This window comes from Durio zibethinus, chromosome 16, assembly GCF_047325235.1.
Source record: "Durio zibethinus cultivar Kanyao isolate XHJ-2024 chromosome 16, ASM4732523v1, whole genome shotgun sequence".
NCBI lineage: Eukaryota > Viridiplantae > Streptophyta > Magnoliopsida > Malvales > Malvaceae > Durio > Durio zibethinus.
In genome coordinates, this window is record NC_143177.1 from 786,493 (window position 1) to 923,842 (window position 137,350).

The 137,350-nt window shown below is 31.4% G+C and overlaps 16 protein-coding genes, 1 long non-coding RNA gene, 1 other non-coding gene and 4 pseudogenes across 26 annotated transcripts; 8 read left to right on the top strand and 14 right to left on the bottom strand.

Annotated features, from left to right (window-relative positions):
- Positions 1-8,731: 8,731 nt before the first annotated feature.
- On the bottom strand, positions 8,732-11,358 carry LOC111298583 (uncharacterized). Its single transcript, XR_016328522.1, has 2 exons — positions 9,337-11,358; positions 8,732-9,183 (listed from the first exon to the last, which is right to left on the bottom strand). It is a non-coding gene; the product is annotated as an uncharacterized LOC111298583 (long non-coding RNA).
- A 6,087-nt stretch (positions 11,359-17,445) lies between these two features.
- Positions 17,446-20,011, top strand: LOC111292994 (cytochrome P450 CYP736A12-like). Its single transcript, XM_022885670.2, has 2 exons — positions 17,446-18,198; positions 19,117-20,011. The coding sequence occupies exons 1-2, from the start codon at positions 17,497-17,499 to the stop codon at positions 19,960-19,962; spliced, it is 1,548 nt and encodes a 515-aa protein (XP_022741405.2). The 5' UTR covers positions 17,446-17,496; the 3' UTR covers positions 19,963-20,011.
- Positions 20,012-25,521: 5,510 nt separating this feature from the next.
- On the top strand, positions 25,522-27,705 carry LOC149514189 (cytochrome P450 CYP736A12-like). Its single transcript, XM_089745096.1, has 2 exons — positions 25,522-26,308; positions 26,768-27,705. Exons 1-2 carry the CDS (start codon positions 25,607-25,609, stop codon positions 27,611-27,613), a joined length of 1,548 nt encoding a protein of 515 aa, XP_089601222.1. The 5' UTR covers positions 25,522-25,606; the 3' UTR covers positions 27,614-27,705.
- Positions 27,706-28,273: 568 nt separating this feature from the next.
- LOC111292966 (phospholipase D zeta 1) lies at positions 28,274-38,119 on the bottom strand. Of its 2 annotated transcripts, XM_089745095.1 has the most exons (21): positions 37,965-38,119; positions 36,407-36,710; positions 36,173-36,274; positions 35,927-36,042; positions 35,687-35,828; positions 35,052-35,222; positions 34,343-34,516; positions 33,639-33,881; positions 33,419-33,535; positions 32,868-33,007; positions 32,607-32,756; positions 31,863-32,019; positions 31,254-31,763; positions 30,683-30,793; positions 30,426-30,572; positions 30,146-30,343; positions 29,888-29,989; positions 29,358-29,489; positions 29,153-29,218; positions 28,815-28,876; positions 28,274-28,731 (listed from the first exon to the last, which is right to left on the bottom strand). In XM_089745095.1, the coding sequence occupies exons 2-21, from the start codon at positions 36,638-36,640 to the stop codon at positions 28,482-28,484; spliced, it is 3,324 nt and encodes a 1,107-aa protein (XP_089601221.1). In that variant the 5' UTR covers positions 36,641-36,710; positions 37,965-38,119; the 3' UTR covers positions 28,274-28,481. The 2 variants fall into 2 exon arrangements, with proteins under 2 accessions (XP_089601221.1, XP_022741389.2); XM_022885654.2 differs by lacking the exon at positions 36,407-36,710 and having other exon boundaries at positions 37,965-38,103.
- Positions 38,120-38,169: 50 nt separating this feature from the next.
- LOC111292984 (large ribosomal subunit protein eL19z) lies at positions 38,170-40,366 on the bottom strand. Its single transcript, XM_022885662.2, has 5 exons — positions 40,209-40,366; positions 39,674-39,796; positions 38,850-39,163; positions 38,475-38,521; positions 38,170-38,393 (listed from the first exon to the last, which is right to left on the bottom strand). Exons 1-5 carry the CDS (start codon positions 40,318-40,320, stop codon positions 38,369-38,371), a joined length of 621 nt encoding a protein of 206 aa, XP_022741397.1. The 5' UTR covers positions 40,321-40,366; the 3' UTR covers positions 38,170-38,368.
- A 4,608-nt stretch (positions 40,367-44,974) lies between these two features.
- On the bottom strand, positions 44,975-46,550 carry LOC111298582 (ethylene-responsive transcription factor RAP2-3-like). The gene is made up of 2 exons (XM_022893309.2): positions 46,285-46,550; positions 44,975-45,745 (listed from the first exon to the last, which is right to left on the bottom strand). Exons 1-2 carry the CDS (start codon positions 46,466-46,468, stop codon positions 45,144-45,146), a joined length of 786 nt encoding a protein of 261 aa, XP_022749044.2. The 5' UTR covers positions 46,469-46,550; the 3' UTR covers positions 44,975-45,143.
- A 2,028-nt stretch (positions 46,551-48,578) lies between these two features.
- LOC111298581 (uncharacterized) lies at positions 48,579-50,937 on the bottom strand (annotated as a pseudogene).
- Positions 50,938-52,926: 1,989 nt separating this feature from the next.
- LOC111298580 (exopolygalacturonase-like) lies at positions 52,927-54,864 on the bottom strand. Its single transcript, XM_022893308.2, has 5 exons — positions 54,655-54,864; positions 54,241-54,567; positions 53,832-54,121; positions 53,519-53,738; positions 52,927-53,431 (listed from the first exon to the last, which is right to left on the bottom strand). Exons 1-5 carry the CDS (start codon positions 54,862-54,864, stop codon positions 53,198-53,200), a joined length of 1,281 nt encoding a protein of 426 aa, XP_022749043.2. The 3' UTR covers positions 52,927-53,197.
- Positions 54,865-60,929: 6,065 nt separating this feature from the next.
- Positions 60,930-65,434, top strand: LOC111298296 (sucrose synthase 2-like; annotated as a pseudogene). The gene is made up of 12 exons (XR_016328523.1): positions 60,930-61,110; positions 61,415-61,533; positions 61,617-61,821; positions 62,017-62,112; positions 62,315-62,488; positions 62,580-62,696; positions 62,804-62,970; positions 63,253-63,477; positions 63,789-64,109; positions 64,204-64,446; positions 64,541-64,679; positions 65,183-65,434. The product of XR_016328523.1 is annotated as a sucrose synthase 2-like (transcript).
- On the bottom strand, positions 65,229-65,532 carry LOC149514190 (signal recognition particle RNA). The gene has a single exon (XR_016328899.1).
- Positions 65,533-66,746: 1,214 nt separating this feature from the next.
- Positions 66,747-68,751, top strand: LOC111298579 (putative pectinesterase/pectinesterase inhibitor 21). Its single transcript, XM_022893307.2, has 2 exons — positions 66,747-67,847; positions 67,932-68,751. The coding sequence occupies exons 1-2, from the start codon at positions 66,845-66,847 to the stop codon at positions 68,630-68,632; spliced, it is 1,704 nt and encodes a 567-aa protein (XP_022749042.2). The 5' UTR covers positions 66,747-66,844; the 3' UTR covers positions 68,633-68,751.
- A 746-nt stretch (positions 68,752-69,497) lies between these two features.
- Positions 69,498-74,253, top strand: HEB2 (condensin-2 complex subunit H2-like protein). The gene is made up of 11 exons (XM_022893305.2): positions 69,498-69,985; positions 70,080-70,179; positions 70,640-70,746; positions 70,839-70,981; positions 71,068-71,503; positions 71,595-71,770; positions 72,071-72,244; positions 72,337-72,435; positions 73,010-73,111; positions 73,261-73,419; positions 73,659-74,253. The coding sequence occupies exons 1-11, from the start codon at positions 69,781-69,783 to the stop codon at positions 74,031-74,033; spliced, it is 2,076 nt and encodes a 691-aa protein (XP_022749040.2). The 5' UTR covers positions 69,498-69,780; the 3' UTR covers positions 74,034-74,253.
- A 3,913-nt stretch (positions 74,254-78,166) lies between these two features.
- On the bottom strand, positions 78,167-79,516 carry LOC111292944 (RING-H2 finger protein ATL2 pseudogene; annotated as a pseudogene). The gene has a single exon (XR_016328524.1). The product of XR_016328524.1 is annotated as an RING-H2 finger protein ATL2 pseudogene (transcript).
- Positions 79,517-81,005: 1,489 nt separating this feature from the next.
- Positions 81,006-83,789, bottom strand: LOC111292952 (uncharacterized). Its single transcript, XM_022885623.2, has 3 exons — positions 83,451-83,789; positions 83,175-83,280; positions 81,006-81,301 (listed from the first exon to the last, which is right to left on the bottom strand). The coding sequence occupies exons 1-3, from the start codon at positions 83,634-83,636 to the stop codon at positions 81,219-81,221; spliced, it is 375 nt and encodes a 124-aa protein (XP_022741358.2). The 5' UTR covers positions 83,637-83,789; the 3' UTR covers positions 81,006-81,218.
- A 2,001-nt stretch (positions 83,790-85,790) lies between these two features.
- LOC111292937 (peroxisomal fatty acid beta-oxidation multifunctional protein MFP2-like) lies at positions 85,791-91,781 on the top strand. Its single transcript, XM_022885591.2, has 18 exons — positions 85,791-85,954; positions 86,652-86,723; positions 86,826-86,891; positions 86,971-87,027; positions 87,109-87,176; positions 87,257-87,338; positions 87,535-87,590; positions 87,713-88,015; positions 88,111-88,197; positions 88,668-88,842; positions 88,949-89,070; positions 89,163-89,326; positions 89,422-89,676; positions 89,786-89,907; positions 89,991-90,112; positions 90,324-90,472; positions 90,564-90,702; positions 91,297-91,781. Exons 1-18 carry the CDS (start codon positions 85,846-85,848, stop codon positions 91,330-91,332), a joined length of 2,184 nt encoding a protein of 727 aa, XP_022741326.2. The 5' UTR covers positions 85,791-85,845; the 3' UTR covers positions 91,333-91,781.
- Positions 91,782-99,670: 7,889 nt separating this feature from the next.
- Positions 99,671-101,808, top strand: LOC111298577 (uncharacterized). Its single transcript, XM_022893303.2, has one exon. The coding sequence runs from the start codon at positions 100,085-100,087 to the stop codon at positions 101,339-101,341; it is 1,257 nt and encodes a 418-aa protein (XP_022749038.1). The 5' UTR covers positions 99,671-100,084; the 3' UTR covers positions 101,342-101,808.
- Positions 101,809-109,949: 8,141 nt separating this feature from the next.
- LOC111292900 (eukaryotic translation initiation factor 2 subunit gamma-like) lies at positions 109,950-113,672 on the bottom strand. 3 transcript variants are annotated; one of them, XM_022885529.2, is made up of 9 exons: positions 113,571-113,672; positions 112,937-113,083; positions 112,738-112,799; positions 112,453-112,565; positions 112,263-112,365; positions 111,847-112,074; positions 111,541-111,759; positions 110,949-111,209; positions 109,950-110,580 (listed from the first exon to the last, which is right to left on the bottom strand). In XM_022885529.2, exons 2-9 carry the CDS (start codon positions 113,040-113,042, stop codon positions 110,278-110,280), a joined length of 1,395 nt encoding a protein of 464 aa, XP_022741264.1. In that variant the 5' UTR covers positions 113,043-113,083; positions 113,571-113,672; the 3' UTR covers positions 109,950-110,277. The 3 variants fall into 3 exon arrangements, with proteins under 3 accessions (XP_022741264.1, XP_022741272.1, XP_022741287.1); XM_022885537.2 differs by having other exon boundaries at positions 112,937-113,068; positions 113,571-113,646; XM_022885552.2 differs by lacking the exons at positions 112,738-112,799; positions 112,937-113,083 and having other exon boundaries at positions 113,571-113,592.
- Positions 113,673-114,526: 854 nt separating this feature from the next.
- Positions 114,527-117,405, bottom strand: LOC111292920 (UDP-glucuronic acid decarboxylase 2-like). The gene is made up of 6 exons (XM_022885562.2): positions 116,716-117,405; positions 116,465-116,612; positions 115,891-115,970; positions 115,616-115,774; positions 115,266-115,358; positions 114,527-114,869 (listed from the first exon to the last, which is right to left on the bottom strand). The coding sequence occupies exons 1-6, from the start codon at positions 117,325-117,327 to the stop codon at positions 114,654-114,656; spliced, it is 1,308 nt and encodes a 435-aa protein (XP_022741297.1). The 5' UTR covers positions 117,328-117,405; the 3' UTR covers positions 114,527-114,653.
- Positions 117,406-117,870: 465 nt separating this feature from the next.
- LOC111292891 (protein pleiotropic regulatory locus 1-like) lies at positions 117,871-122,482 on the bottom strand. The gene is made up of 17 exons (XM_022885518.2): positions 122,193-122,482; positions 122,059-122,083; positions 121,734-121,854; positions 121,443-121,524; positions 121,157-121,222; positions 120,683-120,764; positions 120,203-120,295; positions 119,973-120,036; positions 119,772-119,857; positions 119,549-119,650; positions 119,313-119,396; positions 119,068-119,128; positions 118,908-118,974; positions 118,723-118,800; positions 118,560-118,624; positions 118,349-118,426; positions 117,871-118,261 (listed from the first exon to the last, which is right to left on the bottom strand). Exons 1-17 carry the CDS (start codon positions 122,324-122,326, stop codon positions 118,089-118,091), a joined length of 1,461 nt encoding a protein of 486 aa, XP_022741253.2. The 5' UTR covers positions 122,327-122,482; the 3' UTR covers positions 117,871-118,088.
- Positions 122,483-122,978: 496 nt separating this feature from the next.
- Positions 122,979-126,734, bottom strand: LOC149514191 (uncharacterized). Of its 3 annotated transcripts, XM_089744988.1 has the most exons (6): positions 126,615-126,679; positions 126,394-126,527; positions 125,397-125,557; positions 124,603-124,640; positions 124,168-124,362; positions 122,979-124,060 (listed from the first exon to the last, which is right to left on the bottom strand). In XM_089744988.1, the coding sequence occupies exons 2-6, from the start codon at positions 126,494-126,496 to the stop codon at positions 123,511-123,513; spliced, it is 1,047 nt and encodes a 348-aa protein (XP_089601114.1). In that variant the 5' UTR covers positions 126,497-126,527; positions 126,615-126,679; the 3' UTR covers positions 122,979-123,510. The 3 variants fall into 3 exon arrangements, with proteins under 3 accessions (XP_089601114.1, XP_089601113.1, XP_089601115.1); XM_089744987.1 differs by having other exon boundaries at positions 126,394-126,734; XM_089744989.1 differs by having other exon boundaries at positions 124,198-124,362; positions 126,394-126,704.
- Positions 126,735-132,889: 6,155 nt separating this feature from the next.
- LOC111298295 (translationally-controlled tumor protein homolog) lies at positions 132,890-134,327 on the top strand (annotated as a pseudogene). The gene is made up of 5 exons (XR_016328470.1): positions 132,890-133,097; positions 133,414-133,487; positions 133,583-133,655; positions 133,751-133,908; positions 134,002-134,327. The product of XR_016328470.1 is annotated as a translationally-controlled tumor protein homolog (transcript).
- A 221-nt stretch (positions 134,328-134,548) lies between these two features.
- On the bottom strand, positions 134,549-136,175 carry LOC111298576 (universal stress protein PHOS34-like). Its single transcript, XM_022893302.2, has 4 exons — positions 135,730-136,175; positions 135,352-135,446; positions 135,133-135,254; positions 134,549-134,836 (listed from the first exon to the last, which is right to left on the bottom strand). The coding sequence occupies exons 1-4, from the start codon at positions 135,905-135,907 to the stop codon at positions 134,749-134,751; spliced, it is 483 nt and encodes a 160-aa protein (XP_022749037.2). The 5' UTR covers positions 135,908-136,175; the 3' UTR covers positions 134,549-134,748.
- Positions 136,176-137,350: the final 1,175 nt, after the last annotated feature.

Below are 137,350 nucleotides of genomic sequence, written 5' to 3' on the forward strand. Positions count from 1 at the left end.
TTATCAATTAATTATTAAACTTGATAGTTGTATATGACTAATTTACAAGAGAAAGCGAAAAAAAAATGACTGTTAAGATTGAAGTAGCATCTGATAGTTCTCTCAACATGCAAAAATTAAAAAATCGAATATTCATAGAAGTTGCTAGAAAAGAAAGGCATGGATGGGTCTGAGGCCTTGGATTAGGTCTAACACCCTTTGCCTACTATAGACGTAACTCTCAATAATTTACATTCTCAGCAAGTCAGTCTTCACGAGATATTTTGATATTGAGAAAGGAGTTGCAAACTATACAACAATATTTTCAGTAAATGGAAGCAAAAAGAGAACAAAAACGTGCCAAAATTAAGGAAGAATGTGCTAGAACAGAGCAAGAGCGTGTAAAATTTTAACAATTGCATGATCGATTCGATCATCTTATGAATTGTGTGCAACAATAATTTTTAAAAATTGATCTCGGTGGTCCTACAACTCAAGTATTATACTTAGTAAATATTTATATTTTTTAATATTAAAAAAGCTTACAATAAAGTGTTAAAAATTGTATGCTATTATTCAGTAGATTCTTAAGCACGTTAGTGACCAAGGTGAAAAAATTCCTTCATCAGTTGGTAGCCTTCAAAATGTATGCAGTCATCAATTTCATACATTTTAATTTTTGTTTTGTTAATATATTAAAAAATTTTGAATATTATTATACTAATTATTAAATTTTGTTTTAATTAGATGCATATTTAAATGTGAATTAAGTTTATATTAATTTCATTATCTGAATTTAAGCTCATTTATGAAAATAATAAATATTAACAAAAAATTTTTATTTAAAAAAAATACATTTTTCAATTTTACAGCGTTTGTGTTCAAGAATATCGCTAAATGAATAATTTAGTGGTGTTTGTACCATAAAATGCCACTAAAAGTAGCAACGTTCTTGCTAGTAAATGAGCTAAATTAGCAGCGTTTTGGTGATACAAACATCACCAAAGTAACGGCATTTTTCTAATAAAAACATCACTAAATTAACGACGTGGTAAATGTACAAACACCGCTAATATAGCAGCATTTTTCAGATACAAACACTTTTAATACAACGGCATTTTTCATATATAAACACCGTTAATATAGCGGTATTTGATAGAAAACGTCGTTATTTTCTACGAGTATGTATAGCCGACACTCTGATTGGTGTTTTTCGTAAATGCCGCATATCTTTTAGTAACGTTTAAAAACGCCACTAAACGTTAAAAAAATAAATCACTAAAAACCAAAACCCCTATAGTGTCTCAAACGATCTTGAAAGTAAATTGAGATATGATCATGTAAAGTTCATGTTCTAAGATTCTTGAGATCTTAATGCATAGTTTCTAGCCCTCCTTTTACTAAGAAAAATACAGGGTTAGTGGATCTTGGACGTCACAGACAGCTTAGCTGGAAGCAATATAAAGTCTCATCTAATTTGTTACAAAATCCAATCCATTCTAAACCATATTTCAGTTTTGTTGACAAATTTTCATATGGATCATGGATTGGATATAGACTGAAATTCTTGCGGCTACTCATGAACATTACATGTTGGGAGCTCATCCGATATTGAAATACTACCAACAATAATGATCAAGCTGAACCACCAATCATTCCAAATAGCAAGAAGAGTCCAAAGGGACAAGATCTCTAAACAGGTGTACCATAATCATATCCAGTAAAAGATTTTATGAATAAATAGATTTATGCTTGCCAAAGGGGAAAAAACCATACCAAAAAATAGCCCTGGAGGAGCTTTTGTCTGTATCAATTTTCCTCAGCCTACTGATTTAAAGCCCTACAAAATCAAAAGCATCTTTTAGTAAAAAACTACATGGAGACTGTGAACAGAATCCTGGAGGCAAAGAGTTGAGAATTTCTTACTTGAAATCCAAACTACATTTACTCAAAAGTAGCTGATCATTTAAGACAGCAATCGAATGACATTTATCAGATATTAGCGTCCAATATACATATATGTCCATATTTTGCTCACTTGATCAACATTTTTTCCCTATGCTCAAACACATATAATTAGACACATATTATACATGGATGATTTACAAATTATGATGCGAAAAGGACGTTAATGTTCATCTTTGCAGCTGCTCAAAGGTGTTATTGGTGGATGAAGTTGCCATCCTGCCATTCTCTGTTCCCTTATCGACTGGCACAGGCAGTCCCCACGTCCTTGCCATCTCTGAGGGTTCTATAACTTTGACGGAGCCGTCTGTCAGTCCCACAGCAAACTGATTCAATTCCTGTGGGTGTGCTGTGACAACGAGCGGGTGTACATTTGGGTTGTCAGAGGAGAACATCAACATAGAAAGCAAGGCCTTGTTAGGAAAATGGGGTCCAGTCCCATGTAAGTGGTTTTGGACCAAGTAAAGGCCATGGGCCTTGATCTTTTATTTTACACAGAGCCCTAGCTACTTAATAAAAAAGAGGTGGGGTTGTTTTAGGTGTGTGTCGAAAACCAAGCAGAGAAAGAAGAAAAGCCAGGAAAAGTAGAGAGAGAAAAAAGAGAAGGGAGAGTTGGTTGAACGAAAGTCGATCCGTGGTCCGATTGAGTTGAAACCTTGTCAGGAGGTTTATGATTCAGAGTTTTACATTCTGAACAGTGAAGATCGGGTTTGAAGCTCTCTAGGAACAAATCCATGGTGTATTTGTTGAGTCACTTATTTGGTGAGATTTCTCCAATTGTTTCTCTAGTTGTTGATTAGCTCTAGTTTTAGCTAGAGAAGAACTTTGTATAACTATTATTTGATAGTGAAGATTTTTCTGGCGGCCCGTGGTTTTTTCCCTCTACACTGGAGGGTTTTCCACGTAAATCTTGGTGTGCTTTATTTTTCCTGCGTATTTGATTATTGATTGTTGTCTATTGCTTCTGTATTGTTGTGATTATTGCTTCAGGCGCAACAAGTGGTATCAGAGCGAGGGTTATTTTGAGACATCGATACAGAAGCATCTCAGGATAGAAGTAAATTCTGTTTGAGATCATGGAGGGTGATATAGGTTCCATGATAAAATTGACAGCATCGAATTATTTAATTTAGAAGCCTATGATGGAGGATCATCTATACTGTAAAGATTTGTATGAGCCAGTATTGGGTGATTCGGCTAAACCAGCAGATATGAAAGATGAAAGCTGGAAGAAGCTAGGTAGAAAGACGCTGGCTACAATCAAAAAATGGGTTGATATCAGCGTATTCCATCATGTAGCGCAGGAGTCAGATGCTCACATTGTTTGAGAAAAATTAACAGCATTGTATGAGAGAAAAACAGTTATGAATAAAGTTATGCTTGTTAAAAAGATTGCAACTTTACAGTACAGGGATAGACGATCTGTTACAGAGCACTTGAGTGATTTTCAAGATATATTTAATCGGATGACTACTATGGAACTTAAGATGGATGATGAAATGAAGGTATTATTTCTTTTGGGTTCATTGCCAGACAGTTGGAATACTCTAGTTGTGACTGTTTTTAATTCAGCTCCTGATTATAAGGTGACATTGGAGATGGTAAAGGATAGTATGCTTAATGAAGAAGCGAGGCGAAAAGATGTAGACCCTGGGAATCAAGCTCTGGTCACAGAGAACAGGGGTAGAAACATCGACAGAGGTCAAGACTCAAAAGGCCGTGGTAAGTCTAAACATAGATCCAAGTCTAGAGGTAAAGTGAAGTGTTTCCATTGTGGTAAGGTGGGTCATATAAAACGAAACTGTATAATCTTAAAGCAAGAGCGAAAAGATGAGAAAGGTAAGAGTTCAGATGATGGCAATGTTGCAGCAGTGAATTCAGATAGTGATTCAGTTACTTTGATTTGTACACATGGTGATTGTAATCATGTTAGTGATCCCGACATTGAGTGGATAGTTGACACAGGAGCGGCATATCATTGTGTTCCTAAGAGAGAGTTGTTTACAACTTACAAAGCAGGAGACTTTGGTTGTACCAAGATGGAAAACAAGAGTGTGTCGCAGATTGTTGGGATTGGTGATATTGTTGTACAAACTAGTACAGGCTGCATGTTGACTTTGAGGGATGTCAGACACATTTCAGATATGAGAATGAACTTGCTTGCTATTAATGTCCTTGATAAGGAGGGATATGAAAGCCGATAAAAGAATGGACAGTGGAAGCTTCTCAAAGGATCTATGGTAGTTGCAAGGGGAAAACTATGCTGCACAATGTATAAGACATTGATGCAATTGAACGGTAACCAGGTAAATACCGTTGAAAATGATGCTTCAGCAAACTTGTGGCACAGGAGGCTGGCACATATGAGTGAAAAAGGGTTACAGGTTTTGGCAAGGCACTGTCTCATTCCCTTGACCAAAGGTATGTCTCTCGATTCATGTGATTATTGTTTGTTTGGTAAGCATCATAGAGTTTCTTTTCGTAAAAGTTCTCAGAGAAAAGAAAATAGATTGAAATTAATTTATTCTGACGTATGTGGTCTCATTGAGGTTGAGTCATTAGGTGGTAGCAGATATTTTGTTACTTTTATTGATGATGCTTCACGTAAGACTTGGGTGTATATGTTGAAATATAAAAGTCAGGTACTACAGTATTTTCAAAAATTTCATGCCATGGTTGAAAGGATGATAGGGTTACCCTTGAAGTGTATTCGAACTGATAATGATGGGGAATACACATCTAAAGGCTTTGAAGAGTATTGCTCAAAGCATGGGATCAGGCATGAGAGGACAGAACCTGGAACACCGCAGCATAATGGTATAGCTGAAAGAATGAATCGCACCATTGTGGAACAAGTCAGATGTATGTTGAGGATGGCAAAATTACCAAAGCCATTCTGGGGTGAAGCAGTCAACACAGCTTGTTATTTACTTAACAGGTCACCATCAGTTCCTTTGGGCTTTGACATTCCAGAAAGAGTGTGGACAGGAAAAGATGCTTCATACTCTCACTTGAAAATTTTTGGGTGTAAAGCATTCATGCATGTGTCGAAAGAGCAGAGAGCAAAGCTTGACAGTAAAGCTACACAGTGTGTGTTTGTAGGATATGGTGATGAGGAATTTGGCTACAGGGTATGGGATCCAGTAAAGAGAAAGACAGTCAGAAGCAGAGATGTGGTCTTTCATGAAAAAGAAACCATAGCAGACCTTGAGAAAAATGAGAAGACTACACGAGTTACTGTTGAGTGTGATGTTTCAACACCGACAGGGATTTCACAGGAAAGAGCCATAGATGGTGAAAATGAGCCAAAAACAGAACTTGGGGATATGGATGAGCCAGCTACAGTTGGTGATGAGCCAGATGCTATTAGTTTTGAGTAGGGGGAGCAATCCTCTCTACCTGAGAGTGTTGAGCAGGGGGAGCTACCTTCGGTATCAAGTGATGTAGAGTCTCAGCCTAGGAGATCTACTAGAGAGCGCAGGCCATCTACCAGGTATTCAAGTTTAAATTTTATTTTAGTTACCAGTGAAGGGGAGCCAGAAAGCTTTCAAGAAGTGCAGGCTACTCCGGATAGAGAGCACTGGTTAAAAGCAATGAAAGAAGAGATGGAGTCATTACGAAAGAATGGTACTTATGATCTTGTTAAACTTCCAACAGGAAAGAGGCCATTAAAGAATAAATGGGTGTTCAAGTTGAAAAAGGATGGTGACAAACTAGTGAGGTACAAAGCTCGATTGGTAGTAAAAGGTTTTTCTCAGAAACCAGGCATCGATTTTGATGAGATTTTTGCTCCAGTTGTAAAAATGAGTTCTATTCGAGTGGTACTGAGATTGACAGCTAGTTTGAATCTTGAACTTGAGCAACTTGATGTTAAAACTGCATTTTTGCATGGTGATTTGCAGGAGGACATTTATATGAATCAGCCTGAGGGTTTTGAAGTGAAAGGGAAAGAGCACTTAGTTTGCAAATTGAAGAAAAGCTTGTATGGCTTGAAACAAGCTCCACGACAGTGGTACAAGAAGTTTGATTCTTTTATGGTGAGTCATAACTATAAAAGAACAGCAACGGATTCTTGTGTGTATGTTAAACAATTCCCTAATGGTAACTTCATTATCCTATTATTATATGTTGATGATATGTTGATTGTAGGACAAGATGCTAGTATGGTTTGCAGGTTGAAAGAACAATTATCTAAGTCTTTTGATATGAAAGATTTAGGTCCAGCAAAGCAGATTCTTGGTATGGACATTATCCGGGATAGGAAAGCTGGAAAGCTGTGGTTGTCACAGGAAAAGTATGTTGAACGAGTGCTTGGTAGATTCAACATGCAACATGCTAAATCAGTTAGCAGTTCACTTGCCAACCATTTTCACCTAAGTAAGAAATCTTGTCCAGTGTCTAAGGAAGAGCAACTAGCTATGTCTAGTATTTCTTATTCTTCTGCAGTCGGTTCTTTAATGTATCTTATGGTTTGTACAAGGCCTGACATTGCTCATGCAGTTGGTGTAGTGAGCAGATTTCTTTCTAATCCAGGAAAGGTTCACTGGGAAGCAGTGAAATGGATTTTTAGATATTTGAGGGGTACCTCAAAAATGTGCTTGACTTATAGAGTTTCACAACCAGTTCTAGAAGGGTTTACTGATGCTGACATGGCAGGCGATCTTGATGGTAGGAAATCTACTTCAGGGTATTTGTTCACTTTTGCAGGAGGAGCTGTATCTTGGCAGTCTAAGTTGCAGAAGTGTATTGCTTTGTCAACTATAGAGGCTGAGTATATTGCAGCAACTGAAGCATGTAAAGAAATGCTTTGGATGAAACGTTTTCTTCTTGAATTAGGGTTGAATCAGAAAGAGTATGTGGTATTTTGTGATAGCCAGAGTGCTTTAGATTTGAGTAAGAATACCATGTACCATGCTAGAACAAAGCACATTGATGTTAGATATCATTGGTTACGTTCAGTGATTGAAGAACAGCAGATGCTATTAAAGAAAGTCCATACTGATAAAAATGTGGCAGATATGTTGACTAAGATACTTCCCAGGGAAAAGCTTGAGCTTTGCAGTAACTTGGCCGGAATGAGTTCCCTGGCCAAAGTAAGTTCCAAATGAAACTGCTATGGTGATGAATATCCTCCTAATGGGGCTGGAGGGGGAGATTGTTAGGAAAATGGGGTCCAGTCCCATGTAAGTGGTTTTGGACCAAGTAAAGGCCATGGGCCTTGATCTTTTATTTTACACAGAGCCCTAGCTACTTAATAAAAAAGAGGTGGGGTTGTTTTAGGTGTGTGTCGAAAACCAAGCAGAGAAAGAAGAAAAGCCAGGAAAAGCAGAGAGAGAAAAATGAGAAGGGAGAGTTGGTTGAACGGAAGTCGATCCGTGGTCCGATTGAGTTGGAACCTTGTCAGGAGGTTTATGATTCAGAGTTTTACATTCTGAACAGTGAAGATCGGGTTTGAAGCTCTCTAGGAACAAATCCAAGGTGTATTTGTTGAGTCACTTATTTGGTGAGATTTCTCCAATTGTTTCTCTAGTTTTTTATTAGCTCTAGTTTTAGCTAGAGAAGAACTTTGTATAACTATTATTTGATAGTGAAGATTTTTCTGGCGGCCCGTAGTTTTTTCCCTCTACACTGGAGGGTTTTCCACGTAAATCTTGGTGTGCTTTATTTTTCCTGCGTATTTGATTATTGATTGTTGTCTATTGCTTCTGTATTGTTGTGATTATTGCTTCAGGCGCAACAAACCTCACATGCATGTTCCATTAAGGCTTTTCAAATCATCATATTAATAAACCATTTGCTGACTATAATTGAAAAAAAAAAAAAAAAAGGAAATAACATGGTCATATAACCTGTTCGACAATGCTGGAGAGATATATGCAGATGGTGCAATACATCCGAGCCTCAAACTATCAGCGTCAAATACTCCAATATTACCATCAGTGAAAGTAGCATAAACTAGTTGGCCATTGCAGGAATATGCTGCGCTAGATATAGGTGAAGAAAGTACTTCTTGTGGCATCCACTGCAATATAAAAGAACATTAAAAATTCGCTCACGCATGTTTAAATTCATTGAGTAGTGTGTAGCTTTTTACCCGACGCATGCATTCCATCTTGTTAGCATCATATCCCGCAAGTTGTGTTTCGTGGCACACTAAAAAGCGAACTTCATCAGAGTGGAATTGCACTCGAGGGTCACCCTGAGGGGTTTTTCCACCTGGCAGTTGAAGTGCAATTGATTTTATCTTTCCCTAGTTATCATTGTTCCAAGCAAAAAGCTAAAAAAAAAAAAAAAGAAGTCAACAACATCAGCAGTAATAATAATAACCACCACTCGTCATCTCTATCTATCAACTAGAAGAGAAAATAGAATCGGGAGGAAACATGAAGCATTAAAGATGATTACGGCATATAGCAAGGGAAAAATTGAAATATGGGAACCGTTAAGAAAGGTTCAATATCAGACATATTACAACCTTCTATAGGCAACCAAACAAGGCAAATGCAGAAAGACGTGTATCAGATCTCTTTTCGAACCTTAATCATGTTTTCATTAGAAATAATAATAGGCTCAAGGACACATAACCACACACAAAGAGGTTTGATGGTGAAGCATACCTGAGCATCAGCACCTGAAGAAACTAGGATGTTAAGGCTGGTGGAAAATGCTAAACCAGTGATAAGTTCTTGGTGACCCTTCAATTTTGTTTTGGCCTATAGGAAAAAAAACACCTCTTTCCATATTGAATATCAAAACGTACTGCTACTAATGAAAGATACAAAGATATACTTAAATCATTTACCTCATACACCCTAACATTGTAAATGTGGATGGCTCAGTCTTCCTTTCCAATCGCTATGATATTATTATCTTGAGGATGAAATGCAAGGAAGGTTGAAGCTGGAGGAGGTGGCATAAAAGTTGTCATTACCTGCAAATCGATGCAATTTCATATCAAGTAAAAGATTACCATGGATGGAATCAAAGTTGGCAAGAAACTCCACTCTAATACAAAATCTGGCAGTCACAACAGAAAAGATTTCAAAATACACATTAATTTACCTTGAATGTCATCATATTAAACAATGAAACCTTTCCACCACATGCAGACATTACAGAGGAGTCATTCTTTGACAGTGCTATGCATGGAACTGCGTCTTCAGCATTATCTGGGACATCATTAATCGTTAGAAGACCACTGTTTGGTTGCCAATGTTGTGGAACAATGCTAGCAGTGGCCTATAAAACCACAAAAGATGAAAAAAAAAAAAAAAGACAAGGAAACTTTTCTACCAATATCATATGTATAAAAAAGATACATGAACCTTCATAAATAAATTTGTATTTATATTTCAGTGAGTAATATATGAATGTCTGCAAAGCATAAATCACCTTGCCACTAGGATTTTGTTCACTGCGACTCCATTTCCATAGCTTTTGGACCCTATTTGTACCAAAAGCAAGAACTCCGGCACCGGAATTTGTGTAAAGAAGTCTAGCAACCTTGATAACAGGCGATTTAATAATCATAAAAATGATAGATCAAAAAGACACTCCTGAAATATAATGTTGAACACAAAAATGAAGAGAGAACAAAAATATATATATTAAAGTAAAACCTTACTAGCAGAATCCAAGTTGCCTGGCATGGTGACTGTTCGACACTGAGTAGGGTCAACAATATCAGTCAGTTCCCAAGGTTTGGTTTTATCAGACGCGTCCTCCAAATTTCTTGGCTTTTCAATGCCTCTACTCATCAGTTCAACTCCATTCTACAAGTAATTTTCAATAGAATTAGATGCTAGTTTGAAAACTTTTAAAATTGCGTCAGAACAGAAGACAAGCAAACTGCACCGAGCAACATGTCTGTACAACTGCTCAACTTTATTTTAATAATTTTTTATGCTCTCTAAAGTGCGAAGCAATTTGGCCAAAAAAAAGTGTGAAGCAATTGATACTCATTTTCCATTTTCTAACCAAAACGTTAACTATTGGCAGAAACTAAAGCTTAGTGCATTTGCAGCATACAAGAATGGGGGTAGGCCTGGAAGGACTATCTACACCATCTACTTTGCTAACAACTGGACCAATGCTTGTATCCATAGCAGAATTAGATACCGAATCCATAATCAAGCGGAAAACCAAGTTGTCAATAGAAGTTCATAACATAAACAAATGCAAAGCCAGGTAGCATTGCATTGGAAGATAATAACCTTCATCTCGAGTGGTTTTCGGGATGCTTCATAAGATTGAGCCTCCATTGCCCTTAATGCTCCAAGGCCATTGGCATTTGCAAGAATCTTGAATTCATTGTCTGCTGTAGTAGCAACAAGTAAATTCCCTTCTTTGTTGAATCTCAATCGGGGAAGATTCTATGCCATTCCATTATCAAGTAAGATAACCAATTTGAAATCAAAGTGTATGTTAATTCAACCTGCAAACGATACACAAAAAGGGAAGCTGAAATGAAAAAATAAGAAGCTAACCGGAAGTTCCCCCTCAGCTTCTGTGCTGGTGAGAATCTTTGTATTGTCCATATCCCAAAATTTAATCTGGCTATCATCACCAACAGCCAAAAAGCGATTCCTTGTCATGTCAAACTGTACTACACCAGTAGAGTTCTTTCTCAAACCAGAATACGTCCTTTTATTTTTCCTTCACTTTCATTCCATTCAACCAAGAATGAATCCCCTTCTTTACTTGTCCCACAAGAGAATAATCTGAATTGGAGAGAGGATTGTTAATTTATTACATTTCCTAGACGCTGAGGAGATTTGTAGCATCAGCGTAAGAGAAAAAGGATAACCACTGTAGATACTAGGTTGACTTTTCATCTGCTTACCTACTACCATCAGCATTGTAGCGCATTGTGGTACACCAGTGTCCAGGAGCGTCATAATCAACCCTAGAGCCCATATTGTCATACAACCAAGCCTTGATTTTGCCATCAACAGCAGTTGAAAATACAAACTGCAATATTATGACAGAAATTCATGCAATATTATATACACCCCATTTTTATTTACACTTTAAAATTTTTTTTTATTTTTACTAAATATACTCTACTTCTCACTTTTTATTTTTTATTTTTACTTTTTTCTGTATTTCTTTCTTCATCTCCTTAAATCAACCTTTTCGAAAATAAATATTCAAAAAGTTTTGAGATCTCTTAAAAATAAATATTTGAAAAACTTTAAAAATTTTTGAATATTCATTTTTAAGAAGCCTCAAAACTTCATGGATATTCATTTTCAAGAAATATGAGGTTTCTCGGATTTTTATATCCTAAAAGCTTTGAGTTCTTTGCTTTGCAAGAATGACAAATCTGTTAATAGAAATCTATAATCTTTAAATCACTAGGCACTGTTCGTTCAATAATATTTGTAATATTATTACAATTTTGACAAATGTGAATATGAGAGGAATTACTAAGTATGAAGAGGATTCGTGTAAATTGGTTGTTGCACTGTGTGCGATGAAGCATGACTATTTTATCACATATGGTGCAGTAGCCACTTGCATGAAAGCTCTTCCCAATTATTGATTTCTTTTAAATGCATGTTTGTTAGAATTTGATAAATGTTACGAATATTATTTATCGAACAATGCCTGACAAAAAAACTAAAAATTTTTATTGCTGAATTTAAACATCTTATATGTCAGAGCTTAAACAACCTACACAAACAATGTTAGCAGCAAATTGATAAATTCGACAAAATCTAATCTTTTGACCACAAATCTTTACAGTTGGATTTGCTAATTCTTTAATGATATTTTTTAGTAGTCCAAAGATTAAAGATCTCAATTTTCTTATTATCAAGAGTTTATAATTAAATATATATTTTAAAAACATTTATGTATTCTTGGAATTAAATTTTGAAAATTATATTGTGTTCTCAAAAATTCATTTTGAGAAAGCAATATAAATCTCATAAATGAATTTCCAAGATGTGTGTTTTATTCTTGGTAATCCATTTCCGACAATTATGTTACTTTTTTGGAAATGAATTTCAGAGAATGGATCTTATCCATAAAGTTGTGCCATTTGTTGGAGCTACAGAACCTGGTGGACCTCCATTTTGTTAAGACTTTAATTCAATCTTTAGTTATTCTGCATAGCTTATAGGTTTCTGTTTTGGCATTGGTGAATTTCAGAGTGGAAGGCGCTTGTTGTTGCAGTTGCTTCATCCAAACTGTTTACGCTATTTAAATCCTCATGATCTGCAATGCTTTTTTGTAGAACTATCTTAGACAGCAAACAACCTGCGCTACAATCTATCATGGTTTTTACCTTGTCAGAATGAGTCAGAAGTCAAATCTGAGCAAATTTCAAGGGATGAAGAATCTAGTAGGCGTCAGCCAGGAGTGATCCTGATGTGACACCAACTGAATCTGGTAAAAGTGATACTCCTGCAGAGACCCTTTAGTCTGCTGAGTGTGTGAAGAAGGATCCTTCCTTAAGGAGGAGGGATAAAGCTTCTACTCATCAGTGGGCTTGCTGAGGTTTGTTGCCCCCATTCCCCCATCAGGGTGATTTGTACTTGTATGGTTTTAAAGAAAAAATTTTTATCTGTCCATTTTATTGACCTCTTCCATTTTACAGTTGTTGTGCTTGATTCTTGATGCTTTGGACCTTTTTCTAGGATATATTTGCAATATTTCATTCCCTGTAATCAGCTTTTCTCTCCATGATCTTCCTGATGGAGGTGTGTTCTAGTTTCAAAAAAATCCAAAAGTAGGTTAGATGGAAGCCAGGAACCGTGTTGATAACTGAGCAGTTGTCTCTCTTTATGCAGTGTTAACTGTGAAAGTTCAAAGCTTGTCATTTGCTCAAAGTAAGGTCTGATTTACTCTTAGATGTTCAGACGACATTCTCTCCTTTCGAATTTAAGTCTTTTGTTGTACTTCTTTTATTAAACTATTTTCAATCCTTAATCTCATGATTTGATTGCCTCACTATATCTTGGTAATAATGCAGGTTGTTATAGGGGGTTCTGATGATGTTCTCCACCCAAGTTTGGATGAAAAGTTGAACAACTTGCATGAAGCTATAGCAGCACTTGTAGCAAAGCCTAAATATGAAGAATCTGAGGAAGAAAATGTGCTTGAAAATTGCCATTCCATTCGCACCATAAGGAAACTAGTCTTACATTGCTTTGCATTTGCTTCCACATTATTTTGGAAGAAATCTTTGTCAGCCACAAACAGGCATCTCACAAGTGAGTTTGTTCATATTTGCAAAAGAAAACATTTTAAAATTATTTGTTAGCACTGATTTCATCAACAAGGTCCTTGTAGTATAGCGGTGACTATTAACATAGAAAATCATGAAATTGAGTTCATCAATCTCCAAGCATTAATCGCTTCCTAAATTTTAATTCCCTATTCTTTATATCTTATCCTTCCTAAATTTTAGCTGTGATTTGCTTTGTAATTGAAACTTTTAACTGATTGTTTTATAAACTGCTATGTTAAATATGAATATGTGACTAAGAAACTAGTACAAAATAATAGAATAGAACAACAAACGAGAGTTTCAAAGACATAGATATATGCAAAGTAACCTGCTTGGCAAAGTCTAGTATCTGAGCTTAGTTACTGATTGATATTAATTAAAGATTCCATCAATATATATACAGATAATTAGTTCATGCCTAATAAATGAAAAACACAAGTTTTATTAGGTTCAGTCACTTCTAATTTTTCTCGCCATACAAGGTAACTGAAAATGTCCCATTATGCAATATTTAACTGGAGATAGTTACTGTTTTCCAGGATTCTAGGAAATGTTCCAGTCATGCTTGCCAAACCACAAACTTTCATGAACTCAAGTGGTGAGTCTGTAAGTGAGCCATCTCAAAGGACCTGTCTATCGTTTTTGAGGGTTAAAGATTCTCATCTTATCGAAATTATCATAGTTCTAATGATTGGGTTCATAGTTTCATATGACAAGATTCCATTGAAGCAAGTACTTGTGGTAATTTACTTTCTTTAATGTGACTAATGCTAATGTTTCCCTCCCCTCTGCACCAACTTTTCCCTTTGACAGATTTTTAATGACTCAGATTAGTCTTTCGCCAAACTGAGACCACTTCCAAAAGGTGGACATAATGGGTGTTTTCTTTGTCAGCATTTGTTAGATCATCCCTTTACATCTTACATAGCCTTTATCAATACTGATTTTTCAAACTTTGTTTGGGGTTATATCATTTGGATTTTTTTTACATAGCCTTTATCAACACTGATTTGTCAGCATTTGTTATATCATGCCTTTACATCTTACATAGCCTTTATCAACACTGATTTTTCAAACTTTGGGGTTATAAACCTCTAGTTGTAACTTATCACAACCTTCAACATAAATTCCAAAGAAGCAGATGCAAACTAAATATGCTCTTTCACTGGTGTTATTTATCATTTTGCCGCCTTGGTTTTTTGAAAAGGACCCTGTGAATTTTTACAATTGCTTTTCAAATATGATTTTGATCATTTTATCTGACATTATGATGTGACAGAATAATTGGAAACGCCGGTTTTAACTTTTCTTCCTTAAGATGTCTTTCTTTTGTTATTATATCAGACTTAAAATTATTATTACATTAAAAAGGCAAGATTTGTTATTATATCAGACTTAAAATGATACTATGGCATTTTCAGTTCTAGGAGCTTTATATGACTAAACTCTTTTTTTATTATTATTACATTAAAATGGTAAAATCTTAGTATAAATAGAGGAAAGAGAAGAGATTTAGTTTGAAATCAGATCTTTAATATCCCCTCAAGTACTTTTAACCGTTAAACTACTGGGGCACGTCTAAACTCTAAATCTAGCAATAATGTATTTTCTTTTTCACTTTATGAGTTTTTAAGCCCATAAAAGTGAATATGTTTTCTAGGTAAAAATTATTTTTCTCCTCCCAAGATGAGAAGTATAATGATCGTTTAAAAGGGAGCTGTGATTCATATTATGTATTTTTTATTATATATTTAAATTTTTTATTTTTTAATTAAAGTTTGGAGTAATTTTATTCAAAACTTCAAGTAAATTTCCTTGGATTACATTCATATGATTTTAGTGTAACAGAGATATTCATCATTGGATTCTTAATTTTGGAGGTGTGCATTTACGAATGTTGTTGGATACATGAGATAAGAATAACATTTTCCATCATTGTTAAAAAATATGAAGAATTGGAGTTGGAGTATTCATTCTATCGGTTTTGTTAATTTTGAATCGAATTATTAAAAATCAAATTAATTAAATTATTTTATTTTATTTTTATTAATCGAATCAAATTTATTAATTTTAAAAATTAATCCATCAAATTTAATTTAATCAATTTAATTAATATTTTTAATTAATTGAATAATAGATATATTTAAATTAAATCATATTTTAAACTATTAATTTTTATATCTTAAACAACTTAAATAAAATTATCTAATAAAATATTTAAATATCAAAATATTATATTAAAAACTCTAATATTTTATGAAATAAAATGATTCATTTCATATATTTTTTTATTTTATATTTAATTTTATATTTTAATTAAAATTTTGATTAATATAATTAATCCAATTTCAAATTAAATTCATCAAAAATTAAAATTATTGTAAATTTATTTTATTTATTAATTAAAATTAATTTAATAATTAATTAATTAATCAAGTTGAAACCGACTTATAAATACATGTAATTGAATCTTGTGAAGGATACGGCAGATGAATCGACGTTAATGCAAGGAATGTGATCTGAGGCTTGTGTCAGCTAACATGGCCAATCTACAATAATTTGATTTGGCAAAAACGGCAAGGAAATCGGATGCAGGCTGATAACAGTGAAGAAAGTAGGTAGGCTGTCAATTTCTAGTTTGTCCTATTTAAAGTTTGGAATCTGACGCCTTTCTTGGATATGGCCATGATGGACCACATAAACCCATTATGAATTATATCACTTTTGCACTTGTCTGCACGTGATTCATTTAATTTCAATATAAAATTCAGGTGTTCTTTACTCAAAAATTATTTTTAGATCGAATTTTCTTTTTTTCTCTTTTAAACGAAACATCACTTTCAAAAGCTAAAATCCTTAAAAAAAACACCCATATCTTGTTATTATCCTAAATCTCTATATTTTTATTATTTAATACATATTTATTAGATATTTTAATTTACAACAGCATTTTTTACAATAATTTATTAAGAATTTAAAAATCTTAAATCATATTTTTCATGGCACTTTTAAAAACATTTTTAAAAAAAAGTTGGGTCTGCTTCAAAACCGTAATCTAGAAGTTGGGTACTGCAAATTGAAAGAATGAATAGCGTAGGAAAAAGGAAAAGAAAAAAAATTGTACGATTTTAACAATTGATAAGGTTCCTCGTTTTATTGCCAAATATTCTTATTGGATAGAAAATTTAAAATATAAAGTATTGAAAAAAAAAAGCGAAAAAATAGAAAAATATATATTTCTTTTTATCATATCCTTGTCAGGTAAAATAAAAAAAAAATTTTATTATTATTTGGTAGGATTAAAAAATAAAAAAAATAAAAATTATGTTATTTTATTATTATACTTTTGTAAATTAAAAAATAAAATTTTAAAAATGATAAATAATTTTGTAAGTATGCTCACTTAACTTATCATTTTTTATGGAAAAATCACTCTCTTTTTTTTTCATTAATCTTTTTAATTTAAATAATTTATTTTAGATAAAAATAAAAATAGTAACAATCTTTCCTTTTTTTTTTCTTAGTAAATTCAAATTACAGTTATTATTAAATATTTTCATTAACTTTTTATTTTGAAAAAAATATATTCCTTAACTTCTTATTATTCACAACATTGTTAAAAACTTACACATATTTGATTTAATGATAAATTATATTTTTTTTTACTTAAAGAGTGAAATTTAAACTTTTTTCAATATAAAAAATAGTATCACTACGAAAAGCTTGAACTGTAGAATTTTGTTTTTAGCCTCTGGAAATGTATTTATTAATTGTAAGAAATATTAAAAAGTCGCTTTCCAAAGATCTGGTTGATGAGATTCAGCTTCAACATTTTAAAACAGGAGAAATTGCTTCAACATGGACTTTGTTTACCTTGATGAAGATATCTATGTGGAATACATTATTTTAATGACTAAAAAATTAGAAAAATCTAAAACGTTATAACAATTAAATTTAATAATTTAAATCACAATAAAATAAAATAATATAAAAATTAAAAAATAATATAATTTAAAATTTTAATAAAATAAAAAATATATTTTATATTGATATGAAATATTATATATAATTTTTTTATAAAATATAATATAAATATATAAATTATTAATATTTTATATGACATAAATATACAATTTTTAAACTAACTATAATCTGACATTTATTTATTATTTACGGGGAGAGTAGCTGTGGGTTGTGGGTTGCTGAGGTTGGCAACAGCTAATTATTGTTTAAAAAATTCAGAACACGTTTAGGCGTCTTGAAATAATAAATAAGCAATCACGGAGGGTTATTCAACTCGCTCACCCCTCCCCATAATGTCTGCTTCAACATTAGCCTTAATCTTGGCCCTCCTTGGAACAGTCTGTGCCGTTATCCACGCCTTTCGCACCACCTTATCCCCATCAAACCGCCACAAAAATGACAGGAAACTTCCACCTGGTCCCCGCGCCCTACCTATAATCGGCAACCTCCATATGCTAGGGAAGCTTCCACATCAAAACCTTCACCATCTAGCCAAAAGATATGGGCCCATAATGTCACTAAGGCTCGGCTACGTACCAACAATCGTGGTATCTTCACCTCAAGCCGCTGAACAATTCCTAAAAACCCATGATCTTGTTTTTGCTAGCAGGCCTAAAGTCCAATCATCGCAGTACTTGTCGTATGGTGCTAAGGGCATGGCTTTCACCCAGTACGGTTCCTATTGGCGAACTGTTCGGAAGTGGTGTACTTTGCATCTCCTTAGTGCTTCAAAAGTTGAATATTTTGCCCCGGTAAGGAAGGCGGAGCTGCGGTCGTTGGTTGAATCAATAAAGAAGGCAGCGGTGGCGGGGAAGACGGTGGACCTTAGCAGAAAGGTAGGTAAGCTTATTGAAGAAATCATGTCTAAAGTTATTTTGGGACGCTCCTTGGATGATGGATTCGACTTGAAGCTGCTAATTGAAGAGGCCATGCACTTGTCGGGAGTTTTTAATCTATCGGATTATTTGCCTTATCTTGCTCCACTTGACCTTCAGGTATATCTTTTTCGTTTCCCATATTATTTTATTTTATAATTACCATTATTTTCAAAAATATATCTTCCTATAGAGATTATTTTTAAAAATAATTTAATAAAAATTTTAAGTTGATAGATTAATAAAGTTTAATGTGAAAATTAATAATATATTAAAAAAATTTTAAATTTATTTATAATTAAAATTTGATAAAATTTTGTTAAATTTTTATTAAAAATATTTATTTGAAAAATATATAATTTTGTTAAAACTTTATATATTTGATTTATGAAATAATATTTTTTGAATTTATTACTTTTAATTTGAATTTTGAATTTAATTATTTTTAATAAAAAATTTTACAAATTTCATCAACTATACAGGCTAAAAAAACCCGACCGAATAGAAATTTAATTCGAACAGTAATATTCTTTGAAATTTTGGTTTGAAAAATGATTGATTCACAAAATAAAAAAAAATTAAAATTAATTATTTACATAGAATTGACTTGTTGTTTTTAAGTTTTATTTTATTTTTAACCTTGGGATTTAATTTGATTTACTGACCTATTCAATTGAATTTAAAAAACAAATACTGCAAATTGACTAAATAAATAAGACATGCAACCAATCTTTTAGCATTTTCACTTTGAAAATTAATTCTAACAATGAATTAATTTAATAATTACAGTTTGCGTATTCATCTTGTATAAAGTGTTATAATTTATATATTCATGTTGTATTTTATATCAAATTTGTGTTTTAATTCGTGTCAGTATAAAAATAAAAAAAATTTTATTTTATTAAATTTATACATAATTATTGTTAAAATTTCAAATCGTATTATTGTTGAGTTTTTTATTAATATGATGTTTGTTTTGAATTATTGTATTGTGTTTTAGATTATTAAGATTAACTTATCTATATATACCCTGCACAGGGATTTGCACGAAGGCTCAAAAAGACGAGCAAGGCCATTGATAAATATTTTGAGAAAATAATCGATGAACATGAACAAGAGGCTAATCTCAATGAACGAAAGCCTCATAGAGATTTCGTTGAAGTGATGGTTTCATTGTTGAACAAACCCATGAACCCTTACGATGATGAAGGTCAAGCATACATAACTGACAGAAAAAACATCAAGGCTATAATATTGGACATGATTGCAGCTTCATTTGACACTTCATCTGCAGTCATTGGGTGGACATTTTCAGAACTCCTAAGGCATCCCCGAGTGATGGTTGGTCTTCAACAAGAGCTAGAAACCGTCGTGGGAAGGAATAGAATGGTGGAAGAGTCGGATCTAACGAAACTAACATACTTGGACATGGTTGTGAAAGAGAGCCTGAGGTTGCATCCAGTTGCACCATTGCTAGTTCCACGTGAGTCCATGGAAGATGTCACTATCAATGGATATTTCATACCAAAGAAGTCACGAATCCTGGTGAATACTTGGTCCATGGCAAGGGACCAAAACGTATGGTCGGATAATGCTGAAGAATTTGTTCCAGAAAGGTTCGTTGGTAGCAATATAGACCTTCGGGGACATGATTTCCAACTCATTCCGTTTGGATCAGGTCGTAGAGGATGCCCTGGTTTGCAGTTAGGCCTACTCACTGTGCGTCTAGTAATAGCTCAATTAGTCCATTGCTTTCACTGGGAGTTACCCGATGGGATGCTGCCTAATGAACTGGACATGAGCGAAAAGTTTGGCCTTTCATTGCCAAGGGCTAATCATTTGTTTGCTAAGCCAGTGTATCGTTTATTTGATAAAGGAATGTAAAACAAGGGTACGTTCAATGAGGTTACTTTTCATTCGTTGATACGGTTGTTCAATTATTTTTTAACTTAGTTATTTTAATTATTTAGTAAGTTATAATTTAATGGACTGAATATATAAACAATTTGTAATATCTAAAATCATTCAATAAGAAATAATCATGGCAAAGGTAAGAATCCTAATCATAATAACAGCAAATCATAACAAGATAAATTTACATGAAATTTCATAAGTTTATAAAATTTGTTATTAAAAATAAATAAATAAAAATTTTAATAAAATATTTAAATCGATAAATTGATAAAATTTGATGTAAATATTAATAATATATAAAAAAAATATTAAAAATATTATTTATAATTTAAATTTGATCAATACTTATTTAATAATAAAAATTTCATCAATATTTTTATTAAAAAAATATAATTAATAAATATATCCAAATTTATTAAAAAAATTTTTAAATTTATACATTTGATCTATATAATAAAATTTTTTAATTTATTAATTTTTATTTTTATTTACTCATTTTTAATAAAAAATTTCATAAACTTCACAAATTTACCTACAAAAGGTCTTTTTCAATCATCACAGTTTATTAGCTGCTCAAATTACGACCTTTATTGCAATTTTAATAAATAAAGATATCATTTATTCGAATTAATAAATAAAGACTTTTTTTAATGTAATTTGGACAGTATATTACACGCAATATAAGATTGCCAGATAGGTATTAAAATTATCAAATCACTATTAATATTACCAAATAAGATGTCAAGTAAGATGCATACACTTAAAAAATTATATTTTAAAGGAAAATTGTGAGAAAAAAGTTACGCTGACTTGTGGCGTTAAAGACTAAACTCTTCATCATTAAACAGGGGTTGTTGATTGGATTGTGGGCAAGTTAAGTGAATGAATGAATGAATGAAGAGACAGTAAGATGGAGTTTTATGTAAATATAGAGAGCAAATTATGAGATTTTTGTTAGTTGAAATTGGGGTTCATGTCAAATTCAATGTCGATAATCAATATCAATATCCCTCTTTTTTTTTTAAGATGGATTTGGCAAACTTCGAAATCACTTTAGATTTTTGAACGAGTTTAGGGTTCATGTCAAATAATGTGATTTTTATTTTTTGTTTTGTTATAAAATAATTATTTTTATTTATACAAATTTATTAGAAATTTTAAAAGATAAATCTATTAAATTTTTTAAATGCAAATAACTAAAATCTCCAAATCAAATACAGAAGCCAAAACTAACAAAACGATTACTAAATTCCCATAATATAATAATAACCACATAATCAGTAGGGAAAAAAGTTTAATATATTTTTTAACTATTAATTTTAATATATTCAAGCTATAAGAGAAACAAGTTCCTTTTCTTTTTTCTTTTTTCTTTTTTTCTGCATCTAAAACTTAAATGCATTTCTTTTGATATTTATATCATCATCAATATTAATTTATTAATATTTTAAAAATTAATAAGTAAAAATTTAAGATAACATATGATCAATTTTTTGTCTAACTCTTTTAAAAAAATAATGATCCTCGATAAGTTATCAAGAATGAAAATTTTTAAAAAATTTCAAAACAAGGAAAGTCATCATCAATATTATTTAAAAGTATGATTATTTATCTAAAAATTTTATATTTTTAATAAAATAATAAAACGAGTTTAAAATTTATCAAAAAAATAATTTTGATCTATGAAAACAAAGTTAGTTTCTAGAATAGATTATGCGTAGGAAAAATTAACACTCCCACAATGTAGATTTTAAAAAAAATATTAATTAATTATACGTTATCTTTTATATTGATAAAATATTCTTAATTTCAATATTTAAAAATTATTCCTTTAAATTTTTTTAAAAATATATTTTTTTTAATTTTTTATTTAAAAATAAAATAAAATATTTAATATCAAAATATTTTTTAATTCTCCAATATCTATGCAAAATTTTAAAATATTTTTTTACTTAGAGATTTTCATAATACTCCACAAAATCAGAACATATTCCTTTATAAAGAATAATTATTAATAAACACTTTAATATCTAGACAGGATGTTAAGAATTATTTTTACTTACAAATATTATTTTTTATTTAATTAAAACAATTCTCCAAAAACCACTATTTATTAATTTTTTGAAGATAATGAAATGCAAACACACACACATAAAGTAAATGTATGATGCAAATACAAATTAAAATGTAGACGATCAATTTAATCTATCTAATACATATTTAATTTTATTTATTTATTTAGGTATAAAATAAAAATCTTTAATTTTAAAATATTTTTTAATTATCGAATATCTAAACGAAATTATGAAAAATTTTTCTCCACTTAGAATTATCATGATATTCTTTAAAAATTGACATAATATTCTTTCATAAAAAACAATTATTGAAAAATCCTTTAATATCTAAGTAAGTAAGGTCTCAAAAAAATTTTTATTTAAAAAATTTACCTTTTATTTCTAAAAATCCTTTTTTCAAAATATTATTTTATCACTTCAATTTTATTATAAACAAACATCATGCATATGATATAATATATAATAAATGATATAAATAAAAAAGTAAAATCCTACGATACTAATAATCAGTTTCATTTCACCATTTTTATGTCCTTTATTATTATCTCCCTAAACAAAAGTTTTTAATGATGAAAAGTTATTTTATTCTTTAATATCTAGGTGAAACTTTAAAAAATTGATTATGCTCGAAAACTTACAATAATTATTTTAAATAAAAAAAATATTTCTTAGTAAAAATAATTATTTCTTCTATATCTAAGTAGGATTTTCAAAGTTATTTTTTACTTAAAAATACTTTCTAGTAATTTTGTTCTTATCGTGGACCCAAGCTCAGATTTCTCAAAACCAGTCTTAACAATTCTAGATCTCCACAAGCTCAAATTTTTATTGAATTTTTTATTTTTTTTGCTGGCTTTTCTTTGCATTCGGTGCCGCTTCTCCCTTCCCAGGGATGTGGCTTTTTTTTTTTTTTTTTGTGATTTTCGATTCTAGCAAACTGGGTTTCGGTTGAATTTTGGATAGTTGGGGTCGTTTTGGTGACAGGTTGGTGAAAGATGTGGGTAAGGGAAGGGCCGAACGGCCTTGTGAGGGGTTCCAATGGAGCTAGGTGGTAGTTTGTTGGTGGAGGTCTAGGGTTGATGTTGGTAGCACGTTGCAGATTCGGTTAGGTTGATGGTGACTTGTTGTTGGATTGTTGGTTCGGTTAAGGGTGTGGATTTGGCCGAATGGGTTGTTTAGGGTTGATGGTGAGGCTTCGGTTGTGGAGTGCTACTATTTTTTTTTCTGTGAAAAATTCCCCCTCAATCGATCCCCTTTACTCATGGTCAGTGGTCTGGATAGAAAAGAAAGTGAAGGAAGCATGATCCGAAAGCGGCAACAAGAGATGATCACGGCCAGGTTTGGGTCGTGTTCATATTAATAGTTTATACGTTTGATATTGATATTAATAATTGATTCAAAATTTTGATTTTTAAAACCTTTTGAAGTCAGATTAAAATTAAAAAAATAAATTTTAAATTCATCTATTAAAGTTAAATTATATAATAAAAAATTTTAAAAATATATAATTTAATTTAATTTAATGAAATTATATTTAATTTATATGTATTAAAAATAAAATTTATATATATAAATTAAAATTAAAATTAAAATTAAATTTTTATACATATAATTTTTATATATTAATAAAATAATAAAATATATAAAATTTAATTTATATATAATTTATATATATAAATAAAAATTATATATAAATTTGAATCGAGTTTAAATTTTAAATATTTTATTTAAAATTTAAAAGAAATTAAAATTTATGTTTAAATTCATTGAACCTATTTTAATTTGTTATCTAAAATTTTAGTGATATTTTGATTTGGATAAATAATTTGACTTCTAAACCATGGTTAATTTCATTATTATCTTTTACTTTTATTTTTTAATAAAATAATATATATGTGTATAAAAATTGAATGCAATTAAAATTTATTTTAATTAGATAAAATTAGGTGTTTATAATTTGACATACATGACAAAAAAACAGAGATAAAAGTTGAAAAGAGTAAAGCAGGCTACCAATTTCTAGTTTGTCTGAAAAAATTTTAAGTTTAAGAGTCGGATCAAGTATATATATAATTATTTTAAATTAATTAATTAATTAATTATTTAATTTTATATTTATATAAAAATAATATTTTATATTTAAAAAAATATTTTATTAATTTCAAATCAAATTATATTAAATATGATTTATAAAATGTCAAATCAAAATAAAAAAATAAAAAAAAATTTCGAATTAATTTAAATTTTATAAATATAAAATCAAATTCAATTCAAACAAAATCACTTGATTTGACCCGTTGGCATCATTTCTAGTCAGGACTACGACAGCCTTTGTTGAATACAGCCATGATGAACCATATAAACCATTAATGAAATATCACTTTTGTACGTCTGGTTCATTTAATTCAATAAAAATTCATGTATCTCTTGACTCAAAAATTGTTTTTCAGCTCGAATTTTCCTTTTTGTTTAAATGAAGCATCACTTCAAAGGAACAAGGCAATAACCTTCATTACAATTTTTGGTGGTATTCATTTATGCAAGTTCAATACTTCATTTGCACAGTAACTCAAATAATTTATTTTTTAGATTAAATAAAAAATAGTAACAATCTTTCTTTCTTTTTTTCTTAGTAAACTCAAATTGCAAATTATTATTAAAAATATTCACTAATTATTATTAAATATACTCACAACATTGTTAAAAACTTACACATTTGATTTAATTATTAATTATATATTTTTTATTTAAAGAGTGAAATCTATTTTTTTCAATATAAAAAATATATTACTATGAAATGCTTGAATTGTTGAATTTTGTTTCTAGCCTCTGAAAATTTATTTATTAATTGTAAGAAAGATTAGAAAGTCACTTTCTATTGATCTGGTTTGGTAAGATTCAGCTTCAACATCTTAAAATATAGGAGAAATTGCTTCAACATGTATTTTATTTACTTTCATTAAGATATCTATGTAGTTTATAATATTTTAATGACAAAAAAAAAGCAAAAATTAAAATATTTTAAATATTAAATTTTATAATTTAAAATATAATATAAAAATAATTTAATTTAATTTAAAATTTTAACATAAATTATATATAAATTTAATAAAAAATATATTTTTATATTTTATTTTAATATAAAATATGATATGTAATTTTTATAAAAAATATAATATAAATATATAAATTATTAATATTTTATTAACATAAATTAAATTGAGCATTGATTTATCATTTATGGGAAGGGCGGCTGTGGCTCGTGAGTTGTCGAGCTTAGCAACACAAAATCCTTATCTTTCCAGCAGTAGCAAAAATGTTTAACTCATTTATCTTATGTTTAATATTTCAAAAAATAATATTATAATAATTATTAGCATATTATTTAAAATAAAAATATATAATAAAATAAACAAGTTCAAATATAAATAAAAATAGTTATTGTTTTAAAACATTAGAACACGTTCAGACGTCTTAAAATAATAATTAAGTAATCACCTTGGCTATAGCAAGTTGCAACTCGCTCAACCCTCCCCAAAATGTCTCCTTCAATGTTAGCGTTACTCGTGGCCCTCCTTGGAACTGTCTGTGCCTTGATCAACATCTTTCGCACCACCTCATCCCTACCAAACCGCCACAAAAATGGCCAGAAACTTCCACCTGGTCCCCGCGCCCTACCTATAATCGGCAACCTCCATATGCTAGGGAAGCTTCCACACCAAAACGTTCACCATCTAGCCAAAAGATATGGCCCCATAATGTCACTAAGGCTCGGCTACGTACCAACAATCGTGGTATCTTCCCCTCAAGCCGCTGAACAATTCCTCAAAACTCATGATCTTGTTTTTGCTAGCAGGCCTAAAGTCCAATCCTCGGAGTACTTGACGTATGGTGCCAAGGGCATGGCTTTTACCCAGTACGGTTCCTATTGGCGAACTGTTCGGAAATGGTGTACTTTGCATCTCCTTAGTGCTTCAAAAGTTGAGCATTTTGCCCCGGTAAGGAAGGCGGAACTTGGATCATTGGTTGAATCAATGAAGAAGGCGGCGGCGGCGGGGGAGACGGTGGACCTTAGCGGAAAGGTAGGTGAGCTTATTGAAGAAATCATGTCTAAAGTTATCTTGGGACGCTCCATGGATGATGGATTCGACTTGAAGCCGCTAATTGAAGAGACCATGCATTTGTCGGGGGTTTTTAATCTATCGGATTATTTGCCTTATCTTGCTCCACTTGACGTTCAGGTATATCTTTTTCGTTTCCCATATTATTTTATTTTTAGCCTTGGGATTTAGTTTGATTTTCTTACCTATTCAATTCAATTTTAAAAAAAAAAATCAAAATGCTGTAAGTTTACCAAATAAATAAGAAATGCAACCAATCTTTTATCATTTTCACTTTGAAAATTAACTATAATAATGAATTAATTAAATAACTATGTTTAGATACGATCATTTGTATATTTATTTTATATAAAATATTAAAATTTATATATTTATGTTATGTATATTTATGTTATATTTTAAACTAAAATTGAATATTTTAATTTATATTAATATAAAAATATAAAATATATTTTTTTATTTTATTAAATTTATATATAATTATTATTAAAATTTTAAATGACATTATTTTCATATTTTTTATTCATATTCATATAGTAAATTATCATATCTAACTATGTTTATATATCCCCTTCACAGGGATTTGCACGAAGGCTCAAAAAGACGATTAAGGCCCTTGATACATTTTTTGAGAAAATAATCAATGAACATGAACAAGAGATTAATCTTGAGGAACGAAAGCCTCCGAGAGATTTCGTTGATGTGATGGTTTCATTGATGAACAAACCCATGAACCCGAACGATGACGAAGGTCAAGCGTACATGATTGACAGAAAAAACATCAAGGCTATAATGGTGGACATGATTGCAGCTTCATTTGACACGTCAGCCACAGCAATTGAGTGGACATTTTCAGAGCTTTTAAGGCATCCTCGAGTGATGGTTGGTCTTCAAAAAGAGCTAGAAACCGTGGTGGGAAGGAATAGAATGGTGGAAGAGTCGGATCTACCGAAGCTAACATATTTGGACATGGTTGTGAAAGAGAGCCTGAGGTTGCATCCGGTTGCACCATTCCTAGTTCCACGTGAGTCCATGCAAGATGTCACTGTCGATGGATATTTCATACCAAAGAAGTCACGAATCCTGGTGAATACTTGGTCCATGGCAAGAGACCAAAACGTATGGTCGGATAATGCTGAAGAATTTGTTCCAGAAAGGTTCATTGGTACCAATATAGACCTTCGGGGACATGATTTCCAACTCATCCCGTTTGGATCAGGTCGTAGAGGATGCCCTGGTTTGCAGTTAGGCCTACTCACTGTGCGTCTAGTTATAGCTCAATTAGTCCATTGCTTTGACTGGGAGTTGCCTGATGGGATGCTGCCTAATGAACTGGACATGAGCGAAAAGTTTGGCCTCTCATTGCCAAGGGCTAATCATTTGTTTGCAATTCCAGTTTATCGTTTGCTTGATAAAGGAGTGTAAGACAAGGGCACGCTCAATGCACCATTGAGATTGAAAAAGTGATATATTGGTAATATTCAAATTAGTGATTAAATAAGGTTACTTTTCAGGCGTTGTTACGGGTGTTGATTTTTATAACTTGTTATTTTAACTATATGTAAGTTATAATTAAATGGACTGAATATGTATGAACAATTTGTTATATCCGAAATCGTTCAATAAGAAATAATCATGACATAAGTAATAATCCTAGTATAATAACAGCAAGTCATAACATAGTTTAGTTGCTCAAATCAAAACCTGTATTACAATTTTAATGGATAAGGATCTCACCTACTCGAATTTTAATGAATAGACTTTTTTTAATGAAGTTGAGTGAATGAATGAAGAGACCCTATTTATAGTGATGAAGTAATTTATGTTAATACAGAGCAAATTATGTGATTTTTCTTATTTGAAATTGGGGTTCATGCCAAATTCAATTTATATAATCAATATCAATATCCCTTTTTTTTGTTAGATGGATTTGGCAAATTTCGAAACCATTTTAGAATTTGGAAAGGGGATAGCCTATAGCATTATACATTTTGATTTTTTTTTTGCTTTTGATCCCTAATGCATGAGCTTATATCAACTGGTTGTTCTAATAAAAAGCAAGAAGATTCATGATGCAAGAGAAGATTATAGACATTGACAGAATATTATTAGTTGAGAAAAAATCAAGGATAAATATACAAAGAATGATGAAATGCATATTTCCTCAACGAGGCTTGCTTTTTTTTTTTTTTTTTCTCTATAATTTATGTGCAAATTTGTTAGGGGAAAAAATATGAGGAATCGTATGCAATCGATGCCAAAAAAAAAATGGGGTTTTGTATAATTCCCCCAGTCAATGAAAAACTTGAGGAGATGCGTAATATTCACTCTCATTAAACACAGGTCTTAAATCTTCTTTGCACATGAAATCCAATGGGAAAGAAACAAGATGTCCTCGTACCGACTTTAATCTATCCATGGCATCTGTTTGTTTGATATCTCCATTGTGGTATGATTCTAATTTCTCAGGGGCTATTCCTAAATCAATTGTAGTGTGACCAAGTCTTTCCTTCCAAAAAGTGATGCTTTGTCGGAGGACAAGCCTGCATGTTGTCGTCCATCGAGTTAGTGTCGTAATAAGATAACCAAATAGAAAAGGAAAGGAGTGAGAGAGCTGTAGTCATACCGGGAATGTATGAGATCACTTGGGACACAGGCAAAGACATCCTGGTAGATTGTTGTATTCATCTGTCATATAAAGCATTCGATGTTTGTTACTTGGAGTTACGAGTTACAGATCGTAATCCTTATTATTCAAAATAATATGTATGTATCAGGTCATTGAGCAGTTGTAAGTTCTTAAACCAAGTAATCATCTAGCCTCATTAGGAAGGCTAAGTGTCATTACACTACTTATCTGGGTAATTTTCAAAACCCCCTGAAATTCTTTGATTCCTTTTAATTGAAGCATTTCAGAATATAAAATGTGTAAGTACTAAAGAAACATACAATTCCAGTTCTTACCTTTGCAGTCGCAACCCATATATCTTTATAACTCGAATCACTAATGGGATCTATTATTCGATTTATCTGAGGTGAAAAGGGAAAAATGCATTTATCAGCTGAAAAACACAAGATGCTATGAATATCATATGACTGACCTCCAAGTCCAGTTAAATGAGCATTATCTGAATGTAAAATAAGTAAATATGGATGATGACTGACAAACCTCTCCTTTGCGAAGACCAAGATGTTCAGACCACAATGAGAGGCGAAGACTCAAAGCAAATTTTCCAGCCTTCCATGGATTTTCCCCCATCCGTGAATCAACAAATTCTTTGTCTTCAATAAACACACCAATCTGAAATATTAATTGACATCAAACTTCTTGGAGAAGTAATACAGATATGCTATATCTTAGTCAAGGATAAAAATAATGTTGAATTGTACCATTGTCCAGGAAACCATCAAACCCCTTTATCATATAATTTTGAGTTTATGCCAACCTAAGTCAAACCCTTTTATCATATAATTGAAACACTAGTTTTGTGTTTCAAATCTTCACATCTTTACCTATCAATTCTATTACTGATCCACTTCAACTATGTTCATACCAAATTGCCAGCAACCCGTGTTCTTGATTCCACTATATTTTGCCCTATGTCCATTAAAATTTTAGCCCCCCAACTATATTTTTTAAACCCTAAAACACCCAATTTCACAGCAACAACTTAAAAATAATCCAGAATACAGTGATACCTCTGAATCTCTTGAGCCGAGTAAACTTCTATCGTTAATATTAGCAGATCCAATTAAGGCTGCAGAGTCATCAATTATCATGATTTTACTATGCACATATACCTGCAGGAATAGTAGGGGACAAATAAATCATCAAACATTTGCATGCTACATGCTAAACTTTCATCATTAATATGACATGATATTATGCCACCGTAAGGAGAATTATGCAGATGTGGCAAATGATAGAGCAAGATAAATGTTAGTGCAAGAACATACTGGACTGGTAGCCACAGGACCAAGATCAAAAAGTTCTCCATACGCTCTAAGGCCATAGAAAGATATGTAATCATGAGTTTTAGGACCAAGAACTTCATAAAGATTATGCAATATTGAATTCTGTCCTCTGCTAATGGTTCGATACTGCCAATGCATTATGGCTCTCACAGATGCTGCACCAGCATCATCAACACCACCCTGTTAAACTTAAAAATCAGTTCAGACATAATACTATTATCTGAACTCCAAATTAAAAAGAGTAGTGGCAAAAAATTACAACCTGGAAACCAGGAAGCAGGGGTATGACAATAATAACCCTGAAACACTTCTTATCATTGTAAGCCCGCATAATACGCTGGTATAATGCTTCTAACACACGATTCCGAATAATTTCATCCCCTGAGAGGCCTGATATAAAAAATTGGTTCTGGGAAAGGTTGTAAAAGAATGAAACAACAGAAAGAAAGAGAGTAAGCCGTGCAATTACACGTTTCATAGTGAACTTCAAAGTAAAAAATTAAGAAAATCAGCATATACCTCTATATAAACAAAGTGTTCTGCTTTCTCAATGAGGGAACAATAAGCACAATGAATGCTCTCTTCTATTAGGCTGGTTCCAGCAGACCACTGACTGACACTCCTTATAATCTGAAAATTATAGATCATCACTGATTTGCACTACTTATAAGCTCAAAGTCTCTCTTCAAAAAAAAAAAGGAAAGTCAAACAGAATTGTAGAAATAGTGACAGATCACATTAATGTCATCATTGCGCCAAGCTCAAACTAACTCTTAGCCTTCCTTTCATTAGTGAAAGTTGAATCTCATTAAGCACAAAAGAATTTCATGGGCTGCAAATGCACAACACTGATGACATGAACCAATATTATGACCAGAGACATTACTTTCTTTTCCCTATTGCTATAATTTTTGTTTTTGTCTTGTAACAGTAATATGCTGATTAACAAAGCTATGGCCTGAATTTCAATGAAATTTTTGTTTACTTCTTGATATAACACTAAGAAGTTGAGATATCAACATAACAAAATATAAACAAATATTATGAGCCATATGTAAAACTTTAAAGGTCTTGATGAAATACAACCCACCTGACAATGACATGAAGTTCGGGCACCAACCTGTCCAGCTTCATCTAGAAAACCAACTTGATCACCCCGTTCCTGTGTTTCCCACCACTCTGGGTCTGAATTTTTGCTTGCATGCTTTCTTTTTACATCTGAAGATCTTTCCATATGACGATCCAAGGAGTCAAGGTCATCAACAAAGCCTTTCATGGGTGTGTCTGCAACTGCTGGTTCTATTTTGGACTTTCGAAAAGCAAAAGTAACACTTTTACTGGCAGTAGCATCCAACTCATTTGATTTTGGAAACCCACCGCAGCTATCCAACTCCTCAGCCTCTTGAGGCAAAAGTAGAGGAATATCTTGTAAAGATGATATAGAAGAAAAGGAATCCTGTCTTTTGATGCCTTTATTGTTGCCCTCAACATTCTTGCTCTCAAACTCAATCTCTTTGCTTCTTCCCATATAATGTGGAATCACCATATGGTGCTGAGGCATAAGTAGTGGAATTGCTTCCTCATATGGAGCTTTATTTCTCTGGAAAAAAGAAAAAAAAAAAAGAAAAAAGCAAAGCTTTGTTAAATAACAAAGTTATTGCATTTTTAATGTTCACTATTAATTCTAAATAAATATGACCTTAGCATAGTTCCAGCGCTGAACAAAATGTCGTGCTACATCACGACAAGGTGGTCCCCAGAGTGCACAATGGACATCGTGCCAAGGCATTCGAGGATATTTTCCTCGATCCAACTCATCTTTCATTGTATCTTCCCATGAATTTGGTTCAGATTCCCTGATGAAAATGAAATTGAAATTTTGTTTCATTTGTAATTACTTGTAACCTGAATATTTGTCCCTTTTTTCCAAGAACATTATCGGAAAAGGGAGAAGGGGGGGGATTACACAATAGGCAGTTAAAAAATCTTGAAAGCTGGGAAACATATATTACGCACAAGCCCATTGAACAAACTTTGGAGTTAACCCATTGAACATCTATTTATTCATCATCTCTTTAAACAAACTTTGGAGTTAAACCCATTTAACCAAAAGAATTCAGCAAACTGTTGGGGAACATCTATTGACACACAAGCCCAAAACCTTGCAAGTGGTAGATACTTTAACTAGAGGCAAAAGTCACTGTCAAAGTTATGATAGATAGTGTGTGAAAAATCAGCCCAAAAAATCCAACCAGTACACTTGTAATGATGTCTTCCACTGTAATACCACACTACAAGAGAATGGCGTACAAATTAAGCATATAATAACTGATGACAACTGAAATGTGAGGAGTTCATGAAAGGCCAAAAAGAATGAACAAGTCAAATTGGAAACAAATTTCTGAAAAATTAAGGAGAATCTTTGCTTAAACAAAAAGCTTACCTTGGGTTATAGTAGTCTTTTCCAGGCCAGACTAGGGGAGGATTATCACCCACCTTGTGTTCAAACGTGTCATAGCGGCCAAAGCATAAATCAAGTCCACCAATAAAACAAATTTGGTAATCAACAATTACAAGCTTTTCATGGTGGGACCTATAGGTAAAAGAAATACATATCAAAGTCTGAAAAGATCCAATATATTATAATGGTAAAAGGTTACAAGTTAAATGCCAGTGCACACTCAATTCTAAAAGTAATGCATACCATAGATAGACACCAGTAGAGAAGTGGTTGGGATAACGCAATACCCTCACATTCTCATGAATGCTAAGAAGCTTTCTCTTGCTATAGACACTGTTGATTTTCAAAGCAAGAGCAAGTTCTTTGTAGAGAAGGATGTATATCTGCAGTCATAGACACATTAAACATTTTTGCATCAGTATTGGACATTGATCAACATAGTAGAAGCAGATATTAATTTGTTTTTTTGTTAAAGAATAAACATTAATGTAATAGTTAAATCAGGTTTGTAAAATTTAAAGGGCTCAAAATCAAACCAAAAGCCTTCAACTATCAACAGTGACTGAGCTCACTGACAGACAAAATGAGTTGAAGAAAAAAGTAATACACTGTTAACACATAAAACACCTTGACTCATAAATCCTAATTCATGTACATTGTATACACAGCCATAACAAAAGGATTCGTCTAATGAAGAAAATAATTCAACATCCATTTTTAATTTACAAAAAAAAAAAATTACAGACTTACTAATAAAATAAACCTTCTAAAAAATAATTGAAAGATTACAATACCTGAACCCCTTGCTTAGCTTTGGATTCCAGCAAAACATCGAGCCTGGAGGATGCCTGCTCACTGAAAGGACGGCGTAGATACAATTCTGGGCAAAGCCACCAGCCACAAATAAATATCTGCATAAATTTTGGAATCATACAATAGGTTTTTTATGCTAAAGAAAAGAAAAACCAGTTTGGATGCAACCCATTTTGACCTGCAAGAGTAGAAAAGACAGACCTCTGATTTAGCATCCTCAATTGATGAAGCTATAGCATCAAAAGCTGCCCTACCATCTATGAACCATTGAGCCTGACTATCGTCTTCTGTCAAACCCCTTGGTGGAGCAAAAGAGCCAAAGCGATGAGGATGACACCAGCCCTCAGGAGGTCTAAGCCCAGCATCATTAATTGCTGCAACCCAATCTTTAACTTTAGCACTACTCTTCGCTCTTAACTTTATGCTCCGAATTCCACATGTGACCTTTGAAGTTCCCAATCATCTGTTAGAAAGTGAATTTCTCTAGATATATTCATCAAACATACTACTTAACCCACCATTATAGAAATATATAGTTCATTTAATATGCAGAAGGAAAAACTTACAACCTCAAAAAAATCTTCAATCCAGAAAACCCATATATTTATCTTGATCCTAAACGTTTGATGCCAAATGTGGTGTTAATATAGGTTAATGATCAGGATTTTAAGGAATAAAAATCTTTTTGGATGGCAGAAGTATCACTAGAGGTTTTCTAATTGAAGAATTATTTTGTTGGGGATCTTATCCAAATCACAATGAGAAAAAGAAATAACAATCAAAGGTCATTGATTATGAACAATAGTGTCTTAAACTTTAACATGACTAGTAAAATGCTAAAAGAATAATATGCCCATCAGCAGGAAAAAAATTTCCACAGAATCAACAGCAAATATTCTACTGACCTTAAAAGCATGGCGTAAAGGATTACGTTCCTTTACTTCTGCTGCTAATGATACCCGGCCCTCACCATTACCATCCGAGGCTGGTAATACATTGAAAACAATTATATCTAAAGGTTTGGAATCAAAAGGATCTCCCAGCAAGGCTAAGAATCCAGGTTTCAGCACAGCCCACACCTATAAATAATCATTTCACATGACAACAGAAAAACTTGGGTCAAACGAATAAGCTAAAATGTGAAAAATACCCAAAATGATGGCAAAAGGAGTGTTATTTTAAAGGTTAAGTTATTGTCCATATTGCAAGATTAAGGTACAACAAATCTGAACATTTTAGCAAGGCAAGAGACAACAACTCCAAAGATCTCAAGCAATAGAATCAACACATGACAACCATTAATTTGACCCATCTTCAGAATCCTATTCTGAAATCCTATCATCTTATTTAATTTCACTGATCTCACCTATTAAGCAACAATAGGAGATTCCTATGCACATTCTACATCACTAAGCAAAGCTGACTAAGTGAACTCTTGCTGAAGCACAAAAGATGCACTTTGTGGTGCTAGTTTCACTCCCACCCAAGAATATTTAGACAGAGAAGAGAGGAAATTATTACTTGCTGCACCCCATGCATGTGCAGCATATGTTCTGAAACAAGTGCATCTTAAATTGAATATAAACTGAGTTTTCAGAAATGAGATCACATCACCTTTTGCCAGTTATCATTACAGCAATTGAACCAACAACATGCACAGCATCTATCAGAGTCATCATTCTTGGCAATTTTTGGTAGATGCTTCACCATCACATACTCTTCCTTCAGCTTGGGGCCATACTCTGGTGAAAATGACAACTTTGAAACCTCCAAAAACTTGCAAACCTACAAGAAAATTGAGAAAACGATATAAGAGGGACATAAAGCAAAAAAACTCAAAATGTAAAACACAGAGTAGTTAGCAACCACATTCCAAGTTCTAAGTTCTAAGAGTAAATCTACAGCACTTGCATTAAGAACTCTAACTAAAAGAAAATAATCCTTTCAATAGATCAACTGACAGTTTACTGAACCAGCTGTTAGGAGGCTTCATCTACTTCATGATTGTTTCATTAAAAAAAAGGAAAGCAAGTTGAATTTGGTAGTCTATAATCAACACAAAATATATGAGGGGAAATTGAGCACATATTAGTAACTAAAGTAAAATGAAATTACGTAGCATATTCTCCAGGTATAGCAAAGTCTATTAAAAAAAAGGTCTAATACCTATCAAGATAAATGTAAATAAACAAAAAATGATTGCCACAGACGCATTACGATATCACATCACCATGTTTAGGAATGCATACCTCACGAGAGTTAACAATATCCATATTTCCAAGAAAGTGGTTCAGATATTCTTGCATTGCAACCTTTGCTCTGTCCGACATCGAAGACTGCCTTCCCAAGGCTGGTCTAATAACTGGAAGAGCAGCACTTGATGGAACATCTCTGCATAGGAAAAAAAAAAAGAAAAAACAAACCAACTCATAAGCACATAGAGTTAAATTTTCTTTTTTTTTTGGAAAATTCAGGATGATAACAATCACCTGTTTTTAGCACTTTCATCATGATGTAAAGGAACAGCATCATCATCCGGTTCATCATCATCTTGCACAACTGGCGTATGGTCTCCTATTCCTAGATTTTGAAGCCATTCTTTAACCTTTAATGTAATAATGTTCAGTGTGAAAACCACATTCAAATCGTAAACCCTCCAAGCAAACAGTTATTAATCAACAGAAAATTCAAATGACAGCAAAACACAGAAAAACATTCTCGTTTTATCTACACACCTGTTCTTGCTTCTCGTGAATTTCTTCAATAAATAAGCGTTTCTTCAAAGCAAAGTGTAAGTAAAAAACGTGTGAAGCTTTCTTCAATAACCGCCACTTAAACTGAAGAATCAAAATGAAGAAATTAGTATAAATATTAAAACAAGTTAGGATCGAAAGTATGATTCGAATTTAAACTATCAAAATAATTTTAGAAAGATTGATTGAAGAATGAAACGAAAAAGAGAAACTTGCTTGTTTGTACTGGAATTCAATGGTGTAAGATAAAAGCATGGGGCTGATATCGCCGGCGTCGGGTCTGGAGACGGAGACAATGGTAGCTTTAGGTAACTCGTCGAAAATCCGAGTTGACTCAGGGGCGACACCTTGAGCGAAAGAGAGGAATGATGACATCATCGATGGTAAGGGCTCCGATTGTAATTGGTAGTACCGTGAACCACCACCGGACATCAACTGTTCCGATGCCATTTCTTTTTTCCGATTATTGATTGGTAAACTAAAGATCCGAGAATTTCTTTTTCTTTTGTTTTTGTTCGATCTGGTGAATTAAAGATCGAAAATTGAGAATATGATGGGATTGGGATCCAGAGATAGAAAGGAGAGGGAGAGTCGGGATTGGCCTTTTGAATGGTTTTTTTTTTTTCTTTTTTTTTATTTATTTTTTATCGCTTTCTGTTTGGAATAGTAATAAATGAAAAAGAGAACGTCGTCAAATCTGGAAATTTTCGCAACACTCCGAACCTTAAATGAAGCATTTTTTTTAAGCTGTTTTAACTTTTAAGAATGCATACATTATTTAATGCTTGATCCCTACCCCTCTAGATAAGACAATTTAATGATTCGAATATTCATAATATATTAAATATTAAAATTTATATATTTATATTATATTTCATATAAAAATTATTAATATAAAAATATAAAATTTATTTTTTATTTTTATTAAATTCATATATAATATTATTAAAATTTTAAATTATATTATATAATATCATTCCGTTGTATTTTAATTTATCATATCTATTTTATGTAATATCTTTTATATTAAATAATGTTACAATTTATTTAATATATATAATATAAATTATAATGTTTTTACTTTTATTAAATTTATATATATTTTATCATAAATTTAAATCATACTTTTTTTCCTTTTTATCAAATATATAAAATTATTATCAGAATTTTAAATTATAATTTTTTCCTTTCATTAAATTCATACAAATTTTTATTAAAATTTTAAATTTTCATATAATTTTTGTTATTCCCCACAATTATTAGTGATTAAGCATAAAATAGATTAACCTTTAAAATCAAAATCGTTGAACATAAAAATTTGCTATAGATTTTTCTTTAAGGGCATAATTTGAACTTTCTTTGCTGCTCCTGTCTTGGATCATTCAACCATTATTTAAGGGTGGACAGTGGACTCCACTAGTTCCGTCTCTCAATTTGATTAAAAAAAAAAACCCCTCATTACGTCTCAATCAAATTATTCGGAAGCATATTAACTATAATTATTATATTATAATTAATCAATTATAATTGAAAATTATATAATATTTATCAAATTTTCATATAAAACCTATATTTATAAATAATGAATTCTTACATAAGTTTTTAATATTATTAGATAATTATAAGATTATAATAAAAAATTTATAGGTGTAACGCTTCAACTATTCGGAATATTTAGTATATATCCCTTACTCAAGGTGCAAAATTGGAATAAAATCTTTTCCTATATCATATCATCAGCAAATTGCAAATCTTTTCCGGCATGATCCATTACCTCCATGAAGGGAAGACCGAGAATCACTGCTACCACCAAAGAGAGTGCTACATCAAAGGCAGGAGCTCTTTCTGAGCCATTCTGAATCCCTTCCCAGTAGATGATCCAGTCATGCAGCATCTACTACCACCTCTAATGGTCGATAAAGTGCAAGCCTACTCAATTTCAGAAAGAACAGTGGTTAACGGTTTTCGACCACCAAAACTATAGAATATGCACTATAATTGAACAATATACTAATACCATAAACATGTTCATTTAACATAATAGATCCGAGGTTTCCAAAATTCTGTACTTTATAGTTAAAAATTTTAACAAGATCAAAACAGAGTTTTGCAGACAAACTCCAATGGAGAAAACAAAAGGCATTAACATATAAAGTTTGCCGATCTTCATTATTTCATTCACTTCTTTGCCTTCTTAACTCCCCTGCAAAGATCAAAAGAAAGCCAAATTAAACCCACTGAAACAGATAAAATAACAATGAAGAAATATTATCATGCATCTTACTCAGCCTGTTGGGGTGCAGATGCAGGTGTTGCCTTCTCACCAGGTCCCTGGACGGTCAAGAAACCAAAATTAAGTCACAAATAACTAATTAGAAGCATCCAAAACCAAAAAGACAGAATACGGGGTGAAGAGTCATGCAGTTTTATGGTAAAATATGGCTTGGCATGTACTGCATAAAAGCTGAAATGTTCCAATAAGAATGCTTTCTTCTATGACAAATTTTGGCTCAACATAGATCACTTGCATAAATTCATTAAAAACAGGAAAAACAACAATCACATTACTACCAAATTGAATTTCATACAATCAGAACCTAAGATTCATTCCCCCATCACAGTATATCCATGTATAAATCAAGACAGATGTTTATATCACCTGTGCAAGGCGTTCCTCCCTTCTGGCAATCTTTCTCTCCCTGCTTGCCTTGTTCTTAGCACGCTTGGCATCAAACTGGTCAGAGAGTGTCTTCTCTCTTGCTTTCTCAGCCTTGGATTTGTGGATACTTTCCATCAAGACACGCTTGTTCTTAAACACATTACCCTTGACCTTCATGTACATGTCATGGTACATGTGCTTGTCAATCTTCTTGGATTCCCTGTACTTACGAAGCAAACGCCTCAGTACACGCATTCGCCTCATCCAGAGGATCTTTGTTGGCAATCTTGCCTCCCTGGTACCCTTCCTTTTACCTGAAAGTATAGGAGAAGACAATTATACCTTCCTTAACTTACACTGAACTTTGAGAAACAAGAAAACCCAAATACGTATCCAACACGCTAAAGTCCTATTTGAAGCATAGGATTATTGATAGGATAGGATGATAATCATCCTATACTATGTTTGGATTGTATCTAAAGAAAGGGATAGGATTGTAAAGAGAATTAATCATCCTCTTGGCATAGGACGATTCAATCCTCCCAAAGTGGAGAAGATTATTTTTAACCCATGAGATTGAACTTACATATCTTATTATGCCCTTAAAAATTATATCAATAATTAAATTGTATAAACATTGAGGAAAGATAATTTTGACCAATAAATAAATTATCCTATCCTAATCTTTGCATATATCAAACACAATATTGTATAACATTATTTAATCTAATGCTAATCTTAATATCATCTTATCCTATTATATTATAATCTTATATACCAAACATATCCTAAATATATGTTACTGAATTGCAGATTTATCATACCATATCCAGAGTGTCTGCCCTTTCTCTTGGCCTCTTTCATTCTGCGTGCACGAGAACGGGAGTGGATCTTGGTAGGCTTCCTGATGATAAAACCATCCTTCACCAGTTTCCTAACATTCTGCCCTGCAAAAAGGGATCAAATCATTAACACACAAACTGGTAGGTAGAAAAAACAGCTAACAGCTTGAATTAAACCTAACAGAATAAAAATAATGATGCTGCTTCGCCAAGTAGACAACATCGAACACAACTCGAATTAGGGTTCATTGGAAAGAAAAAAAAGGAAAAAAACTCAAAATTTTCACATAAATAAATGGGCAAAGAAAGTAATTAGCTAAGAATAAGTGAAATTCAGATCCTAAAATCTATTATTCCCTTTCCTACGTTTTCTGAGAAACCAAACAAACCCTAAACACTCAAATACAAACAATAACAGCAAGGATCTGTATACTACAACATAATGTATTAACAGACTAGGGCACATATTTAGAAATGAATTAAACAAGGATAACAAACTAGAGAGGGAGCGACTTACTGGAGTTGGCCATGGAGATTTCGTTGATTTCATTAGGGTCCAGCCAGACCTTGCCACGACCGCACTTGAGAACGCTAGCGGCAAGCCGCTTCTGGAGCTTCAAAGACACCATAGTTGTTTTTCCTTGCCTGTGTCCCTCTCTCCTGATGTGTGTCTGCAAGCGGCAACTCTAGGGTTTTCTAACAAATATAGCATTGATTTCTCACTGTAGGGTTTTGGCCTTTTAAGGTTTGGTTTTGGGCTAAAGAAAAATACAAGAAATGGATGGCTGTCATCATCCAACCCAAAATCATCTTTAACGGCCCAATTCAGATACTCATATCATATTTTATACAAAAATTACATATCATAATTCATAATAAAATAAAAATATATAATATATTTTTTAATTTTATTAAATTCATATATAATTATTATCACTTTTAAATTTTTTATTTATATTATATTTTTTTATTATTTTTTAAATTATCATAATAAACCTAAATTTTAAAATCTTTAAACACCCAATACCAATTTCAACGTAATATCCGAAATAAATTTTTAACATAATTTTTTGCTTTATTTCGCTTAAATTTGTTTGATTTCACTGTACATTTTAATTATTTATAATAATTACACAAATTTATAAAAAAATTATCATATTCATTAATAATATATTTTTATTTTTTAAAATAAAATCAATAAAATAATATATATGATAATAATAATTTTAAAAAAATAAAGCATATAGCAATCTGTTAACCCTCAAAATAAACCAACTCAATACTTATTATAGCAAATCCAGTGTTTCAGGGACCATAATAAATAAATCTTTTAAGCATTATAATTTTTCTTATTTTTTATTTTTCTATTTACGTTGCCCTTTTTGTTTTCTCGCACTTCGATTGTTCCTAAAATCCCTAAAAAATTTCCTTCTCAAATTCAATTCTTTTTATTCAACTCCTTCGGTCAATTCGTATATATATAAAATCGTAATTAATCTAACTCAAAATTAATTTAATAATTTTAATTTAATATAATATTTATAAAATATTATTTTTAATATATCTTAATTATACATAAATATAATATTTTTATTAAATTAATATCTTAAATTAAAATATTATATAATAATTTTTTTAATATAAAATTAAATAAATAATAAAAATTATATATATCATATGGATTTACCTAAAAACAAATTTTGATCTCACATTGATTTAAAAAAAAAAACCCAACCAAAAATTCAATTTCAAAAAATACTGGTGATAAAAATTCTACTTGAATCAATTTGATTTTTATTTTTATATTATATAATATTATAAAATTTTAAAATCTGATTCAAATTTGAAATTAAATTCAAACCTTTATTCAATTCAAATCAAATTAAACCAAAATTTTTTATTTGGTTTGGTTTTATTTAGTTTTATTTATCGGTTTTTAATTTTTAATTTTTATATATTTTTTTAATATAAAATTTTAATATATTTAAGTAGATTTTAATATAAAATTTTTATTTTTATTTTATAAAATTTTAAAATATATATAAAAATTAAGAAAAATATATAATTTGATTCGATTTTTTTTTAATTTTTTATTTTTAAATCTAAAATTTGATCCAAACTTAATATATACATTTAATATATAAACTTAATCTAAATAAAATAAAATAATTTTAAATTTATGATTTTGAATTAATTTTTAGATTTTTTTTATTCTTTTTCCCACCCTTGGACTTTATAGGGTCGGCTTAAGGCAAAATTCAAGTTTGGTTACACTTACCTTCCTTATGAGGTGAGGCTGTTCAACCATTCGTACGCAGGTTGGAGAGGTTCGATATAGAATGCTTTGGGCTGATTTGGAAAAGAACCAGGCTGGGCCAAAAGTTGTCATCATGGAGGAATTGGTTGATCCGTGAGTTGAGGACCATATATGGTGCCTTTTGTGGTTGAACCGAGAGCCTGAAAACTTTGGAATCAAAAGTCCTTTGCCCCCCATCACGACACCAAGCATACTGTGAGTCTGTGACACTTACGTTGGTCAAAAATGACGAGATACAGAAGATCTACGGAGGGGAAAAAATGTAAAGCAGTCAAAGATAAAGCAAATCAAGTTCAAAACAATCACTGTTCAAGCAGCCAGTTTGACCAATAATAATCATTATTTATGTGTGAAAGTTGAAAATTAATTGCCGAGCTATTATTTCGATTCTAAGGATCTAATCCTTTTATTACAATTTTCAATTGCTTTCTCACCTCCCTATAAATTCTCAATCCATAATTTAACTCCAAATTATATTTCAGCTTTATTATAATTACATCATTTTAGTATTTATCTATATTTTTTTGAGTAAAAATATTATTATTAAGAGTTAGCATTTAATAAATTATGTTAATAATTTTTTAATTTCATAAATAAAATTAAAAGATTGATAAAACTTGTAAAATTTAAATTTTTCAATGTTAATGGATGAAATAAATTTTATATTATTAATCGTTGAATCAAATATTGGAATACTTATAACATAGAATCAATTTGAGAAATATTGTTGTAGAATCTGACTCGGCGATTTTTCACAGGAAGCTTCAAAGGAAGAAAGGTACAGGATGTTGAAGATTGCTAATTGGGTGAATGGTTTACTAACTGGGTTATGATGACATTAAATCTTCTGTTGCAGTCAAAAGATAGAATATGCTGACGGTGAAAAAGAAGTCGACAAAGGTATAATGTTGCAATTAAACTTAATAATTTAATTACGTCGCAAAAGAAAAAACAAAAAAATAATTAAAATTTTAATAAAAACTATATATAAATTAGATAAATTTTAATATTTTTATGTCGATATAAAAATTATACATAATTTTTATATAAAATACGATATAAATATATAAATTATTTTACATTATACTATTAATCGTCAGTTTTAACTACAGCTTTGTTATTTTACCTCCAAATACAGTAAAAATTAAATTCAATTGTCGCAAGTAGATAGTTTCACAAGGTTTACGATCTGGTTTTTCTTTTCAAACCCATCAACGATTCCAAACTGCAAACCACCAGGTTTCAAGTTACAAAACAGTGGGCAGATTCTGTCCAAAATTGGTGAAAAGTAGTAAAAGAATATGGTCCAGAGAAGGAACGTGATAGCTTTAATTCAAGGGCGACAAAGAAAATCTACAAAATCACTGCTCAAAAGATTACTTGTGTTTCTCTTGGTGCATGCATTGGGCGGTTTGTTTGGTTACCTATCACTTTCATGCAAATGCAAATGCAAAAGCAAAATCTAAACCAACACCATCGATACTCCCAGACCAAAATGGATCCATGAATATCAAAGTAAATTTGGTGTGTCCTTATGAGAAAGATAACTTTATGATATTCTCATACATTATTTTATGAAAAAGATAACTTCATAATTTAAAATAAAATTTTTTATACAAAAGAAATAAGAAAAAATTACAATTGTTGAACTCCAAACCTAATAATGTCACTATACTCAGCACGTGACTGAATTCTGAATGTTTTAAAATAAACTATTAGCACTACTAAAGAATGAAATTTTAATTAATACAAAGTACGAAAATATATTATACAAGAACTAAGAGTGCAAGCTTGAATTAATATAACGAAAAGTTTAAAATCGAACTCAATTTAAAATTTTTTATTCAAAATTTAACTTTGAGTTTATTTAAATTTAAATTTTTAAATTTGAAATTGACTCAAAATAAAAATTAAATTATTTAAATTTATTCAATTAGATTCGTTTAATAAAAATGAGTTAAATTTTTACACTCAATTTCAAACTCAATTATATATTAAAACAAACTATTAGCATTAATAACAAATAAACTTTTAATTAATACAAAGTACGAAAATATATTATATATTAATTAGAGGTGCAATTAAGTGAAGTCGAATCAATACAATAAAATATTCAAGCTCGAACTCAACTTGAAATTTATTATTCAAAATTCGATTTAAATTTAATCAAGTTTTAATTTTTAAATTTGAAATTGATTAGAGATAAAATTTAAATTATTTGAAATTACTCGATTATACTTGTTTAATAAAAATAAACTTAATTTTTATATTCGATTTCAAACTTTATTATGTGTTTGAATTCAAGTTTGAACTCGAACTAATATTTATATATAAAGGTAAATTAATATTTTTAATTAAAATAATAAAAATATATTAAAATTTAAAAATTTAATTAAACTTACAAATAATTCAATTCAGATATTAAAATATTTAAATTTGACTCACTCAATAAATTAAACTACTTAAATTTTATTTAATAATTATCGAATTCAAATTTTATTCAAATTCAATTCAAATAATTTTTTTTTTTTTATTAATTTTTTGAGAGGAACAGAATCTTACCATAAGAGAGAAGGGGGGAGGTTGAGGTGAAACCCCAACCATGATATATTTTTAAAGCATTATTGACCATTAAACTAAAAAGTTGAAGAATATTCAAATAACTTTCAGATCTATCATTTACACTGAAAAACATAAAACCAACACAATGCTTATTTATAATACACAGGTTCTCGCACGTGTGAATAAACACATTACCTCTTTTTCTTTTTAGAAGATTACCGTACAAACTTGTAAGATTTTCATCCAAATCTATTTTTTATAACGTTTCATTCAAATCTCATTTCTTTTTATACTTGCATTATTAAAATTAAATATTAATAATTAAAAATTTAATATTCTATCAATATAAATCACATACGACCGTTGTCAAATACCATTTTATTTTGATCTGTGCTAAACTCAGATAAAGTGAAACGCGTTAATCTTTTATTCACGTATTTAAAACATGCATCGAACCAAACTCAAAGTCGTAAGCATAATAAAGTCTATATACCTATTAAAAACACTAATTAATACATAACATAAACATGATTAACGCTAATAATTAGTAATTTTATAGCTTTTTTTTTTAATCTAATAAACAAGCTGGTGCTGGTGCTGATGATGTGTCACGAGTTCATCAAGCATCCAAAGGGAGACTGAGTCAGGTTCACCGGTACCACTCAGCTGAGTAGTAGTCTCATCAGACTCCAAACCCAGGAACGATTCCAGGCTTGAGATTTGCTCTTTCAGATCCAACTCACTCTCCAGTACTTCAATTGGCCTGTAAACTTCGTTTCCACAAACGAGACCCATATAAAGTTGTGGAATTGGAGGGGGTGATGGGCCAGTGGTTGCAAAACTCGCCTGAGTCGACTCAAGAGCGATGCGCCTTTTCTTATCAGGAGGCTGAGTTTGGGCTGCTGCTTCAGCTGGAGGTCGAGGGAAGTTGAGCTTGGCTTTGTCTCCACGGATGCGCTTAGCGGCTTCATCGTAGGCTCGAGCTGCTTCTTCAGCTGTGTTATAGGTACCGAGCCAGACTCGGACGCCTTTGTGAGGGTCTCTAATCTCAGCTGCCCATTTCCCCCATGGCCTTTGCCTGATTCCTCTGTAAACATTCTTCCGAGTTCGCTCAGTCTTTCCCTTTTTTTCTTTGCCTCGGCTTGTTTTCTGGTTCTGGGTCCTCTCGTTTATCACTAAAATCACAAAAACCAACCTTTAGCCGAAGATATATACCAATATATTAAAAAAAAAACCGAAAAAAAAAAAACTCACATTGATACGATAATATGACAAAAATAATATAAATAAAAAATATAAATGATAATTTTTAAAATTTTCGTAACATTATAAAATTAAAAAATTTGTATCTTTATATAAAATTATAAATTATGATAAATAATTTTTATATTAAATATGATATAAATATATAAATTTTAATATTTTATATTATATAAATATATAAATTATTACGTTTAACAAAAAAAAATCAATATCATGCAAAAAAAAATTTTATATTTTTAAATTCACGTAAATAATGACAAATAATTTTTATATAAAATATAATTTAAATACATAAATTTTAATATTTTATATAATATAAATATACGAATGATCAAGCCTAACGAAAAAAATAGAAATCAATGTCATGCAAGAACAAAAGGAACAGCATGAATGTCAGCAAAAAGAAAAAAGAAAAAAAAAATTTGAAGAAACCCAGGAGCAGAAATGTTACCTTTGTTAAGTTGCTTGCCTTTTGGCCCGACCTTCTTGTCAAAAGGATTGAAAGAGTGTTTCCCATTGTAGTCCAAACCTGATAGGTCCGAGAAGGTGTCAAGTTCGGACCACAGATCATCAGCGGTCAACTTCCGACCACGCTTCACGGCGATTAAATTAGAAATGATTTCACCTCCGCACATGTCCTAAAAGAGTTTCAATGCTTTTGACAAAAATAAAAAGTGATACGGAAAACCAAAGAAAAAAAACCAGATTGAGAAGGAAAGTTTTGCCTTTGGGGTCTTACATTTATAGAGTGAAGGTTGCAAGTAATCCCTATAGACTCAAGACAAGTGGCCATTATCCTTTTTTTATTTGTTTTCTATGTATTCTAATCCGACGGCTGAGAGTGAATCATTGAATTTAAATCAAAGGGGGGAGATTCGAGGTATACGTGGATAAGCAGTTTAAAGTAGTCAATATGGCCGTACGATTGAGAGGGCTCGTTGGGGAGGGGTCCACATTGTTGGGGCCTTGGATTTGGTGTGAGCAGGGCTTTGGGGTAACGCACATAAGACTAGGTCCAAAAATCAACGGCCCAAGTGGAAGAAGGTAGGAGTTCGCAATTAGTTATTTAGAGTGGGATGTGTTAGCAAATGTAACATGAGAAAAAAAATCTAGAAAATTAAAAATTGATTTGAAATTAAAGTGTTTGGTCAGGTTTAGATTAATTTTTTTTATTCAATTTGAATTATTGTTGGATATTAAATGTATATATTAATTTGAATTTATTTAAGATTGAGATATTAAAAAAAAATCGAATCAAATCGAATTATATATTTTTATTAATTTATATATATATATTTTAAATTTTTATAAAATAAAAATAATTATTATATATATAAATTTATTTAAATATATTAAAAATATTATTAAAATAATATAATAAAAACAAAAAAAATTTAAAATTTAAAACCTAATGAATCAAATTAAACAAAACTAATAGAATTCGATTCAAATCAAATTGAATTCAAAAAAATATTGATTTAAATTTAAATCAAATTTTAAAAATTTATAATATTATAAATTATTTAAAAAAATCAAATTAAATTCAATTTGAACCATTATCACTCTTACTCAAATGATTTTGCATTTGTCACTTATTTAGAATCTTGTCACCTCTCCTCTTTTTGCAATGACAAGAAAACATAGTATCTAATCTAATCATTAACAACAAGGTTCTCTAAAATGTGAGCTTCACAAGTAAATGAATGAATAAGAACATGTGATCAATTGATAATTTTTGTGAAATAACTGTAAGGTTAATGAGATCAGATGGTACAAAATTTGGGATACTTCAAAAGTTGAGCTGGGTAACTCCAGCAAATCTGAATTTCAGTTACATCAAGAGAATAAGAACAATCAATTTCATTGGTTCAAAAAGTTTCTGCTTCTGCTTATAGCAGGATAAAGTAAGTGGGAAGGCAAGAATCTGGAAGCCAGCCCATGGTTTTGGTCTGAGAATTAATCTAGAAAATAACCATGGTAAGGGACCTTCATGCTATAGCATATAGGCAAGGTAATTTTTGTATTTGTATCATATAAAATATTAATAATTTATGCATTTAAATATATAAATTATTAATATTTTACATAATATGAATACAAAAATTATAATATATATTTACATTCATGCTGTATTTTACTCGAAAGTAACATGTTATAATTCGTATCAATACAAAAATATAAAACATATTTTTTGATTTATTAAAAATATTTATGATTTTTGCTAAAATTTTAAACTATATTATCTTTATCTTTTACTCGTATTATTATTATATCATGTCAATCTTATTATGTTTGAGATTGTTACGTTTTTGTCTATCTTAATTTAGGGACTTGGGTTATTTAACAGGCTTTGAACCAGGAGGTCAAACTTCACCCATGAAAAAAAAAAAAAAATCATTGCTATAGCATCACTAGCAACACCCATTAGTCATCTCATCCAATACAATAGCCACAACTGACCTAACACTCTGCTGCTACAAACAAGTAGTAAGTGCAAACTTGTTGAGTGCAGAGGATTGTATGCTTTCACCTGAAGCAACAAGGAATCATGCCTGCTGATCAGTCTCATTATTTGAAGAACATGCTAAGCATACATGACTGATAAAAAAGTGAAAAGAAGAGTAATAGCAATCAACCATAAAACAGTGTTCTCAAAAAATAAACGAAACCATACGTGCTGATATTTGATTGCAAATTCACAAACTTATTTTGAAGAATCAAATAAGAACCATTTCCAAATCACGATCAAACAAGAAATGATATTCAATCACATCAATTCTGCATATATTGGAAGAAAAAAGTTATTATTCCCCATAATTCTCTTCATAGTATGAGGGGAAAAGGTGTCAACCTAATGAAGAAGCTAATACAAACAGAAGAATATTAAAACCTTTTATTCCGCCATTTTAGCCAAGCGATGGACGGTATTTCTTGCAATCCTGTTACCAGGATCAATCCTCAGAACAGTTCTCAGATCTTCTGCTCCAAGTTTGTATTTCTCCATGCTTTCATACAAGAGTGCACGCTGCACAAGGACAGACACATTGGTGTCATCGTGCTCTAGCACCTGCATAGAAAAATGGAGAAAATAATTTCGTTAGTCAAACAAGTGGATCAATACATTCATATCATTGAAGTGATCGATACAAACACAACCAAGAGCAGTCACCGCTGGTGTGTAGAAAATGAAAGGACCTTGCAGTGTGCAAATGAAGGACCATACTCGTTACTTCTATTTCTCAGAAACACAAAAGCCCTCACATGGGTAAAATTATCAACAAAAACAAAGCTAAAGTATACATTCTTGTAGTTTCAAAACAAGACATGTCTGAGATTAGGTCATTAAGTATCACAAGGAGCCTAGCACTATTCACTTGTTAAAGGCTTGCTCTGGAGCCAACGTCAGAGGTTCAAACCCCAATAACTCTAAGCACACTAACAATTTGGGAGGAGGTTCGCATAACATTGCTTCAACGTAGGAAGGCCTAGAAATTAAGTCACAAAATCCAATTGCAAACCATGTGAATGCAATAAACCTTTTAAGGTAAATATTTACATTAATATGGAACTACAATAATCTGTTTAAAAGTTTAAAGACTCATTTATGCCTTTGAACAATCAGCTACAGCCTTCTTATACTCCCCAACCTCTTTATAACAAGAAGCCCTACATGATAAAACCTCCATCGTGCCAGCCTTATCATCTGTCTTCTCAAGAATAACCATTGCCTACGACAGCCACTTAATGGCATCAGCATATTGGCCTTGCTTCTGGTTGTCAATACCCTTGCTCTTTGCAGAAGAGGCTGTGACCCAGCAGGGGGAGGAGGAAGCCCTTCAAGCTCAGTTGTTGAACCACCTTCATCGGTTCCTCCTGCTCCTCCAAACTCAAAGTCCAACCCCCAATCATCAACTCCCGAAAATTGCAGCCCTTCACCTCCACCAGATCCTTGTGTAGCACCTCCAGTTGAAGCTGAAGATGATGAAAATAACATATCCAGAGGATCACCACCAGAGCTTTGAACAGATGGCTCACTTTGAGATCCAAAATTTTTTCCAGTCACCCTGAAATCATCCATACTCAGCCCCATAAATTCATTATTACTCGAACTAAAACCACTAGATGGAAATGTAGTTGTGCTTGGTTTTGAAGCATTCGGAAAAGTCCCAATTGCATCATCAGCAACATTTGCCTTATTTCCTTTACTTCCTGAATTACGACTACCTGACGGTTTTGATGAAAAATCAACCAAAGAACCAAAAGGGTTCTTTGAACCAATCCCATTCCACCTCTAACTCCATTTGCTCCTCCAGCCATACCTTTCATCAAAGGACCACCAAGATTCTTACTCTTGCTATTATTAATATTGGCATTAATATTACTATCACCATTACTTTTTGGCAATGAATCAGCCAAATTCCCCATTGAATACGGGCTTCTACTCGAAGAACTAAAAGTGGGATTTGAATTTTTCAAAGGAACATTAGAATTACTATTGCTCTTGCCCTGTCCCAAAGCAGAGCTAACCAAGTCCACAAACAAAATGGGGCTCTTGTTAAAAATTCCAACCCCTAAGGACCCGAAGAGACCCAGCTCTTCCCAAAGATGGCCCCAACCATGGAATTGGGTCCAGATAACCCAGATTGGTTGGTCTGATTAGAGGCGGGTTGGTGGGTCCACGACGGCTTATGGGGTTGCCACGCGGGCTTCGGTTGTGCATTTGATGTTGTTGACGAATAAGATGAAAATGAAGCTGTGGTATTATTCTTTTGGTCGTTGAGGGATTTGGGTCGGTCCAATTCGAGGCCGAGATTAAAATCGAAGTTTCTTAGTGAACCTGATGAACCTCCCCCGTAATTGGAGTTCATGGCTTTTGCAAATGTGTGGATCTAAGTAGAGATTAGTTGATGGGGTCGGGTTTGATCGAGATCGTGCCTTCTTGAAAATGAGGTATTCAGTCTCTGCGCTATCAGCGGTGACGGTGGCGGTTGTGGCAATGTGCGCCTGACCTTATTCGTGGAGAGCAAGACATTTCTGGTGAGCAAATGGGAAGTGTCTGATTTGATTTCGGACACCATAACAGGCTTTTGATCCTGAAACCTAATTTTAGCAAGTGACAGGGAATGCAATTTCCACCTGCTTTAAGGGTCCGTAATTTTTATATAAATATAAATATTTTAGAGTACACTTGACAATTTAAGACGTTATAAAATAACACGGTACAAAAATAATATAAATGAAATGATTTAAAATTTTAATAAAAATTATATTTAAATTTAATAAAATTAAAAATATATATTTTATATTTTTATATGATACATAATTTTTATAAAAATATAATTTTAATATATAAATTATTAATATTTTATAAGATATAAATACATGAATTATAAGATATATTTAAAGTTTATTTAAATCTTTTGATCCGAAATCTAATTTTAGCAAGTGACAGGGGAAGTTATTTCCACCAATTTAGAGGGTTCATTTTGTTATTTCAATATAAGCATGTAACATTTCTACTGATTTCTTAAAACGATGTTGTTTCTATTTTAAGATAAGTTATACTAATTTGCTTTTAATTCTAATTTTTAAGTCCCAATTAGTGAAATAATTTGATGATTTAAACAGGATGAACTGTAAATAAAAAATTTTAAATTTTAAAATTTATTATATCATATGATTCAAATCAGAGCCGAAATCAGCAAAAATGATTAAGAAAAGACTGAAATGATGAACCAAATTAAGAAGGGACGTCGAGTTTTATATTAAAGTGATTGAAGCATTTTAGGAAAGAAAATTTAGTTATAAAACAAAAAAAAAATTAAAGTTCTTTTTTCTCAAAATTTTTTTAGGGTTAAATAATATGAAAAATTAAGTTGATGATTTGAAATTAGAGATTATAATCGAATTAATTTTTTAAAAGTGAGTATATATCATTTTTTATTTTAAAAAATATTACATTAATTATTATTATTTAGAGTTAAAATTTTGAAAGAAAAATTTAAAAAATTATAGAATCTTTCACTAATTTTTATGATCAATTTAGATAAATTATTAGGTTTTATTTACTTTATATTATTATGATTTGATGTTAATTATTATGTGGATTTTAAAAGCTAAAAGTTGGGATTTTGATTTTTAAAAATTAAAAGAGAAATTATGTTTTTGGATAAAATACTATTATCTACAATAGTATATTAACATGATATTTTATATCAAGAGATTAGATATTATTATGATTATCATATATTGATGAAAAGCATGTTAGATTTACTTTCTAATGAAATAAACGGAAGTCGAATTCAAGTTTTTTATGAAGAGTTGTTTAATTTTCACTTAAGGATATACATGTTATATGGCAACAGTATCAAGGTTGAATTACGAAAATTTAAATTTTATAGAAGGAATTACAAATTTAGCCATACATGTTTGAAAAAAGGTTATTGAGTCTATTTTCCAACAAAATAAGAAAAATTGAATTTGAAGCTTTTTATGAGCAAATATGTAATTTTTATTAAAAGGTATATATGCTGTTTAGTAGTAGCATATGACATGGATTGAAAAAATTAGTATAATTAATTTACAAGAAATTAAGAGGTGGACCATATATGGATAAAAAACTTATCCAATCTAATTTCTAACGCATTAAAAAAATCTTAATTTCAAGTTGGATATATTGAGATATGGTCATTTTGGTGAAAATAATGCAGGTTACCATAATTAATTAATTGAGTTAATTTTTAAATAACTTAATTGTTTTTGTATAACTTAGTTGTTCTAGTATATATGGTCTTTAAAAGAGTTGATTAATTTTTGATATATTGAAATGATTTTGAATAAGTCATTAATTATTTTTGAAAAAAAAATTAAGTGATAGAATCGAAAAAAAGTAAGTAAAATCTCACACTTTATTTATTTTTAAACTTATATATATGTATGTTTCTAAATTAATAAATATTTTATTTTTTTATTTTTGATATATGAAAATAAGATCAAATATATGATCATTTTGGTGTTTGATTATGTAAATGATAGATCTTACTTATTAATGAAATGAGAAAAAAGATTTATACTTAAATAATGATCTTATGATAATTACGTTTTTACATATTTAAAAAATGAAATAATTGACACTAGAATTAATTATATAACTTTGACTAACGAGTAATAGTAATTACTATAGACGTGATTATATGATCCTACTAATGGGTTATAATAATTAGGATAAGGTTTTGGTTAACGGATTATAATAATTAGTAATGATTATGAGATGAAATTATTGGCGCGGTTATTCTCTACTCCGGCATACCAGACCAATTTCCTTCGTTAAGATGGAAAAGAATTGCCGTTTCAACTGTAAGCGCTTATCGGCAAGGGGGAGGGCTTTGGAAGCCAATGTAGACAACCTTCGCGTTAGTACAGTTAGAGCTGAAACGCTCCTTGTCATTTGGAAGACCAACGTACTGCAAATTGACATTGTTTATCCGAATCCCCTGGCATGGATTTGATACGCTGCAAATTAGTTGGACTGCAACTTTGCTAGTTGTAGTTCCCTTGATGTTTATGTAGTGAATATCGCTGATGCTTACTTTTGATGGCTTCATGAAACAAAGGAAAAGCTGAATTTAGTCGCTGTCTAAGAGAAAATAATCATGGGGCGGGGGGGGGGGGGGAATGAAAATAACCTGACTGCTTCTCTTGTTTCCATATTCTTGATCGATGAAGATGGGGTTCCTAACTCGGGTCATGATTAGGTCTCGGAAAACCATGCCTGAAGCTTTACTTGGGGATGCAGTTTTGTATGTTTTGATTCTAACTCCATTTTCTGTGTCTGTCAGTGAGCAGTTCCTCACGATGATCCCTCTAACATCAGACTCAGCATCGTAGTGGCCAAGGCTACCGATACTGTTAACAAACATGGACATGGAGTGATTTTTTAGGGAATGCTTAATTAATGTCAGAGCTTGTGAACTGTTTGAATAGGGGAAAGGAAAGTACCTGAAACCATGGCCAGGGCCGCAAAATACTTTCTTGATGCTGATGTTGGTGGATCCTTGGATCATAGAGACGCAATCATCGCCTGTGCGAATGACACTTTTGGATATTTTCACTAGGTTAGATTTGCTCATGTGAATGCCATCAGTGTTGGGGCTATCTGCAGGGGCTTGTAAATTAAGGTTGAAGATCCTGAAGTTTTGGCTCCAGCTGATCATGATGTGGAACCCTTTGGGGTCAATGGATGTTATGCCACGGATGATTGCATTGTTTACCCTAAGGAACTTCATAGTCTGCATTGTATGTCAGAAAAGTAACCTCAGCATATACAATTCTTTTCTTCAGTTTATCTAAATCATAAAAAATGGCAGAAAAAAAAAAGTTGCTAGTCAGGTGGTGCTTTGAAGCTTACAGCAGGCAAACGGACGCAGCTAGATTTCTTGGCACAGTTATTGTACTTCCATACCTCGGCACCTTGGCCATGGAAAGTACCATGTCCAGTGAGAATCAAGCCGTCAATGCCTTGGACTGTGATCCAATCTGTACCATCTGCTCCACCGCCATAGTAGGAAATATCAGATTGTGCTTTAACTATTCCATTAGCTTGAATAATTAGGGGAGATGGATTAAAGCAGGGTCCCGAAAATATGACCGGTCCTATTAAGAAGTTCCCCTCAGGGATGACCATCATAGCATTTCCATGGAAATTGCATGCAGCCTTGAAGGTCCTGATAAAATTCTGCAGGAATCACAATTGATCAGACCATGTTTAGTTTAATTTATATATACTGGAATAATGAAAGAAGACTTCAAAGGTAAACCATACAATTGAACTATCACCCTTTCCATCAGCCTTTGCACCATATTCTAATACATTAAACGTTTTTACATCAGGGCCTACTTTGCCGATAGCAGCATCTCTGGCTTTGGCTAGAGCCTCTGCTGCATTAAATGGACCCATGATGCCCTCGCAACAGGCAAGAGCTAAGCACAAAAGAAGAATGGTGCTTAGTTGAGCTGTTTTGACGAATGCCATTATTGCCAGTTGCCACCCTTCAACCAAAGCTACAAATTTCTTGTTTTTTTTTTTTTTTTAATCTTAAATGTTTAAAAGCCTCCAATTATGAGGCTTAACAATGGGTTTGGTGGAAGCCATGGTTCCCTGCTTCCTTCTTTATACATTTTAGCCTTCAAACAAAATCAACTCTTACCGCTAATGTCACCTGTGGGAGGACTGCATTGTCGGAAGCATTTGGTTTTGTAGTTTCATGTTTGGTCGCCTTTGTTCCTAAATATGGCTTTACATGCTTTGTGTGCTTTGGTCCCTCCGAATTGGTCCGGTTGTTTTCCCATAAATTGTCTGGTTTTTATTTCAAGCCAGAAATCTATTACCAGCACTAAATAAGCTGGCTTATTTTTGCTATAATCAATAACCACTGTCCCACCATAGAATTGAGCTGCCTCATTGCTGCTAACAATAGACTCTTTTGCAACAAAACCTTGGGGTCCTCCCTCAGAAATTCCCCGTCCACCATAATACTGATGCTGAGATGTTCCAGGGTAATTGGTAACAAGCTTTTTTCGTCATTGTATAAACTTGGGGCTCCATAAGATGTTGATGACGGACTTGGCAGTAAAAAGATTGGTAATGACATTGATGTACCTGTGGTTGTCTAGATTGAAGTCACTGGCTCTGATTGAACCTTCGGGTCCGGCCATAGCACTCATCTATTAGCGCAAAACCTTCCAATCCAGGTTAGAAGACAAGCCCCATTTTATAGAGAAGCCGAGTGATAAGCTGCACCTTCCTAGTTGGAATAATTTAATAACAATATGAAATATGGAACTCGAATTGATTCAAATCTGAAATAATCTAAAATTTTTTTATTCCAAATTATTCAATTCAAATCCAACCCAACTCAAACGAGTTTTCTTTTCTTTTTTTTTTTAATTCTTAAGACTAATTTTTAAATACTCCACAAAACACAGCAGTAGAAGATAATAATGTTGACAGAGACAGTTGAAATGAATACATGATGATCAAATTCATGAAGATCATAATATTTTTCCAATAAATATAAACTAACATTTCCATGGATTTGGCATCTAAAATGTTTTAACTTCTTTAAATCACTGTTATAAGAAAAACCCAAAGTTAATTAGATGCTCCAAGTGGATCATCTTGGACTAACTTAAGACATTGACAAATCCTTGGCAATGAGATAGATTATGATTGCAAAGGACTGAATGATGTGAACTTAATTCTAGGAGATAAAAAAGTAGAAGAAAATAAAGCAAAGATGATGAAGAAAGCTATCTCTAGAGATCCATATTGTGGTAGTTTGGATGAAAGGGCACTCAATGTTGATCGTTTGTGAGGCAGAAATATTCTGGCTTATCTCTACAGAGATTAAGCAGAGCCATAATGTTCAAAAAGTGGTAACAGAACTTTAATCAAGGTAAATTGGCAAGAATTTTCACCGTCAGTGTGCCATAATTTTGGTTCCTATTCATCTAACTTGTCAACACCCCCTTCCACCCCATTTCCCATAAGTACTTTCTCCATTTTTTAAATAGGATATTGGAAATAGGAACAAAAGTTACAAATTTTGAAATTTGAAATTCAAATTTTTTTTATATTAATTTTTAAAAATGATTGCATAAATTATCTTAGTTAAATTACGATTCAATACTTATTCTATTTTTCTTTCCATTCAAACAGTAGAGACAGGGAAAAGTATAAATCTTGGCCACAAGGGCCTAAAATTTTGGGATGGATGGCACTAGATTCAGATCTTAGTAGCATTTTTTTTCCCTTTTTCTATCCAAAATATTCTTATGCAGATAAGGTAGCTGGCATAGGGATGTTTCTTGATAAGGCTCATCAGGTTCAATTGAGCATCGTATTCTTGCCTCCTTCAATGAGTTTGCTTTCTAGTGGTGATAAATGAGAGGATTTGGTATATTAGAAGATACTAACTTTGTTCCTAATATGTTAATTCCTTGTTTGTTTCATTCTTTCATCTTACTATAAATGAAGAAAATTTTCTAATCAGTGGACATATTATATTGTGTCTTATCCTTAATTTTTAATTAATAACACAAAGAATTAAGAGAATGTTTGATATGGGATGATCAGTTTAAAAGTTACAGTGATCTATATTCAAAAATTTTCATCATTTTGTTTGGTAATAATTTAGAAATCTTATGTAATAATGATTTTAAATCATGAAAAAAATAAGATAATTGTCTTAAAAAATGAATTGTACAAATTAGATATCATAAAGGACAATCGCATTTGAGATGTTGAACAAAAAAAAAAAAAGGAGTCTCGTTTGGAGATTAAATTGTAAAGGGAGTAAAGGTAAGAATATTATTTCCTTCACATTATCATCTTATGAAAAATGACTATTAATTTGGACATGATAAGATGGTGTGAACAAGAAGTTGTTTGCTGAAACTAAAACACAAGCAAGGTAATAACAAACAAAATCTTTCCTGGTTAATTCATTTAAAGGAAATGCCCTTTCTGATAATATAATTTTGTTCAAATAAGACTCAGAAAAAAAAAAAAGGGTTTCCCACTTGGTCATCCTGAACACCTTTTGGTCATCCTCTAATAGTTTCTTGGATTCTTTTCAATTAGTTTCTTCTACTATTCATTATCAATTCATTGCATTAAACTTAGAAAAAAAAAACCCAAAAAAGGAAAACCAAACATAAGAACAGATTACAGAATTGCAAAAGAAAATACAACTTAAAGCATTACAATTTTACACAAAGAAGAGCTTATTTTCATGTTGCTATAAGGGTCTGGTGTAACACTAAAGAAAAAGATACATGTATGTTACTAACCAGGCTGAGGAGGTCTATGCCTACTAGCTATTTGTAGTATTTTTACAGAAATCAACAAAAAAGCCTACTGATTTTGTTTGGTTTTACCATAGTGGTCATTAAGTAGCGTCACACCATAGAAGGCAGCTGCATCATTGCTGCTAATTGTTGCAACCCCTGGCTGGTATAGGAGGTTGGTATACATGACAAACATACCATATTTCATAGTTTTTGGTAGTCTGAATTTGATGATAGCTGCCGGTATCAGGCTGTTGGACAACAGTGACAGCTTGAGGTCCATGATAAACATATTGGTTAAGAACCACCTTCTGATGATGATATTGATCTTGATTTCTCTGAGGAGGAGGAGCATACCCGTGAGCTGCCATCCCTGCCTGTCCGCCATACTGCTTATCTATCAAGGGGAAGCCTTCTAAGGCAATCTTCTTGAGATGCTCTGTTGAACATGCCATGCTTAGTTTTTCTTGTAGTATACAAGATCAAGTACTATTTTTTTGTGTATTTTTCTTGCCTATATGTTTGGAGGCCAGGGCTGAATATATATATATATATATATATATATATATATATATATGGGAAGTTTAGGAGATGAAGGAAATTTCATAGGGGAAAGAAAAAGGGAAATGGGTTCCCCATTTGTTCCTCCAACTAACTTTATGTGATTCCAATTCTTGATTAACATGAATCATAGATGAAATTGAAATGCCTAATCATTTAGAAACCAAGTTGCTGATTATTCCCTAGCCAAGTTATCTGATTTTTAACTTATATTAGTGCCCATTACTGCCCTTTCCTAGTCATGAGCCATGAGCCAAGTGGCTAAAAAAACAAACAGAAAGATATAAAGGTTTCCTTATGGGGCTTCCATATATACTTATTGGATGAGGAATTGAAGAATAAAGGGAAAAATAAATAAATTTTATGTTGTTTCTGGCAAATGATTATTAATATTAATTTAACTTATAAAAATCAGATTTTCTTTTCAAAAACTTACCTTTCTAAACACCTTTTATTCCTCTACTTAGTTTTTTTATTTTACAAAAAAGATATTGAAATTTGAATTTCAAACCTATTAAATATTATATTTTAAAAATAATTATATAAATAAATTAAATTAAATTTTTTATTTTTTATTTAATTGGAGATCAATAAAGACACTTAGGTAATATTATCGAGTTAGAATATAAAAGTTCTCAAATGTAGGATCATTATGGAAAATATTCCTTTTCTACCCAAGACACTAGAAATTAATAAATAAAGTAAATTTTATTTGGTGTGTGAGATATTGTTCTTTTCATGGTAAAAAAATGGTGGTCCAAAAGGTAGATAAAGATTATGAAACAAATTCCATTAAGATTTGCCTAATTATAACAAAATCATTACTTCAATTTTAGTGTTATTCCATACAAAATCCATTATTTTCAAATAATTTAATTTTAAAACAAGAATATATACTAAAATTTATATTAATTCAATTCATTATGCCAAAGAATTATGTTGAAAAGAATTTTAGAAATATCATCATAATTTGGACATATAAATAAAAGCACATACCAAAATTAAATAAAAAACATATGATTGTTGATAAGAATATATATTATGGATAAGAATTATAGATACAAAACTTTGTTAAAATTATGATAATATTGAGTTTTCGTTAGAAGTAAATTTTTAGTTAAGGTATTAGGCATATGAAAATTTTATTTGATTAATTATTATTTAAAAATTTTATAATTTAAATTTAATATTTTATCAATAAAAGCATGATTATTGATTTTGTGATTTTCTTTTGACTAGAAATTAAAGTAGCATTTGGAACAAAAAAATATATATATTATATTTTCATGTAAATATGAATTATAATCTAAAATTTTCGTATAAAATGTAATATGAATATATAAATTATCAATAATTATTAATATTTATATTATCCTTTGTATAATTTTGAATTTCAATGATAATTGTTTGTCAAAAGGTTTTAAAAAAATCATGAAAAAAGAATACTATAAGAAAAATGAAAATGCAAGCCATGCAACAAGTCCATATAATGAAACAAAGAGGACCCACACCTCAGATTTTCAAGTGTAGGCCCAAAAAGTGGGTCCTGGAAAAGCCCAAGACGATAAATTTCGAAAGCCCAATTAACTGATGCATTCCAGTTTTTCCGGGTGGATTTGAAACCACCACTACCGCCATGCAAAGCAGAGCTTCCATAGGCGCGCGCTAGAAAAGGTAGAGAAGGTGAGTTGGGCGTGACAGTCTAAGGAGGGAGAAGCAGTTACACTTGGAAAGGAGAGCCCCTTGTTTGGACTCAAGAAAATGATGAAGGAAACAACTCAAAGGGCGGTTTCAGAGTCACCAGAGAAGAGTTTCTTCAAATGCAATGCCAACTGCCCAATGCTTAAGTCTCCGTCGAATAACAACAATGGCTATGGCCCGTTTCTATCTTTGAATTTGTTACTCTTTGGTTTTGGCTATTTATGCCTCTCTCTCTTTCCTTCACTGCATTTCCTTTTATTTGCTTCTCTAAGGCTTATTTAATCAATCATGCCGACAACAACGAGAGATATGATCCAAGATAACCTCTCTGCTCATCGTAACGAGCTTGTTTCTCTCCTTTCCAGGCATCTTTCTCTCGTTTGTTTCTTCATATATAAGTCTTCTGTCTGAAAATGAAGAGTTTTCTTTAGTTTCAGACACTTTAGTTAAGCTTGTATGTCTGAAAAAATCATTAGTACTTTTGTTTTTGCAATTTGCATGCTGAGTTAAATTGTTTGTTTGAAGGTATGTTGCTCAGGGAAAAGGGATATTGCAATCCCATCACCTGATGTGTGAGCTGATCGAGACAGTTAAAGAAGATGAAGCCATGCAGAAACTCAGGGATAGCCCTTTTACAAAGTGCTACAGTCTGCGCGGGTGAAATTTGTATATCTTGATATGATTATGAAGTAGTAAAATATTTTACTACTGCTCCTGCCTTTTGACTTTGTACTTCTCAGGGAGCTATAGTTTTGCCTCCATTTGTGGCTATCTTTTGACTTTGTATATCTGGATATCTCATGAAGCTATTTTCATCACCAAAATCTAAATAGATTCTCAAATGATGCTTGTTTAAGTACCTGATAACAATGTTTGAATGTGATTGCATGCTGTGAATAAGATGGTTCTGCTTTAATTTTTACTGCTTTTTGCCGTCTAAAATTCAGTTGAAAGTTGACTGAATTTGTCCTATAGGTGAAATGACAGCTATGTGCTTGAACTTGATTTTGAGCCATTTAATGCCAGCTTTCCTAGACCAACCTTTTCATCATCAATTGGCAATGGAGTTCAGTTCCTTAACCGTCACCTATCTTCAAATATGTTCGGCAACAAAGAGAGCTTGGAACTGTTGCTTGATTTCCTTCGTGCACACAAGAATGACGGTCATGTTAGTCTGCTTGAGTCTTGGCTTTTATTGAGCAACTTCCTCTTTTATCTTATCATCTAAATTTGCTTTTAGCTCAGAATTGGTACTTGTTTTAACTTCAACTGTTGGATATTTTCATGCGCGGTACTGCAGATGTATGTTCCTTCAAAAGTGGATATATATTTCTCTATGTCTTGCATAACCATCTAACTCTATGATGTCAAATTCAGTAATGCTAAGGTACTGAAAGAAATAATAATTGCGCTTGTTCCAGCGACAGATTTTGGATCTTTTTTTTTTTTTAAGTTGTGATTGTTCTATGTAGGTGATGATGCTGAATGATCGCGTACAGAACATTTCCAAACTTCAGTCTGCCTTGGCAAGTGCAGTGGAATACCTTGCGAAGCTTCCACTTGAGACACCATATTCTGAGTTTGAGTTTGAGTGAGTGGATACATTTTCGTCAATCTGCTTCAATTGTTGCTTCGAGTAACTCGCAATATATTTTGCTAATTTACGTTATGCAGTTTACAAGGAATGGGATTTGAGAGAGGTTGGGGTGATACAGCAGCACGAGTATTAGAGACGATGCATCTTCTCTTGGACATCCTTCATGCTCCTGATCCATCTACCTTGGAGACATTTCTAGGAAGAATTCCTATGGTGTTCAATGTCATCATCGTGTCTCCACATGGTTACTTTGGTCAAGCAAATGTATTGGGTATTGGGTTTGCCTGACATTGTTATTGTATATTTTGTTTGATAATCTTTGATGTTTATAACCCCATGGGAAAATTAAAGTTTCGTATCAACTGTTCATTATTTAGCATCCAAACTGCTAGAAATTTCTTCCATTCCCATCATAGACAATAAAACATATACATATTTTCCATGACCAATTGACCATTCTTTACCTATCAAACACAGATCGTCTATATACTTGATCAAGTGCGAGCATTAGAGAATGAAATGCTTCTCAGAATACAAAAGCAAGGGCTAGATGCAATCCCAAAAATTCTCATGGTAAGTTTACTTAATCCTCAATTTACTCTGTTATTCTCTTGTATTACCATTCTTACTTCCCTTTATATGCTTAGCAAAGAAGTTTTTCCATTCGGGAACTAATATATGATAAATTGATTGATATTATATGTTGCCTCTCTCCATTTGCTGAGTTTGGCATATGGCTGCTGATATGGCATCTTTCAATGCATGCTGATTTAAGGTTACCAGACTAATACCTGATGCAAAAGGAACAACATGCAACGAAAAGCTGGAAAGAATTAGTGGAACAGAACATACACATATCCTGAGGGTGCCTTTTAGAACAGAAAACGGTCTCCTACGTCAATGGATTTCGAGGTTTGATGTGTGGCCGTACTTGGAAACTTTTGCAGAGGTAAACATCAGCAAATTTTTAACTGCATACTCTAAATTGATGCGCACGGATATACACTCCTAAATTCATGGTTACTTTCCACTGTTATTAGGATGCATCAAATGAAACTGCATCAGAGTTACAGTGTGTACCAGATCTGATAATTGGCAACTACAGTGATGGAAATCTTGTTGCATCTTTGTTATCATATAAACTAGGAACGACACAGGTTCTCTTTGATTTTTCTAAACATTACTATCTCAATAAAAAAGATGAATTTATGGACAGCTGTTTTGTCTACTCCTAATTTTCTTCTTTAATTCTATTTCCATGTAGTGCAACATTGCACATGCATCAAAGAAAACAAAGTATCCCGATTTTGACATATACTGGAGAAAATAGGAGGACAAGTACCATTTTGCTAGTCAATTTACTGCTGATCTTATTGCCATGAACAATTCCGATTTTATAATTGCCAGCACATACCAAGAAATTGCTGGGAGGTAAGTGAAGTTTTATTGATTTTGGAATGTAATAGCCGTTTCTCTTTCTGGGGCAATCTCAATAACTTAAAATACATAATCTGCCAATTCCCCTGAAAAATCCTAGTAGCTCAGATTTTGACCATGAAGTTTATTTGTTTTTGTCTGGTACAATTATGTTTTTTGTTCACTAGGAGCATCATGGTTTCTGAAGTCCTTCATTTTAGAACCTTTGTTACTATAGTAAAATGATAGCTCCTTTGCTTGTCATGTTACTAACTTACCACATTTCTCCTGTCTCAGCAAGAATAATGTTGGGCAATATGAAAGCCACACAGCTTTCACTCTTCCAGGGCTGTACCGTGTTGTCCATGGCATAGATGTTTTTGATCCGAAGTTTAACATTGTCTCCCCAGGTGCAGATATGAACATATACTTTCCATACTCTGACAAGGAAAGAAGACTTGCTGCCTTACATGGTTCAATTGAAGAACTCTTATATGACCCTGAGCAAAATGATGAGCATGTGTGAGTAACTTTAAATGAGGTTTTATATCATCTTAGCTGCTAGTATTTTGTCTGTCCCTATATATCTAGTTGTCTAAGTGATACTACTTCTAGGTGACATCATATCAGAGACCCTTGGTATCACATTTTGAAGGCTGTAATATTTACATATCTTATGCTCACTATAAAAACTCGTAAGGCATAACCTTGGGACCACAAATGAGCCGATTACTAATACTAACCGTGCTTTGATTATTTTATATTAAACACATTATATGTTTTCACAATCATTTGGTATTAATCTGATATGTATTATGTTTATGCCAATGTAGTGGTATGTTGAGTGATACATCAAAACCTATCATATTTTCCATGGCAAGACTTGATAGGGTGAAAATTTAATGGGCCTTGTTGAGTGTTATGGTAAAAGCAGCAGGCTAAGAGAACTGGTAAATCTAGCGATTGTTGGAGGTTACATGGATGTGAAGAAATCCACGGATAGAGAAGAAATGGAAGAGATTGAAAAGATGCATGCTCTAATGAAGTTATACAATTTGCATGGTCATTTTCGCTGGATACGAGCACAAATGAATCGTGCTCGCAATGGTGGGCTCTACCACTACATTGCGGATTTGAAAGGTGCTTTTGTGCAAGTAATTCCTACTATAGATGTGTGATGGAAGAACTACTATGTTTAGATGTGAAAACCTCTAAACAATTTAAACATTTTCATTGATCTTCTTACAGCCTGCTTTCTATGAAGCTTTTGGTCTTACAGTTGTGGAAGCCATGACTTGTGGGCTTCCAACATTAGCCACCTGCCATGGTGGCCCTGCTGAGATCATTGAGCATGGTATTTCCGGGTTTCATGTGGACCCTATCACCCTGATCAGATTGCTGCTAGCCTGTTCGACTTTTTGAATGTTGCCAGAAGGATCCCACCTACTGGGACAAAATATCCGATGGAGGCCTTGAACGAATCTATGAAAGGTTAAGCTTTGCCCGCCGAAGCTGTACAAGGAATACATTTGTTTTCTGCTTGATTGATTTTAATCCAGTCTTATATGATCCATCATTTATGTAGGTTCACATGGAAGATATATTCCGAAAGATTACTGACACTAGCTGTAGTATATGGCTTCTGGAAGTCTGTATCTAAGCTCGAAAGGAGAGAGACACGGCGATATTTGGAGATGTTTTACATTCTCAAGTACGGGAGTCTGGTTAGTCCACTATATTTTTCTTGCACATCCTAAGGATGTTCCTGAAAACTTTTCTCCACCAACTACACATGGAACTTAATCTCTAGAAACTCAATATTGAGTGCATTTAAGATAATTCAGTATTGAAAAAGTTTTATAAAACAACTTTATGATTCTGTTTCAGGTGAAGTCCATTCCGAAGGCAATGGAGCATTGAAATTCTTGCACGGATTAAAACCAAAGTCGGCATGTTTCCATTTACTGTGTTTTTAGAACAACAGTGTGCGTGTGTGTGTGTGTGGGGGGGGGGGGGGGGTGGTGCGGGTGCACGTGCGTGCGTGCGTGCGTGTGTGAAAGTGAACATTGTTGTGCTTATTGTCGTTATGATCATTTAGTCGTCTTCTTTCATTCAATTGCATTTACATAGTAACCCCTTTGGCAAATTTCAAAGATCAACACTAGGATATGGCTTAGTTTAATGTTTTTTTTGCTGTAAATGTCACAGCAACTAATTGGTTTGCCAGGCTTCGTCCATACCCATTGCCTATTGGCCAATGAAACAGTAAATAAAAAGGTGGCAGTCCGATTGAGCTCAGCTCACCAGGCAATCTGAGTTTAGGAAGCACCAGCTCGTTATCCCCCCACTGTTGAGAGAGGGAGGTTTTCGCTGCTCTGTGAAACCAGCCTCACGCTGTTCCCTCCTCTCTAGGAACCTTGTAGCACGAGCCTTCGCCCAAACCACATGGTTCAACTCTCAACTTGGAACGGACGAGCCAGGAAGTTGCGCCATGGACTCTACCAAGTGTTCCGAGTCATTGTTCAGCCACCTCAATTGCCCCCACTCGGGTTACAAGCTAGCGCAACCTAGCTCGGCGGACGGTTGCTACTCTTCGCTTTATTTTAAAGTATAAACCGAAAACAAAAGAAATTAATGTGGGATTTGTGCATTTTAATAGAAATTAGGAAGGCAATGCTATGGAGGCCGAAAAGGGGCACCTCAGCCAATGGGTTCCAATGACTTGGTTAATAAAAAACTGGGCTCTTTATATTCAGCAGATTGCCTACTTCATCCTGATATTAATTGACAGTTTTTTTAGAGCTTTTATATTGGGGCTGAGAGGTCAAAACCAGAGCTGTTTCCTCATGGAATAGACAGTATTTGGGTGGCATGTCCTCAAGGGTTCTCACATTGAAAAAGAAAGGTCGTTTTTGCATTATTGTTATGATTTTTTTTAATTATCTTCTCTATTTTCAAAATTTCTTAGGTTATATTATTGTAGTATATTAAAGTGGGTTTCTTCAAAATTATTTTACAGCTTAATTTCATGCATCAAGAAAAGATAAATTGAGCTGCACTTGACACCTAAATATAAGTCATAAATAAGGACATCTCTTAAGTGGAGTGATAATTTCTCTAAAATCAACAATGCAAAGGATCGGTTTTTTTTTTTTTTTTTTTTTCTAAATCGGGTTTTAAGTTGAGTTTGAATTTTTTTTTAAGGTTAGATATAAAATTTTTTTATTATTATTTATTTAATTATATTTTTTATATTTATTTAATTTTATATTTATATTTTAAAAAATAATATTTTATTAATCTCAAATCTTTTTATACAAATATTGATTGAATTAGATTAAATATAAAAATAATATTTTAATATTAAATTAAATTAAATTCAAATATTTATAAAATCAAATCGAAACGATAAAAAGCTATCTCGGCTCGGCTCGGCCGTTGTCATCTCTAACTATCATATATTATCTGCTTATTCTTGATGAACATATGTAGTTTTAGGCTTTTAGCTTTTATATTAGAAGGCTTCAAACTTCCATTCCAGCAAAAAAATAAGCCTTAAAACCCGTTTTAGACGATGAACAAAAAAAAGGATGTAAACTCACCAATCATTTCCGCCAAATCCCAAGATTTTTGGAAGGAAAAAGACCAAATAACGTTAACAAACCCTCTCGTCTGTCGGGCTCTCACAGCCTTACGAATTTTGAACAGAAAAAAGCTAGTTTGGCGTCATTTTCTCGGGTTCCCTCCCTCTCCCCATTGTATATATAACCCATCTGAGGGAGAGCTTTCTCAAACCAGAGCCAAAGGGGCAATATCTAATAAAGAATAAGAGCCCCAACAGCTCTGTTTGCTTGTTTTTATCAAAGAAAAAGAAGAAACTTGTTCGAAAATGGGACAAAACGTTGCAGTTATCAGTATTTGTTCGGTGTTCTTGGTGGCCATGGTGGTGGCTGTGGCGGTTGGTGTTAACCGAAGCGGTGGTGGAAGTGATAACGGTGGTGGCGCTACTGGTACTAGTGAGATATCGACTTCTACCAAGGCGGTCAAAGCAATTTGCCAACCTACTGATTACAAAGAATCGTGTGAAAAAAGCCTTTCATCTGCCAACACCACCGATCCTAAGGAGCTTATCAGGGTTGGCTTCCAAGCCGCTATCAGTGAAATCGAGAAAGTAATTGCCAATTCAAGCACCGTGAAAGAGGTAGCCAATGACCCAATGGCCCGTCAGGCTCTTGATAATTGCAATGAGCTCATGGATTATGCCATTGATGATCTTAAGAAGTCTTTCGATCAAATGGGAGCATTCGACATTAGCAAACTCGATGAATACGTTGAAAACCTCAAGATTTGGCTTGGTGGTGCCATCACATACCAACAAACTTGCTTGGATGGATTCATGAACACAACCGGTGAAGCTGAAACAAAGATGAAAGCACTTTTGAAAACTTCTCAGGAGCTTACCAGCAATGGTTTGGCCATGGTTTCTGAGATATCTTCAATCCTCAACAATCTCAACATTCCAAATGTACCCCACATTGACACTACTGGCGCCGAACGCAGGCTCTTGTCTAAGGATGGATTCCCTTCATGGGTCAGCTCAAAGCAGCGCTTGCTCCTTCAGCACACTCCAGCCACCATTAAGCCTAATGTTGTTGTTGCTAAGGATAGAAGTGGCAAATACTCCAGCATCAACGAGGCCCTGAAAGAAGTCCCCAAGAATAATCCCACTACATTTGTTATTTACATTAAGGCTGGAGTTTACAACGAGCAAGTGCTTGTCAACAAGAGCATGAGCAATGTTATGTTCATTGGAGATGGACCAATCAAGACCATCATCACCGGTCGCTTGAACTATGTTGATGGAACTGGCACATTCAAGACTGCAACAGTTGGTTAGTAATATATTATTTTGATATCTATTAAGCATTTCCCAGAAATAAAACAAGATATAAAGTATTTGCTTTTGAATCTTACAGGTATTGTTGGTGAAAAATTCATGGCCAAGGGCGTTAGATTTGAGAACACTGCTGGAGCCATCAAGCACCAAGCTGTAGCACTTCGTGTCCAAAGCGATCAATCCATCTTCTACGACTGCCAAATGGATGGCTACCAAGACACCTTGTACGCCCACAGCCATCGCCAATACTACAGGGACTGTACCATCTCTGGAACCATCGACTTCATCTTCGGTGATTCCGCTACTGTCTTTCAGAACTGCAAAATCATCGTCAGGAAGCCTTTGGATAACCAGCAATGCATCGTCACCGCTCAAGGAAGGATCGAACGCCGTGAGGTCTCAGCCCTTGTTCTCCAAAACTGCACCATCTCCGGTGCCCCAGATTACCTCCCTGTGAAGAACAAGAACCGAGCATACCTTGGCCGCCCATGGAAGGAATTCTCCAGGACCATCGTCATGCAATCACAATTGGACGACATCATTGACCCTGAGGGATGGTTGCCCTGGAATGGTGACTTCGCCCTTGACACTTTATTCTATGCTGAGTTTGGCAACAGGGGCCCTGGTGCAGTTCAGACCAACAGGGTTAAATGGAGTGGTATCAAGAAAATCAATGAAGCTCAGGCCCAGCAATTCACCGCTGGCGTGTTCTTACGTGGTGGCGACTGGATCCCTCAGTCTGGGGTGCCCTACACTCCTGGCATGATTCCTGGACTATAGAGAATTAAAACATGAAGATGATTAACAACTTTTTCGTTCCATTTTCTTCTTCTTTTTCTTTTTTTATGTTCAAAATTATGTAATTTTTTTTGAACATTTAAAATCTTTTATTCTTTTAATGATTTTACTCTTTTGCATTAAAAATTATAAAAAAATCAATAACAATATATCCAAATAAAGAATTTAAATCTCATAGAAAAAAATTTATTCATGCAAAAAAAAAAAATAACTTAAGCAAAATCTGAAAATACGGTAATCCATCGTAGTAATAATAATAATAATAACAATAACAATAACAATAATAATAATAATAATAATAATAATAATAATAATGAGATGTTGGGTTTCTTAAAAATATGAATTTCGGCTTTAAAAAAAAAGAAAAAAAAATCTAATAACCCGTGGTGCTGAGAATTAAAAGTGATAATAATTTAAATTATAATAGATTTAATTTGATTTTTAAGATAATATATAAAATTATAAATTTTTAAAATTTAATCACAATTCAAATCGAATTTTTATAAAATTTAATCAAAACTGAATTTTATCGATTGGATTAATAGCTTTTAAATTTAATTTTTATGTTTTTTTATATTATTTTAATATAATTTTTAACATATTTAAATAGATTTAAATATAAAATAATTATTTTTATTTTATAAAAATTTAAAATATATAAAATTAATAAAAATATATAATTAAGTTCGATTTTTTTTTTTTATCAAAATTTAAAATCAATTTGGTCCTAATGAAACACTATAATTTTGAATTACTTTTCATTTTTTTTTTTTTTCTATTCCTACTGAGAATTGGGCCAGTTAGCCCTAATCTATAAAACCCAGCCCAACGCTCTCTTTCTAGTTCTAGTGAAACAAGAACGCCACTCGTTGACAAAGCGGGAAAGCTGTCCGTCGAAAGATTTTGAAATCTCTCTCTGTTTCTCTCTTCGCCATATCCACCGGCCTATGCTGCAAAACGAAACCCTAAAGTTCCTTACTTTCCCTTCTTTTCTCTCCAAATTTTCTCAACAGGCAAACAGTAAAACTCCCAATTTTGCCCACGACTCGAAAACCCTGGATCTCCCAAATGAATTCAAGTCGCCAACAACACCAAAACGACGCAAAGCTAAAACATAACTATAGAAGAAGATGACTAACCACCATCAAAGCGACGTGGATTCCGGCGGTGGTGAATTTGCGAAGTTCCACAGAGTCCAGCCGGAGCGTGATTTGGAAGCCAATTGGGAAGTCGATCTTGCCAAAAAACTTGAAGACTATCTCTTGAAGATTTGCTCCGGTGAAATTACTGGGTCCCAAGGCGATGACGGATATAACCCAGTGAATTTCGCTGAAGGTTTTGCCCTAATTTCCAATTTACCCAAACAAAGAGATTTTATATTTTGTCCTTATGGGCTTTTTTTAATTAATTTATATATTGTTCTATGTAGCTGCATTGCTGCTTCAGGGTTCGGTTCAGGTGTATAGCCGGAAAGTAGAGTATCTATACAACTTGGTTTTGCATGCTTTGGAGTTTCTTTCTCAAAAGAGGTTTTTTTTTCCTTTTCTTTTACCCATTTCTTTATTTTTCATCTTTTAGGATTGTTTTTCTCTTTTATTTTGTTTTTGGTTTAAGGGTCAACCTTCGAACAACAATTTAATAATTATTTAAGCTACTTATATTTTATTATAATCAATCAACTCCTAAATCTTTTGTTTCAAATCAATCAGACCAGTAAACATTTATTTTCATTTAATTGAATCTTTATACATTAATTTTCACTCAATTAAATCCTCAATTGAACAGAAACAATTAATCATTTTTTGGCTCAATTAATGAAAAGAAATGTTTGAGGGTTTAATTGATTGAATAAAAAAGGTCTTAGATGATTATTGAATTTAGTTCGAGGGCTTTTTTTACCCTATTGTCTTTGTTTTTGTGTTATTTGGACATTGTTATATTCTGTCAGTAAGGGTTGCTCCTCAAAAAATGGTATATGCATTTGAACAGGCAACAGGATCAACCAGAAGGCGCGTCAATCCAGTCTGAACAAAGTGCTTCGCATGCTTCTTTAGATGAAGACAATGATCAATTTTGGGGCCTGGATGACATCCCAGGTACCCTTAAACCACTGACCTCTTTTTTTTTTTTTTTTCATTGTAATGGAATTATACTGCTGGTATTAGCCGAAAAGAGCTTATATTTGCAGTGGAAGAAAAGATTAGCTTAGATAGTTCAGCCAACAAAGACACTTTGTTGAATCACTTTGTGAAGCCCCCTGCAAATTTAGTTGTTCTTGAAGGTGATTGCTTAGACACTTCGGGTGATGGCAGTGAATTAGAGTCCTATCTGGTATTCCAGTTGCTTCACTCAATAGTAAATGATGAAGTTTGACTAACTATGCAGCCTAACTCTCTGATTGGTTTTTGGTGGTGCAGTTGGCAACAAATGATCTCTACCAGGATTTTATTTTATTAGATCCATGTGATGCAGTAGCCGTTGACGATTATTTGAAGGGTGAAGCTGGTAAAGGAGAATATGGCACTTATACGGGCAGTTCAAGGCACAAGAGCTTTCAGTCTCCCACATGGCGTTCAGGGGGGACTGCACATAAAACAACTCTTGGAAAAAATACGAATGCTAATGTTAATCAATCTCCTAAAGTTGATTGCAGTTTTGGTGTTAATGACTGTAATATGGGGCCCAATCATCCTGCTGCTGATAATTTTGGAAATGCAGATCATGAATTTGATGCGGATGATAGGTATTCAGAACCTAGAGACTTAGATGATTCAGATGATGATGAAAATGATCCATGGAAACCTCTGAATCCCCATGAACCTGGAAACTTGAAAGTGAGGCCTTTCAGAAAAGGTATTTAAGTTGTTCTTACAGGTTTTTTTCTAGTTATATAATTTTGGTCAGTACCTAATACTGGCTTCTTTTGATTTTTCTTCACAAGCAGTAAAAGCTTTTAGAAGGAATGGGGCAAATTCTGCCAAGAGTATTCCTATAACTACTTTATTTCCACTCGCTAGATTGCATGGTACCGTTAGTCCAGAACTTACAGAAATGTGGGAGAGGCGGCAGAGTGCATTCAAAAGGCAAAGGGAGTCTAAGTCTCCTCCATTATATGAAAAGGTACGTATCCTAAAGTTTGTGGGTGAGCAATTTTATTTATGAAATTGTAAAGTTATTATTTTAATTTTATATTTTGAAAAGTTTTTAAATCTACGGGCAATCTGGATCGCACTGGATCGATGTTGCATAGGTGGTCTGCTGATGGATCGGTCCACAGTCCAAAATTTTAAGGACCGATCATGTATGGGTGATATGTGATCCTAGGATTAGGACTGCCCAGCATGATGCTCAACCCTAAAAAGTTGTACTTAGGTGAACCCGATGCATGCTTGGCTTGTAAAACATGTTTGCTTATTTCAGCTTCGGCAATTACTAACTGGTTGGGGAAATGGAGTTGCTGATAAGTATGCTAATTTCGAAGATGGCAATGAAGATAATGGATACCATAGTGAGAACATTGATTTTGGTGAACCTGATTTTGATGTGGCAGAGAATATGCATACGGATGAAGATTTACCTTTTCAGAATGAAAAGGTTAGCATATGAGTGATATCATCATTTATTATATTTACCCACTAGAAAGTATGAGATTTTCTGTTGTTGCTCATTCATTGATCTTTTCATAGCATGAAGATGGCGATGCCAAATTTGTAATCAATGAAATGTTTGACAATGGAGATCCATATTCTCAAGCAAGCTTGGAAGATCTCTGCCGCTCTCACCTAGTAAGCATACTTTGTCTTTACATTTACAATAAGCACACAATGGATGCTTCCTACCATCTCTGGTGGAACATAGATCCAATGATGCCATTCTGCTCTATGGAGGACCATATTCTTTGGTTTTACCATTGAGATGAAAAGTTCTCTTAAAAAGAGAGAGAAAAAATGTTAGTTTTTTTTTTATTTGTCTAACAAGGTACTTAATGTATTTGTTTTGCTAACCTACATTTCCTTTTTAGTTTCAAAAAAAAAAAAGACAAGCATTATTGGTTGTGTTCTATTGGCTTGGATGCCTGATTTAGTCCATCAAAAAGTTGTGACCTGTTTAAAGAATAGGGATGCTTGATTATCTTTTACACGTTTTAGTTATTTATGTAATTATGCTTTCGACACCTTTATATTTCGCCTTTATATTTGGTTTCTCTTTCCTCTTCCATCTTACTTGAAGAGCTCAGATCTCTGAGTGCTGTTACCGAAAGTAGTGACAACCAATTGCAGCAAGTTAGGTAAAGCCTGGCAATAAACTTTGCAGTGCCAGATTGTTGCTTGAATATATTACATGTATTTCGTTGTGCAGGATGCTCTGCTTGCCAATATAGCTGAAAGCGAGATGCAAACTGAATTGGTTGCTCGAGTTTCATCATGGAAACAGAAAATTGAGCATAACTTGGAAGAGCAGGTAAATGAATTGAGCTTCAATTCCATGTCTTAAATTCCTTTTGGGTTTTACATTATTATAACCACTAATCTTTCATCACTATTATTGCTCTTCTATGTTATACTTTTTTCCTGGCAATTTAAACTAAGGATGCCTTTTGTTTTTAATAGGATTCACATCCTCCATTTGATATTCACGAGTACGGTGAAAGAATTCTTGACAAACTGTCACATGAAGCTGAAAATGGAAATGCCATGCCATTCGGTGAAGTTGTGAAGGGCCAAGAAAAGCATGATGTTGCTCGAACCTTTTCAGCACTTCTCCAATTGGTATTTCTTTTTTCTCATTTTTAAGTAAATTTCATCAGTCAGTTTCTCTTCATCTAGAAGTAATTTAGTTAAATTGTTGTAGTAAATTTCTGACACAAAACTTCATTATGGTTTTCTGTTGTTGAAAAAAGGACCAAGAGTTTAATATCTTAAAGGAATTAGCCGGTGAAATATAACAAAAGGGAGGCACTTCTCATTGCTAATGCACTAACAAGGTTACTATTAACATTGTCATACAGGTGAACAATGGAGATGTTGATTTGGATAGAAGTGAAGGTCATGATGAATGTGTTTGTTATACAGCTGTAAATCCGTTCCATGTTCGGCTCCTCAAACACGACAAGAGAAGGGTGGAAACTCAACTTCAAAGGCCCAAAAAGAGAGGTAAATCGCCCTTGAGTAAATCACCCACAAAAGGTGATAGGACTAAATCTTCACCAGAGAAATGTGTATCTGTCAATTCAGATTCAGATTATGGATCAACAAAATTGTCATCACAACCAAATTGCAAATTCTCTGCGAAGCTTGGAAAATTTGGTGTTGTAAGGTGCACTCCTGAAGGCAAGAGGAGACGAAGATCCCGACTTGTTGCAGCAATTCAACACTTCAGCTGAATAGCTCAGAAGACTTCACCATAGTTTTAGGTCAATTGACGATGTTAGCTCTCCATTGTAATATTGTTGTAACTTATTCTTAGGATGTACTTTATCAGTCACAACGCCTTGTAATAACATCAATCTGTTTCATTCGATTATCGAAGACAGCAAGACAGAAGAATGCTTTAGATTTCTTCTTACCAGAGTGCAGTTTGAAATTGAAACAAATCTTTGGCCACCGGTTGATATTTTCCACTCTTCTAATGAACTTTTCATTGATTTGTTTATACTGGTGTAGGTTCTGGTGAAATTGTTCATCTTTGAACTGTTAAGAACAGGTTTCATTCGGCATGAACGTGGACTAGGGTTGTAATTGTGCTGGGCTGGATCTGTGGCCATTTGCTCTCGTTCACTGTTGAAAATTAAAACTTGGCCGATGCTATATTTATCTGAAAATTGTTGATACGATCACAAAATCTTGCGTTTTTGTTTCGTGAGTTCGATTTTCATACATCATTATATAATTTTTTTAAAATTTTACAAACATATTTAACTAAAGGATAAAATATTAAAAAAGTTTTTAAACTATTTTATTTTTTTAAAATAAATTTGTATCCTTTTATTATTTGATTTGTATCCAAATAAATTATTATTTCAAACAAAAAATTTATGTATATTAAGGGTTTATTTTGATACAAATTAAAGATGAAGAGTTTATTTTAAAGTAAATTAAAGTTCAAAAATTTAGTTAAATGTAATAAAAATGCAAGTACTTATTCATGTAAAATAATAAAATTTTAAAATGTTTTTTTTACTATTTTAGCCTTTCGCCTAATAAGTTTGACATGTTTTCCACTTCAACCTTTAGCAAACTCCGGTCTGTCATCTTAAGCTAAAAAAATACAAGGGTAGACACTTTCAAATTATAGTGTTCAATCACTAAAGACAACCACGCATTTGGTGAAGTTTCTCATGTTGTAATAAAATTCTACATCCCAACAAACCTCAATCATTTGCCACAGAAATCAACTCCACTTATCAATAAAAAAAAAAACGCGTTTCCATTGAACTAAAATATTGTCTTGATACGCAAGAATTACGTGGAAGACAGGTTTCGTCTGCCATCCCATGTGGTATTTTGACCATTTCTGTTTCAATCAACCAAGCAACCTTAACGTGGCGGTTTCCGTCAGCTGCGTGTCTATGGCTCTTTTCTATTTCTACCATTTTTTTTTTCAATGGAAAATCAAAGGCTTTTCCTACCATAAAAGGCCAAAAGTCAAGGATGTGGCGTGTTAATGGAGTTGGAAAAGGACCCATAGTTTGGAACTCACTTAACCCACCATTTTTTCTAAAAATACTAAGCGAAACATGTTGATGGTATGTGAAAATCACAAAACTGGACAAATAAGACAAATTTCCAATTATAATTTGAGTTAACATGATAAAATGATTAATTAAATGAATTGAAAATAAATTTGATATAACGTCTCAACTTGATTAAACCATTAAATACTAATATCTTGAATCCCAATTATTAAAAGTATTTTAGTATCCAAAAAATTAAATGAAAATTTTCTTTCAAAGTATACGTTAATTGATAAATAAAAATATTTTGATCATTTTAATCAAATTGATATGTAAAATTGATATAAAATCTTGAGTTTTATATCAATTTAACCATTTCAATAACTTATTTATTGGTATATGAGAATATTAACTTATCATTTACGAATAATTCAGCTCAAACTTAAAAGATCAATCTCGAGTCGTTTAAGGTTAGAGTCCGTCTTCCCTCAAATATAAATAGCTTCATTCAAGTATTTTTAAACCAACAAAAATACCTTTTAACTTTCAAGCTTACATTTATATTTGTGTTTGTTTGATATGTTGGCGTTGGATATAAAATTATTTAAATCTAAAAAAGTAAGTAATTATAAATAAGAGTAATAACTAAGAAAATAAGAACAGTATTTTCTTGATTTCCCTTGATCTATCCTCCTTTGGTTTCTTACTGTGGTGTCCAAAAGCATGAAAATTCAAACGCAAAGCCCTTTGTGTTTTCTTGTATTAAATTTTTGTGACGTTTGATCAGTTTATCCATTGGATTCTGACTTATTGTAAGAGACAAAATCTGTACGAATTTTTTGTAGAAATTGCAGAAACCGCGTTCATAAACAGAAAGTGAATCACACTGAAGAAAAACATACAACTAAACATGTAGAAAAACAAAAGACTTGGCGTGGTTGAGGCGTTGCGGTTGAGCTCTAGCTTTAGCTTTAAGCAGTGCATTTGCTGGGAAGGGAATGAGAGGGCCCTTCACTGCATTTTCTGCTCCCCCTTTAACTTTAATCAGTTTGATTCACTATGCTTTTCGATTCAAATTTATTTCGGGTTTGAATTGTCTTAGTGCAGATAATTTTGAATTTGGACGATCTTCTATTCATTTAATTTTAATTTTAGTTATTTTAAATTCGATTTATTTGGACTTTGATTTGTATGAGTTAGATTGAATTAATTATGATATTATGGTTGTGAGTTTGAATTACTTAGAATCCAGATTACTCTGAGTTTGAATCATTTCAATTTTTTTTTTAATTTTTTAGTCAACTTACATCAAATTCCGTTTTAGATTGATTCGGCAATTTTTAGAATTCAATCAGATTTTATGATTGCTATTTTTAAAGAAAATTTTTAGTTTTTAATTCTAAAGTATTAAAAATTGATACTTAAATATTAATTAAGAAATACACCTATTTATTATTAAATTAAATGCTCCTATGCATAATTTGAAGTTTTAAAATATCACAATTGAAATTATAAAATAAAATCTGATAATTTTAAATACGATACGATAATATGATATAAAAATATTAAATATAAATTTAATGTAATCGTATTTTATAATTTTATCGTGTCAATATATTTAAGATACAATATTATTTGTATCGTATTTATATCAAACAGTAATGATACATTTAAGATATATTATTGTTTATAACATTAAAAAATTAAAAAATTATTTTAATTTATTTAAAAAATAAATTAATAATCATATTTATTATATCATTTTGATGTTTAAATTATTATAAATATTTAATTTTAAAATTTTTTTGCTTAAATATTAATTTAAATAATATTTTTATTTAAATAAATAAATAAATCATATTATTTATATATAATTATATTAATCGTGTCATATTATATTTTATTATTTGAATATAAATTAATTTTAAATATATTAATCGTATTATATTATATATAATATATATAATAAATTTATAAATTTATTTATATTTTTATCAAAATTATTTATATTTTATTTAAAATTATATTTAATGTAAAATATAATATGATGATACGAATTATTGTACTCCTAATAATTTTACACAGTCAAGAGATGGTGGCTTTCTTACTTAAAAAAAAAATGGTGACTTTCATGAATGGACAGGTGAGGAATGGTTATCCAAGGATTCCCAACTAGAATGAAGATGAGGAAAACGACAACAGCAAAGAGGAATTATTATAAGAATAGTAAATAAGAAATTAAGTTAGGTTGGGTCAAATGGAGACAGCTTTAGTTGCGCCACCACGAAGGCATCAACCCATTAATATTATTATTATTATTATTATTATTGACAAAATAAAAAAGAAGATCTGAGTTGGCTGCTTTGACCATCACTTTGAAATTGACGTCAAACTGGTGGCTCATATCAAATACTTTTGACTGGAAAAACTTGTTTCTTCTTCTCTTGCCAACAATTTATTCTTTACGGCACTAAAAAAAAACTCCAAATGTTAGCCGAATTTTTTTTTTTGTAAAATATTTTTTACAAAAAAAAATTTTGATTATTAAAAAGAAAACTCTGCTTTTATCAATGAAATCATCGATAAGTATTTATGATTTAAATTATATTTAAAAAAGTTTATTTTTATATATTTAATAATATATTTTTTTAATTTTATATAAGTTTGAAAACTATCAAGTGTCTAATTTTTAATTTTTTATTATATTTTTAAAAATATGTATCATTTTATCACCTAAATGAAATCTAAAAGCTTCCTGATAATTTCTGATTTAAAAAACAATTTATAAAATAAAATTAAAAACACCAACTGTATCTCTAATAAAACAAAAGGTTTAACTCAAGTAAAACAAAAAATAAATAAATTTCATTTCATTTACACACACGATTTTACGAACAAATATTCCCGCTCATCAACGTGTACATTCAATTCATTGCAATGTCTTTTCACTTCGATGAGGTAATTCAATCACGTTGCAAATATCTACTGAGTCACACACAACCCGAGTCAGATATGAGTTTGCCGAGCCTCGTCACCACCTCGCTCGATATCCGACTCAGACACACTGATTGACCCACAACTCCCCGCGTTTATCGGGGAAGGACAAGAACTAGCCCCATTCCCTCTCCTGTCTCTACTCAATATCCTCTTAAACGACAGCATTCGACTCATCGGCGATCTATAAGATTGACTTGGTCCTGAGTCACACCCACTTGACTCACCTTCAAAACCTTCGGTATTCCTCCTGGGAACCTCAATCGACAACTTCCTCCGGTACGCAACAGCCGACGTACCTGCCTGTTCCTCATGCTGACACGTGGCACATAAATCAGAGCTCTGATTCGATCCCGACTCTACTCCTGACGGGTCATTTATCGTTAAAACTAAATCTCTTGGATTCTCAGATACGAGTGCGGGTTCTTCAACGGGAGTTCGACAAAGAGGACACGTGGAGTGAGAATGAAACCACATATCTATACACTCTAAATGGAAACTATGGTTACATTTGGGCAAGACCCGACCGGATTCGTTTTCTTCGAATTCCGACAAACAAACGGCGCATTCGAGGGCGGAATCCGGATGCGTCGTGGATGAGAAAGTGAAAACCGGGAGCGACTTGAGCACGCGCGCATCGAGACCGCGCGTTGTGGCGGAGGCCGCATTAGTGTTCGGGTCAATATAGAAGACGAGCTGCGTTCGCCGAGAATTGCGGCTGCCGTTACGGGAACTACGGCGGCGGGCGGCACGGAGAAGGTAAAAACGAGCGTAAAGATGGAAGGCGAACATGAGAATCACTACGAAGAACAAAACGACGATCGCGCTGAGCATGATTCTACCACTCAACGCATAGTTGCCGTTGTTTTCCGTTGGGAAGTCAGGGGGATCTATGGATCTAGCAGCGTCCTCACCCATGGCTTTGAAGTTTTTTCGAGTCAGCTCGGCTCGGGCTTGATTTCTCTGTTTGGTTTGGGAGGAATAAAAAGGAAAGAAAGTGGGGAGAGGGAAAGGAAATTGTTGGGACAATAAGAGAGGCAAGGAAGGAAAGTTCTTGTGGGTTTCTCAAGTAAAGAGGGTTTGGAGTAGATAGTCCAGTTTCCTTGCGATATTTCTTCAGTCCAACGTACAGACGTCAGGGTTGACGCGGGATACTGGTAGTTGACTTTTATGCCCTTTAATGGACCTTAGTTGAGAAACCCCCATTAACGTGTCTAATGCAATTCAGATTCTATTAAGGAAAATTATTATTCAAATTTGACAAATGGATGTGTTCAAATTCGGTCATTTTATGATCAGGTTGATTTGGTTTCGAATTTTTTTTATTTTTAATAATTTATGATCCGTTATTATAATATTAATCTTTTAATTTTAATGATTAAAAGGTAATCTCTACCAATCTTAAATACAAAAAAAAAAAAAAAATCTTTCAAATTATACACATAAAGATTAATTCAATTAATAAGGATAGGAAGTTTTTTATTTGTCAATTTGTGTGAAAAATTTTTCGAAAATAAAATTATGAATGTATTAAATCAATAAAAAAATAATACATTTTAAAAGATCTATTAAGGAAGGAATTAAACCTCCCAAAATTGGGAATTCCCTTTATCGTATCAAAAAATTTCTTTCATGACCATCCTATTCAAAGATTCAGGAGTGTACGATATCTAAATAAAAGAAAACTCACAATAATTTAGCAAAAACAAACACATGCTATGCATGTACATTCAATTTTGATGATTATGGCTTGATTAGAATTTTTTTTTAACTCCTTTAAACATATATAATTAATGATAAAACGATGTTGCAATTGATAATCTAATAATTTAAAACACAAAATGATAGTACGATATAAAAATAATATGATTTATAATTTAAAAAATTATAAATCAATTTAATAAAATTAAAAATTATATTTTATATTTTTATATCGATATAAATTATGATACGTAATTTTTATATAAAATAAAATATAAATAAAATATTTTATATAATATGATCACGATTTATCATATATACCAGTGACGATGACATGGATTGTGTAGGTCTATAGGCTGCTGCAAAATTTTCATTTCTCTTGGGGCCGTTATGTATCAGTATCATAATTGAAAATGGCAAAGCATACGGTATTTTCACGTGATGCTTCATTTATCAAGAATTTAAGATTGTTCACACATAATGCTTTGTTTGTAATAAATCAAAGTCAGCAGTCAAAGCTTCTGTTCTTTTCATTCTATAAAAAATGGGGGGAAACAGGAAAGAAAGAAGGAATAAAAAGTATCATTTTTTTTTAAATGTTAAGATTTGAATATGATACACGATGAATGACAAACTTGAACAATTCATATTTATACGTCATATAATTTATATAAACATAAAAACATGAATTATATTTTTTTATTATTAAACATATATATAATTATTAAAATTTTAAGCTATCATTTCGGTTTGATATTTTTGTATCATGTATATATTATATTATTATATCGTATTTTAAATTGTTAAATTGAATAAATATCACTTCTTAAATACGAGTGCGTAAACCAATTGAGTTAAATTTCAAATTTTTTTAACCTCGCATTTTTCTTTTTCCTTTTATTTCCCTTCTTGGCTACAAAAGAATGAGAATATTTTAGCTCATTGACAAAATCACTTAACAAAGCTTTCATCCTAACATTGGCTAAATTAATCTGAAGTGAGCCTTGATCACATAATGAGAAATATAAGTTCAGGTGTAATAAAATATACAAGTTAGGCACAAGAATTTTGGGACACAGAATTCACATACAACCAGGTTTTCAATTAATACATACAGTTGCAAACCATAGCCAGCATAGGTTAAAGCCTCTCATTTCACCATCATCATGATCACCACTCTTCATCAACATAACAACATGATTAACCAGATTTGAAGAGCAAAACTGCTTTCTGATCTAAATAGAAATAAACAAAGTGGTTTGTCTCATGCGTTACGTATGAACCTGCACCAAAATGCATGAAACGAATATTGATCCAACATAATTTTGAAATTTGAACACAATTTTCACATAAGAACAAGATGATAGCAAATGTAGCAACAAAAAAAAAAAAAAAGGCAGTTCTATGCTGACTCTTGGTTCTAATCTATGTATATAGAACAAGCATTACAACTGCAAATTTATGTACTTTATGGATGCACATTACCGAGGACCAATGAGATTGGCGAAAACAGCCTAAGTACGAAACATTGAAAGGTTTAACGAAACTAATAACTAAGGGAGTATAGCGCTATCAGCGCAAGATTATTAATATATCGGATTGTCCACCATGAGACAGTCTGCAGTGAGGGTTACAAATATCTAGCTTACAATCCACAAAATCTGGATGAGGAAGGCACAATGCCCCAAAGAGAACATGATTTGGTTAAACAACCAATGAATTCCCAAGATTGTAGCAGACGAAATTAGGTGATATTTAAGAAGAGTTAAAACTGCCTCTTTCAAAATTGTAGCACTATGATTTGTCATCTAGAGAATATTGTCCACATAAACATATATGATGAAGAGGGTGCATGCCAATGTAGATTGTAATCATACCAAATGACCATAGCTCTACTTGAATTAATTTCTAACATGGTATTGTTACATGCTCCATATGTATGTAATATACATATCACTCATATACTGTGCTTTTTTACTAATGAGCGTCTGATTGATAATGCAAGTAAATAGGTGGTTTATGATCCAAAAAGGTGTAGTCACAGACTGAAGGCAGCTGAAACTCATTCAGAACACAAATCAATTTATTTTGTCCCAATGGTTAAGCAGCTTATAATATATCTCACTGAAGTTATGGTCAAAAGAGGATTACTCATACATCTATAATCATCAGGTAAATACCAATTGTCAGGTATGACAACAGGCAAGAACCTCCATTTCAAATTCAGCACTCCATTTTACTGCATAAATAGATACAAAAGTTTTCCTTCTGCACTTCCATTTTAGCACCCAAACTTTTTTCTTTTGGTATCGATGGAGGTCTACTAGCCTTGGGTTATTCAAAGGGACGTAGCCATATTCCATCCAAGAATATCATCCCGCCCACCCCTCCTCTGCTCCCTCAAATCCAAACTTTTGAGCTTGAGACCTCCAAGCTGAAAGTGTCCAAGCTCTAACCACTTTCTTATTCAATAGAAAACATATATTACATCTGACATACAATATGAAATAGAGGTCCAATCTTAATGCCATCAACTAAATGTAAACAGAATCCGTAACATGGCCATTGGAGGTATAAAATAGGTAATTAAGCACGTTGAAGAATATTAGCCCATCTGACCAAATCCAAGCATAGCCAATGGCCATACTCAACCATTATGAAACCCCCTCTATGAAATCAATGGCCATACTACCCCTATGAATTGCGTAAGGGATAGCGTTAAGAATTTGTTTAAAGCAGTGTTACTAAAGCTGAGATCCTTGATTGAACATAAAAGTTACTAGTCCTTCATCGAATAACCAGATAAAATTTGAGACTTAAAGATGGAGTAGTCCCTCTAATCAAAAGCAATCAATCTACTAAAAATATTTGTGATCGTAACGTAGAAATTCGATAATAATGGAAAAACTACAGCCACCTTACACTCCAAAAACAGAAGGCCTAAGCTCAACACAATCCAATCTAACATCTATAGCATTGATAGCAGCCAATGCACATGGAAATTACATCTTATTTAAGCCTAGATCTCCTCCAATTTCAATAATAAGAACAGCATCACTTAAAAGAAAGGAATTTGTAAGCCATTAGAATTGAAATTTTGATAACAATAAAAATAGAGCATAAATAAATCAAAATCTAAATGGAAAATTGAGTTACCAAAATTGCGACCAACGATGCAATGCCAAGTGGGTCCATATCTCTTATCGAATTCCTTCTTTATGTGCTCTGCTACATCTTTCTCTACATTGTTCTTCTCAAATGCCTGATCAAAACCCCAGAAGAAGGAAAAAAAACAGTCAAAGTCAACAAATTTATAATAGTTACCAACAAACCAAGATCCAATGAAGAAAACCCAGAAACGAAATCGAATCAAAACCATAAAAAGCGACAACGAATCGAGTAAAAATGGAAGCTTCAAGAAAGAGAACTAACGGAGATGGCTATATTGACAGCTTCTTTTTGCATGTCGTCCTTCATGTCGGCGCTTTTGATGATGACTTTCTTGGCTGGTGAAGTAGCCGACTCCGACGAAAGCAGCAGAGAAGGCTTCCGTTCGTCGGTTGTCGGTTTTAACGTCAGAGCTCCGTTGATGCTTCTCTTTGCTTCTTCAGTGCTCATTTTTAGGAGTTTTTTCTTTCTTTTTTTTTTTCGTTTTGTTTAATTTCCACATAAAATTAATTTCCGCAGAAATAAAAAACAAGGAAAGAAAAAGAGAGAGAGAAACAAAAAGAATAGACTCACTTTTCCTCTCTCTTTCTGTTTGCAAATTGCATTCGTGATTGGTAAGTAGAAATGGTCTAATAGAGCCGTGCCATGGTACAATAATTTTGATTTTTAAAATAATTTATATTTAATTTGAATTTTTAATTTTTAAAATAATATATATTTAATTTTGAACTCAATTATATATTTAAATTTAAATTTAAAATTGAATTAATATATATAAGTAAAATAATAATTTTGTAATTAAAATAATAAAAATATATTAAAATTTAAAATATTAATTAGAATTCGAATTATTCGAATTTGAAATTAAAATATTCAAATTTAGTTCATTAATAAATTAAATTATTTAAATTTAAACTTTACTTAATAATAATTAAATTAAATTTAAATTTTATTTAAATCAAAATAATTTATAAATATTAATTTATCTTTTACATCTAACTACTCTCAGTAATTGTATTGTTGGTTTGTTTTTATTTTACTGGTTTTTAAATACTTTTAATTTTTAACATTTTTTTTTTAGTAGGGGAAAATGATTCTGTCAGATGAAATTAGCTTTAAAATTATTAACTCTAGGACTCAATAAAAAAATTTATTAAATAAACATCATTTATGTAAGGAATTATATTCTTTTCCATTATTTGTTTTGAAAGGATTTTGTTTAGAGGATATATAAAACTAATTGAAATCCAAAAAATTATATTAAATCCAACCCAATTCAATTTGTATAAAAAATCAACAAATATAATCAATTCAATTCAAATCCGACAAAAATCTAAAAAATTAACCTTAAAAATAATTATTAACAATTAAAATATTCGAATCTGTATGATTTAAAAATAATCAATTCAAATTTAATTCGAATTATTGTCTCTAATTTTAGATATAAAGATACAAGAGAAACATTTACAATTTTTAACTTAGTAGGATTTAGAAATTTATTTTATATTTAAACGAAATAATGTAATGATTGGAATCAACATAAATCTTAGAAGAAATTAAAGCCTAACCTAGATTAAGAAGTAAGTTTATCAAATGATTTGATCTTGGTCCAATTATTTTAAGTGTTCGGGCCTATAAAAGAAAAATGGCCCAACTATAAAATGGGCAACCGACATTGGGCGTCGGGGTCGAAGTTAGATAGCAGAACCCATTAGGCCTAACACCGGAGAAAACACGTGTCAAGCCCATCATAGCAAATTCAATCCGGGTTCGGGTCAAACCGCCCACATTCGGATTCAGTTCAAGATTAAACGCGATAATAACAAGAATGGAAGTGAATAGGCTTTTTACGAATTATTTACAATTATATTTAATTTTTAATTATTAATTTTTATTTAATTTTTATTTATTAAATTTTATTTAATTATGATTTATTTGTTATTAATAAATACATTTATTTATACATTCGTAGTAAAAATATTTATTTAATATTTATAAATAAATATGATTAATTTAAATGAATTAAATATAATTATTTTATCATTTAAATAAATCAAATTTAAATAAATAAAATAATTTTTTAATATAATAGAATGGAAAACCAAACAGCTGTAGAAAAAAAAAAATAATAAATAAACGAATAAAGCATGCTCGATTTGATTACGGGCCCTATATAACGACCACATTGTCCGTTGTAAAACTTTGAAATTATCGAAAAACCATAACTCTCATTTTTCTACTATTTCAATCTTATAACCACTCCAAAAAAAGGAGCGTGGCCAACAAACACCATTTTCATAAAATTTTTATTTTTATTTTGACTTTTTTTTAGCTTCAATTATCAAGTTGTATTATTTGTTTTGTCTTCTCTCATGCAATTTTGATTCGCGTGGTGTGCAATCTCCACTAATAGCGAGTGAGGATGAGGAATTGGATTAAAATCTCCTTCGCAATCTGTAAATCTGATTTTGATTACCGTACAACCTCTTCAAACGCCACTTTTCACCGTTCTTACACATCACATCCTTAACAAATTGTCGCCCAACGACCTCTTTTATTGTTGTTACCACCCAATACAAATACCCATTATTTGGCTTGCTTTTTGGAGTACAAAATTTGATCAAAAAAATTTTCAATCATAGCCGAAGAAATAGTGGAAATGGAGAGCGACAGCAAGAACAAGGGGAGAACAACGATGGAAGTTGGAGCTGATGGAGTTGCTGTTATCACAATCATCAATCCTCCAGTCAATTCTCTTTCATTTGATGGTAACCCTTTTGCAGATCTTCTTCGTTTCTCTACTTTTGTCTTTCTTTTTTGCAATTACCCTCTTCTTGTTATGCCTCTTAATCAAGTTTTGGCTATGGAGTCTTTTGGGATTTCTTTGTTATTTTTCATCCAATGAATTTCTAGGCAAAAGTTTAAATCTTTTGGTTCATTAGCAAAATAATCGTAAGTTACGGAGGAAAACAGATGTATTAGTCAACTTGACATGCATTTTCTTACAAAGATCAGAGTTTTAGAGGTCTGATACTTGGAACAATTAATGTTGAACTAGTTTTGTCTTACGTGTTTGTGTTTAGGTCTGCTCCAAAGTAATTCACCTATGCTACTTAAAAGATGGTTCTTTTTTATTGTTGAATTAGATAACAATAGATAAAGCTGTAGGAAAACTCAAGAATTATCTACTAATACTTCGGTAATAGAGAAAAGGTGTGTTAGATTTTAGTCAAAAGATAACAAAAAGAAATGTTAAGCACGATTGGGGTTCAAATGCAATTCTGAATCAATACATGCAGTTTGTCTCCCGCTTTTGCTTGGTATATTTGCCCAAATTTGCCATCTGCCAGGCCGTGATTTTGGTCACCTGAAAATTAGTGTCGTTATCTTTTTTTTTTTTTAGTATTTTAAAATTAACTTTTCATGTTTGATCTCATCTGTTGCCTTTATGTGTCTTCCTTACAGTGTTGCAAAGCTTAAAAGAGAGTTATGATGAGGCCTTACGAAGAGACGATGTGAAGGCAATTGTTGTTACAGGTAAGTTCAAGGAGATTACCCCAAAGATATTGCCTTTGTTAGTGATTTTCCAAAACTGGAATTGGTTGATTGAGATACTAATGTATTTTGTCCTTTGAGCAGGTGCAAATGGAAAATTTTCTGGTGGTTTTGATATTATGGCTTTTGGTGGAATTCAAGGGGGACATGGTATGCACACTGCTTTTTTTTTTTAAATATTCTCATATTGCACTACCTTGAAATTGATAAGGTTAGTTGTATTTTCCAGTGCAGCAGCCAAAGCCTGGCTATATATCAGTTGAGGTTCTCACCGACACTTTAGAAGGTACTTATTTGGTTGTAGTTATTTTTAAACTGGAAAGCATTTCAAAGTTGTATGGATCCATGTTGACTCTTTGTACTTCAGCTGCAAGTAAACCATCAGTTGCCGCCATTGATGGCCTTGCCTTAGGTGGGGGTTTAGAGATTGCAATGGTGAGTATTATAGAACTTCTTCAGACAATCTCTTATTTCGTTACCTTGAAAGAAAATATCTTAAAATGTCACTCTTTCAGGTATGTCATGCACGGATATCAACCCCTACTTCACAATTAGGCCTGCCTGAACTTCAACTTGGAATAATTCCTGGGTTTGGAGGTATGACTCTTTCATTTGAATAGCATGTTTATGCTGGTTATCTATATATATGAAATATTGGTTATTGAGGCGAACTATCATTGTTTGTGTGATGTGCTGTGTTGCCCATTACATAATTTATATTCTGTTTAGTTCCTTGGGCAACTGGTTTTTCTTCTCATCCTATCATTGTTCTCATGCTCCTAAATTGGCTCAGGAACACAGAGACTTCCACGACTTGTTGGTCTCACAAAGGGCCTTGAAATGATGTTGGTATGTGGTTAGATCAGCTTTTTGCTTAAATCTGTCTTGGTATGATTTGATATGGTTACTGTATTAATATCTCCGTTCATTAACATAGATTTTCTTCTTCCCTTCATCTTTCCCTTAAATAGACATCGAAGCCTGTTAAAGGTGAAGAGGCCCTTGGATTGGGTCTTGTTGATGCTGTAGTTTCATCTCATGAGTTGGTAAACACTGCACGTCGATGGGCACTAGATATTTTGGCACGAAGAAAACCATGGGTTGCTAGCCTTTATAAAACTGATAAGATAGAGTCCCTTGGGGAAGCAAGGACAATACTTAATTTTGCTAGAGCACAGGTTCAGAAGCAGGCTCCAAATCTCAAACACCCCTTGGTTTGTATTGATGTTATTGAAGAGGGTATTGTTGCTGGTCCTACGGCAGGGCTGTGGAAGGTCTCTACCTATCCAATACCATTTGAATACTTTTTCATTTACCTTTTTGTTTACAGCTAAAAGTCAACTTCAAATGGTACTCCTGATATTGGCAGGAGGTTGAAGCTTTCCAAGAAGTTCTCAAATCTGACAACTGCAAAAGCTTGATCCATATCTTCTTTGCTCAGCGTGGAACATCAAAGGTTCGAAGGATAATTACTATTAGAAACCAGTTTTTTCCATATCTGGTATACAGTTATTAGATCCTGCAATTGAATGTTGATTAGATAGATGATTTTAGATTTTTATATTTCAGCTTTTTATTTGGTAGCTAAGATAAAGTATTTTTGCTTTTCATATCGTATAGTCTGATACCAAAACAAATTTTTTATTAAAATCCTGCATCTTTCTCATGAATAATGTTCATGGTGCTTCGATTAATTGATTTATTTTTGGATTAGGTTATCTGACTTGTAACTCAAAGCCCAAACTTGTGACTTACAATTTATTAATGTTAGAAACGGTGTGATGTTTAATATAATGACTCTTATGTTATGTCATAGCATACTCTTCGAAGTATCAATTGCTCCAGCCCTTTGTTAAAGGTAGCCCAGATGCTACCCCTAACCTTTGCTACCTTTTTTGCAAACACTTATCTCTTATCAATGGATAGGTTCCTGGAATTACTGATAGAGGCCTGGTGCCAAGACAAGTTAAGAAAGTTGGTATACTTGGTGGAGGTTTAATGGGCTCTGGAATAGCAACTGCATTGATTCTTAGCAATTATACAGTAATTCTGAAAGAAGTGAATGAGAAGTTCTTGGAGGCTGGGATTGGTAGAGTCAAAGGTGAGATCACGACTGGATTATCTATTTTGTTTTCTGATATCAATTTTTATGTAGTTTTAATTTTAGAAAGTTGCTTGTTTGTGAGATCCTTTTCTTTTTTGTTCAGCCAATCTGCAAAGCCGAGTTAAGAAAGGGAAAATGACTCAAGAAAAGTTTGAAAAAACCATCTCTCTGCTTAGGGGTGTTCTTGACTATGAAAGCTTTAGAGAAGTAGACATGGTCATTGAGGTAGTTTAGAATATGTGTTAACTTTTGCCTTTCCTACAATTTGTTATTTGGAGATTTAAAATTCATCATTTTGATTATAATCCTTGTAACAGGCAGTAATTGAGAATGTTTCTTTGAAGCAACAAATTTTTGCTGATCTTGAGAAATACTGCCCTCCACATTGCATACTTGCAAGTAACACTTCCACTATTGATTTGAACTTGATTGGTGAGAGGACCAAATCCCAGGATCGGATTGTTGGGGCTCATTTCTTTAGGTATTATCCTGTGTACAATTCTTACTGTTTTTCTGCTTCCTTCTGCTGTTTCCTTGCTTAGATGGTTCATTTGTCAACATCTCTATCTGGTGCAGTCCAGCTCATGTCATGCCACTATTGGAAATTGTTCGTACCAAGCAGACATCTCCCCAAATAATTGTTGACTTGCTCGATGTTGGGAAGAAAATAAAGAAGACTCCAATCGTTGTAGGAAATTGCACAGGTTTTGCTGTCAATAGGATGTTCTTCCCATATACAGAAGCAGGCCTTTTCCTTGTTGAACGGGGAACTGATGTTTATCGGATTGACCAAGTAATTACCAAGTTTGGAATGCCAATGGGCCCATTTAGGTACCTAATTTATTTGAAAAATATGGCTTGTTATTTTTATACTTGCAGTTGCTGTGAAGAACTTTGTTGTGTCAGTGAAGTGGACTAAGTAATTTTCCTTTTTATGCAGATTGGCTGACCTGGTTGGTTTTGGTGTTGGAATTGCAACTGGTATGCAGTTCATTGAGAGCTTTCCTGAGCGAACCTATAAATCAATGCTTATTCCAATTATGCAAGAGGATAAGAGAGCAGGTAGATTTTCAATGTTGGGCCTTAGCTAACAAACAAATTACATCTTCAGGCATATCTTGTTAACATGTTCCACTTTGTTTCAGGTGAAGCTACTCGCAAAGGGTTTTATTTGTATGATGACAAACGCAAAGCTAATCCTGATCCTGAACTAAATAAGTACATTGAGAAGTCGAGGAGCATCTCAGGTGTAGCCATTGACCCTAAGGTCTGTCTTCTCTGTGTTTGAAACCGTTGCATTTGGTTTCACTTCTATTTTACTTAGCTTAGTGATATGATCACATCTAATACCGTGAAGTGAAAGCTGCTTAATATTGGCATTATAAAGAACGGAAAATCTAATTATCCCCCTCTCTTTCCCTTTTCCTTTCCCTCAGTCTTTCTCTATCTCATATTTGTGGGACTATATTTCTATGCAGTTTGTAAAATTATCAGAGAAGGACATTGTGGAGATGACATTCTTTCCAGTGGTGAATGAGGCCTGCCGGGTTTTTGCTGAAGGTATTGTAGTGAAAGCAGCAGACATTGACATTGCTGCCGTGATGGGCATGGGATTCCCACCTTACAGGTTTGTTTGTAACCTTGTCAAAGTTTTCATTAATCCTTCTGAGACTTTCATCAATTTCTTGATAGAATAAATTGCCTTTAACTTTTCTCAGGGGAGGAATCATGTTTTGGGCTGACTCTCTTGGATCTAAGTACATTTATTCAAGACTGGAGGAGTGGTCAAAAATTTATGGAGAATTTTTCAAGCCATGTGCCTTCTTGGCTGAAAGAGCTGCCAAGGGAGCTCCATTGGTAAGCAAACCTGAAATTGTAGATATTTTGCTAAATTATTTGAATAGTGACTTCATGAGTTATTTCATGCATAATAAGGATTGTTCAGGACCCGCCAATTATTATTCATGCCAAAATTTTGTTATGGCATTCCTTTTTCCTTTCATTGAAAAGGGAAATCTGTCAACTCTTATACGTGCAAGTGTCGGTCACTTGGTACAATATAGCTAATTATTTTTAAAAAACCCGGATAATTTATATGTTTCCTCTTATAACACTGGTTCTTTAATAGCAAAATCAATTTAAAAAGTTGAATCTTAGTTAAACAAGATTTTACAGATTGCTATCCCTTAAGAACCGATTCAACAAAATTAGATAGTTTCCTGTACACGTGTTACATGGCACTGAAGTAGTTCACTGAAATTACCCTGCATTTTCCTGTGCTTGTTGTGTGGCAATGAAATTAACCCGCATTTTCACCAGAGATAGGCATGGTCTATCAGTAAACTATACTATATTAGGTTGCTTTCCACCATTTTATCCGTGGTCAATTGTTTAGCTAATATTGCACACTGTAATTTCTTCTTCTCTGATGATTGAACTATTCCATTGCAGAGTGCACCGGTAGAGCTGGCAAAATCTAGATTATAAGACTGCTTTGATGCTGCACTGCCCACTGCTCAAGATCTCCTTTCATGTTTTTCTTTTCCAATTTCCTTTGCCAAAGCTAGATGGATAGCTCAAGATGAGCTCAATAATGCAATGAAATGAAAGACTTGAGGTGAGAAGATGAGTTCAGAATGAAACATGGATAACAATAAACATCTCAGATGAATTCCAGAAACAATCTTAAAAGGCTAATCTGTATTAGTCATCTTATTTTGTCAAAACTCAACAGCTATCATTTGAACCCATATTTGGACACATTCGAAGCAATACCTGACAGGATCTTAGTCATATGTGAACCCTACTTTTGCTTTTAAGGTTTGTCATGTAGCCTGAAGTTAACAGTGTTGCAGCAATGGCTCCAGAGGTTGCCTTTGTTGATGGTGTAATCAGACAGCTTAAGGTCTTGTTAATGTGTTGTTTTCATGGTACAATATTGCTGGCTCTGCTTTGGCAAATGAAATGAAGACAGGATGTGATGCCATTCAGGCAATTTAAAGTTTTTAAAATATAAAACACATTCATAGATAAGGCAAATATTAATGTCAGCACATAAGAAAGGCACAAAGAATAACATGAAATTATAAACATGGAGTATAACTTTAGAAATATCTACTTATCAATATCTAATGTTGAACTTTAGATATTATATTTGTAGTTACAAGCCACCAAATCCTAGAAATAATCACCGAAGGCCTAGTCGGTGTAGTCAGTCTGGACACTAGGTCCATAAACAGTGCAACTACCCAGCTCTTACGTTTCTTTGGGGTTATTGGTAGGACTACCGATCCAACCCAAATAATCGAATCAATTCAACTCGATTTTATAAGATTAATTTTTTTTTAATCGAGTTTTAAATTGGGTTAAATTATTTTTTTTAATCGAATTTTGAGTTAGGTTAAATTTTTTTTTTTTTTTAAATCAAAATCGGGTTAGGATCAAGTTTTTAAGTAAACTCATCCTCGATATAATATATATAATATTTTTTATTATTTATTTAATTACATATATTAATATATTTATATTTATATTAATAAAATAATATTTAATATTAAAAAATATTTTATTAATTTGAAATTGAATTTAATTACGATTTTATATATATGCAAGTCAAGTTGAATTTAAATATCAAATCGAATTTGGATATTAGGTACATAAAATCGATTTGAGTCGGGGTGAGTAAAACCCACCACAACCCGATTCGTTGCCTTCTTTAATTATTGGTCTAATTTTTTTTTTATATGATGCTAAAACGAAAAAGAATTAAAAATATTACAATTTGAATCTTAAATCTATAAAATGCCATAAAAAATATTATCTAAATTAATCAAATTAAATTTTAGATTCAACTCTTACTTTATTTAAAATTTATTTTATTGATATATTTGTTATTTTTATTTGTTATTATTTTTTAAAAAAAATAGATAAAATAAAAAATTAAAGTTTAGGGTTTTTTCTCTTGAATTTTTTTTCCTTAAGTACAAAATATCATAAAACTAAGTCTTTGTTTTGTTTGGATTCGATAAATATTTTCATTTATTCAAAAATTTTCATCTTATCCTAATGTTTAGACTACGATTTTTTTTATAAAAAAGTTTTCATTCTTTTTATGGTGCTTTGATGTTGTTGCTCACCTGTCCATGCAAATAAACAAATTATTTCATTATTAAATTTTAAAAAAATAAAATTGCATTTACAAACACATTGTGGTGCCCCAAAAGTATGGAATATGCCCTGGTTCCCCTCTTTCAGTCCCTAAATATAAAAATATATATGACTATTTTAAACCCTAATTTTTTTTCTTGTCCCTATCTGCCAATATTAATTAATTATTACTAGCTAGGCACCCTATTAAACCCTACGCAAAACTGGCACAAAAGCACAACGATAAATACGTAAGTTAACAGAGTTTTGGATGAATAATTTATAAATATATTTGATTTTTATTCATTTATATTTATTTATTAAATTTAATAAATAATTTTAAATATTATTTATTTATTTATTTATATTCATAAATAAATTTATTCACGATTCATTTAAAGTTCGTTTGTTTGTTATTCGTTTATTATTTGTTTATAATAATATTAATAAAATTACGTTTTATTTTTTATTTTAATTTTATTTTAAAATTTAGTTATATTTATTTGAGTTCGTTTAAAGTTTATTTGTTTAAATTTATTTGATTATAATTTATTTATTATTCATAAATTATTTTATGTTCATGAATATATTCATTAAATGTTCACAAATTAATTCATTTAATTAAATTAAATTAATGTGAATAAAACACAACTAATTTATTATTTAAACAAATGAATATGAACAAATAAAATAATTTTTTTATCGAACATAAATCGAATATAAACAATTTTATAAATAAATAAATAAATATAAATATACATTCATTTATTTATATTTGATTCATTTACAATCTTACACAAAGATAATAATCCAAATCAAATAGATCCATTAAAATATTTTAATAATCAAAGATTTAACACTTATGGCTTTGCTATATAGTTGAACCTTTCACACTTGTCCATAGCTCAATCACTCTCTATATATTATTTAATATTTATATGTTCTCGCTTTGTTTTTATTTTTTTTCCTTTTTGCCTTATTTTAAGTAATGATTTGTTGTCTCAATTTCATGCTTTTTTTTTTACTTAAAATTATTAAAATTTATTTTTTGTCATCTTAACAATAATTTACACGATTATTGATACTTTCATGCTTGATGATGAAATATTGAATTTGGTAATATTATTATTTAAATTCATAAAATTATAAGTTTGTCAACATTATTTTTTTCGTTTTCAATTTTTTAATTTAATGATTAAAAAGCTTTAAAAAAAAAAAAGAGTTGTTTGAGTTTATTGTATACGAACATGATATATTAAGAAAGATAGAAGCATTGAATTTATATGTGAGTTTGCTGTTTAATTATATTATAATTTATTTTAATTATTAATTGATTATTTTATAATATATTATATATGAACGTAATAGAGTTCTTTTATACTTGTAATTAAAAAAAAAAAGTAAATTCAAGTTAACCTAATCATGTAGAAAATTTAAATTTCTTCGATTGAAAATTTTAAAACAAAATTTATATATTCATTGTAAATAAAAATTTTATGATTATAATTAAATCATCATATCAAAATTTCGTGATAATTTTCATGAAATCGAGCTTGTGGAATCAAAATTCCTTCAAGGAAAATAAAATGGCATGAAGGGAAGTTGATATGAATCCAAAGAAGAAAGGACAAAGGGATGAATTGGTTAAGATGGCAAGGAAGTGGGCACAAGTAATCATATCGAATGGCTAAAGGAGTAATGATATGATCAGACAGAGACGATCAAGTAAAATCTAGGGATGCCAATAAATTTTTGATTTAGGGAAAAAATAGGTTTGAAATTTTTTTGTATTAGAGTTTAATTGAATTTTATTTTAAATTTATTTAATTATATATTGGTTGGTTAGTTTGTTTGATTATTTAATTTAATAAGAATGTAATTATTTTTTGAAGTAAGGGATTTTTAGGTTTTGTGAATCAGAGGTGAGAAAAAAATTGAAAAAATTAAAAATAAATTTTAAAAGTAGTATTATTAAATTTGGATATTAAATGTATATGTTAGGTTTTGATTGGATTTTGGATTAGAATTTGAAAAATTAAAAAAAAAAAAACTGAATATAATTATATATATTTTAAATTTTTATAAAATAAAAATAATTATTTTATATCAAATTTATTTAAATATATTAAAAATCATATAAAATAATATATAAAAAATTGCATTTACAAAACCAATGAATCGAATAAGTAGAATTTGACTTGGATCAAATTTTAAAAATTTATAATTTTATATATTATCCGAAAAAATTGAATTGAATCTAATTTGAATTGAATTATTATCATCTCTATTGTAAACATCTTTTTTCTAGATCAATATAAAAAAATTTATTTATATCAAATTTAATGAATTTATAACAAAAATATCTTTTTATAATTTTTTAACAGGTTTGAACTCAAATATTAAAAAAAAAGAAAAAGAGGAAATTGATTTTGGCGCTTGAGACAACATCCATCAATAATGAAAATGAAATACTTTGAATATGATTGTAATTTAAAAAAAAAAAAAAAATGTAAAAGGAGAGATGGAGAAGATTCACAATTGAGTTAGGCAGCCATGGAGTTCAATCATGTGGCAATGGAAATGTAGTATGAAAAAGACAAGAAAATACCAAAAGCAAAAGAGACCCTTACCCTCTTTTTGCTTCCATTTTTGCTTCCATTGATAAAAGCAAAAATCCAACCAACTAAATTATGTGTACTCTTTCTTACTTTAGCTACATATTTTCAGCCCTTCACAGCCTCACATGAGACAAAAACAGTGGATCTCCATGTGCCTCTTCATCCATTGGCACATAAATTTCAATCAAGGTTAACCTAACCATTACCTTCCCCTTAAGATTTATATCATTATTGATTTATCACTCACAATAATAACACAATTTTATTTTGAAATATAGACATAAAATTTTAGATTTAAACTTACTTCACAAATTTGGATGAACTACCCCTATAAACTCTTCTAGCATAGAACTAATATCTAGATTATCTCTTTTTGATACTATGTAACTAGTGTGAAACCAGATATACAGACACTAATCCTAAGATTGACTACTTCAATGGCAACTTTTTTCATGGTCGGAGGAGAAATTACCAAACGTATAGCATTACCTCACACTCGATACCAATGGTGTTAATAGTTCGTATGTTTGTTTAAGTTCGGTTCAATATTTTAAGTTTTAAACTTTTTACAAACTTGATTGAAATTGAAAAAATAAAATTTAAACTCATTTATTAAATTTAATTTATATCATAAAAAATTAATTTTTTTTAAATAAAATATAAAAATTTACATATACATTTATATAATTATAATGCTTTAATTATATATTTTATTCGAGCCAAGCTCAACTTTTAATTTTTTTATTCAAAATTCAATTCAAAATTTAGATGAATTTAAAAATTATGCATAAATTCTTTTAATAAATTTTAATTTTTTTATTTAAATTCTTTCAAAACGAACTTTCAAACCTAAATAAAATAATTCTATCCTTGAACATATATAATGTAACAATACTCATTCATTTATATTCTTTTGTCTATAATATTTATTTCAACTCATAACTTTACGTTAGTTTTTGTTGCATTAAATGCGTGACAATAAAACCAGCTTTATAGGTAGCATTAAACATTTCCACTATTAATTGTTTTTTTATGTTTTTTGAAAATTAAAGTAGATAAATTATTTAAATCTCTTATATCAAAGTAAGATATATTATATCTAAAAATTTAAAATAAATAATTATAAGTCGTACATTCGAAATTACTCTAATAAATAATCATCGATTCGAACTCAAAATCTTTTTATCAAATAAGACAAACTTAATGAATTAAACTAACTATTTGTTAATTTTTTATTATTAATTATAGACGCAATATGCAATTAATTACCCCCTTTGTGTTGTTTAATGGTATCTTTAATAATTAATTTCGTACTATTCATCGTATGGATTCGGATTTTTGTGAAATTATTATCGAATCTTTCCGTCCATAACAAAATCTTAACTCATAATAAATAGATATATAATTTATTTTAAATATTTTAATGAGATAAATTTAATTTTTTATTAAAAATATGATGTCAATTGTAATTTTGTATAAAGATGTACAAAAAAACCCCTAGTTCATCCATATCTATATGGTGTCATTTTGTATCATAATCTTTGAGAAAAATGAGCATTGAAGATATTTTATTTATCAGTATGGAGTTTCCGGGTTTTTTTTTTTTTTATATATATGTTTTTTGAATTGATTCAATTAGATTTTTTAAAATTGAATTTAGCGAATTCATAAAAATTTATTTTCTTACAATCTTTTAATCTTTCAATGAATTTAAATCTAAACAAAAAAATATTTTTTTATCACTTAAACCATCCAATCATTCATAATATTAAAGATTAAGGTGTCTAATATTAGAGGTTGGGCAAAAATAAAACATGGGATCTACCAATGTTTTAAAGATTGTGCATGAATCCATCCAGCAAAAGAACCATATGCATCTTTAATTACACTGATTTTCTCACCAGTTCTGAGGCATTTCTAATGGCGTGAACTGAATAAATGAAAGCATGAAAACCCCAGTCAGATAGGTCAATTTTCCTTCTTTTAAATTCGTGGAAGTAATTGATTCATACATTTTGGCATAAAGTTGTTTGAATTTCATAATAAATTCTGCATAGTTTACAGATAAGGACTTCCACCATCAAAATTCTGTTCAACTAATGAATGGAGTTATTGAAGAAGACGTCGTTTGGTCTGTACAGCCTCTCAGGGCCAGGGGTTATTGTGGGCCTTGCTTTGCTTTGGAACAGGCATAACCAAATACCGACCACAATTTTCTTTGAAACAGGTTTTAAGACCCTCATTTTCGATTTAACTCGCTCTGATTATTTTTATTTTTTTATTTTAATTCAATCAAATCATTTTTAATTTTAATTTTGATTTTGATTTAATATGATAATTTTTATTTTTTTTAATTGACTCAATTCAATCATTTTTATCTTTAATTTTAATTCAATTTAATTTCTTTCATATTTAACTTTAATTTAAATTCAAACATTTTTATGTTTTACCTTAATTCAATTGATTACTCTCATTTTTAATCTTAACTTTGTTAGATTACTTTCATTTTTAACCTTAATTCAATTTGATCATCATTATTTTCGATCTTGATTTAATTTAATCACTTTTATTTTTTATCTAAATTTAATTTGATTATTTTTATGTTCAACTTTAACTCAAATCGATCAACTTACTTTGGACATCTCACCGTAGTTTTCTTTGGAACAAGTTTTAAAGGTAAAACATTGTGTTCTTTCCTTGTGGATTTCATTTGATACATTAACATTTTATGTGCTACAAACAAGAGATGTGAAGTTTAAAAACTTCAGTGAATGTGATAATTTCTACTATTATAAAATATGAATCCATCATTCCATAGGTGACCAATGATATAATAATTGAAATAAGCATAATTTGTTAAACCTTGAATGGATGATCAAAAATAAAAATCACATCAATTTTTTTTTTTTTTTGATTTGATAAGGGGGACAAAACCCTACAACAAGAGGGAGATGAGAGGTTGGCATTTGAATTCTAATCTTGATGTCTTCTTAAGCTTTATTTAATCATTAAATCAAAAAACTAAAGATTATATCAATTTTTATGTTAGATATAAAAGGTAAATGCTTTTATTTGGATCGTTTTTTATTTCGTATTTTTAAAAGTTTTTCTTAAACATTTTAAAAAATAAAAAATAAAAATAAAATTTTATCTACACATACCAAAATTTTTTTAAACATATATTTTTCAATAAAATCAATAAATTCCTTGACGCTTCTTATATATTATAAATGAATAAAAAATTCAATTGCATTCGAATTTATTTGAAGTAAGTATTTCTGTGTAGAATTTGTAGCTGTAGTAATTAAGTACTAATTTTTAACGGTCCAATCAACCTCTATACTTGTTGGAATTCAAATATTAAGACACTGATCACTACATAGAGGCGAGCGACTGTTAAAAGAAGTAATAAACTTGATGACCGGTAGCTTTGAGATCAGAGACAAAAGAAGCCAAATAGTGTAATCCAATAGCAGAAAGAAGGAATCTATTATCTAATATCTATGCAAGAGAGATTCGAAGCATTTTCTTCTTCTAATTCTTCTAACATAAAAAAGTGGGCAATCCCAAACAAAGGACTTGAGAAATAATAAAAAAAAAAAAAAAACTCCAGAGCTAACCTGGAGTAAGGAAAAAACCTGGTAAAAAATTTTAATTTTTAAATTTAAAATTAATTCAAAATAAAAATAATGATATCTAAACTTATTTGATTAAATTTATTTAATAAAAATAAATTTAATTATTATATTTAATTTTAAATTTAATTATGTGTTTGTATTTAAATTTAAACTCATATTAATATATATAAATAAAATAATATATTTTTAATTAAAATAATAAAAATATATTAAAATTTAAAATTTTAATTACATTCATAAATTACTCTAAATAAATATTTAAATACTTAAATTTAATTTTTTTAATAAATCAAATTATTAAAATTCGAACTCAGTTCGAAGATAATAAATCAGATTTGAATTTTGTTCTCAATGTATCTTACAATATTAATATGTAATTGACGTCTCTAGTTCAGAACGGAATACGTGCAAAGAGGAAAGAGGGGGCTTAGGGGGAGAGAGAGAGAGTGCTGTGTTTGTAGATTCTTGTGCCGGTGCTTTGACGCAAAAAGTATAGGGTTTAGCCTGTCTTTGTTATACACTTTATTTCTTTATTTAATGTATTGGTAAGGCCAGTCTTGCACGTGCTCCTGGGGACTCTCCCCCTTTCACCCCCTCTTTACTTCAATGCCATTTTTTCCCACTCAATTACACTTTCTGACGCTCTGCTTCCCTTAATTTTGTTTGCATCTTCCCTTCCCATCTCTTTCCTTTTCACTCTCTTAGCAGGAAAAAAGTAAGCGACTTGGGAAGAAAAACGCATGTCTTTGATATGAAAAGAGAGCAATAACAATAACAAGGAAAAGATTCGTAGGTTGGAGAATCTCAAGAGATATTATTGCTTTGGAAGATAGCAACATGATGGAAGGAATCAAAGGGAGAGGAAGAGTTGGTGTTGGTGAAGAAGATATGGGAGACGGTATGCTGTGCAGTGATCATCCATATAGAAATAACGCTGGCGGGATCTGTGCATTTTGCCTTCAGGAAAAGCTAGGGAAGTTGGTTTCTTCTTCTTTTCCTTTACCTATTCGTGGGTCATCCTCATCTTCTTCCTCTCCTTCTTTTAGATCTGATACTGGCGTCGTTGCTGCTAGTTGTGGCAATGGTGTTGTCGATACTTCTTCTTCTTCATCTCTTTCTCTCTCTCTGTCTGTTCGTCCCACGACAACAAAAAGTAGGAACGATAGTGGCAATAATAGTCATTATCAAGAATATCATACAAGGCGGGCCAGGATCCCCTTCCTTTTGGCAAAGAAGAAGAAGAAGATCGTGGTGGCGTTATCAGATCATCATCATGCTGCTGCTGCTGATATCGTTTTTAAGAGAAGCAAGTCGACTACAACTCCAAGGAGAGGCCGGTTCTTGGATGCTTCTGTTGATGATGCTGAGGACTTTAGCCCCAGAAGGAGAGGTGGTTTCTGGTCATTTCTTTATCTTTCTGCCAAGTCCCATAGTACCAGAAAGCTAGATAAGATTGCTTCTGTAGCAGCACAGGCAGCAGCAGTAACAACATCAACAGCAACACCAGCAGCAGTAGGAGCTGCAGCCACTGGTTCTGTTGTGAATCCAAAGGAGAAATGCTTGGGATCATCATTGTCCAGGAAGGGAGGCATTGTAGTAGTGGAGGATGATGATAGTCCTAATAGTCAAGCCACTCCTGCATCATCATTTGAGCGCAAGGTTTCAAGATCTAGATCTGTTGGTTGTGGAAGCAGGAGTTTCTCTGGTGATTTCTTTGAAAGAATCTCAACTGGGTTTGGGGATTGCACTCTCAGGAGAGTGGAGTCACAAAGGGAAGGCAAACCAAAAGTTGCTGCCTCATCATCTGCAATGAAAGAAAGGGTCAAGTGTGGTGGCATTTTTGGTGGTTTCATCATGACCTCTTCTTCATCATCCTCATCCTCGTCTTCTTACTGGGTATCCACTTCAGCTGAGGATGTTAATGGGAAATCAACGGCTGGAACTCTTGTTCATGGGAGGAGTAAGAGTTGGAGTTGGGCTTTTGCCAGTCCCATGAGAGCCTTCAGCAAGGCTTCTTCTGGTAAGAGAGATACCATCATTAGAGAATCAAACAACGAGAACACAACTTCCAACCTGGCTGCATTTCCTTGTTAGCTGTTAGAGGCTAAAGAGAAGAACTTTGAGGGCTCTTGATTTCGGTTAATACACATTACATTTAGTTACCTGTTTATTTCTGTGTTTATGATCTTTCTTGGACTCTATTCCATTAGTAATGTAACACTAGTTTCTTTTTTTTTATTGTTTCTATATATCTGCAAATAATTCCGTTCTACAAAGTTGCTGGTCCTGTTGGTTGGCTGAGATTAGCACTGAATTTGGAGTACTATTATCCAAAACTCTGAGTTTGGCAAAGTGGAAACTGGTTCGAGGAGGAGAAGATTTGTTTGACTAGTATTATAATTATGATCTGTTCACTTTGTGATCTGAAGAAGTTTTCTGTTAAAAAAAAAAAATTTGTTTTCTTTAATCTTTGTAGTGTTTATTTCTAGGTTGCACCTTACTAATGGCAAAGAAATGTGGATTTCAATATTCTGTAACAAGTTTTCCTCCGATCACATGCATACACATGTTTGTTGGTCTTAGACACCACTGGAAACATCTACTACAAAACATATTTATTGCCTAGCTAATGCTAATCAGACCAGTAGCCCCCATGTTAACAACCACCATGACTGTTTGAGCCATTATTGGCTCATCCGAAGTCTTCCATACTTGTTTGGGTATAATCCCTTCTTCGGGTATCTTAAAAGACATTTAATAAGGCTTTATACTAAACAGAAAATTAATATTTTTCCAACTGCTTCAACTTCTGTGTTTCCTACTAGGGTTATCAGTTAGCAGCTTGGGGTTGGGGCATGCAGTCATACTGCTATTGAAGAGATCTAATGCAAACAAAATCTGCAAAATGTAAATGAAGACTGCAAAACTTTGATAGGAGAATTCAGGTTCACTGGAAAGAGAGTTAACAAGAGAAAAGCATGACATAACATTTCATCAATCTACTGAACTCCATCCCTCATGCTCTCTCTTGGGTCCCCTCCTGCCAAACTGAAACACTCATTAAATGACTTCACATTCAAGGAAACTCGACAGGATAAAAGAGAGAGTTGAGTGCAATATCACATCATCAGCTACTAGGGTAAAATTTTTGTAATGACAAAGAAATATTGGAGGAGTTAACTTTGTCAAATTTAAATAAATTATATTTACTACCAGATAAATTAAGATCCAGGTGAAACTTTGGTGGCTCCAATTTATGTTTTGATAATGTAGGGAGAGGAAAAAAAATCCGGGGAAGCCATGACAAGACACAAACTTGAGATGAAGTACAGGATTGAAAGGAGCATGAGCAAAAGCCTGCTTCTGCTGGCCAGGGATACTGTTACTGGAGCTGAAACATTAATTTTGTGGACCACAGGACATGAACTTTTGCACTTTTTAATCCACCAAGACATGGGAAATTTTCCTCGTGCTTGGTAACGTAGATGCTTGGTTGGGATATTATCAAGTAAAGATACTCGCTGCTAGCTTTAGAGGTCATTGGGAAGGTGCAAAACTCAAAAAGGCTCTTCATGCCTAGTGCTGAAATTTTATTTTCATGTATCTTTTTCAATCCCCATCCCTTCCCTCATCTTAACCTTGTTATTCAGCTGGACATCATCATCATCGGTACCATTGATTAATTTGTGAGTACTAAATGCCAAACAAATTTACTTATATTCATGGAATTCCAACAAATTTTGCATGCTCAAAAACATATTTGAGTTGAATTAGAGTTTATGTTTTATATAATTATCTTTAGAGGAGAAGATTCAAATAAAAGTATTCATAATTCGATTTTAATTGAATTAATTGATCAAATCAATTTAATTCAATTAATCAATTGATCAAAATTTAAATATAAAATAAAAAATATAAAAAATAAATCATTTTATTTCATAAATTGTTAAATTTTTTAACATAATATTTAGGTATTTGAATATTTTATTAGATAATTTTATTTAGTTTGTTTAAAATATAAGAAATTAAAAGTTTAAATAATAATTTAACTTAAATAAATTTATTATTTGGTTAATCGAAAAAATTAATTAAATCGATCAAAATAAATTCGATCAGTTAATTTTTGAAATTAATAATTTCAATTAGATTAATGAAAATAAAATAATATAATTCAATTAATTTAATTTTGAATAACTCAATTTGAAATTAATCGAACCGATCGAATAAACACCTTATATTCAAAAAATTTAAACATGCAATTCTATTTTCTATTTCGTATTGTCGGCTCTTTTATAAAAAAAATGTTTTAATTTTGCAAGTTAGAGCAATTAAATTTGTCCTTATAATATGACACATATTAAATTTTGTTGATAGTTTAAAATATGGTGCATCTCACATTTGATAGAAAGATTTAATTATTGATCAATAAAAATAATTTTGTATTAATTTTATTTATATTTTAAATAATTATATTTGAATAGAAACAATTATCATATGACAAATGGTTATAACTATTTGAATATAAATAAATTATTATTCATAAAGCTCATGATTTTATAAAATGTTATAACCATCTGAATAGAAGTTTATATCTGTTCATTCATTATAAATAAATATTTCAATATAACCTTTTTTATTACTTTTAATTGGAGAGTTTAAGGATTTGTTGTATTCTAAAGACATAATTACTTTTAAAAAAGTGTTATTCACACCTCAAAGTAAATCTTTTCTATTATTCCTCATCTCGTATTTATTTTTTCTAACAATTCAAAAGCAATTATGAAAATTTTATGTTTCACACAAGAAAGATACAAAGAGAAAAATTGTCATGATTTAGAGATCAATATTATAGGAAGCTCAAGGTGTCAAAGGATTAATGTTTCTATGAACCAAAATGCTAATTTTTATAAAGATCTTCATTAGAGGTATATGTTTTATTTTTTGCATAATTACTGGTAAAAATATTGATTGAATGAGATAAACATGATAACAATTTATTTCATTAGTGTGTAAAATCAAAATATAATATGCAAAACATTGATTACATTACATAAGTTTATGGATATATTGAAATTGACCCCACAATTGGGTTTAATGAATTGTATTATATTTATTTAAAAAATCGATACTTATAAAGATTGAGATGAGAAATAACCTGAAAACATAAAAGAGAAAGACATGAATTGATCTACAATCAAAAGAATTATTACTTGTTATCAAGTAACGAATTAAATTGGGTCCCAATAGAATAACCGATTATTTAATTGTCATATCTTTGTTACACATTGAGCAGACAAATTGTCCCATGGTTTTTATGAAAAACAATTAGAAATGGGTAAAGAAATTTACCATGAAAATTTAACTGTAGTGGAGAATATATGCAAAAAATAAGATTTGGCTGCAAGATTAGTTTTATTTTTAAATTATGACACCAAAATTAAGATAATAAATTGAGTCAAACTATTTGTGTAGTTCTATATTTGTTAGTCGTTTATAAATCAAAGGTTGATATATATATTTTAAATTTATTATTGGTTCAAAATTTGACTAGTGTTCAATTTTTGTGAAAACCAATTAAATTAAATTGATATATGTGAATAATTATTATTAAGATATGCTGTTTCATGGATTAATTAGTGGATAATAAACCAAATAATGATTATTATCAGAAACATAGTAGTGTGACATGTCTTTTGCCTTTTAGGTGTATTATACTATAAGTGATTTTATAAAATAAAATTTTATTGTGAACAATCACATAAAAAATTGTCAAAGAGTTAATCAATGGTTAAAAAAAATATTGTTACTTTTCGCATATGGGATTTTGATTAAACGAAAAGACATACCATTAAAAAATATATATATTGTTACTAGCATTTTGAAGGATGCTCATCAATGTCTAATTAGGTATGTTTATAAATTAGAAAAGAATATGCAAATTTAATGTTTTAAAGGCACCAATACATGCATGTGTTTAATTTCATTTTGTGATGGTATGGAGAACATTGGTACAGTTTGCCATATATTACAAAAATGAACTGAATGGGATGAAAATTTATTTCTTATACATATAAGAAAGATATGGACTATGAAGATAGAATACCATCATCCAATTAATACATAATTGGTTAAAAACAATAAAGGTATTTTTACTTCTTGTATCGAAAAAAATGACCTTTTGTAGGCTATTAAAATGAAAAGTGAACAAAATTTTGAGGTTTTCAATAGTTTCATGACTATGGCAAGAATGTGACTGGTTATATACCATATTAACATATGAGCTTAGATAATAATATTTGTTTGTGAAAGCCGTAAGCCTTAGAATTAGCCAATCAATGATTTAAACAATACAAATTCATCATGAATTTTTGCATGAAATATGAGTAGTCATTATATTATAATTATTGTTTATACTATTTTATGAAAATGATTTTTTGGATTCATGTTTCATGTTTCATGTTTCATTACTTGCATTGATATGGTGATCTAGATATGAACATATTAGTTGCAAAATGATTGTGAAAGTATTTAAAATTAGAGTTAAATATACTATAGACTCTTATTGTATATATGCATATTAGTCCTATGAGTAAAGTTTAAATTTATTATATATCCAAAATTTTTTTAACTAATTAAATGTGGTAAATAACAGAGATATATAGGCTATACAATGGTGGAGAAATAAAGTTTTTATAAAATTTTGAAATCAAGTTTAGAGGTTTCAATAATCATGAACTTGAAATTGACCATTAGGCAATTATTATATTCATTGAAAACTCATGATAACATTTGAGATAGTTGATTTTCACTAAAAGCTATCATTATAAATGAAATAATTTTAATAGTCAAATCTACATGATTTGTATGTATGAGGTGGATTATTATGATTGGCTTCGAATAACCATAAGCCAAAAATGGTGCCATAATCTTGATCATGTTACGGTAATTTTTGTTATGTATATGGTTTGCTTCGTGGATTGTAAAATGATTTATCATATATGGTTTTATATAGTGAAAATTTTGAAGTATATTTACTTTGAAAGCCATGAGTGATTCAAAAATCTTGTAAATTTGAAAACTTTTATAATAGCAAAAAGAATGCTATTTGATCCATTTCAATGATGAAAATGGTTTTGTTAAAATTATTAATAGTGTCCATGATGGAATAGATTCATATAAATATTTATGAATTGACATAAAAGTCTTAAAAAGATATTATAGAAGCATGATTATATGTGAAACTGCTTATTGATATAAACTCTTATATTGAATCAAAATATAAAAGTTTTGAAACTTTTATTGAAATATTCAGATATCAGCTAATTATCTTTCATTAAGGGTGAGTTTGGAGGTCTTCTACTTAAAAAAAATCAAATAGTGAAAAGATAAATGAAATGACAATTTGATTAAGTATATATGATATCTTGATAATTGAGTGAGATATTCTTTAATAAAAGAATGCATACTTGCATATAGTGGAAGTGATAATAATCAAAAGAAATAAAAATTACCACTATAGTATTGTAAGATTTTAGTATAATTTTATGAGCAAATTATACAAACTAATAAGTTTAAACACTTATTAAAGTCATAAAAAGGTCTTTAAAAATCTTAAAAGGACTAAAATCATTTGGCTTATTCATTGACTTTATCCAATTATACTATAAGTATAATTACATTAAAAATGTATAAAAGTATGAAAATATGATGGCTGAAATTAATAAATATAGAGTTGTGGCCACAATCAAAACTAACTATTTCTTAAAATGATAAGAATGAGGCAACAATGTCTGGAGCATATAAATGATATACAAAATAAAAAATTTGGATATATTAGCATAAAGTAATTATATTAGAGATTCAATCTCAAGTGTAAGTAATTACCATAAAAAAAAATTGAATTCCAAAATATTTGGTTAGTAGTATTACAAGTAGAATTGATTTAAATCCTTACTATTAGAGATCGATAATGAAAATCCAACTTTGAATTAGTAACCTCTAATTTTAAAGTTTAATGGGTAAAAACAAATTATTTTTATGTATCTGTTAAACACTAGTAAAATTCATTCAAATTTTAGAAACTAGTATGATCCATTGCATGAGAAAGATGAGTTTTTATACTCTTAATAGAGTTTTAAATGTCTAAAGCAATGGAGACATAATGAAAACTCTACCTATATAAATATAAAAGTGGTGTCACTTCAACAAGAAAAATTGGAGTCTTTCTTATAAATGTTTATAAATAGGACAAGCACATGACCATAATATTGTTAAAAGCAGTTATAAACCTCTAACAGAAGAATAAATAAGTATATATGTGTTATATTTTCAATTCTAACACTAGGAGTTGAGGTTTAATCTACGGATCCCATCAACTTTATTAAAATTCTAAGATATATATACTAATTGAAGGTTTAAATTGAGAGATACTTTCTTGTATTCATAATATTTATTTATGTAAAAGGTAAAAATTAAGCACCAATATTTCAAACTAGTGGAGGATTGTTGGTAGTTTAGAATATAGTGCATCCTACATTGGATAGAAAGATTTAATTATTAATGAATAAAATTAATTTTTGTATGAATTTTATTTATATTTTAAATAATTATATTTGAGCAGAAACAATTATCAATGACAAATGGTCATAACTATTTGAATAAAAATAAATTATTATTAATAAAACTCATAATTATATAAAATGTCATAACCATATGAATAGAAGTTTATGTTTGTTCATTCATTATAAATAAATCTTTCAATATAACAATTTTTATTATTTCTGATTGAAGAGTTTGAGACTTTATTATATCCTAAAGACATAATTCCCTTTAAAAAAGTATTCTTTACGTCTCAAAGCTAAAATTCTATTATATTATTCCTCTTTTTTTATTTATTTTTTCTAACAAATTTTAGAAACAACTTTAAAAATATAACAATAAAATTCGAAATTGACTCGTAAATATAACAACAAATTTGGTCTTAATTCCATATATTTATATTAACAAAAACATGCATTATGACGTGGGATCTACAAGTTGGTGTATCGAAAGACATGCTGATGGCAAGATACGTTTGTAATCATACGTAAGAACAATGGATAAATAAGAGGGAGTTTGGAGTTTTGTTTTTCAATCAGGAATCTGGTTTGCCGTAGTATGTTTTCATTGAGATTTTAATTCAATCATGTGTATCCTTTGTGGGGTTACACATGAACAAATTAGTCATTGCCATTATTGTGAAAAACAACTCATCAGACTTTCCATATCAAAGAGCTATTCATCTTAGTATTTCAATCTTATCTACAAATTAAACAACATGAAATTGGTGGATTTAACTTGTTTTAAGTGCTTATATTACCATACAATTTGCTTTGGAAACTGTTTTTTTTTTCTTTTTTATTTTGATAAATTTGTAATTCATTCATCTAAGCTAGCAGTGACATGCTATAAAAAACAACAATTCATGTGCGTCACAAAGGTCTTTATTAATAACAATCGCTGAAATCCTATTAAGCCCATGCAATCTAGTTCTAATAGCATACTTGATTCGATCCATCACTTGCGTTGAGGTTTCTGCCATTTGCTTAACCAGTCGATTTTTCCTTTCTCTCCATATCATATGTACGCATCTTTTGGTGGAATTCACACAAGAAAATGAGTGGCTAACGAACTTAATCATTGTTCAGATTGGGCCATATAGTTAATGATTTTTTTGCATCTTTCCACTTCCATCTTCGTCTGTGGAAGTCCATCATGAAACCAAAAACCATGAATTATTTGATTGTTGAAGAATGATAGATGAGAATGGAGATAACAAGTAGCTTCCATTCAAGAAGTTAGAAATAGTAATGAATTTGAAACGTGACTACACGCCTAATAAAAAATATTCCTCCATTCCAAAAGCATCATGCCAAAGCCTAAAGTTACTCGTATATATTTTACCAAAGCATCAATATCCATTTTGACGATCTTAAAAGCACACTTTCTCAAATTACTATGATGTATTTAAGATTTTATTGTTCTCAAACGCTTCAAACAAGATGAACTCTAATGAACAATTAAAAAAAACCCCTTCTACTTACAGTATAAAGAGAGCTTGATCAACAGGAGTAGTCTACTAGATAATCAAGTTCAGTAAAATAGAGAAGGAAAGAAGGAAGTTAGAAAGAAGATGAAGGAGGGACAAGAGGGGCTTGGATGATGAAGTACACAAATGTAAAACGACATGAAAAAAGCTGCTTCGTGGTCGTGGTGGTGGCCATGGGTACATTACATACATTGTTAAGTAATAATGGTTCGACACATTAACCTTTGGACCCATTGGGGACATCATGTTCTTTAACCCCAATAAAGGTTTTAGTCTTTTAGATTAGATTTTCTTCGGTGTTGGTCAAATACCCAATAAGGCTTACGTCTATACGGGTTTCATTGGTCAATATCCAATTGGATTCGAATTCGGATTTGGGTTCAGAATCTAATTCATAATTAGATTGGAATGTACTGAAAGTGAATTTTAATATACAAAATACCACTAAATCCGGATGAAAAGAAATCGAATTATATAATTTAACTTAACTGTTCTGGCCCAATTTCAACAACATTTATTGTTTCATTTACTAAGTTTCGGCCCATCCTCTTGGAATAGTTTTTCATAGACAAAAAATCGGATAGGCGTATACGGCTTCGTGAAGACGAACAAAAGTTTCGGGCAAAAATCTTCTCAACTCTAATTTCAACATTGTCTGCCAACAACAAAGCCTGGTAAAAATTCCATGTTTCCGGATAGTTCAAAAGACTTCCAGAGGGCCAAAAAAAAAAAAAGGCAGAGCTCAAAATGTAATGCAAGGAACAATCAAGTTCGAAGATCGGACATACACAGTGATAAAGACTACCCAAACAATGTTTTCTTCTCCACCTGACAAAAATATTACCGAGATATTGTCTGCCTTCCCACATTTCAACAAAAAATCGTTGCTTCAGCCTTTATTTTTACTGATGTTTTTGCTTTCTGTCTATCTGTCTATCGGTAATCAAACAGGGCAGGGTGGAACCTCAAGGGTAGTGCCGGCTTGAATTTGGCCCCATCCTATTAGACGCCAGTGCTTCTCAACACGCCGACTTAGTGCAATCTTCTCTCCCTTGCTGGTGCACACAGGGGATGTGAGTTGCAGCTTTGCCAAATCATTCTTTACAGCTATGACTCGAGCCCCGGTTGACATAGACCCAATATTCAACATTAGGATTTCTCCCCTGGCCAGCTTTGACACCTTCCCCTGCCTCTCTGAGCCCTTTGTCCTAACACCAAGAAGCCTTCGAAGAAGGAAGAAGTTTACCTGCATAATTAGAAAAGACAGCAGTCAGCATTTACTCTTCATTTTTGTTATCAGGCAACAATTTCTATGATAATTCACCATGGCAGCAGCCACTGACAACAACCAACAGAATAACCATCAGCACTTTGCAAACCAAACCCATCTCCTTCTTAGAAAAGAAAATGAGAGGGAGAATATGCATGCCTCATTCAATTTGAAATTAAAATATATGTTGAACAAATACAAAATTGATTTCACTGCTATGACTTCCCAACCTATAAAGCAAGGAAGAAAGAGATAAACTAGAAAACCATCTTGCACTCGCTTAACATAAGCCACATAGTAAGCAAACTAAATGTGGCTCCCTACTAGAAAAATTCAGCACCTACCTCAAGCTCAACAAAAACTTCTGGGAGTGACCCAACCTCTCCTAGGACTTGACCCACCAACCTATCAGCACGTGTCAAAGTTGGGTCCATAGTTGTTCCAACACCAATTAGACCTCCTGGAACAGCAAATTGTAGCTCATTTTGTTCGGCATACAGTGAGACTATTCTGGAATATATGGGTGTGCATTTGATGTTCCCATTTTCATCCTTAACAACAATCCCAGGACGAACTTCAATATATTGGTTCAACTTCAAAACACCCTGAAATGAACAAATATTAACAAAATAATGATGACTACAAAACAAAGCTATATAAGCTCACTATAATTCCATTCTCTAGCAACTACAAAAAGATAGAAGTTAATTATTTTGTAAATTTGATAAATGGATGCTATTTCTTGGACTGTCAATTACTTAACAGAAAATAGACCTTAACACTGTTACAGACAAGCATGAAACAAGCAAGAATGTATGGAAAGTCTCCAGTGTTTAGTAAGTAAAAATGTGCAACAACTGAAAATAAGAAGCACCTGTAGCATCCAGCATTCATCTCCAATAAAGACTAACAAGTACATCCTAAATAAAAACATACCCTGAGTATACTTCCACCAGCAACACCACCTTTAATCTCATCAACCTCAAACCCGGGCTTATTGACATCAAATGATCTGATGACAATCATGTTAGGTGGTGAGACGAAGTTTCTCTCTGGAATGGGGATCTTCTTAACAATGTACTCACACACAACATCAATATTATATTTTAGCTGTGCAGAAATTGGTACCACTGGTGTACCATCAGCAACAGTACCCTGCAATGAATTAATTTTTAGCCAAAAGAATCAGAAGAAAAACAAAAATGAAACATCCATCTACATTTGTAAAACAAAAAGGGTAACCTGAATAAATTTCTGAATTGCTTCATGCTGGTTGATGGCTACATTCTCTTGAATAAGATCAACCTTGTTTTGAAGAATTATAATATGCTGGAGTCGCATAATTTCAACAGCCGCTAGATGCTCAGAAGTTTGAGGTTGTGGACAGCTTTCATTGGCAGCTATGAGAAGTAATGCACCATCCATAATTGCCGCTCCATTAAGCATGGTAGCCATGAGAATATCATGACCCTGATGGAAACATCCAAGATAAAAAATAAATTCATATATGACAAAATAGAAGACTTTTATGATATCTGAAAAGCAATATGCTTAATCCCTTTTATAGCACTGAAACAAGAGTGAGTGAGAAAGTGAGAGAGTGAGAAAACATAAAACTTAACCTCCTTATCTCCAAAGAGTAGCACTTAGGACCTTACCGGGCAATCTACAAAAGATACATGTCTCAACAACTTCATCCTGCTGTTTTCAAAGCCAGGGACATCACAAAGAGGATTATCCTCCTTTCCGCTTCCGTATGCCCTACAAATACAATTTCAGATCACACTTGCAGTTTTTATTAATACTCATGAAATTCGCTAAGAAAACAATTTCTAGATATCAACCTACTTGTAGCACATAGGACGAGGGCACTGTTCATCTTCACATTTGTATATCTTTGCATTTGCATATCCAAGTTTGATAGTAATATTACGCTCCAACTCGTTCTTAAAACGAACAGTCTGCAGAAAAAGCATAAAGCACACAAGGCACAATGAGTTACATTTGCTAGACTCCACAATTCAAAAGCAAAACTAGTCACCATACAAAAGGCACAAAATCCTAAGCAGACTCTCCAAAGGTAATTTCTCATATCCTAGTTGGGTATCACTGACTAAAAATAAGCTAAACCACCTGCACTCCAGATATTGCTTTCACAACTGTTGACTTCCCATGTGCCACATGCCCTATGGTGCCTGATAAGTTGAAATGCAAATCAAAGTTTTGATCAATAAAGCCAGGAGCAACAACTAGGAGTTAAATTAACCATAACATTTGCACCATAATGATACATTGTACAAGTAGTTTGATCACAACAGAGTTTGAACATTACCAATATTTATAGTAGCCTGGCGAGATATAACTTCGGGAGAGAGTGGATGCAACTTAGTTACATCCAGTTTACTTAAGTCTTGCTCCATCAAACCTTTTCTTGACATTTTGGATGCTATTAATAAAGGTCTTTCTACTTCAATAAGAACTGCAATTAGAGCATATCCCAAAAAGGAAATAATTTCACTTAACGTAGTAGCAAAACAGTTTCCAAATATAATAATCTAACAATAAAGCAAAGAACATCCGATAAACCCTAATAATCAAACTGACATCCAATAAATCACAGAAAAGAAACATCCAAGCTCGGTTCCAGCAACCTATGAAGCACAGACACGACACAGAGCATAGTCAAATAAAAGAGAGAAATGTTGGATTTGAAAGAGAAGAAGGATAATTTTGGTAAAGAAAAGAACTCTGATTGCTTACACCTAATTCACTGCCCAAAAACCCTAATTACAGTATACCCCCAATGCTCGATTTTAAGTTCGCTTAAGCTTCAACCTTAAAAGACAAAAAAAAAAAAAAATCTCCGAAAAATAGAGAAATGATAGAGAATTTGAACAAACACAGAGAAAATTTATTATTTAAAAAAAGATAAAATCAGCAGAAAAAATAGAAAATAATGAAAGAACCTGATCGGTGGACAGAGTTGGGTGAGGCGTTTGCTTCTTCGGCAGAAGTAGAGCTGTCCCTCGGGAGGGTAACGTTTATTCGAAATGAATGAGCTTGGCAGGCAAGGGTATTTGGTTGGGTTGGGTTGGGTTGGGTTAGAGGGCTGGGTAGGATTGGGTTTGGGTTTCGTTTGTTGAAGAAGTCAAAGCCCATCTTACTTGTTTTTTCCTTCCAACATCTTTTTTTATTTTTGATCTCCCAAATTTTACAAAAGAGATTTTTTTTTTTTTAATTATATTTAATGTGTTGTTGGATATTATATATTATCAGTAAATCGAATGATATTATTTTATTAATCAAATTAATCAAATTATGTCATAATAATTTTTTAAAAAAATATTATAATTTTATGATTTACTTTCAATGTATTAAACGTAAACTTTTTATTTAATATTTTCTAACTTTTAGCATAAATTAAGAAATCATTTCATCAAAGATTTTATTAATAAGTTCATACAGTTTTAAAATTTAAATTTAATACTTATAAACATTTTATTCTCAAATTACGGACACTTATAATTTTTTCTCTTATCTATGGAATAAGATATTTTTTTATAAAAAATTTATTTAAATAGGTACTATATGATAATTGAAATAATGAATAACTCATTATTTTGTAAGCAATTCATCAGATTGGGTAACATTCTTTTTACATTCATCAATGAACTACAAAATAAAAAAATTTCAAAATTATTAATTGTGTTTTTATTTTTATTTTTTTTTCATATTTGAAACTATAGGATTTAAACCTTAATTATCGAAATTAAAAGTTCAACATTGAAGAAATGTTTAATTAGTTGGCAATTCCAAACTTCAAAGGCTAAGACAATAAAATATATGAGTTGCCCTTAAATTTAACAGAATGAGAAGCAAAGGATCAAGCAAAAATTGGATTGCTCTATTAATTCTCAGGAAAAAACTAAAAAAATATCCCTGGAAGGAGGAAGGGTTTGCTTCAGCTGCAGCCAATTTATTATTCCATTAAGGATTTAAAACAGGGCTCTCTGATTAATAGCTATTATCCAATTTTTTTTTCTCAAAAATTATTCAGTGGTTGCACCACCTGTTTTCTGGTCATCAAAGATTCTTTGCCTGAAATCTGAGACCATGAGAGGAAGTCCTTTGCGGAGGGACACTGTTGGCTCCCAACCAAGCAGCTGTTTAGCCTTTGAAATGTCAGGTTTTCGCTTGTGTGGATCATCCTCTGTGTTTGGCCTGAATTCTATCTTTGCATTTAGATCAATTGTTTCCTGTACCACCTGCATCAACCAGGACGCAAATTTACTCTTCTTTGCTCACCCAGCACTTCCTATTTTATGTTGAATTTTATATATGTAATCTGATGAACTGAAAAACAAAAAGAACTTGGATCCACCAAAAAGATTCATAGGATCCTTGTGACATGAAGCTTGCAATCGACAATATACATGCTATCATCTGTGAGATATTTGTCGGATACGGATACTTGAAAAAAGAAGTCAATTTTGTTTGGATTCTGAAAAAATAGCTTTATTCTTTGATTCTTGATCATCATTCTTCACCCAAAGGGGATTGGATTGCTGGAAAACTAGTTTAAATTTACACATTAGTTTTAAAAGAAACTCATTCAAGTATAATATAGTCCAGGAATGATGGGAAGAAGCACCGCAATTTACCTCAGCAAGTTCAAGCATGGTGAATTCACCAGGGTTTCCAAGATTGAAAGGACCCACATGATCGCGTTCCATCAACCGGATTAGACCCTCCACCTGTGTAATATACAACAGAACATTTCTTATCAGAGTCTTATTTTCACCATTAATATTTAAGTTTATAATCTTATGACCTGGAAATCTCTGTGAGATTCAATACCAATCAAATAGAAGTGGCCAGGAACAGAAAAGAGGAAAAAGAAAATCCATCTTATGACCATGCAAATGATCTAAGTGACCAACATTCCTTAATGCCTTGATGGAAACAGGATACTGAAAATTAACCCATGATAAATAGATCAGATAAAGTTTACCAGGTCTGAAACATATTGGAAACTCCTGGTTTGCTTTCCATCACCATAGACAGTCAATGGCTCTTTCCTTAATGCCTGGGCCACAAAATTGCTGACAACTCGACCATCATCGATGCACATACGTGGTCCGTAAGTGTTAAAAATCCGGGCAATCCTCACCTGATGAATGAACAGTTTACAGATTACTGTGTTTCCTTCCATACAACTTTTAGGGAATATGAAGCAAGCTAGAACAGTGAAAATGAATGATGAAATGCAAGCAAAAATAACATAACCTCTATGCCAAGGCCTCTATGATAGTCCATTGTCAAGGTCTCTGCCGTACGTTTGCCCTCATCGTAGCAACTCCTTACACCTATAGGCGTATCAAAACGTGTTAATAAAGCATTCAAAACAACACAAATGTTCCAGCCAATATGCCACATTCTGGAGGTGTTTCACTTCATGTTTAGAGTTCTCTGTCACGATTTTGTAGAAACAAATTCCACCATCAATAATATTTCGAGGATCATAAGTCTGTCATTAAACAATTATAGCAATTCATAAATACAAGGCTCATAAATTTTCTGTTTCTTCGTATATGTATTTGATGTTCTGTCAGTGTATAGATTTTATATATTATTAGGTAATATGATATTATCTGATTCAATTACAGTATATAAAATTTATACACTAACATATATATATTTATATATATAGATATGCCGGACATGTATGGGATTAGGGAACTTTGGAACAACTTAAATCATATGAATGTAATTGCGAGGGGCTTTCATTAGTAGGAGAGGAGATGAAAAGCGTGAGTGACGTGCAATGTAAAGAGGTATAGAGCAGCCATTGAACACTAACCAATGGGATTGACATTGCCCCAATAAGTCTCAACCTGGGGATGCTGCAGAGGATCACCATAGACCTCGCTGGTGCTTGTTAGCAAGAATCGGGCACCAACTCTTTTTGCAAGTCCTAGCATGTTCAATGTCCCTACCACATTGGTCTTGTGGATACATAGCCCAAAATCAAATCAAGGATTCCAAATTACACATGCAGACAGACAGACAGACAGAGAAAGAAGGAAGATACAGAGAAAAAAAAAAGGATATAATGGTCTTGACAGGATTGAACTTGTAATGAACAGGGGAAGCAGGGCAAGCCAAATGATAAATCTGATCAACTTCCAAGAGGATTGGTTGAACAACATCATGCCTGATGAGCTCAAACCTAGGATTACCAAAATGGTGCACCAAATTCTCTTTCCTTCCTGTAAAGAAGTTATCAACCACGATCACACTATCGCCTCTTCCGATCAGTCGGTCCACAAGGTGGCTTCCCACAAACCCAGCTCCACCGGTAACAACAATCCTCAAGTTCTTCCTTTTCACTCCCAATGGCACCTTGCCAGCAACATTATTGCGTCGAAACGCTTCAGGGTATGCTTCATAGAGTACTCTCCGAGTCACATAAGAGGATTCGGATGCCAAAATATGGTCTGAAATTATACCATGACTCGGTTCTTGTGATGGTGATATAGGGAAAGTGTGGAAAAAGAGTGCAGCAATGACGATACCGACAAGAACAAAGATAAAACGCTGCTTCTGAAGCATGTAACGATATGAGGTTGTCGTATTTCTGACAAGGTTTGAAGTTTTATTTCGTGAAGTGAGAGCTGGTTGTGTTGGGGTTGTTTGGTTTCTATAAATCAGTTCGGATGTCATTTTTGCGATGGGAGTGTTGGAGAAAAATGTTTAATAGTTATTTTCTTAGAGAAAATGGCCTGAGAGAGCTTTGATTTTGGAAAATTTTGAATGTTTCTAAAGTAGGAAACGAGAGTTACAAGGAGAGAGTGAGCATTTGTTACAAGTGACCGGTACAGTAGGGTTAATGCATGGAATTGCCCTGTATAATCGCTCTGAGGCTTGTCACTTGTGGTCGATGCAGCTTTTATGATTTTTTTTTTCGGATTAATAATGCATTTTCATCTCTAATAAAAACACTGATGATTTTAGCACTGATCATTGATTTCCTAAAAATTACTCCTATCATAAAATTTTGATGTGACTTAATCACAGATTCAAATTTTCAATAAGAACCAGACTTTTCATGTTCAGATAAAAAAGGAGAGATCTTCCCCTGTTTCTTTTCACGTGAAATTTTTACATTTCTTGAACCGCCAACAGTTGCTTTTGGATATGATAGTCTTGCCTTAACACCAAAACAGGTTCAATGAGTGTACCATTATCGGGGACTTTAGCTAGGAATTGACAAACTGTTTTTATATATATAGTTGAAGCTAGTAGGATTTGAACCCCGTGATAATTGAAACCGGCAAACTGTTTTGTCTCTTAATCAAAGATAGTTTTTGAGAAAATAACCTTCTCATTTAGTTTGGCTGAGAATACAACTAACTTGATCGCAATTTCTCAAAAACATTGTACAAAACTAGGATAGGTCACCAAGCAGACAAGCAGAGATGTGATTAGAACCGGCGAATATCCTTGGGTGGTTTGAAGTTGAGAGGATGAGTTTGCTCAGTTGCGCTTTCATCTTCTTTCCACATTTTAATGGTCTTGTCTGCTTCACAGGTAACCAATCTTGTACCAGTTACATCATAAGAGAGAGCATATATACCGGCTTCGCTATCCAATGAGCCTGTAACAAAGCCTCTCACTGTGTTAGAAATCTTCCCATTGTATAATCAATAAAACCTCACCGAAAAGAATCCAGAAAAAAACATACCAGGCTGTACAATTGTCTGAACTTGCTGAAAATTGTGACCACTCCTCCAATCCCAAAACCACAAGCTTCCATTGTCACCTTCGATAAGTGGAATGGGTAAATGATTAGAAGCATTGCTTACATATTTACAGGTAGGTCAGGGAGTACATGATACACCAAAAAATTCACCAAGTCAAAATTATTTGAAATGAAAACAAAAAATTATAAGCACCTCCAGTAGCCATTACACCATCCTCATTGACAGCCATGGTATTAATTATAGTCTTCTGCTGAGAGCTGCTCCAGAAACACAAACAAAGATACTATGTTAGTTCATTAAAAATACAAACACACGTCTAGAATTCCAGAAATGAAGTAAAATTGCTTTCACTTACAGCATATTGTGTAAGAATTCTCCCTTTGGAAGACTGAATTTCTTAATGTTGTCAGCTGATGCAGATGCAAAAGAATGCCTGATACAGAAAAGTTGAGAAACATTAAGAGCAGAGAATAGCAACGTAAATACAGCCATAGCTCCATTTTTCACATAAATTAATAATTAGGATGTAGGGGCACATACTCTTTAGGATGTGGTGCCATTGCTCGCACAGACTTCTTATGGTGTGTTAGAGTTGACATCGTTTTTCCTGGACATCGAACAACCAACATGTTACATATGGAATGGAAGAAGATGAGAAATAAAGAAACAAAAAAGGAAATGTCACATAAGTTTAATTTACCATATCTAAGGTCCCAGAATTTTATGGTTGTATCATGGGAGCCAGTAACAACTTGTGGATCCTGTAAGATGAGAAGCATAATTCAATTAAAAGATAATCCATTAGCCCAAAACACAATTACATAATACGGTTAAATAAAAGGAAATTGAAATTAAATTTCCTGCAACCATGTAAGGCAGAAAATTAACAACTTAACAATTTCTCATGTTAAAAGGATTGCGAAGGAAAGAAAAATGTCTTTGTACCATTGGTCGAGTAAAAACTGAGCAAACGGTGTTATCATGCCCAGACAATGCAAAAATTTGCATCTTGGTGCGAATATCCCATACCTGAAAATTGTGGTCCTATCAGATACAAATTTGATTTCACGACTCCAAAATCAGCATAAACCATAAAAACTCAATTACATAAGCGGCTGAAATCAACTTGTATTGAAAACAATAAATTATGAGTAGTTTCTATATGTTGAAAAATTTCATACCCGGCAGACAGAATCACGTCCCCCAGTTAGCAAAATGTCGATGGTGGGATGAAGTGCCAAGCAATAAACACCACTTAGGTGACCATGATAAGACCGGATAACCTATAGAGCAAGTTATAAGTTTCAATAACAAGAATGATGCCAACAGTTGGAGGGGATAAAAATTACTTCTTATGTTCTAATTCATTACAGATCCAAAGCAATAAGTTTATGTGGTTCAGACCTTGTTTTGTTCAAGGTCCCAGCATTTAACTTGCTTATCATCACCAGCAGAGAACATATATGTGTGTTTGCTACTGACAGCAAGGCCTGTGAACAAAATATATCTTTCGAATCATTCCAAATCTATGATTGAAAATCATCATCCACAGCATGGTTAGCCAGTAAAAACTATTAACACCTGAGAAAATTGCTTAAAACAAACCTCGTATCTGTTCAATGTGTCCAGTTAGTGTGAGCTTTAGCGTTCCACTTGCTACATCCCATATCTAACACAAACCGAAATTAAGGCAAAGAAAAGACAAAAGTCATTTTCAAAAAGAAACGGCTGAATTTTCAAATCAATATCCAATTTATAGAGCTTACTTACTAGGAGAGGAAAAAGAAAGAGAGAAGGAGAAAGAATTGATAACTTCCAATTGCACAATTATATACCTTGATTGTACGGTCTGCAGAACCAGTACAAAACCAATTGTTACTTGAATCAAAGGCCACTGATCTCACCCATCCCAAATGCCCACTGATGACCTGCATTACCCATTTAAACATGTCAAGTAATCTGCAGGAACTGGAATGTAGCCATGAAAGAGGTTCAACAGGAGGAATTCAACAAATGAGATAGACTGCACTATCACAAAAGTGAAATTAGTGAATAATACTCTCGATGTAGCTTATCAACATGTTTATCTAAAGACTAGGACACACATATCAGCATGATGGAGAAGAAAGATGCAGGCCACTAAGTAACCCAGTGGAGGACAGGGAAGATGTCCAAAAGTGTTTGTGTGTGCCCCCAAGGGGAAACAAAAAGAGGAAAAGACAAAATTCTATTCTATTGAACATGACCATGAAATCAACAACATAACCGACTGACATTGCTATCAGCAACCATGTCATAAAGAAAGAGATTCTCACCCTGTAGTTCTTCCATGGTCGATGCCACATGGGACGTGGCCATTTGCTTGGGATTCTTTCTATTATTGCAGAGGTTGTTAGCCTGTCACATGAAAGAAACCATAAATCTTCAAGCTACATTGTCCTATATTTGCAGGATGTGAGTGGCATGCCATAACAGAACAGACTTAAATGGTTTCACCAATTTGTAAGCACTTATAAATCAAATGAACAAATAAATCCTGCCATATGGACAAGCCACAACATATTTCTGCACATTCACTTACAAACCTTACTGCATGCCTAAATACTGGTAAGTGAATGATAAATGAATTGATAGGACTAATTGCAACAGAGATCAATTTCCACATATGAGAGCATGTAAGCAATTAAAAAACCCATCATGGGAAAGAGATGTATTAAGGCACAATAAATTGCACAACTTATAAAATTATCAAGGAGTCAGAAGACACAAAACAGGGAGCGAGAGAAAACCTTTCAGAAAAGGGCGCAGAAGCAGAAACCATGGCAGAGCTTTTGCCTGAAGTACCAAAATCATTTCTGGGAACGAGGAACGAAAGAGAAAAAATTTAGTACGAGCACTGAGCAAACAGTTTCTTCTGCATAGTAGTAAAGGGTTCCGATAGAACAAGGATGCAGAGACCTATATGTCTCGGGATCAATCCCGTTCAACATTAAAACCAAAACCCACATCTGCCATTTCATTGAGGGAGATGATACCAGAATCAGCATATAAAAAATTTAGAGCAAGAGAACTTACTGTCCCTTTGGTTGCAAAGATGGACCAACAACCAAAGCATTTTGAGTCCCTTCCCTCTGTGAATCCCTACAATCTGCTGGACCTGCTCCATTAACCATTTACAGATACAGCTACACAAGTTTCAGCATAGGCAACAAGCTACTAAAATATACATAAGTGGTGACTTGCCAAAATCATAGTATCTAACATCATTAAGTACCAGGCTACTCAGAACAGACACAACCAAGAAACTTAATTGAACAATTATCAAGCTAAAACCCTTCATTCTATTCAATTGTATAAGAATATTACCTGTAAGAGCAAGGGCATTCGAAGGCGCCAGACGTTGATTCCCGGCATCAGCAGAGCCAGAATTGACTTGCCTCGATGGTTTACCAGGCGAGCTTTTAATTCCACTATACTCAACATTTATCTAACAAATTTTAAATCAACCATCTATTTATAATCCAATAAACAATCCACATTATAATAATAATTGAAACAAAAAAAACTAAATTCAAGCAAATCAACGTTTATCTAACAATTTTTAAATCAACCATCCATTTATAAATCAATAAGCAATCCACATTAATAATAATTGAAAAAAAAAAACTAAATTCAAGCAAATTCGACTAACCTTGTGGCTCATGCGAATTTTTTTGCTGCATTCCAAAATAGAAACTTTAGTTTTCAAGTAGGGTTTAATGAAATTTGAGTAAATAAATGAAAAAAAAATTGTAAATTTTTTATTATGAAGAAAAAAGTTGCAACCTTTCGGAGTCAGGAGCAGCGAATTGACCATGGGTAGGGCTAAAAAGATCAAGAGAACGTTTTAGGGATTTGAGGCTGAGCTTCTTCAATGACTGCGGCTCCACTGGCTCCATCTCCAGTGTTGGTCCAGGCATCTTCTCCCGATTTGGGAAATTTGTGAGATTAGCGTTTCAGGTGGAATTGAAACGAAAAGGAAATTCTTAATCCCTAAATTCTTTTATACCTTTTACATTTTCTTTTAAATTTTAATGAAGCTCGTGATAATTTAAAATATGATAAATTGATAGTGTAAAAATAAAATATAAAAAAGTTATATTTAAAACTTTAATAATAATTTTATATAAATTTAATAAAATTAAAAATATATTTTTTATATTTTTTATATCAATATAAATTATAACACATAATTTTTTATAAAATATCATATAAATATATAAATTTATATATTTTATACGATATAATTATACCGGTTAAACCTACTATTTAGATGAAGTTTTTGTTTTTTTCACTTGAACTTGTTATAATAATTACCTTTTATCATTTAAATTACAGCTCTTATTAATAAAATAAAATTTGAACTATTATATCTTATGATATAGATCATCATATAGAGAGTGGTGTTTTGGTAAATCTCATAATTTTTTTAATAAAATCTCGTTACTTTCTTTCTCATCTACATAAGCAGTTCTTTATTTTGATACTCCAAACCACCAGCACCTTGAGGAACCAAGCCATTGCAGGAAGAGTTTCACCTTAATGCCTGGAAAGCCAATTACACCATAAAAGTGGAAAAAGAGAACCAAAATGCATGCCAAACACACATTTGATAAGCTACCCTCCTATATCCTGTCAAATTTAACTCACTCCAGTGAGAAAATAAGTGTTCTAACACATCATTTTTATGATAATGCAAGAACTTTTGACAAAATCTTCTTCATGTGCAGTTTAGTCATGCATATTAATTCATCATATAGCAAAATCATGTCAAATACAAAGTTTACACTACTCCAAGGCCGTGAATAATGGGCCAGAATCAGTTTTCTAAAAAGTAAGTAATGGCAGAAAGTAAAACCATGGCAGAGTTCTGTTCAGGTTTCCCTTGGAACCCTATAGCCATTGCTGCATGCCTTTATTTTTTAGATGCCAGGATGTCCATTCCAAAAAGCTTACTTATATGACGCTGAAGAAGAATCCATCACATCCGATAGATATTCAAAAGTTGCAATGTCATCACTTTCCTGTGAAGGACGAGGCGGATGAATTGCCGCCGGTGGTTCATTCTGAGAGGTTATGTTAATGGAAGCCAGGTTGATAGGAATCATAGTCTCTTTGAATGTGGGTGCTGCATGCCTTCTATGGAAGAAATCTCTAGTCTGTTCAGATGTTGATGTTGCAAGCCTGTCATGGAACAAATTCCCGGTTGGCTCGGAAGCTGGAGCTGTGTGCCCTTCATAGACGACATCCATAGTTTTTTCAGATGATGATGCTGCATGGAAGAGATCCTTGGTCTGTTCAGATGATATGCATTGAAGGAATACCTAGTCTTCAGAGATGGAGACCCTGCATGCACCACTGGATGCCCAATGGCTTCATTTCCCAGAAATCCATTGAATTCCCTCCTGCCAGATGCCATTGAAGCGAGTACTGCTGGTGATGGTGAATTGCGAGATGGTTGCATCAATGGAAAATTATTATAATCATTTCTACCAGTGCAAAACAAACCAATTGAAGAATTAACAGGAAGCCTATTGCTTGCACTCCCCAAGAAGCCATTGGAGGAAGAGTCATGTATCATTGAAGCATTTACAGGTGTGGGTGATGAATTGCTAAACGGTTGACTCCTCCGAAAAATTGGATCATTTCTATCACTACAAGGCAAACAAAATAAAGAATTAAGTTAGAAAAAAAAAAGTTGAGCACGTAAAAGCAATATGCACACTAGAAAAATAATATTTCAGAATTTACATATTCTAACCCTTCATCACTTAACAGATGGCGAACATACTCCATTTCCGCTACATTTCCTGAGGCTGCAGATGCAATGGTAGTGTGATTGGCTCTGATAATATGGTCATGTATTCCAGGAAATTCAACAGGTTCGGTCCGCAATGTATGACGACGACAAATGACATGGGAAGCAGAAACCTCTCTGTGCATCAATGGCCTAAACCTGTAGAAGGAATCAAAGTTCCAGGAAGATGAAATTCAAAGCAGACTCCTTGCTTTGCAAAATTGCTAAAAATGTACTAAACCAACAGTTTCAACATGTAAAGAGGGATACGTCATATTAAACAGGCAACACATTTTGTATATTAGAAAGATAATTTCCCTTCTGAACAGCAACATATCAACTGCAGATGAAAGCAAAAATAACTAAATAACTCCGACCAAGAAAAACATGCTCGCTTACCGTTCATTAATGAGATAAGAATGACACTCGGATTGTGGCTGAAAGCATAAAAAAAACTGAGGTGTAAGAATTCCATTGAAATGAAACATAAAATATATAAGATCATAACGTCACATCCAAAACAAATTGCTGCCATGCCTGACAAGTGACATCAAGCCAGCTACAGCAATCAAATTGCATAGATCTGCTGGCAACAGTAAACAGTAATTACATCAAGCAAATGATTGATAAGTAATGGAACTATTCATTCATTCCTGCCCTTCACATTAGGTAGATACATCCCAGAACAAGACTACAATAGCGAGCAAACAGAAAAGTTTCCTTCCTACATGTTGAAGATATAAAATCAAATCTAAGTATCATTTTTAGAAAAGCAAAACCAAAAAGGGTACAAACCTGAGTATGTTAGCCTTTTTTTGGACAAGAAGGGCGTTAAAATTAATCAAAATGACTCCATCTCTTTCACAGAAACCCATTTTCATTCAGATACTTATTGCTACAAGACAAAGTCTTAGTACAAGGTTTTGTTGTTCAAAGTCCTTTTGCTTATGTGAAATTAGTCTCCACTTTGACTGTATATTATAAGGAAGAGACTGATCAAAGAAGGAAATTATGCTTTTTTAAGCAATCAGATTTTGACAACTGCAGCATTTGTAGCATTTTCCCAGTTCCTTTAAGGAAAGGAAACGGAAGATTTATGGCGCTACAAATAGTTAACTCACCAAAAAAATTTCTATAGTTAAAATAAATTTTAGTAAATAGTATGAATAGATTCATAAAATCTTTGTTTTTACACTTGGATTGAACTGCAGAAACTCATCATCATCATCGGCCTCCTCATCAATGCATTCTTCTAGAAAGGTATTTGGAAAACGCTTCCACGTGCCATTTTCATATTGTCGACAATTGGGGCATTGCATCACACCACTTGCATTAAAGGCAGAACCAATGCAGTCTGACAAGAACGAAAAATAAATTCAAAAAAATTTAAAAGAAACATGAAATTAATACATTCATAATCATTAGAATATGATTCCATCAATAAAGAGTTTTCAAGGATTCTTTTCGTCCAAGGTTCAGCAAGGTCTACAAGTAATGAATGGAGATGATAGATGGATTGAAAAGTAATGGAAGAGATTTCAACCTATTAGAATTAATCAATTTAACTTATGATTCCATCAATAAAGAGTTCTTAGGGATTCTTTTTGTCCAAAATTCAGCATATTCCAGCTTTTAATAACAAACTTTTTCATTAAATTTAAGAGCACTTAAAGCTTCATCCCTTCACTTTAATGACAAATAAAGCCCCAAATTCATAAAAAAAAAAATTTACATCAAAGCTATGAACTTTATTAGATCATAGTCTCACAACTTACGTAACTAAATTTAATAATTTAAAATATAATACAATGACATAACACAAATACGATACAAAAAATAAATTCTAACAGCTTTAAAATTTTAATAATAATTATATATAAGTTTAACAAAAAAATTTGTATTTCAAATTTTCGTTATATAAATTATGACATATAATTTTTACGTAAAATATAAAAATTATATATATATATATATATATATTTTTTTTTTTAATATTTTATATTATACAAATACACGAATCGTCTTATCTATTATCTATTATCTATTCGTAACAAAGAAAAAAAAACTAATAGAGAAATTAAAAAAAAAAGCCTTATTTCTATTTATGACAAACAATCAAATATTTCTTATCACTCAATTAAACAGCTTATAAAAATAAAAAATAAAAAACAAAAGCAACAAAAATATTACCAAGGTGAAAAACATAGGAGCAACGAAGTCGAACCACAGTTCGATCAGAATTGTCAGATGCACTGTCCAAGCAAATAGAACAATTATCCGTTTCAGCTGCCATGACAAAAACCCTGTTTCTCTCAACAAAAACCCTGTCTCTTTCAATAAAAAACTAATTAAAACCGAGAATTTTAGGTTAAAACTAAGATTTTTAGAACGGGATTTAAGGATTCCCATACTCTCGTATGATTTGGAAAGCTGGGCTGGTACAGTGTTTCCGTTAAAGGAAGGTTTTTTTTTTTTTTTTTTGTTACTCATTTTTTTTTTTAAAGAAAAGTGTCGACTGAAAGCCCTCTTTATAGTTGTTTCCGTACATTCCGGTGAGTCAAAGGATATAACGATTGTTGTGTTCTATTTTGTTCTCGTCGGAATAAGGAATGACATGGCAAAATTCATAAGAATTAAAAAAATTAAAAATTCAATTTTTTTTATTTTATTTTGGGATCAATGTGAAATTTACGAAATATTGCAGATTTATACTATTTATGTCAAAAAGTACTCCTAAAATTTTAAAAATTTGACAACTTTTTAGTGTACGAGTTTCGTGGGCTTTGATATGTGAGGGTTAGGTATCAACTACTATTTTCTTTTATAATGAGGTTTAGAGTTTGTAGTATCTTATTTATTATTTACTAGATTTATTTGAGTAGGATTTATTTTGAGTTTTGTTTGAGAGAATTGAGAATGGCTTAATATTATTTATAATTATCAAAATTGGATCGGACATTAAATTATTCAAGATTTCAAATCATCGAATCAATGATTTAATTATTGGGTTAATGGGTTAATTGTCAATTTAATAAAAAATATTATAAAAAATATAAATATTTTAAAATTTTAACTAAAGTTATAGTTTAATAATTCAATCATAAAACTATAAATTTTAAAGTATATCATAAATTATAAAATTTAAAATATAAAATTCATAAAACAATTAATTATTGGTTAGAAATGAAATTATTTAATATTTTATTTAAATCATATTTTATATTTTAATAGTTAGAAATAATATTTATATATTTAATAAATATAATAAATAATAAGTAATAAATAATTATAAATAATTATTATTTATATTTATTAATATATAATAATTAATCTTTATGTAATAATATATATATAATTAATAAAATGGAAATATTTATATTTATATGAAAATTAGTAAAAGGAAATTAAAATCATTTTTATATTTTTTATATGAATGTATTGTTTTATTAATTTTACATATATATACATTTTCTTTTATTAATTATTTTCGATCATGGTCAAATAATTAATATTTTTATTAACATTTTATTTTTTATTAATTTTATATATTATTATTTTTAATTATAGTATCAATTAATAAAAATTTTCGTTATATCAACTTTTTTAAAAAATTATTTATTTTTATATATGTATAAGTTTTTTTATAATATCATTATTCACATGTCTCAAAATATGCTAACATATCATTAATATAAGGATGCAAAGGTTTTGATTGTAGAAAATAAGAATTTGGGGACTTATTTGGATGAAATAGTAATATAAGGTTTTAATTAGCTTATTTTGAATAATTGAAAGGTTTCTTTTTTCATATTTTACCTAAACTTATTAGTTAGTATTGAACTAGTCCGATTAAAAAAAATCACCTGATTTACTGATTTATTATGTAACCGCCGATATATAATGGTTTAAAGAGGTTTAATTGCAAAAATTAGTCTAATTACATAACCAAATCTGTTTCAATATCAGTTCACTAGTTCATCTGGTCAGACCAACAGTCTAATCTGATTCTAATAACTATGATATTATCAGTTATAGTTATTAGAATCAGATCATACCAACGATCCAACTAGTTGAACCAATGAACCAATATTGAAATTTATCTATTTTAATACTTAAATCAATTTTACAATTAAACCACTTTAAACTATTATAAACTAGTGATTTACATAATAAACAAGCAAACGATGTGGATTATTTTTAATTAAACTAGTTCAATACTAACTAATAAGTTTAGATAAAATATGAAAAAACATTTTAAGTATTCAAAATAATCTAATTAAGCCTTTATACTCCTATTTTATTTAAATAAGCCCATTAATTCTTATTTTCTACTATCAAAGCCCTTGTACCATTATATTAATGATATATTAGTATATATTGAGACATGTGGATAATGACATTGCAAAAAAAAACTTATGTAAAAATAAGCAATTTTTAATAACAAAAATTTTATTAATTGATATCATAATTAAATATAATTATATAAAATTAATATATAAAATTAATAAAAAATAAAATTTTAATAAAAATGATTAATTATTTGACCATGATCGAAAATAATTAATAAAAGAAAATTTATATATATAAAATTAATAAAAAAAATCTACATTCATATAAAAATATAAAAATGATTTTAATCTCCTTTTTACTAATTTTCATATAAATATAAATATTTTATTTTTTATTACTTTTATATATAGATATTTCTTTTTTATTACATAAAGATTTATTATTATATATTAATAAATAATATTTATATTTTAATAAATACAAATAATAATAATAATAATTTATAATTATGTATTATTTATTATATTTATTAAAATATAAATATTATTTCTAACTATTAAAATATAAAATATGATTTTAATAAAAATGTTAAGTAATTTCATTTCTAAATAGTAGTTAATTATTCTATAAATTTTATATTTTAAAAATTACAGTTTATGATGTACCTTAAAATTTATAGTTTTATGGTTAAATTATTAAGGCTAAACTTCATAAATATATCCAGTAGTTAAGGCTAAAATGAAAGTGTCCTATGAGGTTTAAAATGTAACATTTAACTATTTTATGATTTATTTTATTTTTTTAATCTAAAACTATTACTTTTTTTCTTCTTTTTTATTTGAATTCATACTTTCTCTCTAAAAATTTATTCTCTCTCTCTAAAATCAAATCAATTCTCTCTCTAAATCTAGACCAATTCATAAATAATAAACTTCAAATCATTAGAAAATATCCATTTTATTGCAACAAACAAAAAAGTGCCAATAATTAAATCAATCCAAAAAATCAAATTCCACAATATAAGCAGTAAAGAATTCAGCAACAAAGCCTCAAACAACTTTAAAACAAAACCAAAATTTCAACCAACAACCTTAAAAAAATATATATAATAAAAAATTTAGTCACAGAAACCAGAAATTACCACCAAGGCAAGAAAACAAAAAATTACAGCAACAAATACATAAAGTTATGAGATTGAAGGTTTGCTCTTTTGGGATTTAATATTATAAATAGAAGAAAAAAGCATTGCTAGTGTAAAGGAGCAAAAGAATAAGTCCTTGGGAGTCTTGACAAGGTAACAAATAACAACGGAGGTAGTGGGGTTGTTACCAGTTTCTGGGTTTTTGAGTTATGTTGATTTAGTGTTTTTTCTTAAGAGTTTGAAGATGGTTAAGAAGCTTAAAAAGTGGTAGCAATTTTTATTTAGTACTTTGATCTAGGTTTATGCTGGAGACTTAGAAAATTATAAAGCAAAAAAAATATGAAGAGAGAAAAAGAGGCTTTACTTGAAGTTTTCGAAAATAAATGGATCATAAATTTAAGAGCACTTCAAGATTTCATCCCCTTCAATTTAATCTTATGACAAATAAAGCCCCAAATTCATATAAAGTCTTCACCAAAGCTATGAACTTTATCAACGCATAGTCTCACAACTTACAAATTCGAAGTTAGATATAATACGAGACAATAACACAACATAAATACGATATGAAAAATGAACACAAAAATGACAATTTAAAATTTTAATATTAACTATATATAAGTTTAACAAAATAAAAAAATATTTTATATTTTCATATCGACACGAATTATAACACATAATTTTCGTATAAAATACGATATAAATATATAAATTTTAATATTTTATATGATATTAATACACGAATTATCAAATTTAATCGTAACAAAACATAAAAAAAACCTTAACAGAGAAATTAAACAAAAAACCCTAAATTTATATTCCTATTTATGACAAACAATCAAATATTCCTTCAAAAAAACTTTATTAATCAATTAAACAGCTTATAAAAAAAAGAAAAGCAACAAAAATGTTACCACGATGAAAAACATCGGAGCAACGAAGTCAAACGATGGTTTGATCAAAGTTTTCACATGCACTGTCTAAACAAATTGAACAATTATCTTTTGTCGCCACTACTAAAAAAAAAACCCCTCTCTCTCTCTCTTAATAAAAAACCAATTAAAACAGAGAATTTTAAGGCAAAAGAAAGATTCTGAGAGCCAACGTTAAGGATTCCTATACTCTCATATGATTTGAAAAGCGATGCTATTACAGTATTTCCATTAAATGAAGGTTTTTTATTTTTTTGATTTAGTCCTTCGTTTTTGAAAAAGAAAGTGTTGACTGAAAATCACCTTTCTAGTTTTTTCGGCACATGCGTCAAGTCAAAGGAAGTAACAATTATATCACGTTTGTATCCAAATAAAAATATAATGACGTGGCAAAATTTACAAGAATTAGGAAGATTAAAAATAAAAATTTTTTTATTTTGTGATCAATGTAAAATTTACAAAATATTGTAGATTAATATTAATTTTATTAAATTTATCATTATAATTTTAAATTTATTTATTTTTAAATAAAAATAATAATGAAATTTTACTATATTAAAAAAACTTATATTAATAGAATATTTTCTAAAATATTTTAATTTTGTTAATTTTTATTTAAAAAATCAAAATATAATGATAAATTTTAATATTAAATTTTATATAAAATTTTTATTTAACAATAAAATTGAAATCGTTTCATTAAATAAATTTTGTAAAATTTTTAATTAAATAATTAATGAAAATGAAAATTGAATCAAACTCTACTCTTGTAGAGAGCAATTTCATACTTCTCACAAGATAAATTAAAATTATAGAAATCAAAATTTAATAAATTAAAGTACAAACATATTTCTACATTAAATTTTAACTAGAAAAATTACCTAGTCACACTAGGTTGTAAAATTTTTTTATTTTGATGAAATACAAATTTGTTAATTTAATAATAAATTAAAATTTATTTTTTTATATTTTGTTAGTTTTTTATTTTTAGAAAATATAATATTTAAAAAATAAAAAAATCAATGTTCTAATTGTGTAACCCAATTACAATTGGAAAGATATTGGCTTCTATTTTAAATAAGGGAGATTACTTTAAAAAATTGTAAATTAAATCCAAACTCAATAATACAAATATAACAATCCAACCTACTGATACAATATTTATTTATTATAAATATTAATAAGTTATCAAATCAAAATCCATTTGTCTATGAAGTCAAAAGCCACTAATATCATCACCAATTCAACTTCAATTTTTTAAAGAAAAAATAAAAAAATTTATTATGGTAAGAGAGACATTATAGTAATTTTGACCAATTATAAATGAAAGGCATTTTTGTAATAATGGCTAGAAGAGGCATTTTAGTAACTTTGATCATTTATAATATAGGGGTATTTCAATAATTATAATAAAAAAGAGATATTATAATAATTTTAATTAATTATAAAAAGGGATATTATAATAAATTTAGACACGTACTTTCAATTGTTAAGTAATTAAAAATGTATTATGATTATTTCCAAAGAAATTTTGATTGATTATGAAAAGAGGGGCATTACATTAAATTTTTACACATGTCAAGCAATAAGTAAATAATTAGAAGGCCATAACTGTCATTTCTAAATGGGTTTATTTTCATTATATAGTTATAAATTTTCAAATAAAATGACATATGTCAACCTCTTATGAACTAATTATAAGGATATTTTTGTAATTATAATAAAAGATATTATAATTATTTTGATCAATTTTGATGGAAGGGTATTTTTGTAATTATGATAAAAATATTATAGTAATTTTGATAAATCATGGTAGTAAGTAATTTTTATAATTATAGTTAAAAAGATATTATAGTAATTTTAGTCTGATACAATATGAGAAATATTTTCGTAATTATTACATGATATTATAGTGATTTTATATTTATAAGAGCTTTTTTATCATTTGAGAATAAAAGATATTACAGCAATTGGACATTTATAAGCGAAGTTTTTTTGTCATTTAACAAATGAGGAAAATGATAGTAATTTACATTCCAAAGAGGGATATTTTTGTTAATTAAATAGGAGGACATTATTGTCCTTTCAGACACATACAAGCAATTGGCCAAATATTGAAGGGTAAAATTATCATTTTATGATAGGTTACTTTTATATATAGTTATAGATATAATTTATTAAAAAAAATTAAATTCGACAAGGCTTGAAAATTCTAAGAGCAAGCAACATTTAAACTAGGTTGGGCTTCCGGACTTGAATGGGCCTATCGGCTGAACGGCTACATCAGCACAATCCTATCCCTATCCCAAGTCAAGCACACACTTGTCCCTGCTCCCAAACGACTTAACAACAGGGATTCGTTGTCCAAGCTGAGCCCTACTCAAAAACCCTCGGCGATAAATATACCAATTGTCCACTCTCGTTCGAGTTCTTGCCTTTTGCGTCTCTTTCTAATCGAGTGTTAACACTTCGCTTCGATTTCTCAAAAAGAGGGACTACAATCATGTTGGTTTACCGGGATCTTCTTTCCAGTAAGAACTTCCCAATAATTTCTCTAATCTTGATTAGGGATTTTGATTGATTTCCTTGTTTTTAGTTTAGTTTAAAGCCTGTTAGATTTTGTTTCGATAATTTAACCAATGAATTAGAAATCCTTATGAAATTTAACATTGACAAATTTTAGTTACTGGGTCTGCAAATTGTGGTGATCTTGGCGTTTTTAAAGCTAAAAAGTACAGATCTTTTATTACTATGATTAGGTTTATGTTGTGTAACTTCATTGGTGCAAGTGTGTTGAACTTTGTGGGGTCAACTGTTGACTTTTTTAATTGTGGTGATGAATTTCAGAGGATGAGCTTTTTTCTGACTCATTCCCATACAAGGAAATTGAGAATGGGATGTTGTGGGAAGTTGAGGGAAAGGTTAGTACTTTGTGTAATTGTTATGTTAAAGTTTTAGATTCTTTGTGATGGGGATTGGAATTTAACTGTAATTTCTTGTTTTTGCTGCTTTCTAGTGGGTTGTTCAAGGAGCTAGTCGATGACCAAGCTGTTAAGGTCGTCGACATCGTTGACACCTTTAGACTTCAGGTTGGTTGGTTTTACTCTTAAAAGTAATTCTTGCCTTTCAGTCTTTGATATTTTTGAGGTAGAAGTGTGAAGAATATATTTTGTATTGCTTGCAGGAGCAACCTGCTTTTGACAAGAAGCAGTTTGTAACATTCATGAAGAGATTTATCAAGAATTTGACACCTAAGTTGGAAGGAGAGAAGGCTGAAAACTTTAAGAAACACATAGAGGGAGCAACCAAGTTTTTGCTTTCAAAGCTCAAGGACCTTCAATTGTGAGTCATTCTGATCAGAGTATTTTGCTTTTATTTCATGAATTCTTTTCAGTCGTAGGAAAGAAAATGAAGTTTATGCATGTTTTGTTGCAGTTTTGTGGGAGAGAGCATGCATGATGATGGCAGTTTGGTGTTTGCTTATTACAAGGATGGAGCTGTTGACCCTACATTTTTGTACGTTGCTTATGCATTGAAGGAGGTCGAGTGCTGAGTTTGAAGCAGAACTGCTTGCTATAGTTCTAGTGTACATTATTGTTTTTCTTCTTTTCTATCTTTTGTACCCTCAGATAAAAACCTTACGGCTGCTGTTTTGTTTTAACTGATGTTTTTCGGACATGTTTTTGGCTTGACTAAATTATTGTTCCATTTATCTTTCTTAATTTAATTGATATTGTCTTTAAATTAGACAATTTTGGCAAGTGCATGACAGAATTCCTAAAATTAGCCAAGGTTGGATTAATTTTAATTTATGTTTGTTGTGTTTGCACGCAGACATAATGATCAAACACGTAATGTCAGATTTAAAAAAAAAAAAAAATTGACTCAGCAGAGTTGATTTTAATAAGTTATTTGATGTTAATTTATATTACATTTTATCATTGCTCTATTCTATACAGTGATATACTGGTAAGTCTCATTAAGGTTTCATTAAGTTTATAAGAAACTTGGACCTAAGAACTCTTGTACATAAATACCATAAGAAATTGAGAAAGCAAATGAACCAAAAGAAAGGAAAATCAATAATTATTTGAAGAATGTTATTGCTCCAAAATCTAAAGGCGAAAGTCAAAGCTAAAGCCCCGCTAAATTTCCGGCCTTATTGGAAAGCAGAGATTTAGCTTAAACCTTTTCCTTAGGCTTCTTCACTATCATTACAGAAAAGTGAGCATGGTGAGCATAGTAGTCACTTACGCTGCCCAAAACCGCCCTGCATGTGGATTTGGAAACAAAGAACACCAAATCAGATGTCACCCAAAAAAAAAAAACATAAAAACTTGCATTTAATTTCTTCATTTCTTAAAGCATTGGGATCTTTTTTCCTTTAATACGGTCAAATCTTAAGGATGTAATTCCTAAATCGACCTATTACGTTCAAGATTTTACTCTCGAAATACTTCTCACAAAAAAATGGAAACCTACTTGACATTGTAAAGAATAGGACCATGTAAATGTTGTCACTCTTTTCACTTTTTAAATCAAAAGCATATTGCGGAGTTATCATACCTCTTCACAATTCCATATCCATGGCTTCCCATTACCAAGATTGTAGCACGGTGTTTCTCTACAGCTTCACACATGACATTTCTTGGATCACCTTCTATTACTTCCACACTCACATTATTCAACTGCACAACATTTTAAATTCAAAAGCAAATATTAAAATCTCAATATCTCTCAATGTTTTCAAGAGAAAAATGACCAAAAAAAACTGTTATCATTTACCGATTTTTTCTTGCATAACTCCTGCACTTTCTCTATCATCCTAGTGACTGCCTTCTTTAAATCAATCTCAACTAGCGGTATAACATCCGCAGTTGCTGCATTAAACAAAGTTACACTTAGCACATTTTTTTAATAGTCAAGACTCAAGAATTGAGCTGTGATTTTATATCGAAATACCTTTTTTCAAAAGATAAAATCGTGAGAGCAGACTTTCGAATCTCATGAGAAACAATATCTTATAACGGACGCGGTTTAACTTTCCTTACATTAACACCCAAACATATTTGAACTTAAACTCAAAAACACAATAATTAAGTACGTAGATGTAATTTGCTTGATTGATACGAGAATCAAAGTACATGAGTTATATGTTCTTACCAGGTCCGCCAAGTCCAAGAACAGAAATAGCATGGGGTCGGGCGTGAATAACGAGGAGCCGGAAAGGATGGTTGGAGCCGAAAGGAGTGAAGAAGTGATCAAGGGTCCATTCCAGGGCGTACAAACTGTGCGAACTATCGTCCATAGCCACCAGCATGATTGGTTTCCCTTGAACCATTTTATTACATAACTTTAAAAAATCCCACACCAAACCTCTTGTTTTGTCCCGAGTTTCTTTGTTCTTTTACCTCTATTGGAACACATGCAATTGAGTGAGTTGCTGCTGCTGGGTTTTAAGCTTGTGGACTGGTCAAACCGGTCGCTGTTTTTGTTGAGGTTGTTGCGGCCGTGGACTCGGTTTCTTAATTACTAGACAGTTGAGAGAGCTTTAATTTTCCATATATGGTTACTTTTTAAAACATGTCATTAACATCACTGAAATTTGAATTGGCTTATTCTGGCTTAAAAGCCTAAATGCTGTTTACCAGCAACATTTATTTTCGTTCAATCAAAGCTTAATCCGGAGTGACATAAATATTTAAAAATTCAATTTGATAAAATTAAATGTTTAAAAATTTAATTGATTCAAAATAAAAAACAAAAAATTCATGATTTCGTTGATTGTAATAAAATATAAGGGATTTAAATAATTATTAAATTTTTATTTGTTTTTTGACCTTTTTGCCAAAATAAAATTCTATACATATTACTCTTTTCGTTTTAAAATATTTATCATGTATTAATTTTTACGAAATTTAAAAAAAATGATTTTAATATATTTAATATTAAATTTTAAATTTTTTTATAAAATTAAAGTTTCACAATTTTTAATATCAAAAAGTAAAAAAATCATAAATTTTTTTTTTAAATATAAAAAGATAAAAATTTTAGATATTCAAAAAATAATAATAATAATTTTGAAGCATCCTAAACAAATAAATAAAAAAATAAAACAGAGAAATTACGTATGATTTGCTTAATGTGATGCTTTGATATAACAACAAAGTCAAAACTTGTTGGCATAGTTAATTCATAATCTTACACAAAGTTATTTAGATAATGACCCATACCATATCCCAAGACATGGGATGTTGATGGGAAAATTAAATATTGTACTCTCTTGCCCAACTTATGCTCATAAAAAGAAAGATATGTAAACATCTTGATCCAATTCATAATTGAAGCTATGCGAATAGCAAAAATTAGGTCAATTAAACATTAATTTGTTTGTGCTTCACAATCTGATACTCTATTTGTTGTTGTTGTCATAATTGCAGGATAATTAAGACTCAAAACTAGCAATTGATTTGGAACTCATAATTTAATTTAATTAATTTATATAATCATTATAAAATTTATATATAATAGATTTGAGATTCGTATCGTAACACTTATAATCTCATATTTTATTCTCAAAGTATAACTTCTAAGTAAAAAAAAAAAAAAAAAAGGTAATTGCTTGATTTTGTGTAGACAATCATGTATTTTTTAAGTTGTCAATAATTAAATAGATAATCATGTATTACTCTTAAAAAATATATATATGATAGATATGAAAATTTTAAATTTTATCGAGTTAAGAGGTTATCACATAATTTATTAGGATATATTTAAAATAATA

What these genes read in the sequence shown, in the direction of transcription:
- LOC111292994 (XM_022885670.2), top strand. Translation starts at nt 17,497, where the DNA reads ATGTCTGCTTCAACATTAGCCTTAATCTTGGCCCTCCTTGGAACAGTC. An exon ending in TTGCTCCACTTGACCTTCAG is followed by an intron (nt 18,199 to 19,116) that starts GTATATCTTTTT and finishes TACCCTGCACAG; the next exon opens with GGATTTGCACGAAGGCTCAA.
- LOC149514189 (XM_089745096.1), top strand. Translation starts at nt 25,607, where the DNA reads ATGTCTCCTTCAATGTTAGCGTTACTCGTGGCCCTCCTTGGAACTGTC. An exon ending in TTGCTCCACTTGACGTTCAG is followed by an intron (nt 26,309 to 26,767) that starts GTATATCTTTTT and finishes TCCCCTTCACAG; the next exon opens with GGATTTGCACGAAGGCTCAA.
- LOC111292966 (XM_089745095.1), bottom strand. Translation starts at nt 36,640, where the DNA reads ATGGCATCGGAACAGTTGATGTCCGGTGGTGGTTCACGGTACTACCAA. An exon ending in ATATTGTTAACTCTCGTGAG is followed by an intron (nt 35,223 to 35,686) that starts GTATGCATTCCT and finishes ATTTTCTTGTAG; the next exon opens with GTTTGCAAGTTTTTGGAGGT. An exon ending in TATGGGTTGCGACTGCAAAG is followed by an intron (nt 28,877 to 29,152) that starts GTAAGAACTGGA and finishes TTTATATGACAG; the next exon opens with ATGAATACAACAATCTACCA.
- LOC111292984 (XM_022885662.2), bottom strand. Translation starts at nt 40,320, where the DNA reads ATGGTGTCTTTGAAGCTCCAGAAGCGGCTTGCCGCTAGCGTTCTCAAG. An exon ending in GGGAGGAACGCCTTGCACAG is followed by an intron (nt 38,522 to 38,849) that starts GTGATATAAACA and finishes TTGACCGTCCAG; the next exon opens with GGACCTGGTGAGAAGGCAAC. An exon ending in TCTGCACCCCAACAGGCTGA is followed by an intron (nt 38,394 to 38,474) that starts GTAAGATGCATG and finishes TGATCTTTGCAG; the next exon opens with GGGAGTTAAGAAGGCAAAGA.
- LOC111298582 (XM_022893309.2), bottom strand. Translation starts at nt 46,468, where the DNA reads ATGTGCGGAGGTGAAATCATTTCTAATTTAATCGCCGTGAAGCGTGGT. An exon ending in AGGCAAGCAACTTAACAAAG is followed by an intron (nt 45,746 to 46,284) that starts GTAACATTTCTG and finishes TTGTGATTTTAG; the next exon opens with TGATAAACGAGAGGACCCAG.
- LOC111298580 (XM_022893308.2), bottom strand. Translation starts at nt 54,864, where the DNA reads ATGGCATTCGTCAAAACAGCTCAACTAAGCACCATTCTTCTTTTGTGC. An exon ending in GAAAGGGTGATAGTTCAATT is followed by an intron (nt 54,568 to 54,654) that starts GTATGGTTTACC and finishes TGATTCCTGCAG; the next exon opens with AATTTTATCAGGACCTTCAA. An exon ending in GGCCCTGGCCATGGTTTCAG is followed by an intron (nt 53,739 to 53,831) that starts GTACTTTCCTTT and finishes GTTTGTTAACAG; the next exon opens with TATCGGTAGCCTTGGCCACT.
- LOC111298579 (XM_022893307.2), top strand. Translation starts at nt 66,845, where the DNA reads ATGGGACAAAACGTTGCAGTTATCAGTATTTGTTCGGTGTTCTTGGTG. An exon ending in ATTCAAGACTGCAACAGTTG is followed by an intron (nt 67,848 to 67,931) that starts GTTAGTAATATA and finishes TGAATCTTACAG; the next exon opens with GTATTGTTGGTGAAAAATTC.
- HEB2 (XM_022893305.2), top strand. Translation starts at nt 69,781, where the DNA reads ATGACTAACCACCATCAAAGCGACGTGGATTCCGGCGGTGGTGAATTT. An exon ending in GAGTTTCTTTCTCAAAAGAG is followed by an intron (nt 70,180 to 70,639) that starts GTTTTTTTTTCC and finishes GCATTTGAACAG; the next exon opens with GCAACAGGATCAACCAGAAG. An exon ending in ATCTCTGCCGCTCTCACCTA is followed by an intron (nt 72,436 to 73,009) that starts GTAAGCATACTT and finishes TTCGTTGTGCAG; the next exon opens with GATGCTCTGCTTGCCAATAT.
- LOC111292952 (XM_022885623.2), bottom strand. Translation starts at nt 83,636, where the DNA reads ATGAGCACTGAAGAAGCAAAGAGAAGCATCAACGGAGCTCTGACGTTA. An exon ending in CTGTCAATATAGCCATCTCC is followed by an intron (nt 83,281 to 83,450) that starts GTTAGTTCTCTT and finishes GGTTTTGATCAG; the next exon opens with GCATTTGAGAAGAACAATGT. An exon ending in CATCGTTGGTCGCAATTTTG is followed by an intron (nt 81,302 to 83,174) that starts GTAACTCAATTT and finishes ATTTTGGTGCAG; the next exon opens with GTTCATACGTAACGCATGAG.
- LOC111292937 (XM_022885591.2), top strand. Translation starts at nt 85,846, where the DNA reads ATGGAGAGCGACAGCAAGAACAAGGGGAGAACAACGATGGAAGTTGGA. An exon ending in GCAAGAGGATAAGAGAGCAG is followed by an intron (nt 89,908 to 89,990) that starts GTAGATTTTCAA and finishes ACTTTGTTTCAG; the next exon opens with GTGAAGCTACTCGCAAAGGG. An exon ending in CTGCCAAGGGAGCTCCATTG is followed by an intron (nt 90,703 to 91,296) that starts GTAAGCAAACCT and finishes ATTCCATTGCAG; the next exon opens with AGTGCACCGGTAGAGCTGGC.
- LOC111298577 (XM_022893303.2), top strand. Translation starts at nt 100,085, where the DNA reads ATGATGGAAGGAATCAAAGGGAGAGGAAGAGTTGGTGTTGGTGAAGAA.
- LOC111292900 (XM_022885529.2), bottom strand. Translation starts at nt 113,042, where the DNA reads ATGTCAAGAAAAGGTTTGATGGAGCAAGACTTAAGTAAACTGGATGTA. An exon ending in CCTCGTCCTATGTGCTACAA is followed by an intron (nt 112,366 to 112,452) that starts GTAGGTTGATAT and finishes TTGTATTTGTAG; the next exon opens with GGCATACGGAAGCGGAAAGG. An exon ending in TATCTTTTGTAGATTGCCCG is followed by an intron (nt 112,075 to 112,262) that starts GTAAGGTCCTAA and finishes TGTTTCCATCAG; the next exon opens with GGTCATGATATTCTCATGGC.
- LOC111292920 (XM_022885562.2), bottom strand. Translation starts at nt 117,327, where the DNA reads ATGACATCCGAACTGATTTATAGAAACCAAACAACCCCAACACAACCA. An exon ending in TCAATCCTGTCAAGACCATT is followed by an intron (nt 116,613 to 116,715) that starts ATATCCTTTTTT and finishes CTATGTATCCAC; the next exon opens with AAGACCAATGTGGTAGGGAC. An exon ending in ATAGAGGCCTTGGCATAGAG is followed by an intron (nt 115,775 to 115,890) that starts GTTATGTTATTT and finishes TTCATTCATCAG; the next exon opens with GTGAGGATTGCCCGGATTTT.
- LOC111292891 (XM_022885518.2), bottom strand. Translation starts at nt 122,326, where the DNA reads ATGCCTGGACCAACACTGGAGATGGAGCCAGTGGAGCCGCAGTCATTG. An exon ending in GCTGCTCCTGACTCCGAAAG is followed by an intron (nt 122,084 to 122,192) that starts GTTGCAACTTTT and finishes TTTGGAATGCAG; the next exon opens with CAAAAAAATTCGCATGAGCC. An exon ending in TCAGACAATTGTACAGCCTG is followed by an intron (nt 118,262 to 118,348) that starts GTATGTTTTTTT and finishes GCTTTGTTACAG; the next exon opens with GCTCATTGGATAGCGAAGCC.
- LOC149514191 (XM_089744987.1), bottom strand. Translation starts at nt 126,496, where the DNA reads ATGGCAGCTGAAACGGATAATTGTTCTATTTGCTTGGACAGTGCATCT. An exon ending in TTCTGCAGTTCAATCCAAGT is followed by an intron (nt 124,641 to 125,396) that starts GTAAAAACAAAG and finishes TTATGCTTTCAG; the next exon opens with CCACAATCCGAGTGTCATTC. An exon ending in TCTTATCTCATTAATGAACG is followed by an intron (nt 124,363 to 124,602) that starts GTAAGCGAGCAT and finishes TTCCTTCTACAG; the next exon opens with GTTTAGGCCATTGATGCACA.
- LOC111298576 (XM_022893302.2), bottom strand. Translation starts at nt 135,907, where the DNA reads ATGGTTCAAGGGAAACCAATCATGCTGGTGGCTATGGACGATAGTTCG. An exon ending in TCTTGGACTTGGCGGACCTG is followed by an intron (nt 135,447 to 135,729) that starts GTAAGAACATAT and finishes TGTTTAATGCAG; the next exon opens with CAACTGCGGATGTTATACCG. An exon ending in GGATATGGAATTGTGAAGAG is followed by an intron (nt 134,837 to 135,132) that starts GTATGATAACTC and finishes ATCCACATGCAG; the next exon opens with GGCGGTTTTGGGCAGCGTAA.